At 44.8% G+C, this 121,896-nt stretch overlaps 2 protein-coding genes across 3 annotated transcripts; one reads left to right on the top strand and one right to left on the bottom strand.

Annotated features, from left to right (window-relative positions):
- Positions 1-237: 237 nt before the first annotated feature.
- Positions 238-10,733, bottom strand: EEF1B2 (eukaryotic translation elongation factor 1 beta 2). Its single transcript, XM_073541883.1, has 6 exons — positions 10,602-10,733; positions 4,435-4,557; positions 2,297-2,432; positions 1,478-1,544; positions 829-954; positions 238-443 (listed from the first exon to the last, which is right to left on the bottom strand). The coding sequence occupies exons 1-6, from the start codon at positions 10,679-10,681 to the stop codon at positions 289-291; spliced, it is 687 nt and encodes a 228-aa protein (XP_073397984.1). The 5' UTR covers positions 10,682-10,733; the 3' UTR covers positions 238-288.
- Positions 10,710-64,528, top strand: NDUFS1 (NADH:ubiquinone oxidoreductase core subunit S1). 2 transcript variants are annotated; one of them, XM_073541882.1, is made up of 19 exons: positions 10,710-10,837; positions 19,647-19,705; positions 21,129-21,220; positions 25,345-25,452; positions 25,938-26,014; positions 26,155-26,236; positions 29,583-29,713; positions 31,787-31,972; positions 38,550-38,684; positions 38,790-38,904; positions 39,670-39,815; positions 41,674-41,802; positions 42,013-42,142; positions 42,881-43,041; positions 46,304-46,458; positions 60,541-60,716; positions 61,023-61,157; positions 61,237-61,309; positions 64,300-64,528. In XM_073541882.1, the coding sequence occupies exons 2-19, from the start codon at positions 19,651-19,653 to the stop codon at positions 64,389-64,391; spliced, it is 2,178 nt and encodes a 725-aa protein (XP_073397983.1). In that variant the 5' UTR covers positions 10,710-10,837; positions 19,647-19,650; the 3' UTR covers positions 64,392-64,528. The 2 variants fall into 2 exon arrangements, with proteins under 2 accessions (XP_073397983.1, XP_073397982.1); XM_073541881.1 differs by lacking the exon at positions 10,710-10,837 and adding an exon at positions 10,870-11,093.
- The last annotated feature ends 57,368 nt before the right edge of the window (positions 64,529-121,896 follow it).

Below are 121,896 nucleotides of genomic sequence, written 5' to 3'. Positions count from 1 at the left end.
GATAAAAAGACACTGGGGGTCTTTGAGTGCATTACTGGCATCAAGGACAACATCTGCAAAGAGTTTGTATGTGTTTCCTCTGGGTTCCTCACACAATCCAAAGACATACTGATAGGGAATTTAGATTGAGCCCCAATGGGGGAAGATTATGATAGTAAAGAGCTGCAGAATATGATGCCACTACTGTATATAAGCAAGAAACAAACTTCAAGGTGAATACAAGCAAGAGACAGCACATCTGATGCTACCGCAAGTTTATTAAGTGCTCAAATTAAGAAAATCGTGGAATTAAATTTTGTTGAAAGCAGCAACATCCATAGACTGTACAAAGTCCTCAAATGCTGTGATCTTTTCCTCCAGAACATCTGTGCCAACCTTGTCATCTTCCACAACACACTGGATTTGTAGCTTCTTGATGCCATATCCAACTGGAACAAGCTTGGCTGTCGGGAAGAAAGTGGTCATAAGTATTCTATAGCTTAACAGATATTCTACCTTGCATAGCCATTAAAGACTGAAAGTTTGTTTTCTGCAATACAAACACTAATATACTACCAATAAAGAGGCCCATTGCGTTCCTGCAGAGCAATCCAGTGTCATAGTAAATAAATCTTTCAGAAAACTGCAATGTTTATTTTACCAGGAAAACTAGTATCTTAAACTCAATAGTGAAGACAAAGACCTGTAGTTCATCTATAAAGCCTCTAGTTGTGGCAAGTCAGAAATAAAAGAGTCATCATTATCATCAGCCGAAAGATGGTGATTTAGCTCATCATGTATGCCACAAGTTCTGCCCTGTAGTCCACATGCACACTGATAAGTACTTACATGCTCCCCACACTAAGCCATCCATCTGGATGCTTCGAACACATTCTTCTAGCTTTGCCATATCTGTTTCATCATCCCATGGCTTCACGTCAAGCAGGATGGAAGACTTAGCAATAAGTGCTGGTTCTGTAGAGAATACAAGACATTAGCCAAGCATATCTGCAAACAACCACCTCTACAATAACGAGGGCTTGAAACAGTCTAGTGGCCCCAAGCCAAAAATGCCAGTAATTCACAGGTGAACTTACATGTTGACTCTACAGATTACTCCCATCAGAGTAACTGAAAGGAAATGTCTGCAGAACACATTTCTGTGCCACAGGAGGAATGCTGGAACTGCCACATGGCCACACAATTCCAGACCAGTATCTGTGGACAAACCCTTGGTTCTCCAGTATTCATTACATGAAGACCGAGGTAAGCAGTGCAGGAGACTGAACGGCAGATAGCCTGGTCACAATTAAAGGCATTACTTTGTGTAATACCACCATCGCCAAGCTGGGATGCCAGTATTACAGCACTTTTCCCTTGCTGCCACTTTTGTCACTTGTAATAACACATTTTAGAAGTTAGATAACTCCTTTCATTGAGACAGGTTTGTCAAGATGAGCACTAGATACAAACCTCTAACAAAATACAGGCTACTTACTTTTGGATTTCTTTGATTCATATTGTGCTAGGCGCTCCTCTCTAATGCGCTTGGCATCTTCATTTTCCTGTAAAAAAAAAAAAAAAAAAAAAAAAAAAAGTTGCTATAGTTACAAGTTGAAACCAGCACCAACAGGGTAAAACCACATGTGCCAACTGGTAAACTCAGAAAGAACGTGTGCATCACGTATCAGCCGAAAGATGGTGATTGTGTTCAATCACCACATTACCAGTCAGATGCAGCAGCACAAACTCCCATCTGTTCACAGGGGGCTGCTACCGATCTTTCTTTCTACACAGTTCAGCTCCCATTAGTTATGGCTTTTGTCATTTTTTCTGGTTCTAACAGTGACTGAATCTTATCCAAGTTAACCTTGCACCTTTAAAGTTATTTTTTGTTTGTCATTATTCTTGACGTATTTGTTATTCCACCCAATCCATAAGCAATTTATCAATGTTTCAAAAAAAAAATAAATAAAACATAACTAGTAATCGCAGTTGTATTCCAGTAACTTCTACATGAGTAGGGAAAACTTTTTGTAGGAGATTTTAAAATGAACTCTCCCCATTTTGTTTTAAGAAATAATCTTTACAGTTGCACAAACATCAATCAACCACATTGCACCACGTTATGGAATATGATGAAAATGCCATCAGCAAAGAAAAAAAAACAAAACAAACAAACCTAAAAACACAAAGCTTAAGTTTTAATGCAGACAAATTAAGGAAGACTATCCCATCAGATGTGAAGATTTACATTGGAAAATTAAATTTACTCTTTGCAGCAACTGAGTATTTTGTAAATATGAACGGCATTTACCTCCTCCTCATCATCTGAGCCAAATAAGTCAATGTCATCGTCATCATCCTCTTTAGCGTTCTTAGCAGCACTGTCTGTTGTGTCTTCTATGTTCACTGGGCCGTATTTTCCCAAGGGTTTCTTCACACCAGGTAGGCTACAGAGAAAGGTTCAATCATTCACTTGCATTACAAAATAAGAGTTCACAGTTTATATGTGAAATAAATGTAGTATTTATCCTTTTATTAACCCTGCTATTCTGTTCGTTCCCACTTTACACTTGTACTGCTCCGGTCATTTTTGACCGGACCTATTAAAATGCTGTTTTAGCTACTTAAAAAAAAATTTTTGAATACCTGTTGCATATTATACTGTATGTGAACATGGTTGGTCATTATAAAAAAAAAAAAAAAAAAAAAGCGACAGATTCCCTTTAAAGATGTAGCCTAAAGACCTAGTCACATCAGTTGGAGCCTCTTGACCTGTACTCTGGCACCAACTTGACATCGATCACACACTGCCTATATAGGTCAATATATTAACCCCTTCAAGCCACATTTTCAGCATTTCCGTTTCTCACTCCCCTTCTTACCAGAGCCAAAACTTTATTTTTCCGTCAATATGGCCATGTGAGGGCTTGTTTGCGGGATGAGTTGCACTTTTGAACACCACCATTGGTTTTACCATATTGTGCACTCAAATGGAAAGTTTTTTTCCCAAAGTGTGGTCAAATTGCAATAAAAGTGCAATCCCACACTTTTTCCCCCACCATGATCAATAAATGCCAAAACTAACCTGCCATTATGATTCCCCACGTCATTATGAGTTCATAGACAAACATGTCTAGGTTCTTTTTTCTCTAAGTGGTGAAAAAAATTTGCACCATTTTCCGATACCCATAGCGTCTCCATTTTTTGTGATCTCAGGTTGGGTGAGGGCTTGGTATTTGGGTGCCAAGTTGCTGTTTTAAATACCATTTTGGTGCAGATACTATCTCTTGATTGCCCGTTATTGCATTTTAACGCAATGTCTCTGCATAAAAAAAAAAAAAAAAAAAAATTCTGGCGTTTTGACTGTTTCTCGCTACACCATTTACTGATAAGGTTATTTTTTTTTTTTTTTGATAGAACAGGCAATTCTGAATGTGGTGATACCAAATGTGTGTTTGATTTTTTTCCTGGTTTTATTGTGAATGAGGGGGAAAGGGGGATGATTTCAACTTTTGTATTTTCTCTTTTAATAATTTTAAACACTTTTTTACTTGGTTCAATAGTCTCCATCGGCTAATCGGCTGTTTTTTTTTTTTTTTTTTTTAAAAAAAGCACCACAGTGATGCTTCTACTGCAAGGTCCCTGCCCCTGGTCTTGCACACATTTAACTTTTCCAGCACCACTCCAATCCCATGGCACAATCTTGTGACAGCAACATCTAACTGGCTGCAAGTCATAAGCCATGTCACAAGTGCTCAATGTCATCCTCATACTTTTATGGGGTTAGGACCTCCGACTCGCTCCAAAAAATACTCCCAAAGACCAGCAGCAGAAAAGTGGCGCTTTAAGCCTTCAACATATACATCTCCTGCAGTGTAATGTACTTTCAGAGCACAAGCAGGACAGTTGTTAGTTTGCAATATCTGGCCAGCCAAAGGTAGGGGAATGCAGCATTCCTATACACCATGGACCGAAGTCATTGTCTACCTCACCAGAACATACTTTGACAAGTGTCCGGCTTTAATGGTAGGATACTGCAAAGGTAAGTAAAGTGTTGTTTGTCTATAAGGGTCTGATTGTGTCACTTTGCGTGCAGATCATGAGCCTGTCCTGGTATAGACTAATCAGAGGCCATCAGAACCATCTGAACAGGTCCTAAAATGCCATAATCTCAATCCTTTGAAGGATGTATTTGTATGTGCCCATTATTTAGCCTTTTGATTTTCATCACAGTAACATAGCATAAAACATTGTCCCCATAAGGTTGCAGCCATAGCGGGTCAAGTCAGAAAGAACGTGTGCATCACATATCAGCCGAAAGATGGCGATTTAGTTCATTCATCATATTATCAGCCCGCAGTGTCACGTGTAAGATACATGCAGCTCCAGAGGAGTAGGCCATGAGCCATAGCTAAGCAGCATTATCCCTGACTGCCAGGACTCGCTTACCTGCCTTTTTGCTTTTCATAAGACTTGATGTGGTTGTACCAACGAAGCGCATGGAATAGCTCAGGCGGTGGAGCGCCAGACAGAGCGTCAAAGACTGCTACATCAGCCTGGGAGGGCACGTACCTAAGGAGGACAACATGAGCACATCGTAAGCCGGAGATCAGGCATGACTGCAAACCTGCACACACCCGGTCTACTGTACAGAGGTGCAGAGAGGGCGACAGCCTGTGTGTGATCAGTGCACGGCCAGAGGGGGTAAAGCCTTGTGCACACAAATATCTGGGGAGCCCACCTCAGTATTTGTAAGCCAAAACCAGGAGTGGGTGAGAAATCCAGAAGTGGGGACATGTTTCTATTACACTTTTCCTCTGATTGTAAGCCAAAACCAGGGGAGGAACAAATACTGATCAAACACTGAATGTGGCCTAAAGGTGAACATTCTCCAAGTGTTGGCGGCTTCTTTCTGAACACAAAAGGACATTAGCACCAGGGCTGTGGAGTCGGTAAGCCAAACCTGCGACTCAGACTCCTCAATTTCCCTTACACCGACTCCCGACATATATTGCTTATATTCAAGTGAAAAATTCATTGTAGTACAACGTGAACATCAGACAGTTAATCATTTCTATGATCCAATAATCAAGATATTTAGATATTATGTTCTATTTATTTATTGGAATACAACTTTAGAACACAAAGCTGTAATAAATTGTAAATATGTAATACACTGTATAATATCGATTACATACGGTGCAGACCAAAAGTTTGGACACACCTTCGCATTCCAAGAGTTTTCTTTATTTTCATGACTATGAAAATTGTAGATTCACTCTGAAGACATCAAAACAATGGATGTGGAATTATATAATTAACAAAAAAAAGTGTGAAACAACTGAAAATATGTCTTATATTCTAGGTTCTTCAAAGTAGCCACCTTTTGCTTTGATTACTGCTTTGAACACTCTGGGCATTTTCTTGATGAGCTTCAAGAGGTAGTCTCTGGAAATGGTCTTCCAACAGTCTTGAAGGAGTTCCCAGAGATGCTTAGCACTTGTTGGTCCTTTTGCCTTCACTCTGCGGTCCAGCTCACCCCAAACCATCTCGATTGGGGCCAGGTCATCTGGCATAGCACCCTATCACTCTCCTTCTTGGTCAAATAGCCCTTAAGGGCCTGTCACACTAAGCGATATCGCTAGCAATATCGCTATAACGTCACTGGTTTTTGTGATGTTATAGCGATATTGCTAGCGATATCGCTATGTCTGATACTTACCTCCGACCGCTCCCCCGCTGGTTATCGCTGATCACGCGAGAACGTCCAGGACCGCTTCTCGTCGTCTGCTTCCTGCTGTGACGAGCGACGTGAGGACGCATGCGGGAGGATGTCAGGATCGCCTCGTCTGACAGGTAAGTAGCGACCCCCGACCTCTGCAATGTCGCTGGTGAGATCTGACTGTGTGGCAGCTCACTAGTGACCACTTAGCGATGTACCAGCGATTCTGACCGCGTCATATCGCTGGTACATCGCTTGTGTGACAGTACCTTTACACAGCCTGGAGGTGTGTTTGAGGTCATTGTCCTGTTGAAAAATAAATGGTCCAACTAAATGCAAACCGGATGGAATAGCATGCCGCTGCAAGATGCTGTGGTAGCCATGCTGGTTCAGTATGCCTTCAATTTTGAATAAATCCTCAACAGTGTCACCAGCAAAGCACCCCCACACCATCACACCTCCTCCTCCATGCTTCACGTCTTCAAGTCTCTTCTGCTTGTTGCCTGTCCTTAGCAGTGGTTTCCTAGCAACTTTTTTACCATGAAGGCCTGCTGCACAAAGTCTCCTCTTAACAGTTGTAGAGATGTGTCTGCTGCTAGAACTCTGTGTGGCATTGACCTGGTCTCTAATCTGAGCTGCTGCTAACCTGTGATTTCTGAGGCTGGTGACTCGGATTAACTTATCCTCCACAGCAGAGGTGACTCTTGGTCTTCCTTTCCTGGGGCGGTCCTCATGTGAGCCATTTTCTTTGTAGCGTTAGGTGGTTTTTGCTACTGCACTTGGGGACACTTTCAGAGTTTTCCCAATTTTTCAGACTGACTGACGTTCATTTCTTAAAGTAAAGATGGCCACTCGTTTTTCTTTACTCAGCTGCTTTTTTTCTTGCCATAATACAAATTATAACAGTCTATTCAGTAGGATTATCACCTGTGTATCCACCAGACTTCTGCACAACACAACTGATGGTCTCAACCTCATTGATAAGGCAAGAAATCTAACTTATTAAACCTGACAGGGCACACCTGTGAAGTGAAAACCATTTCCAGTGACTACCTCTTGAAGCTCATCAAGAGAATGCCAAGAGTGTGCAAAGCAGTAATCAAAGCAAAAGGTGGCTACTTTGAAGAACCTAGAATATAAGACAGTATTTTCAGTTGTTTCACACTTTGTTAATTATATAATTCCACATGTGTTAATTAATAGCTCTACAATTTTCATAGTCATGAAAATAAAGAGAACACTTTGACTGAGGTGTGTCCAAACTTTTGGTCTGATTAATAGAGATATATTTATATATTATACACATACATACACACACACTATGACTTATCTCGGCTAAGATAAAGCCTAGATCCTCAAGCTACATTCACACAATGGTCGTAGCCAGGATCAAACCTGGGGGGGGGCAGAACCTCATAGGCTGAGTTCACATGTGGCGTTTTTTTTTGCGTTTCCGCGGCGGTTTTAACCGCGTGATTTTGCCGCGAAAACACGAAAAATAAGCATCCCATGCATTCCTATGGGATTCCGCAATGCTGTGCTAATGCTGCGGTTTTTACCGCGGCGGAATCGCTTCGCGGTAAAAACCGCAGCATGCTCATTAATTTGCGGAATCGCGGCGATCCCGCACCCATAGGAATGCATTGTTCCGCTTATTTCCCGCATGTGGCTGTGCACACCATGCGGAAAGTAAGGAGAACAATTGCGGATGGTACCCATGGTCCGGAGGAGAGAAGACTGTCCTCCGGGCTTTGGGTACCATATCCCTGTAAAAAATAGAATTTAAAATAAAAAATATTGTTATTCTCACCTTCCGACGTCCCGCGCAGCCTTCCCGCTCTCGTTCCCAGTAGTCCTTTGCGAAAATGCTCGCCATGACGTCCGTTCTCGCGGTCATTCGCGCGACGTCATCGCGAATTACCGCGAGACGTCGCGATCCCGCGAGAACTGACGTCATCGCGGGCATTTTCGCAAAGGATTACTGGGAATGGATGCGCGGGACGTCGGAGGGTAAGAACAATAATATTTTTTTTTACATTTTATCTTTTACTACTGATGCAGCATAGGCGGCCTCAGTAGTAAAACGTTGGTCACACTTGTCAAACACTGTTTGACGAGTGTGAACAACCTGTCAATCAGCTCTCCAAGCGATGCTCCAGATCGCTTGGAAAATGCTAGCATTTTGAAAGCTAATTACGCTTGCAAAATGCTAGTTTTTCAGAAGGGAAAATCGCGGGAATTTAAAATGCGATTTTCCCACGGACTGGAATTCTCGCGGTAATTTCCGCGAGAGTTCCGGTACGTGTGCACTTAGCCATACTGTTCTGCAGAATTTCATACCGCACACCTCAGCTGCTGCAGAACCTCATACTGCACACCCCTACACTTGAAAATAAAGCCTGTGCCACCTTAAGGCTGAGTTCACACGTGGCTTTTTTTTGCGTTTCCGCGGCGGTTTTAACCGTGCGATTTTGCCACAAAAATAAGCATCCCATGCATTTCTATGGGATTCCGCAATGCTGTGCTAATGCTGCGGTTTTTACCGCGGCGGAATCGCTTCGCGGTAAAAACCGCAGCATGCTCATTAATTTGCGGAATCGCGGCGATCCCGCACCCATAGGAATACATTGTTCGTCTTACTTCCCGCATGTGGCTGTGCACAACATGCGGAAAGTAAGCAGAACATTTGCGGATGGTACCCACAGTCCGGAGGAGAGGAGACTGTCCTCCGGGCTTTGGGTACCATATCCCTGTAAAAAATAGAATTTAAAATAAAAAATATTGTTATTCTCACCCTCCGACATTCCACGCAGTCTTCCCGCCTCTCTTCACGCTCTCGTTCCCAGTAGTCCTTTGCGAAAATGCCTGCGACGGCGTCCGTTCTCGCGGGATCGCGAAGTCTCGTGGTCATTCGCGTGACGTCATCACGAATTACCGCGAGACATCGCGATCCCGCGAGAACGGACGTCATCGCGGGCATTTTCGCAAAGGATTACTGGGAACGGCTGTGCGGGACGTCGGAAGGCAAGAACAACACCATTTTTTATTTTTTTTTTTACATTCTTTTACTACTGATGCTGCATAGGCAGCCTCAGTAGTAAAAAGTTGGTCACACTTGTCAAACACCATGTTTGACGAGTGTGACCAACCTGTCAATCAGTTCTCCAAGCGATGCTAGAGATCGCTTGGAAAACGCTAGCATTTTGCAAGCTAAATACGCTTGCAAAATGCTAGTTTTTCCGCGGGAAAATAGCGGGAATTTAAAATGCGATTTTCCCACGGACTGGAATTCCGGAATTCTTGCGGTAATTTCCGCGAGAGTTCCGGTACGTGTGCACTTAGCCTAAGATGATGAATGCAGTCTATTTGGGCAGCAGTGGGGCAGACATCGCTCACTAGAGCTGCAGGCCTGTGCTCTTCTGGGGTACCTGACTGGTGCTAAAAAAAAAAAAAAAAAAAGGGAGTGCAAGTCTGTGTGGTATCCGGCTTTCATTCTTTCTGGTACAGATATGATATGGATAGACTGATATGGATAGATAGAGCAGATTTCTAATCTGCTTTTGCTATTGAAAACATTATCTATGAGCTCAAAAACCTGTCAGGTGATGCGGTTTTTTTTAAAAAGCTGATCTGCTTTTGCAACTGAAAAACGTATACTCAAAACGCAGGAAAAACGCTGTGTGAATGTAGCCTTAGATCAGGAATAGAACAGTCATTATTTATAGGACATTTCATAACTTTCCCAAATTCCTATGAAAAAATACTCAGCACATTCTGCATTGAACTACTGTACCCAATTTATTATATTTTAGGAGTCGGTCCATTTTATACCAACTCCACAGCCCTGATTAGCACTGCAGATGACACGGGGGGGGGGGGGGGGAAATCAGGATTTTAGAGACACATGTGGTTGGCATAAAGGTTTTGACTCCTGTAGAGGCAGAAGCTGCAGAAGCCATGGGGTAGAGCGGCGCAGCCTGAGCCGGCCATGCGACCTGCAGTGGGGCAGACATCGCTCACTAGAGCTGCAGGCCTGTGCTCCTCTGGGGTACACACCGGGCAGGGGCCATACAGCAGTGTACACACAGGCCCGCCACCATATTAGTAGGATAGGACCTAAGGCTACGTTCACACGCTGCTGTTTTCTGCATTCAAAACCTGCTTACCACCAACAGACTTTGCCGAGGTTTTTTTGTGAAAATTATATGCGTTGTTTATCTACAGTACATGTTAGGGTACGTGCACACGCTGCGGAATGCTCTGCGGATTTGGCAGCGCGGATTTTGTAAAATCTGTAAGTAAATCTGCAGATCAAGAGACCTGCGGTTTTTCACCTCCACAATGGAGGAGATGGGAATCCCCATAAAGAATTGACATGTCAATTCTTTCTGCGGTTTTGAAACCGCAGCAAATCCGCACGGAAAACTCCACAGCATCTGCACAGTGGTTTTTTTTTTTTGCCATAGGTTAGAATGCTACTGTACACTGCAGCAAAAACTGCTGCGGATCCGCAGCGTGTGCACACACCAAAATGCATGGCTGCGGTTTTACATTTAATTGTTTGTGGTGCAAAACAATGAAGTTATTAACATTGTACAAATTACAAAGCCTACAGTTCACCAGTCCAGTCAGGAAAACAAAAATCGTGTGAGACAGACTTCTGAGATCTCAGATGTTGCCGGTACTGGAACAAGCAGCTTCGCTTGCATGAATAAACGCAACGTATGAACACAGCGTCACTCACACAGACTCTCCCCTCACCACACATTACAGGCGGCGCCATTGTGCTATGTGGCTGCCCGGTACACCGCTCCCCAGCACGTGTCCAGCAGCAGACCGGGAACAACAGCCGCTGGAGCCGATCCCTGCACGGAGACATTTATCAGGCACTGACCCCTCGATACAGCTTTTGTCCGCCAGGAACTCGTTGAGGACCTTCAGTCCGGCCGCGGACTTGAGATCTCCGAAGCCCATGATAGCTGCACAGACAGAGAGGAGGCGTGCGAAAGAGGACCACAGACCCGGCGCAGCGCCTTATATAGTCAAGCGCGAGCACGTGACCCAGGGGGCGGAGCGTAGCCGGGCCTCGGAGCCGTGACCCCAGCAGATAACGGGGCTCCAATGTTCCAGGTAATTCCTATCTGCTTCACAAACTACGAAAATCCGGTCAGCAGCGTAGAACGGTTTATTCTGCTCACCTCTATGACGGCGACGCGCTGCAGTACAGGAAGTTGTTTTAGCGCTTTCCGGAAATCGCCGAATGCTCCCTACAATTCCCGAGTGTCTCCGGAGATTGCCGAGTCGGCCATATTGACCGGGGTCAGATAGACTCTGCTGTGGGCTGTAAGGCCGAATAGCTGCAGAACCCCGAAGGGCAGAAAGCGGGGTGAGTGAGAGGTGCGGGGGACGTGCGGGCCTGGTGTGGCTGCAGGGGCCGCAGTGTAGAGGGGGCGGCCGGAGGAGGAGAGACGCGCGGGGTCACTGCCATGTCCTTGACAGCTCTGCCTGCTGAAGACTGCCCGTCTGCTGCCAGTGCCCCCCACAGTGCCCGGGAGGGCTGCAGCCAGTACCACCACAGTGCCCAGGAGAGCTGCAGCCAGTGCCCCCCACAGTGCCCGGGAGGGCTGCAGCCAGTGCCCCCCACAGTGCCCGGGAGGGCTGCAGCCAGTGCCCCCCACAGTGCCCAGGAGGGCTGCAGCCAGTGCCCCCCACAGTGCCCGGGAGGGCTGCAGCCAGTGCCCCCCACAGTGCCCAGGAGGGCTGCAGCCAGTGCCCCCCACAGTGCCCGGGAGGGCTGCAGCCAGTACCACCACAGTGCCCAGGAGAGCTGCAGCCAGTGCCCCCCACAGTGCCCGGGAGGGCTGCAGCCAGTGCCCCCCACAGTGCCCGGGAGGGCTGCAGTCAGTACCACCACAGTGCCCAGGAGAGCTGCAGCCAGTGCCCCCCACAGTGCCAAGGAGAGCTGCAGCCAGTGCCCCCCACAGTGCCCGGGAGAGCTGCAGCCAGTGCCCCCCACAGTGCCCAGGAGGGCTGCAGCCAGTACCACCACAGTGCCCAGGAGAGCTGCAGCCAGTGCCCCCCACAGTGCCCAGGAGGGCTGCAGCCAGTGCCCCCCACAGTGCCCGGGAGGGCTGCAGCCAGTACCACCACAGTGCCCAGGAGAGCTGCAGCCAGTGCCCCCCACAGTGCCCGGGAGGGCTGCAGCCAGTGCCCCCACAGTGCCCGGGAGGGCTGCAGTCAGTACCACCACAGTGCCCAGGAGAGCTGCAGCCAGTGCCCCCCACAGTGCCCAGGAGAGCTGCAGCCAGTGCCCCCCACAGTGCCCGGGAGAGCTGCAGCCAGTGCCCCCCACAGTGCCCGGGAGGGCTGCAGCCAGTGCCCCCCACAGTGCCCGGGAGGGCTGCAGCCAGTGCCCCCACAGTGCCCGGGAGGGCTGCAGTCAGTACCACCACAGTGCCCAGGAGAGCTGCAGCCAGTGCCCCCCACAGTGCCCAGGAGAGCTGCAGCCAGTGCCCCCCACAATGCCTGGGAAGGCTGCAGCCAGTGCCACTATAGTGCCCGGGAAGGCTGCAGCCAGTGCCCCCCACAGTGCCCAGGAGAGCTGCAGCCAGTGCCCCCCACAGTGCCCGGGAGGGCTGCAGCCAGTGCCCCCCACAGTGCCCGGGAGGGCTGCAGTCAGTACAACCACAGTGCCCGGGAGGGCTGCAGCCAGTGCCCCCCACAGTGCCCGGGAGGGCTGCAGCCAGTGCCCCCCACAGTGCCCAGGAGAGCTGCAGCCAGTGCCCCCCACAGTGCCCAGGAGAGCTGCAGCCAGTGCCCCCCACAATGCCCGGGAAGGCTGCAGCCAGTGCCACTATAGTGCCCGGGAAGGCTGCAGCCAGTGCCACCACAGTGCCCAGGAGAGCTGCAGCCAGTGCCACTATAGTGCCCGGGAAGGCTGCGGCCAGTGCCCCCCCCACAGTGCCCAGGAGGGCTGCAGCCAGTGCCCCCCCCACAGTGCCCAGGAGGGCTGCAGCCAGTGCCCCCCCCACAGTGCCCGGGAGGGCTGCAGCCGGTGCCCCCCCACAGTGCCCGGGAGGGCTGCAGCCGGTGCCCCCCCACAGTGCCCGGGAGGGCTGCAGCCGGTGCCCCCCCACAGTGCCCGGGAGGGCTGCAGCCGGTGCCCCCCCACAGTGCCCGGGAGGGCTGCAGCCGGTGCCCCCCCACAGTGCCCGGGAGCAGGGCTGTGGAGTCGGAGTCGTGGAGTCGGAGTTAGTTTTGGTTGGAGTCGGAGTCGGTAGAAATGTACCGACTCCGACTCCAGCTTTAAAAAAAATGTATTAATATTTCATAATTGAACTTTCATATGAATTTTATAAATGTTACTCAAATATATATGTTCTATCAAACTATGAATAACAGTGATAAGCAGTTCTGCTGGAGATAGACATTTCTTCTTGTGTGTCACTGTTCTCCACTGCCCTTATCTAATCTTATACTTGGTTAACCTCATGCTGCCCCAACCCCCCTACTTACAATGTATGAAACTGAAAGTGAAAATGTGTTGCAAATTCTTAGTAGTAAAGCTCCTCCTCTAGACTAGATCATACTAGGTGTGTGTCTTCCAAGCATCTCACAGCTGCCTGCTACTCAGAAGAGGAAGACTGTAAGAAGTATTATCCTTTCAACAAACTTTGCATCAGTTAACTGTGAGTACATGAGGAATAATAACAGTATTAGTGACCACTATATCAGTTGTACGACCTGGCAATAATTTTGTACAATTGTTTTTAGGAAAAACAATTGTCACTTGGATTGTGAATGCAGAATTAAAAACCTGAGAGTGTCAAAGAAGCATCACATTAAATCAGCTGTATTTGAACATTTCACCATCACTCAAGATAGAAAACATTATGTCTGTCAGTGTATGACAAATGATCCAGACGAAAACAAATGCTGTGAAGCCAAGATGAGTGCATATTCAGGCAAAGATAAAAATGCTCCTACCAGAGCTTCTAATCTAAAGAGACATTTACAGCGCTTTCATCCAGAAGTACTGAAAGCAGTGGATGAGAAAGACTGCATCCAAACCAATGAACCAGTGCCCAGCTCTTCCAGCCAAACAAAGGAGCAGAGAACTTTGCAGCCATCAGTTGCAAGATATTTTGTCAGTGACAAAGTTACTGTGACAATGACAGTAGATACATTTAAAAAACAGATTATAGAGCTTGTTGTAAAGGATAGTGTGCCTATTTCATTATTTTCACGACCAGCTTTTATGTGTCTGAATGGGGAAATGGCCCGTAAGCTTGGTGTTTCTCTGGAGAGAGAGAGTATTAGAAAATTAGTAATCGAAGAAGCTTTTATACAAAAGGAAGAACTTAAAAAAACTCTCAAGGGACGCTTTCTGTTTCTTAAAATGGATGCCTGCACACGTCACAGAGTGAACTATTTTGCCATCAATGTCCGATTTGTTTGTGACAAAAATGAAATAGTTACCAAGACATTGGCAGTAAAAGACACCAAAGCTCATCACACCAGTGAGTTTCTCCAGGTCTTGGTGGAAAAGGTTCTGCAAGACTATGAACTTAAAAAAGAGCAAGTTCTTTCTGTCGTAACTGACAATGCTTCAAATATGATAAGTACTATTAAGCTAATGAATGAGAGTAATGATGGTGACCAGCAGCTAGAAGAACATTCTGGGTCCACAGACACAGAAATGTTTGAAATAGAGGAACACAGTATTGTAACTGAGGAGCAAACTGAAGTTGCTTCAGATGAACAGCAACATGATAGTTTAGATGATCTTGTTGAAACTGGGTCAATATGTTCTTTCATTCATCACATGCGCTGTGTTGTGCATACGCTACAGCTGGCTGTAAGAGACAGTCTGCAAGAAGGACATGCTGCTGCAAGGTGAGAAAATTGGCTACTGTTGCCAGAACCCCTAAAGTTGACTCAATTTTGAAGAGACGTGCTGGAAAAGGGGCAATTATTGATCAAGCCACACGATGGGGCAGTACTTACTTAATGATTCAGCGCTTGGTTGAACTGAAAACCTTTCTTGTAGACATGGCTAACCCTCAACTGACGCTAAATGAAAGTCAGTGGAATCAGGTGACTGAGCTGGAAAAATTGCTAGAGCACCCATTTACAGTGACTAAAAAATTACAAGCAGAGGACTTAACTCCAGGTATTTTCTTAAAGGAGTGGAAGAACCTGATGTTTCGCCTGTCCCAAAGAGGAGGGTTAATTGCAAGTGGCATTGCTACATCAATGAAACGGAGAGAGGAGCTACTATTACAAAATAACATTCTTTTGGCAGCTGTTTATGTAGACCCAATGCATCGGATTCTTCTAGATGATCAACAGCTAAGTAAAGGAAAAGAAGCTCTGTTTGAAATAGCAGTAAGGATGAAAGGGTTGCAGAACAGTCAGGAGGAACAAGAAGAATTTGGTCGTCCTGCCACATCTTCACCCTCATCATCAACTGATGAAGAATTTAATTTTGAAAAATATTTGGATCACAAGGACCGTGCAAAGCGTTCCCGCATAGAAGAAGAGTCATCCCCATCAAGGAACACAGCCAGTACATTTCAGCAGAATTTTTCATGTGCACTAAAAGAAATTGAGAAATTTGACCGTTCATCAAAAATAACAGTGCAACAAGCGATTCCTCTGTATCCTGACATTGTCAGAGATGTTGCCCGAGTGGTTACTGCTTTGCCACCAACACAAGTTAGTGTAGAGAGGTTGTTCTCTGCTCTCAAAATAATTAGATCAGATTTGAGGGCATCCATGAAGGAGGATCTGACAGAGGCAATACTTTTTCTGAGGACAAATTTATAGATTTCTTCTTATTAACTGCATAAAAGTGTTTATTGCATATTTACTTACAGTTTAGAAAAGTTTATAAAAGTTATTTGCTATATTCTAATTGTATTCTAATAAATGTAGTTTTTGCTCTAAGTGGTCTGATTACTTATATGATGGTGAGAAACTGAATAAGCACGATGTTTAATATTTTACAACAGTAAATTTGTTATGAATTGGCCATTTATGAAGGAGTCGGAGTCGGAGCCTGATAAAATCCAGGAGTCGGGAGTCGCAACTGTGGCTTACCGACTTCACAGCCCTGCCCGGGAGGGCTGCAGCCGGTGCCCCCCACAGTGCCCGGGAGGGCTGCAGCCGGTGCCCCCCACAGTGCCCGGGAGGGCTGCAGCCGGTGCCCCCCACAGTGCCCGGGAGGGCTGCAGCCGGTGCCCCCCACAGTGCCCGGGAGGGCTGCTGCCGGTGCCCCCCACAGGGCCCGGGAGGGCTTTTGCCAGTGCCTGGGAGGGCTGGTGCCAGTGCCCCCCACAGTGCCCGGGAGGGCTGGTGCCAGTGCCCCCCACAGTGCCCGGGAGGGCTGCAGCCAGTGCTCACCACAGTGCCCAGGAGGGCTGCAGCCAGTGCCACCACAGTGCCCGAGAGGGCTGCAGTCAGTGCCACCACAGTGCCCGAGAGGGCTGCAGTCAGTGCCACCACAGTGCCCGGGACGGCTGGTGCCAGTGCGGCACCACAGTGCCCGGGACGGCTGGTGCCAGTGCCCCCCCACAGTGCCCGGGAGGGCTGCAGCCGGTGCCCCCCCACAGTGCCCGGGAGGGCTGCAGCCGGTGCCCCCCCACAGTGCCCGGGAGGGCTGCAGCCGGTGCCCCCTCACAGTGCCCGGGAGGGCTGCAGCCGGTTCCCGCCCACAGTGCCCGGGAGGGCTGCTGCCAGGGACCGCCTACAGTGCCCGGGAGGGCTGGTGCCATGATAGTGCCTAGTATCGCTTCTGCCAGTGCCGTTGGAGTGCCCAGGATGTGCTTCCACCAGTGCCATCACTGTGCTCAGGGGCAGTTCTTTCCAGTGCTCAGGAGTGCTGCTGCCAGTTTCATCACAGTGCCCAGGAGTTTCTGGATAAGTTTTTCTTTTCTTGAAGTGGTTTGTAAGACTTTTTGAAGTGTATTTTTGTTCTACTTTCTGCAGCCCTTTGATTGGACAGGGCCTAGTTTGGAGTGAATTCCATCAGGAGCTTTTTCAAGACCTGAAGTGGACAAATGCTGAAAAGCAAAGTGGTTTCTCAATAGAAGTGAATAGGAAGAGCTTTATTAGCGTTTGTTTTTCTTAAAGCAACTGCTTTTTTTGGGAGCGGACCTGCCCAAAATTATCCATGATCACATACCATAAGTCTCCATTCACACATGGAAGTTTTGCATTCTATCTAATATCCATTTTCTGTGGATAGAACATGTGCACATTATATCCTGTGGTGCACAATAGGAGTTTGTTCTGGCCTGTGAATCCAATTCCCACGTGACTGAATGGGTCAGGGTTATGTGGACGGCACATGGCCCTTCATATTACGTCTATGTAATGTCCTTAATAGACGGGTGAATTCTGCCTTATCCATCCCTCATGTGTCTCCTGGCTGATTGACACATACAATGTGTCTTCTAGTACAGGGTTCCCCAACTCCAGTCCTCAAGGCCCACCAACAGGTCATGTTTTCAGGATTTCCTTTGTATTGCACAGGTGAAGCAATTATCACCTGAGCAATACAAAGGAAATCCTGAAAACATGATCTGTTGGTGGGCCTTGAGGACTGGAGTTGGGGAACCCTGTTCTAGTATAACGGTCGCTTCAAGAAGCTGTGATCTGCTATACAACGATGCACACGAGGTGCAGAGACCTTCACTGGTCAAAAGCGTGCGGCAGACGCTCATCTGAACACTGAAGCGTGGAGAGTCCATCTATGGAGTCTGACTTTAACCTCAGATCAGCTCTCAGCTGAACACTTCTCATTATAGTAATCTGTCAGGTCTTTGGCACATAAACCGACACAGCATAAACCGACACAGAACAAAACGTTTGACGTGTTGGCTTGCTCTTTAATCTTTAAATCTAATCTTTATTTTTATATAGCGCTAACATATTCCGCAGCGCTTTACAGTTTGCACACAATATCATCAATGTCCCCAATGGGGCTCACAATCTAAATTCCCTATCAGTATGTCTTTGGAATGTGGGAGGAAACCCACGCAAACACAAGGAGAACGTACAAACTCCTTGCAGATGATGTCCTTGGTGGGATTCGAACCCAGGACTCCAGCGCTGCAAGGCTGCAATGCTATCCAACAATAAATAGGTGTAACCCTTGACTTGATGTTTTGCACCAAACACTAGCTCAGTTTTCACTAAGGTCTAGGTGCAGACAATCAGTAAATCTGCCTCAGTGATTCACTTATAATTAAAGGGACTCTGTCCGCACAAAATGACATTCAAACCAGGTACAGGCGCTCAGTGCACCCTTCCTTCCAGATTTATTTCACCTCCACTCCTCCCCTGCTTTTCTTTGATTGACAGCTCTGGCTTTAAAGAGCCAGAGAAGGGATCAGATCAATGGGAAAACAAGCAGATGAGAAGGTGTACTTATGGTAAAGGATGCATAAAGCGCCTGTGCTTGATTTGAACTGTCATTCTATGCGGACAGAGTCCTTTTTAAAATGACAAAAACAAAATTTACAGCTTTAAGGCTGGTTTCACATTAGCGTTTTTTAGCGCAGCGCATCGTGCGCGTCCATGCGCCCCTATGTTTAACATGGCGGGCGCATGGTCTGGTGTTTGCACGCGTTCGTTTGTGTTTTCGTGCACATGTGTTTTTTTTTTTTTTTTTTTTTTTGTAGTGTGCGCCTAGGCGCGCCAGACGCAACCTGTTGCATTTTTGGGTCCGTCCAACGGCGTAAAAAGAACACATGCGCACGCTTGCGCACAGAATGCGCCAAAATAACACATTACAGTCTATGAGAACGCAGGCGTTTTAAGAGTTAACATGGCTAGAAAGTGGTTAAAACGCATGCGCCTAAAAAATGCATGCAAAACACATGATGCGTTTTTTGCATGCGTTTCTATTGCACACGAAGCGCCGCGCTAAAAAACGCTAATGTAAAAGTAGCCTAAGAGGATCCAATTTAAGGGAACCAAAGAACATAAAGATCACCTGTCACTAGGACCTCCACAGTCCTAAAGACCATGGGAGTCAGATCATTGTTCCCATCAGAGAAGACTTTAGTGGCGGGATCTGTGCAGGGTGTCTACTTCTCGCCCAACATCTGGGACCAGTGGCTGTGGGATAAAGTCAGGAAGGAATTATATGGGGTGTATCCCCTGTATTAAAATGTGTGCGTTATGGATTTAGCAATGATTGCAGGGTTGTTCTCCACTCTTTCCTTGCAGTTATAACAGCGGCCATCCCCTTGGACCTACTTGCAGATTAGCCCTAAATTCAGCGGGTTCTTCAGTGGTGACCCGGCACGTCTCTGCGTGGAATGCACAGCATACCATTGGACCTAAAATCTGCAGCGTGCTCATTGTTCTGCGCAGATATTTGGTTATAGAATCGGTTTACTGAATTTAATTCCGTTACTTTCAGATTAGTGAAGACGACGTTTCATGAAAATGTGTAATCGTTTTTTGTTTTTTTTTATAGGTTAAAATGTAGCCAAGTGTTGAGCTTTGTGGACCAGCTATATGCACAAGTTGCGAGCTTGACTGATTCTGTGTACAGTCCAAGCGCTCACCACATAGCGGAAGGTGGGGTAGGATCTCCCTACTAGTTACATGCTAAAGTAGGGTCCATAAATCAGAGCAAACTAGCGCCCTCACACAGATCCGCGGTGCACTTGTGCATAATCTACCATTGGTTCATGTGCTGTCAGTGGGACAGAATGAGGGTCCAGGCCGCTAACCTGCAGGCCACAACTGTCAGGAGATACCCTGCATGTAACCAGTGGGTGGACTACAGGGCGAATATTAGGTTTTATTTGATTTCTAGTTGGTTCTCTTTATTCATTGCACAGACAGACAATATGGCAGCATGAGAATCTTCACTCTAATTAAATCATGTTTTTATATGTCACTTCCTGTTTTTTTTCCTCAGCACCATGCTGCTTCTCCCTGCCATGCGCAGAGCTCTGACAAATGCCACTAAAAACAATGGTGAGTATGTGCTGGTTGGTTAGATGGAAATGATGTTTGTACACTATGGAGGATTTCTTACAGCTAGCACTAGAGAAATGCTGAAAAAGGAAAGCAGTGCCCTTATTGAGGTATGAGCCCACCGCGTCTTCTGAGCTCAGGCGAACCCGACAGCTTCCTCAATAGAAGATTCTTCAGGAAACTCGTTTTTATTTTCATGTAGCGTCTTGTCTCCTTTTGTTCAGTCGTTTTTCTGACAATTTTGGTCACTGGTGGTTTTTATGGAGGGTTTTCCCATATTTCTTGTGATATCTTTCTTTTGCCGTTTTTTTCATTCATTTGAAAAATGAAGAGGCCACTAGCATTTTTATAATAAATAAAAAAGGCAAATGCTCCAAAAGACAATCTGGGCGACTTCCATGCATGTTTTCAACATTCCCATTGACTTGTATTGTAAAGTGGAAAATGCCAGAAGAATAGACGTTACTTTTTTTAACCTACTGATGTTATTAGAAACCTGAAGTGGTTAAAAGACATACAAGATACTGAATACATGCCTAGAAATTCGTTTTTACGTACAAATTGATATATTGATTATTTTGAATGTTTAATTCTTATTTGTTTTAGCGGTTTCTTCCTGAAGAAAGGCGTAATGTGTACATGGCCTTAGGGTTTTGGGCTGCTGTTCCATTCTTTCCTTATATTAGCTTTGATAAATATTCTGCAATCCTTATCTCCATTTTATATGTGGACTGCCTATCCCGGCGACTGCGTTGCCTATCCCGCCCCCAGCCACTGCGTTGCCTATCCCGCCCCTGGTTACTGGATTGTCCTATGGGACTTAGGCCTTTTTCACATTTCAGTCATTTCTCGTCAGTCCAAATCCGCCAGAGTTCCCAAAAACGGATCCTTTCCATTTTGGCCCAAACTGATGGCACAGGATCCGTTTTTTTTTTTGGACGGATACACTGGAGAGAGATTTTGACGCCGCTTCCAGAACGCTATTGAGGGTTAAAATGCTTGTCAGACCAAATCTACCGGGCATGCGCACTTGAAAATAGCGGTCCACCGCTACCAAAAAACGTTATATAGTCCGTCTGCTCCGCCCAGGAGACGCTGCAATTACAACGGATCCGTCAAAAAACGGATGCAACGGACGACCATCAGTCAAAATCCGCCGCTAATGCAAGTCTATGGGGGAAAAACGGACCCGCCAAAAAAGGGGCAGACCCATTTTTTTTCTAAAACTGGCGGATTTTGACTGACATCAAAAAACTTAAGTGTGAAACAGGCCTTACCTGTCTGCTTTGCTCAGTTCATTTGGTGTTTTTGAATCAATTTGTCACAGATTTTTAAAAATCTTCCTTAACAAAAAAAAACTAAACTTGTATTTTAATAATAATTTCTGTTGTATATTTTATACTTATTTATTTCTTTTTAATAGTCCGACCAACAAGCACAGCAGCCAGCAATCTGTTGGAGGTGTTTGTGGATGGCAAACCGGTAATGGTAGAGCCTGGCACCACAGTGCTGCAGGTACACTCCAGTTATTCTTACTTTCTTCATTTCTTTTGGCTATTTAAGATTTACCGCATTTTTTGGATCGTAAGATGCTCTGGATTATAATGTGAAAATGAGGATGAGTGACCTCGTGGAGATCAAACATCCAACACTGCGGAGACACCATCACATGTTTCTCAACGCAGTGATCTAGAGCAATGCCCCCATCCCTTATGGGAAATATGCAAAAACATGCAAAACACAAGCCGCGGAGACACCATCACGTGTTTCTCAACGCAAGCAATGACTAGCCAGGTCTTTCCCTGGGAAGGAACAACCACGGGAAGGGCAGTCTCCAATGAAGGAAACCACCTATGCCAAAACATGGTATCCATCCACAGACAGCTGTTTCGGGGTATTGCCCCTCATCAGTGTGGAGTAGGAAACTGGCTAGTAGGAGCAATGCCTAGTAAAAGACTGTGAAAATGAGGATGAGTGACCTCGTGGAGATCAAACATCCAACACTGCGGAGACACCATCACATGTTTCTCAACGCAGTGATCTAGAGCAATGCCCCCATCCCTTATGGGAAATATGCAAAAACATGCAAAACACAAGCCGCGGAGACACCATCACGTGTTTCTCAACGCAAGCAATGACTAGCCAGGTCTTTCCCCGGGAAGGAACAACCACGGGAAGGGCAGTCTCCAATGTAGGAAACCACCTATGCCAAAACATGGTATCCATCCACAGACAGCTGTTTCGGGGTATTGCCCCTCATCAGTGTGGAGTAGGAAACTGGCTAGTAGGAGCAATGCCTAGTAAAAGACTGTGAAAATGAGGATGAGTGACCTCGTGGAGATCAAACATCCAACACTGCGGAGACACCATCACATGTTTCTCAACGCAGTGATCTAGAGCAATGCCCCCATCCCTTATGGGAAATATGCAAAAACATGCAAAACACAAGCCGCGGAGACACCATCACGTGTTTCTCAATGCAAGCAATGACTAGCCAGGTCTTTCCCCGGGAAGGAACAACCACGGGAAGGGCAGTCTCCAATGAAGGAAACCACCTATGCCAAAACATGGTATCCATCCACAGACAGCTGTTTCGGGGTATTGCCCCTCATCAGTGTGGAGTAGGAAATAGTAGGCTTGTGTTTTGCATGTTTTTGCATATTTCCCATAAGGGATGGGGGCATTGCTCTAGATCACTGCGTTGAGAAACATGTGATGGTGTCTCCGCAGTGTTGGATGTTTGATCTCCACGAGGTCACTCATCCTCATTTTCACAGTCTTTTACTAGGCATTGCTCCTACTAGCCAGTTTCCTACTCCACACTGATGAGGGGCAATACCCCGAAACAGCTGTCTGTGGATGGATACCATGTTTTGGCATAGGTGGTTTCCTACATTGGAGACTGCCCTTCCCGTGGTTGTTCCTTCCCGGGGAAAGACCTGGCTAGTCATTGCTTGCGTTGAGAAACACGTGATGGTGTCTCCGCGGCTTGTGTTTTGCATGTTTTTGCATATTTCCCATAAGGGATGGGGGCATTGCTCTAGATCACTGCGTTGAGAAACATGTGATGGTGTCTCCGCAGTGTTGGATGTTTGATCTCCACGAGGTCACTCATCCTCCTTTTCACAGTCTTTTACTAGGCATTGCTCCTACTAGCCAGTTTCCTACTCCACACTGATGAGGGGCAATACCCCGAAACAGCTGTCTGTGGATGGATACCATGTTTTGGCATAGGTGGTTTCCTTCATTGGAGACTTCCCTTCCCGTGGTTGTTCCTTCCCGGGGAAAGACCTGGCTAGTCATTGCTTGCGTTGAGAAACACGTGATGGTGTCGCCGCGGCTTGTGTTTTGCATGTTTTTGCATATTTCCCATAAGGGATGGGGGCATTGCTCTAGATCACTGCGTTGAGAAACATGTGATGGTTTCTCCGCAGTGTTGGATGTTTGATCTCCACGAGGTCACTCATCCTCATTTTCACAGTCTTTTACTAGGCATTGCTCCTACTAGCCAGTTTCCTACTCCACACTGATGAGGGTCAATACCCCGAAACAGCTGTCTGTGGATGGATACCATGTTTTGGCATAGGTGGTTTCCTTCATTGGAGACTGCCCTTCCCGTGGTTGTTCCTTCCCGGGGAAAGACCTGGCTAGTCATTGCTTGCGTTGAGAAACACGTGATGGTGTCTCCGCGGCTTGTGTTTTGCATGTTTTTGCTCTGGATTATAAGACGCAGCCCAAATTTTGAGGACAAAAGTAGAATTTTTTTTAAAAAATAAAATGGTGGTGCTTCTTATAATCCATGTGTCTTATTGCTTACCGGGAATGGTGATGCGGGGTCCCAGGGTTGCTGCTGGACGAGGCAGTAGTGGAGTGATGCTGCAGGCCACAGGCTGGGAGGGGAGGTGTCCTATGTGCAGGGCGGTGCTGTTGGTGTGTCTGGCGCTTGGGGGCAAGTTGGGATGTGTCTTACACTGCGTATTTACCTTACTGGTACCGTTGCTGCAGGCTGGGATGAGGGGGTGCCCGGCGCTGCTGCGGGTTCTGCCGACATTTTGTGAAAGGCCAGATCCCCCGCAGTTTCAGGGTTTACCGTGCCATGGCCGCCGGGGGGGGGGGCGGCGACGCATGCACAGATGGAGATCTCGGCATCAAGATCTCGGGAGATGAGATTTCAGCCATTTTCCTGGAGTTCACCACACAGGAAACCCCAGATCTTGCGGGGGCTCTGGCCTTCCACAAAATGTCGGCAGAGCCTGCAGCAGCCCGAAGACTCCCGCAGCAGCGCCGGGCACCCCCTCATCCCAGCCTGCAGCAACGGGATCGGTAAGGTATATATACAGCATAAGACGCACCCCAATTTCCCCCAAAAAAAATTTTGGGAAAAAAAGTGCGACTTATAATCCGTAAAATATAGTAATTATTTTTTCAATGAGCGCTTACCCAAGGAATCTCCTTAAAGGGGTTATCCAGCGCCTCTTGGTCACACGTATGGAGAGGTAGAGTGCACCCATCCTAGTCTGATTAGTAGGACTCTAGTTGAGCACAAGGACTGGAACTCCAGATGGAAGGGGCACTAAATAACCCCTTTTAACTAAAGTTAGTTTTGTGTGTAAGGCTATGTATATGCAGAAAATTCCTGACTAAAAAACGGACTCCTTCCCAGGACAAAAAAACGCGTTTTTTGCGCGTTGTTTATGCGTTTTTTCCAGAGCATCCCAAGTCTCATAGAATATAGTTGGAAATGCGTTTTTACCCCCAAATTAATGAACATGCTGCGTTTTTCTACCGCGATGCGTTTTTTACGCAGAAAAAAACCGCATCATGTGCACAAAAATTGCAGAAAACATTTTAAGAATGGGATGCTTAATGTATGCGTTTTTTAAGCGTTTTTGCATGGAAAAAACGCGAAAAAAATGCTTATGTGGGCACACAGCCTTACTCTGAGGTTGTGATTTACCAAGTTTATCTATTTAGGTCTATTTATCAATACTAATTCTTAGACCATGGACATTTACAGTAGACAATGTTAGAATGCTCCTGACTTATCAAAGTGGTTCTTAGTGATCAATCTGGCGCCTCTTTAGACTTTCTATTCTATAGTCATTCCATCTATTAGTTGGCTTACTTCGTGGGAGAGATTAGTGGCAAATTTTGTTGTATTGTAGGTTACATCCTTTTCCAGTGACAGTCTCATTGTTATAGGTTGTGTAGAAAGAGTCTAAAATTCTTCTCTGTTCCTAAACAGCAATTGCATTGTCTTATTTTGTTCGACCTTTGTGGCTCTTCATTTTATATTGTACACACTATTACTGTATATCTCAGGGTGTGTTCACATTTAGCGTTCGTTTTCCTTCTCTTGCATATACTATTATTATAGCTTAGGCAGTGTTCACATTTAGCTTTTGTTTTCCTTTACGTTCGTTGCTTTCCTGGTGCATAGGTTGAACATATCCAAAGGCCACCATTCACTCAGGAGAGTGTCTTTATTGCTTATTTTATTTCAGTATAGCCCAGTAAATCTGGGCAGTAGCCACAATTTACATCCTGAGTTACAAGACATTTTAATAAGTGACTGAGAACTATAATTTATTATTGCAAATTAAGTAATGAAACCTGCCTAATTTGTTGTTCTCTCTCAGGCATGCGAGAAGGTGGGCATACAGATACCGCGCTTCTGTTACCATGAACGGTTGTCAGTAGCTGGAAATTGTCGCATGTGTCTTGTAGAGATCGAGAAAGCTCCCAAGGTGTGTAAAGCTATAAGTACATCACCCAGACATCTCTCTAGCTACACCCACAGTTTTATTGTCACTAGTAGTTACAATGTTCTGTCTGCTCTATGGAAGTAATTAAGACCATTGTTTCATACTCCAGTTTCCAACCCAATGCCTGTCCATCCTTGTGCTGTCAGTACAGGAGAAAATGAAATCTATGGCAGATTTGATCTGGTGAAGCTTCTGTACGATTGTAGTTTTTTAAATTTGTGTGAATCTCCATGCACCATTTCCTCAGCATGACCTACTTTTTAGAAGCAGTGGAGCTGGCTCACAAAAAAGCAATATTTTTGCACTTGTTCTTGAATTTGTGGCACTAGAAATGGTAAAAGCTTCTCTGCATTCTTGTTTTCATGATATAGAATACTGATTTATTTACTTCCTTATTATGTGTAAAACAGCACCAATGGTTTGGACTTTAAAGGAATCTCACAGTGCAACTTTCCATCTCTTCTCAGCCGGTGGCAGCTTGTGCTATGCCCATCATGAAAGGTTGGAACATACTGACAAACTCAGAAAAAAGCAGAAAAGCAAGGTGAGCAAACCAGAGGGTCATTGAACGTATATATCATGGCTTAAAGTAAGTTGATTTTAAAACACATATTGAAGGAAAAGCTAAGACTGCAAACCAGTTTCTGTGCCTATAATGACCTGTCCACTTTTTGCTTCAATTAGGGAGGGAGTAATGGAGTTCTTGCTGGCAAACCACCCGTTGGATTGTCCTATTTGTGATCAAGGTGGAGAATGTGACTTGCAGGTAAAGTTTGTTAGTGTTGATAGAACTTGCAGAAAGGTATAACTTGCAGCGTTGGACCTCCTGTGACCAGTGCTTCATTCTGATTATATACTGCGGAAGTGGAGAAGACGCATGTATTGCAGTAATGTACGGTTCATATGTGTTTGTACTATTCTTAAATGAATAATAAAGGGATTTTCTCAAGTTTAACCCCTTAACAACCACCGATATGCCTTTTCACGGCAGCAGTTAAGGGTACTTAAACCACAGCGCTGCTTTTTAACGGCGCTGAGGTTTAAGTGTATAGTGCCCCCCAGAGTCAGATCTTCTCCGAGGTCTCGCCCCGTTAGTTAGGGAAAATTAATGAAATAAAGAAAATAAATTTTATTTCCATTTTCCCATTAGAATTAGGCTAAAGTGAGTTGGGCTAAACTTAGGGTTTTAGGGTTGGTATTAGGGTTATGGTTGGGGTTAGGGTTATGGTTAGGGTTGGGATTAGGATTAGGGGTGTGTTGGGGTTAAGGTTGGCATTAGAATTGGGGGGTTTATACTGTTTAGGTACATCAGGGGGTCTCCAAACGTGACATGGCGCCACCATTGAATCCAGCCAATTTTGCATTCAAAAAGTCAAACGGTGCTCCCTCTCTTCTGAGCTCTGTCGTGTGCCCAAACAGTGGTTCCCCCCCACATATGGGGTACCAGCGTACTCAGTAGAAATTGCACAACAACTTTGTTGGACTAATTTCTCCTGTTACCTTTGGGAAAATAAAAAATTGTGGGCTAAAATATCATTTTTGTGGGGAAAAAAAATGATTTTTTATTTTCCCGACTCTGCGTTCTAAACTTCGGTGAAGCACTTGGGGGTTCAAAGTGCTCACCACTCATCTAGATAATTTCTTTGGGGGGGTCTAGTTTCGAAAATGGGGTCACTTGTGGGAGGTTTCTACTGTTTAGGCACATCAAGGGCTCTGCAAACGCAACATGATGCCCGCAGACCATTCCATCAGTCTACATTCCAAAACGTCACTACTTCCCTTTCGAGCCCCGACGTGTGCCCAAACAGTGGTTCCACCCCACATATGGGGTACCAGCGTACTCAGGACAAATTGGACAACAACTTTTGGGGTCCATTTTCTCCTGATACCCTTGTGAAAATAAATTGTGGGCGAAAAAAATCATTTTTGTGGAAAAAAAATGATTTTTTTTCACGGCTCAGCGTGATAAACATTAGTGAAAGACTTGGGGGTTCAAAGTGCTCACCACACATCTAGATAAGTTCCTTAAGGGGTCTAGTTTCCAAAATGGTGTCACTTGAGTGGGGTTTCCACTGTTTAGGCACATCAGGGGCTCTCCAAACGCGACATGGCATCTGATCTCAATTCCACCAATTCTGCATTGAAAAAGTCAAACGGCGCTCAAACAGTGGTTTACCCCCACATATGGGGTATTGGCATACTCAGGAGTAGAGATGAGCGACTTTGCCTTTTTTAGGGTCGAGTCGGGTTTCATGAAACCAGACTTTCTCAGAAGTCGAGTCGAACGAAATCGGCCGACTATCGTGAAAAGTCAAAGGTCCGACTGAAACACGAAATCCAATGCAAGTCAATGGGGAAGCAAAGTCGTCAGGGAGTGGAGGACAGTAAACACACCTACATGCCGGACCGCTTTTTTAAAGTGCGCGAAAACTATCTCTCTCCCTCTCCCCGGACACTGCACATGTCATCTCGTTGTCCACAGTGTACGTCCTTGCTCAGTGGCTGAAAAAAGTCACATGCAAGCATTCTGGGAAATCTGACTTTGGCGCTCAGGTTGGCGACCGCATGGCCGACCTCACGCTATGGTCGGGTTTCGCTCGGCGAAACCCGACTTTAGCGAAAGTCAGCAACTTTTGAATTTGACCGACCCGTTTCGCGCAACTCTAATCAGGAGAAATTGTGCAACAAATTTTGTGTTTCATTTTCTCTTTTTACACTTGTGAAAATAAAAAAAAATTGGTTCTGAATAGTGATGAGTGAGTATACTCGTTGCTCGGGTTTTCCAGAGCATGCTCGGTTGTCCTCCCGAGTATTTTGTCATGCTCCGAAATTTAGTTTTCGTCGTCTCAGCTGCATGATTTGTGACTGCTAGACAGCTTGAATACATGTGTGGAACGCCTGTTTGCTAGGGAATTCTCACATGTATTCAGCCTGTCTACAAGTCGCAAATCATGCAGCTGAGACGATGAAAACTAAATCTCCGAGCACGCCAAAATACTCGTACACACGAGCATGCTCGAGGAAACCCGAGCAATGAGTATACTCGCTGATCGCTACTTCTGAAGTAAAATGTTTGTAAAAAAAAGTTAGATGCTAATTTTTTCCTTCCACATTGCTTCAGTTCCTATGACGCATGTAAAGGGTTAATAAACTTATTGAATGTGGTTTTGAGCACCTTGAGGGGTGCAGTTTTTAGAATGGTGTCGCTTTTGGGTATTTTCTGTTATATTGAGCTCCCAAACTCACTTCAAATGTGATGTGGTCCATAAAAAAAAATGTTTTTGTAAATTTTGTTGTAAAAATGAGAAATCACTGGTCAACTTTTAAACCTTATAAGTTCCTAATTAAAAAAAAAAAATGGTTTCCAAAATTGTGCTGATGTAAAGTATACATATGGGAAATGTTATTTATTAAGTATTTTGTGTGACATCGCTCTCTGATTTAAGGGCATGAAAATCAAAAGTTTGAAAATTGCAAAATTTTAAAAATTTTCGCCATATTTCCGTTTTTTTCATAAACGCAAGCCATATCGAAGAAATTTTACCACTAACATGAATTACAATATGTCACGAAAAAACAGTCTCAGAATCAGCGGGATCTGTTAAAGCGTTCCAGTGTTATAACCTCATAAAGTGACAGTGGTCAGAATTGTAAAAATTGGCCTGGTCATTAAGCTGCAAATTGGCTCTGTCACTAAGGCGTTAAAAGTTATCTCCTATCCACAAGATAAAGGATTTATTTTCTGAACGCTGGGTGGTATTGCCGTGTCCCCCACCAATCCTGAGAACCAAGACTCTGAAGAGCCCCTAGTGAATGTAGCGCAGGTCGTTCATTCCCACTACCGCACCATAGTTTGCCAAGTGCAGCGCTTGGCTTTGATTCGGGGCTCATATTAGATTAAATGGAGAGGCAGTGTGCATGATCAACCTCCGCTACATTCAGAGCCCCGATTCTCGGGATCGGTGGTGGCCTTGATGGTCGAATCCCTAGCTATTGGAACGTTCTCTCTCCCCTTTGTCACGGATATGGAATAACTTGAAAACTTGAGAACATCTCATTAAGCCAAACAAAGATGAACGGTGTGACTTGCCATTTTTTTTTCTCTCCTTCAGGATCAGTCAATGATGTTTGGTAGTGATAGAAGCAGGTTTATGGAAGGAAAACGTGCTGTGGAGGACAAGAACATCGGGCCCTTAGTTAAGACCATCATGACACGTTGCATTCAGTGTACCAGATGTATTCGGTAACCGTCTGTTATTGCACCTTTACTGACTTTCTATAACCACCTGTTATTGCACTTTTAGTGACTCTATAATACACTGGCTTATGCCTCTTATTGCTTAATGTTCCCTATTGGTATGCTCTACCAGATGAAAAGTGTTAGCCAGTGCCCCATCCATGTTTAAAAATAAAAATGTACAAAATTGTTGAGAGCAGATAGTTTTATAATTTTTTCAGTAATATATTTGTAATTTTTCCAATAATTATCAAGTAACTTTGATTATGCGCATACAGTAGCTAGGGAAATAAAACATATTCCCGATTTTTTTAGGAAATGCCTAATATACAGTTAGGTCCATATATATTTGGACAGAGGCAACATTTTTCTATTTTGGTTCTAGACATTACCACAATGAATTTTAAACAAAACAATTCAGATGCAGTTGAAGTTCAGACTTTCAGCTTTCATTTGAGGGTATCCACATTAAAAATTGGATGAAGGGTTTAGGAGTTTCAGCTCCTTAACATGTGCCACCCTGTTTTTAAAGGGACCAAAATTAATTGGACAATTGACTCCAAGGCTATTTCATGGACAGGTGTGGGCAATCCCTTCGTTATGTCATTCTCAATTAAGCAGATAAAAGGCCTGGAGTTGATTTGAGGTGTGGTGCTTGCATTTGGAAGGTTTTGCGGTGAAGGAAACATGCAGTCAAAGGAGCTCTCCATGCAGGTGAAACAAGCCATCCTTAAGCTGCAAAAACAGAAAAAACCCATCCGAGAAATTGCTACAACATTAGGAGTGGCAAAATCTACAGTTTGGTACATCCTGAGAAAGAAAGAAAGCACTGGTGAACTCATCAATGCAAAAAGACCGGGGCGCCCACGGAAGACAGTGGTGGATGATCACAGAATAATCTCCATGGTGAAGATAAACCCCTTCACAACAACCAACCAGGTGAACAACTCTCTCCAGGAGGTAGGCGTATCAATATCCAAATCTACCATAAAGAGACTGCATGAAAGTAAATACAGAGGGTTCACTGCACGGTGCAAGCCACTCATAAGCATCAAGAATCAAAAGGCTAGACTGGACTTTGCTAAAAAAAAATCTAAAAATGCCAGCACTGTTCTGGAAGAACATTCTTTTGACAGATGAAACCAAGATCAATCTCTACCAGAATGATGGAAAGAGAAAAGTATGGTGAAGGCGTGGTACAGCTCATGATCCAAAGCATACCACATCATCTGTAAAACACGGCGGAGGCAGTGTGATGGCTTGGGCATGCATGGCTGCCAGTGGCACTGGGTCAGTAGTGTTTATTGATGATGTGACACAGGACAGAAGCAGCCAATGAATTCTGAGGTATTCAGAGCCATACTGTGTGCTCAGATCCAGCCAAATGCAGGCAAACTGATTGGTCGTCGTTTCATACTACAGATGGACAATGACCCAAAACATAAAGCCAAAGCAACCCAGGAGTTTATTAAAGCAAGTAAGTGGAATATTCTTGAATGGCCAAGTCAGTCACTTGATCTCAACCCAATTGAGCATGCATTTCACTTGTTACAGACTAACCTTCAGACAGAAAGGCCCACAAACAATCAGCAACTGAAAACCACCGCAGTGAAGGCCTGGGAGAGCATCAAAAAGGAGGAAACAAAGCGTCTGGTGATGTCCATGAGTTCAAGACTTCAGGCAGTCATTGCCAACAAAGGGTTTTGAACCAAGTACTAGAAATGAACATTTTATTTACAATTATTTAATCTGTCCAATTACTTTTGGTCCCTTTAAAAACAGGGTGGCACATGTTAAGGAGCTGAAACTCCTAAACCCTTCATCCAGTTTTTTTAATGTGGATACCCTCAAATGAAAGCTGAAAGTCTGAACTTCAATTGCATCTGAATTGTTTCGTTTAAAATTCATTGTGGTAATGTCTAGAACCAAAATTATAAAAATATTGTCTCTGTCCAAATATATATGGACCTAACTGTAAGAATTCTTACTCAGTATACATGTAAATCTAAAATTTGAAGCAGAACTCAGGTCATTTTTTAAATAGTGTCTGGTTCCTATGAGTGGGATCTGTCTTCACAGATTTGCCAGTGAGGTTGCTGGTGTTGACGACCTTGGAACAACAGGGAGAGGAAATGACATGCAAGTTGGAACTTACGTAGAGAAAATGTTTATGTCCGAGTTGTCTGGAAATATCATAGATCTGTGCCCTGTTGGAGCGTTAACTTCCAAACCATACGCATTCACTGCTCGACCCTGGGAAACTAGGTACGTAAAGATCTGAAACTAACATGAATTTTATGTTCACTATGCTTCACTGTAAACACTGGTTAAATTGCTTATTTCTCTATCGCTTCATTGGGGGACACAGAGACCATGGGTGTACGCTGCTGCCACTAGGAGGCTGACACTATGCACAAAAAAAGGTTAGCTTCTCCTCCGCAGTGTGCACCCCACCGACCGGCAGGAAATACCTCAGTTTAGCTTAGTGTCAGTAGGAGATGGACACGGGTCTTTCATTAGACCCTTATCTACCTCGATGTGCGTCGTTCCCATTCAGGTTTCCGGAGGGATACAGTGTGAATAGTCACAACTGTACTCCCACAAAGAGACTGAGTACGGCGTGCACTACCACCCTGTATCCTCATAGCTCTCCACAGCAGGACCAAGAGCTCGGCACGGGTGCGTGCCAGCGATCCAGATGGTCCTCGCCCACCAGAGCCTGTCGGTTTGGATGAGACGCGGACACAACAAAAAACGGATCAGACAGCGTGGGATAATGAGGTACCTTTATTGAATGCAAGACGGAGGTAAGTATGGGGTCCGAGTCGCGTCCTCCTCATCCCTAGATGGGCATCTCGGCGAATTTTCTTCAAAGCGGCCACGGCGGCGGCCACAGTTACTCCTGGCCCTGGCGTCAGTAGGGGCCTTGCCCGGCTGTTTCCCCCCCGCCTTCAGTCCTAGGCGCAGCAGATATCAGCGGCATTCTTCAGAACGGTTGCCGCGGCAGCGCTGCGGGACCTCCGCACCGCCCCGCACTGACAGGCGGACGCCGCTATTAATTTAGGCCCCGGCTTCATTTCGGGCCTTCTTCTGCATCGCGGCCACGCCCCCGCCCCTTTCTCCTAAGCGGGCTTCTCTCCCGCCCGTGCTAGGTCCGCCCACCGCTCTCTTTGATCCTAGCCTGTTCTGGCCAGCGGGCGGTGCCTCCTTGAGCTTCGGCGGCTAGCTCCACAATTCTTCTTCCTCTGAAAGCGCGCGTTCCTCCTGTTCCTCTCAGGCGGCCGCGATCTTCGCAGCCTGTCAGCCGGACACCGCTCTCCGCTGCTCTACATCTTCAGACAAGTCGTGTGGCACGTTTTCTAGGGACACCGGACCTTGAATAGCTCTGCATCTGCAGACTGACACCCTCCTCTGCCTTTCTGTCCCCCAACCTTCCGGCATTTCTTCAGGGTCCTTATTTCCTTCCTTCATTATGCCTTACTCTAAGGCTGAGCGTGGCCGTCCGCCGGCCCCCACGGGCTCTTTAGTCCAGTTCTTTGCATGCTCCTCTTGCAATCGCAAACTTCCCTCAGGTCAGCCTACTCCCCTCTGCCTGGACTGCAGCAATCCCATTCAGCAAGACCCCGTCCAGGAGCCATCTATTGCGCCACGTGGAAGCGAACCTCCCATTCCTGGTTGGGCCTCGTCTCTTTCACAATCTGTGGCAGACCTCACCAGGGTGTCTCCGTCCCTAGTAGCTGTCCTTGATAAGTTGCCCCTGGACACTTCTGCAGGGTCCAGCAGGTCACACAAATCTCCATCTGAGCCAGCCAGCAGAAGCCGCAAAAGTCCCAGACAGGACCTTCCGCCGGGATCCTCTCCTTGCCTCACATCCCCACATAGTCCTTCCCAGCAGTCGCCCTCCCGTGCCTCCTCACCCGAGCCAGGTGAAGCGTTCTCGGATGTGTCATCCAAAGAGATCTTAGAGCTGGATTTGGACCAGGACGCGGACATGAAGGTTACGGTACAGAATCTCATTGCCGCGATTAACCACACCTTCGAAATCTCAGACTCCCCTGCGAAATTCTCATAAAAGGAGGTTTCATTCAGGCGGCCAGAAACATCTTCCAGGGTCTTCGCCTCCCACTCTGAGTTTGGCAAGATCCTTACCAGGGAAAGAGAAAATCCAACCAGGCGCTTTCAAAGAGGGAAGCGCCTCGGCGTGCTGTACCCATTTGCCAAAGAGCTCACCGACAACTGGTCTGCTTCCCCCTCGGTAGACACACCCGTGTCCAGACTTTCTAACAACACGGTCCTCCCGATTTCAGGTGTGGCGTCATTAAAGGATTCTAATAATAGAATTATGGAATCTTTAGCAAAGTCAACATTCGAAGCGGCTTCAGCAGTGCTAAGCCCAGCCTTTGCTTCATCTTGGGTAGCGAAGGCCATAGCCACTTGGGCAGAGGATCTTCGCAAGGGCATCCTAGATAAAGCCCAACCAGAGCAATTGGCCGAACTGGCCAACCAGATCTCTCATGCAGGGGATTATCTGTTCTCTGCCTCCTTGGATGCCGCGCACTTGCGCAGTTCAGGCGTCAAGCAACGTGGTAGCAATCTGACGTACAATTTGGTTCAAGGCTTGGCAGGCGGATTTGTCTTCAAAAAAGTCCCTTACCAATCTGCCTTTTCAGGGAGCGCGTCTCTTCGGATCCCAGCTGGACCAGATTATTAAGGACTCCACTGGAGGCACGAGTTCCCTCCTCCCTCAGTCCAAGCCTCACAGACCTCTGCTAAGACGTCAGTTTCGGCACTTTCGGTCTTTCCGCCGCTTCAATGCGGCAGACAACTTCTCTAACCAACAGAGACCGCAGGCACGCCAGGATAGAAAAAAGGTGTCCTTCAGACCCACTCCCTCCTGGCGATCTCACAACTCCCAGGGCAGATCCTCCAGATCTGGACGGTCCACATCAGCATGACTATCAACGAACTCCTGAGGGTCCTTCCCAATTGGGAGGTCGACTCCTTTTCTTCAGAGACATCTGGCTTGCCTCAGTAGAGGACGCTTGGGTCAGGGAAGTTGTATCATCAGGATACAAGATAGAGTTCGTTTCTCGTCCCCGGGATCGTTTCTTCGAGTCCCGACCTCCAAAAGATCCTGCCTTAGTTCCGGGGTTCTCTGCGTCCATCGCCTCTCTCCTCAGTTCCGGAGTGATTGTGCCCATTCCCGAATCAGAACGTTGCACAGGGTTTTATTCAAACCTGTTCGTGGTGCCGAAAAAAGGCGGTACAGTTCGCCCCATTTTGGACCTCAAGTTACTCAACAAGAGAGTCCGACTGCGTCATTTCCGAATGGAGTCTTTTCGGTCGGTAATCACTTCCATGGAAACGCAGGAGTTCATGTGTTCAGTAGACATTCAAGATGCCTATCTACATGTTCCCATATTCTCCGGCCATCAGAAATTCCTGCGTTTCGTCATTCGCCAGGAACATTACCAGTTTGTTGCACTGCCGTTCGGTCTCGCCACCGCACCCAGAGTATTAACAAAGATCAGGGCGGCGTTGATGGCCTTGTTGAGAATCAGAGGTCTCGTTCTTTTTCCGTACCTCGACGACATCCTGATCAAAGCTCTATCCTTTCATCAAGCTCACCAAAGTCTTACCATCGTCCTCGACACCCTGTCCAATTTCGGGTGGCTCATCAACAAAAAGAAGTCCTGCCTTGTTCCGAAACAACATCTTGTGTTTCTGGGTCTATTGTTCGACACTCGTCGATCAAGGGTTTTTCTCCCACAAGAAAAGATTTGCTCCCTGCAGCGGGATGTACGATCCCTGCAGATCTTACGACTTCCATCTCACCGGACAACCATGAAAGTCCTGGGAAAGATGGTGGCGGCGACAGAGGTGGTCCCCTTTGCCCAATTTCACTCCAGACCCCTCCAACACGCCATCCTGTCTCGGTGGAACAGGTCTGTTCTTTCCCTAGACCGCCCATTTCGTCTTTCATACCGGGTCAAGCAGTCCCTCAATTGGTGGCTGACATCTCCTCTCATCTCCCTAGGACGGTCATTCCTTCCCATTCACTGGCAGATTGTGACAACGGATGCCAGCCTTCTCGGCTGGGGGGCAGTGTTCCGCAATCACACGGTTCAGGGTCGATGGTCGACTCAGGAGTCAGCTCTGCCGATCAACGTCCTCGAGATGCGAGCGATTTATATGTCTCTCGTTCACTGGGAGAGACTTCTCAAGGGCCTGCCTATCCGGGTTCAGACAGACGATGCCACAGCGGTGGCATATGTCACCCGCCAGGGGGGGACACGGAGTGTCTCCGCCCTGGCAGAAGTATCCAAGATTCTTCATTGGGCAGAGGTTTCAGTCCCGGCAATATCCGCGGTGCACATTCCCGGCGTGGACAACTGGGCCGCCGATTTTTCTCAGCCGCGAGGGTCTCACGGCTGGTGAGTGGTCCCTACATCTGGAGGTATTTCTTCAGCTTTGCCGTCGTTGGGGAACCCCGGACATAGATCTGCTAGCTTCTCGCCTCAACCGGAAAGTCCCACAGTTTGTGTCCAGGGCTCGAGATCCTCTCGCAGTGGGCGCCGACGCTCTGGCCATTCCTTGGTCGCAGTTCGAGCTCCCCTACCTATTCCCTCCCCTGCCTCTTCTTCCCAGGCTGTTGAAGAAAATCAAGGCGGAAGGAATTCCAGTCATCCTCATTGCCCCAAATTGGCCCAGAAGGTCTTGGTTCGCGGACATCATCAACCTTCTCGTGGACGCCCCCCTGGAAGCTTCCAGACAGAGCAGATCTGCTGTCTCAAGGTCCGATTTGCCACCCCAATTCTTGGCCTCTCAATTTAACGGCGTGGCTGTTGAGACCGAGGTTTTGAAACGATCAGGCTTTTCGGATCGAGTTATTCAGACCATGATCTGGGCCAGAAAGCCATCGTCTTCCAAAATTTATTACCGTACCTGGAAGGCCTATTTCACTTGGTGCGAGGCCAACGACATTCCGCCCATGCATTTTTCGCTCCCTTCTGTCCTGGCGTTTCTTCAGGCAGGGCTTGATGCAGGCCTTGCCCTCAGCTCTTTAAAAGGTCAAGTTTCGGCGCTGTCCATTTTATTTCAGAAGACGTTGGCCTCCCGTCCTCAGGTCAAAACCTTCCTTCAAGGAGTGGCTCATACGGCTCCTCCGTACCGAGTGTCTGTAGATCCTTGGGATCTTAATCTGGTTCTTGAGGTTCTGCAAGGTCCTCCCTTTGAACCTCTCAGGGAAGTTTCCCTATCCCTCCTTTCATGGAAAGTAGCCTTCCTAGTAGCCATCACCTCCATCCAGCGTGTGTCGGAATTGGCGGCTCTCTTGCCGCTCTCCTTTCTTGGTACTCCACCAGGACAAGGTAGTTCTGCGGCCTCCGGCCTCTTTCCTTCCTAAGGTGGTGTCCACTTTCCACCTGAATGAGGATATTGTTCTCCTGTCCTTTTGTCCGGGTCCAACTCATCCTCGGGAGCGCTCCTTGAACATGCTGGACTTGGTCAGGGCGATGAAGGTCTACCTAGCTAGGATGACTTCTTTGCGGAAGACAGACTCTTCATCATTCCAGATGGGGCTCGGAAAGGTCAGCCGGCCTCCAAAGCTACTATTGCTCGCTGGATCAGATCAGCAATTTTGGAGGCCTACAGGGTCACACATCGATTGGCCCCTCCGGGAATTAGAACTCACTCTACCCGGGCAGTGGGTGCCTCCTGGGCGGTGCGCCACAGAGCTTCCGCACTGCAGCTTTGCAAAGCTGCAACCTGGTCATCGGTTCACACATTTGTGAAATTCTACAAGGTCCACACCTACGCTTCGGCGGATGCCAGCCTAGGTAGAAGGATCTTGCAGGCAGCAGTGGTGAGTCCGCAGGCCTGATGGAAGTTTGCTTTCCCTCCCCGGGTACTGCTTTGGGATGTCCCATGGTCTCTGTGTCCCCCAATGAAGCGATAGAGAAAACAGGATTTTTGGGTTGCTTACCGTAAAATCTGTTTCTCGGAGCCTTCATTGGGGGACACAGCACCCTCCCATGTTCTACAACTCCTGTTATGTTTGTTGGTTATTTACAGTTGAGTTGTCCTGTTTTTTTCAATCTATTCTGTTACTTCTCCTACTGCTTTATCACTAACTGAGGTATTTCCTACCGGTTGGTGGGGTGTACACTGTGGAGGAGGAGCTAACCTTTTTTTTTTTGTGCATAGTGTCAGCCTCCTAGTGGCAGCAGCGTACACCCATGGTCTCTGTGTCCCCCAATGAAGGCTCTGAGAAACAGATTTTACGGTAAGCAACCCAAAAATCCTGTTTTTTTACATTGGGTATTAACAGCTGAGGAGAAAAGAGAACACCCTTTTTTTTGCGCTATCTGGCAGTAATAATCAAGGAAGGATTTCTAGATTTGTTAACCTGATCCCAGGGTGTGTTGCTGCTGCAGATACATGGGTGATTTCACCCAAAAAAAAGAAAAAAGAAAAAATTTGTGGCCTGTAACTGCTCTGCCAGATGATAAAGAAACGTCAAATGCCAGAGATAATGTAAAATTATTATTTTTTTATTTTTGTACACGATTTGAAGTGTAGCCCACTTCTTCTTCAGGAAACAAAAACCATAACTAATAATGGATAGGGTTTTTGTTTCCTGAAGTGGGCTACAAGACCACAAACTTTCCATTTTTAGTTTTTTTATTTGTTTATATTCGAATTAATGAGTCAGTACTAAAGGGAATTGTCTCCAACAGTTGGACACAATCAACTGGACATTTATAACTTTTTGATATGTTTTATATATGTTCTGGGAAAACCCTAAAGAAGAACTTAATTATTTGTATGACACTGTTAACAGGAAAACCGAGTCCATTGATGTCCTGGACGCTCTGGGTAGTAACATTGTGGTCAGCACAAGAGGTGGAGAGGTGATGAGAATATTGCCTAAAATGCATGAGGATATCAATGAAGAGTGGATTTCTGATAAAACCAGGTTTTCTTCCCCCCCCCCCCCCCATCATTCACTACTTTGCATCTAGCCAACAATATTTGTAATGTTCTATGCAAATAATATCATAAATAATTTCTCTGTGAACAGATTTGCTTATGATGGGTTGAAGCGTCAAAGACTTACTCAACCCATGATCAAGGATGACAAAGGTTATCTGGTTCCAGCTACATGGGAAGATGTACTGACGAGGGTGGCCGGAGTGGTAAGCATTATGGACCTCTCAAATAATGCATGCGTTAAGTATAGTGCAAGAAACATGAGTAATGGATTCCTAAGAGGTTGTCCCATGTCATATGAAGCCATTTCTAATCATACAATAAACTATAAAAACATTACAGATGTATTCAGACAATTATTTACCCCCCCATTCCAAATAAAAAGTCCTCACACAGTGGCATCAAAGGATAGACAAGAAGTCATTGCTCTTGGAATACGGCAAGGCAAGAGCAACAAAAAGGGCTGTGTCCTTTTACAAGTTTGCCCGCGCCAAAGTTTGCTGGGTGTCGTGGTTACATCGCAGTCAATGGGAACATATTGTGACCCAGAGGGTGCTGCGATATTGACAAGTTAGTTAAAAAAAAAAAAAGTTCCAGCTCTGGTAGATTTTTTTTGTTACTTGCAGGTCACAGTTGCAGTACCCTCACAGTCGTGATATGATCCCATTCACTTGTATTGCACTGTGATGTAGCAGCGACAGCCAGTAATATTTGACCACATGTAAGTTTTCACGAGTTGCCATATAGTCCTAGCCTAATGGCATCCCTCATTCTGCTGCCTCAATGGGGTTTTTAGCTCATGGACCAACAACTATTAGTTGATTGCCAAGGGGTCCTGGTGAAGAAGTTCACGAGGTGGGACAACCTCTTTCAACGTGATGCATTCATATCGTGTTCAGCACATTCATCTTGTACATATTGTGGCAGAACCAGTATTGCAATTGTTACCAATTCTAAATCTTCTATTTTAGTTGCAGTGTGTCCAGGGCAAAGATGTAGCTGCTATTGCTGGAGGCCTGGTGGATGCTGAGGCTCTAATTGCTCTCAAAGATTTGCTCAATCGTCTAAATTCGGATTCTCTGTGTACTGAAGAAGTTTTCCCAAATTCTGGAGCTGGGTAATAGACTTCAATTAATTGTCTAATACAAAATACTACTTCAGTTTTATTTTAACATGTTCCTGACCAGGCTACAATCTTCCAATCTGATCTGTAAATACTTTGTGGTGGTAACTTTGGACGGCTTTTTCCTATCCCAGTCATTCTGACATTGTTTGTTTCCATTACGCATTTTTCTTTTTTTTAGTGTGAAATTCAGGTTGATGTGATTTTATTTATAAAAAAAATCTGAAGTTTATCAAAAATGTAGAAAAATTATCAATTTTTGAACTTTGAATTTTTGAGCTTTTAAAACGGTGATACATCACAAAATAGTTAATAAATAGTTAATAAATTTCAGGATAGGTTATTGATGTCAGTAGGGAACTGATCTTAGCAGGCCTGGGGCCAGCTATAGGAAATTGTTGAATGGAGCTTAACAGCTCTGTTCAGTGTCTAGCCACTTTTGCAGAAAATTGCATATCGACTCCTATTTGGGGGAGAAGTAGGTGACCTACAGCTCTCGGCAGAGGCGGCTACACACTGAACAGAGATGTGCTGTTTGACCCCATTCGATGTTTACCTTTAGTTAACTAATGGGCCAAAATTATTAAGGGCTCTCCCACAAAATTCTCTGAGGAAGCTGTACATGAAACGCGCATCAGGGGTGCTCCTTTGGCTGCCACATAGGTTTATGCTTATTTCCACATATTGCTTATGGGAATCTTATCGTGGTCTTCTTGATTCATATGTAGTTTATTCCAGGAATGTTCCCGCTTTCCCTTTTTTTGAATCTTCTTTCCATAGGGTGGTCTATGAGATTTGTCTGATATTTTTCTCTATTATGCTATTTTATAGCCTACATGTGATCTAGTTTTAACAGACATCTGCCTCTAGGATACTTATCTTTATAATTTATGATCCTGTTTGCCTCATTGTGGTATATTATTTAGTGTATTTAGGTATTTCTGCTTGGTAAGACTGTATTTCTTCCACCCTGCACATTTTGAGGTGTATATGCAACTCCTCTCTGCATATGAATGTAAAGATTACTATTATTGCTCAAGTGACTACAGGCCCTGGGTGTGCCTTGCTTATGTCTGATACTCTCCTTTTTAATGCTTTGAAATGTGTTGTGATTTAGATTTGTATTTTTAATACGTGGCTTACTCCCATGTGTTTGTAGGATTCAATGTATCCCTCTGGCTGTCCCCAGGCTTGACAACAGCTGGAGTGGGGGTGCCGAGTGTCAGACCCCTATTGACCTGACATTGATGACCTATCTGGAAGATTTGGCATCAATATTATATGCCCAGACCGACCTATTAAATGGTTTCTCTCAACGGAGATTGTACGCTACAATCTGGTGAATTGACTTGGACAAGGAAGCAACAGCCAGGCAGACATTCATAGGAAATGTGGATTTACATGACTGGGAGTGTCTCATTGTTGTGGCTCACTGAGCGGGATCCTGAGCAGGGGGCTGCTGGTTTTGTATATAGTCAGTGTCTCTGGATGAGACAGCCACTTTTGAGCTGCATGCCATATTAAGTTGTGTTTGTAGGAGAACCCCTTTATCAACTGTGCGCAGGATATGTTGCTGAATATTTGGGGTCTTTGGCCTTGACTACATCCCAGTCAGCCCCATAGACTTTGAATGGAGCAGCAGTGCACATACTGAACTGCGGATCCATTCACATGGAGAACTTGAGGCCTGCCAATCTCATGATGGGTGGCGAGACCCCTGGCAATAAACAATTTATCACCTTTCCTGCCCCGTGGACACGCGATAGGTTGTGATTGTGGGACAAGTGTAACTTGGCATTAAGTTGCTGCGGTTCCTTGATCTTTTTTAAATGTTTCTTCCCTCGATTTATAGCTCTGACCTGCGATCAAATTACCTCCTGAATTCAAGGATTGCTGGTGTGGAAGAAGCTGACGTTTTACTGCTTATTGGTACCAACCCACGATATGAAGCTCCACTATTTAATGCAAGAATTCGCAAGAGGTTTGTCCCTTTTTACCAGCTTATCCCCCATCAGGCTCCGAGTGTCCCCACTGCTATCCGCTGCACAGGCGGCATGCTATGGCCACTTCATGGTAGTGGCATCAGATGTGCTCCTAATATGAAAATGAACATTTCTACCATCTGACATTTTATTATAATCAACTTGCTGAAAATCTTAAAATGAATTAATCATTTGTGTCTTCCGATAAGCTGGCTTCACAATGACCTCCAGGTAGCTGTGGTAGGAAGTCCTGTCGATCTGACCTACACTTATGACCATTTGGGAGACTCCCCTCAGATAATCAAGGATATTGCAAGTGGAAAACATCTGTTTAATAAGGTATGTCCAGCAAGGGGATGGGCTCAGGATAGTCAGTGAATGCCGGATGTAGATTATAACCATTACTACAAATGGGACAAACTATCATTGCTGAGAATTTATCAATGTGACAATAGGATGTTGTAGACCATGATTTCCGTGACTGGCATGTTGTAATTATGCTGTCATTTTTCCCTTGAGTATGCATCATTATTGTGAAGATATTGCTGCCATCATTTGAGGAAGACACAAGTGCTGTACACGTCTGAGAAAGTGGAGGTGTTGGGCATAATTTAGTGCCAGCAGCAAAAGGGTTTAAGTGCAATAATAAATGTCCCTAATGTCTGCTGCTGTCACTGGAGTCAGCATGCTTTCCTGCAGCTGGAGGTTTCCCTGTGCTTCTCACCTCTGTATCGGGAGGTTTGTGCACTGCTTCCATTGCATCTGATATACCTCCCGCTATTTTCCATTTGTAATTAGATGACGTTGTGTACAAGACCTGCTGGTACCTAGAAGGTGGCCATTTCAAGATCAGAAGTGCTTTTCACCACCTGATGCCAAAATAAGGCCCTGGATGACCCTTTTTTAAAAAAAAAAAAAAAAAAAGCACCAGTCCCCAGGTGTAAAGCAGCCAGTTTGTACTCTTTTATGTTATTCCTGATGCTCCACTGAGTATTGTGTGTTGTACTTTTTTTCACTGGTTACATGGAATAACTGCATCTCTCTAATGTGATTTATCTTCTGTATGTATCTTTGTAGGTTCTTAACCAGGCCAAAAAGCCCATGATTGTGGTAGGCAGCAGTGCTTTGCAGCGCAAAGATGGGGCAGCAATCCATGCTGCTGTATCCACTCTTGCCCTAAATGCCAGGAGCAGTAGCGGGTTTTCAGAGAACTGGAAAGTGCTGAATATTCTGCAGAGGTAAAGTTTGGATAAAGCAACACTTAAACTAAAACGCCAAGCTGTAGCTCTCCATAACGGTTTTGCTTCACTTATCTTCATATGATTGTGATTATTCCTGAAATATCGTCTTTTTCTAGCGCTGAGGTCAGAAGTGTCGTGATGACTGCATATTTGTCACGTATGCTCACTCTGCCTAGTGCCTCTGTCATGTATGCTCACTCTACCTGGTGCCTGTGTCACGTATGCTCACTCTACCTGGTGCCTGTGTCACGTATGCTCACTCTGCCTGGTGCCTGTGTCACGTGTGCTCACTCTACCTGGTGCCTGTGTCACGTGTGCTCACTCTACCTGGTGCCTCTGTCGTGTATGTTCACTCTACCTGGTGCCTGTGTCACATGTGCTCACTCTGCTTGGTGCCTCTGTCATGTATGCTCACTCTACCTGGTGCCTGTGTCACGTGTGCTCGCACTTCCTGGTGCCTGTGTCACGTGTGCTCGCACTACCTGGTGCCTGTGTCACGTGTGCTCGCACTACCTGGTGCCTGTGTCACGTGTGCTCGCACTACCTGGTGCCTGTGTCACGTGTGCTCGCACTACCTGGTGCCTGTGTCACGTGTGCTCGCACTACCTGGTGCCTGTGTCACGTGTGCTCGCACTACCTGGTGCCTGTGTCACGTGTGCTCGCACTACCTGGTGCCTGTGTCACGTGTGCTCGCACTACCTGGTGCCTGTGTCACGTGTGCTCGCACTACCTGGTGCCTGTGTCACGTGTGCTCGCACTACCTGGTGCCTGTGTCACGTGTGCTCGCACTACCTGGTGCCTGTGTCACGTGTGCTCGCACTACCTGGTGCCTGTGTCACGTGTGCTCGCACTACCTGGTGCCTGTGTCACGTGTGCTCGCACTACCTGGTGCCTGTGTCACGTGTGCTCGCACTACCTGGTGCCTGTGTCACGTGTGCTCGCACTACCTGGTGCCTGTGTCACGTGTGCTCGCACTACCTGGTGCCTGTGTCACGTGTGTTCGCACTACCTGGTGCCTGTGTCACGTGTGCTCGCACTACCTGGTGCCTGTGTCACGTGTGCTCGCACTACCTGGTGCCTGTGTCACGTGTGCTCGCACTACCTGGTGCCTGTGTCACGTGTGCTCGCACTACCTGGTGCCTCTGTCACGTGTGCTCACTCTGCCTGGTGCCTGTGTCACATGTGCTTACTCTGCCTGGTGCCTCTGTCATGTATGCTCACTACATGGTGCTTGTGTCACGTGTGCTCACTCTACCTGGTGCTTGTGTCACATGTGCTCACTCTACCTGGTGCCTCTGTCACGTGTGCTCACTCTACCTAGTGCCTCTGTCACGTGTGCTCACTCTACCTGGTGCCTCTGTCACGTGTGCTCACTCTACCAGGTGCCTCTGTCGTGTATGCTCACTCTGCCTGGTGCCTCTGTCGTGTATGCTCACTCTACCTGGTGCCTCTATCGTGTATGCTCACTCTACCTGGTGCCTCTGTCACATGTGCTCACTCTACCTCGTGCCTCTGTCATGTATGCTCACTCTACCTGGTGCCTCTGTTTGCCTCCCACTATGTCGTTCATTGAGAATGGCGATCCGGTCTATCTGCATCTAAGATGGTCATAGCTGTGGTGTATGGAGCAGTGGTTAGTCTGAGTCTTCCCTGCCATTCCTGTGCTGTGGAGTTTTGGGTCACACTTGCCACTAATCCATATGCCACTGCAGCAGCAATCTAAGATACCTGAGGGGGCAGTGTAAGGCAAATGTAGGACACAAGATTGTACCTATACATGACAAATGCATAGTTACTATTTAGTGCCAGGGTGGAGGGTCAATTTAGCATATAAATGGGTTATATATATCAGACTTGGGCAAAGTGCGGCCCGCTTTGCCCACGTCTGATATAACCCATTTATATGCTAAATTGACCCTCAACCCTGGCAGTGAAAAGTAACTATACATTTGTCATGTATAGGTACAATCCTGTGTCCTACATTTGCCTTACACTGCCCCCTCAGGCATCTTAGATTGCTGCTGCAGTGGCATATGGATTAGTGGCAAGTGTGACCCAAACCTCCACAGCACAGGAATGGCAGGGGAGACTCAGACTTACCACTGAATCCACGTTTACTGTATGTCACCCCCATAGAATCCCCATGTGCTGCCTGTCACTCCCATAGAATCCCCATGTGCTGCCTGTCACCCCCATAGAATCCCCATGTGCTGCCTGTCACCCCCATAGAATCCCCATGTGCTGCCTGTCACCCCCATAGAATCCCCATGTGCTGCCTGTCATCCCCATAGAATCCCCATGTGCTGTCTGTCACCCCTACAGAATCCCCATGTGCTGTCTGTCACCTCCGTAGAATCCCCATGTTCGTACACATGAAAAAAAAAAACTATCCCGTTCCCTGGCGTCGTTCTCTTCTCCCTGCCTCGGGTGCGCTGACTCTCCTGTGGTACACAGATGAGGCGATGAGATGATGTCATTGCGTCAGCTGTTTCATGCGCTGATTGGTGGAGGAAGTGACCGGAGGCCCCTCCTCCACCAATGCTGACTGCGCCTAGGGAGACAAATGGACACAGCCAGCGGGCGGGCACGGTGTGGCCCGCGGACCTCTGGTTTCCAGCCCCATGGCTGTCTCGGTCCACGGGCCTGACTGAGACAGCCAGAGGACCAGATGTGGCCCGCTGGCCGCACTTTGCCCAGGTCTGCCCCAGGGGAATGTTGAGAGCTGCGCTAGGCTTTGCCAGCAGCTCCATAGAGAATGAACGGAGCTGCAGTTTGCATCTGTCATGCCACTCCATTTTTTAGTGGGGATGCAATTTCCCTGTTTTGCCGATCAGTGCCGCTATCTGCTGTTGGACTCGCACCGATCAGTAAGCTATCACCTTTCTTGTAGGAATGACTTGATTGCACCAGATAATCCCTTAAGTAGCATAGAAGTATTGCTGTAGGAAACTCCTGGGTTTTGCTGACGTGTCCTGTATATACACACATGCGTATTCCTACTTTTCAGCTTGGAGGCCCAGCATGAACATATTGAGGATGTTTTATCACAGTGGGCCATATGAGTGGTTTGGTCAGTATCTGTCTAGGAACAGTATTTGTACTATGGATTATTCTGCCCATGTCCCAAATATCATACACATACTTTTAGCAGGAGTCCTTTCAAAGTGAACATTAAACTGCATCCTGAAGTGAGCATAAGATATTTGAACCCCTGTTTGGGAGAGGGACCAATATGTTCAGTCTTTCGATTTCTCACCAGAGTTGCCAGCCAAGTTGCTGCCTTAGATCTGGGCTATAAACCAGGGGTGGATGCAATACGCAAAAATCCTCCAAAAGTTCTCTTCCTCCTTGGTGCAGATGCTGGATGCATCACTCGTCAGGACTTGCCAAAAGATTGCTTCATTATCTACCAAGGTAAGTCACTGAGGCTTGTACTGTATTCCCTGCGTCCAGTCTATATATACTGTGTATGCAGCTTATAACTGAGACCTCGGTGTCACCGCACACATTCTCACATGCCAAGTTATAAATATTGCAGCTGCATCCCCCTCCTCCCTGTCTAGTATTCATTGTATTCCACTAGATGCTTTGGAGGCTGAGGAGGTTTCTGAACCACTATGTACGCTTTAACCACTTAACGACTGCCAAATATGCCTTTTAACGGCGACAGTTAAGGGTACTTAAGCCACAGAGCCACTTTTTAACTGCGTTGAGAAATAAGTACATAATGCCCCCCAGAGTCTAATTTCTCTAGGGTCTCGGCTACTGGGGGGTAGCTGAGACCCCAGAGAACATGATTCTGTCGGTTTTTACAGACCTCTGTGTTGCGATCTTCGTTATGAACGGTATAACGGCGACCGAAAAAAAAAAAAAAGTCAGATTTTCCATTTAATTTCTCTCTCCTCTGATGATCGCACATCAGAGGAGAGAGAGAAGGATTTTTGGTACTTACCGTAAAATCTCTTTCTTAGAGCCTTCATTGGGAGACACAGGTTACCATGGGTGTATGCTGCTGTCGCTAGGAGGCTGACACTATGCAAATAAGAAAAAGTTAGCTCCCCCCCCTGCAGTGTACACCTACCGACAGGCAAAAATTACCTCAGTTGGTGCTAAAGCAGTAGTAGAAGCAACTATAAGAACTCAACCTAAGTACCAACCAAACAACGGCACATTGGCGTACACGGTACAACATTAAGGGAGGGTGCTGTGACCCCCAATGAAGGCTCCAAGAAATAGATTTTACGATGAGTACCAAAAGTCCTTCTTTCTTTCTCGCTTCATTGGGGGACACAGGTTACCATGGGACATCCCAAAGCAGTCCCACGGGTGGGTAAAATATGCCGAGAGAAAGGAACTTCGGTCGGCCGGTGGAAAACTGCCGTCTGCAGTATCTTCCTTCCTAGGCCTGCCTCAGCAGAGGCTTGAGTATTTTCGTTGTAAAAAAACCCACGAAAGTGTGAAGAGATGACTAGGTTGCAGCTTTGCAGACTTGCCGAAGCTCCCACGGCCCGGGTAGAGTGAGCTCTCACCCCTGGAGGAAGCTGTTTGTCCGGAACGCGGTATGCTTCCAGAACCGCTGAACGGATCCAATGAGCGATGGTGGATTTAGACGCTGGGAGCCCCTTTCGACGACTTTCAGAGACGACAAACAGGGAATCGGACTGACGGAAAGAAGCAGTCCTAGCAAGGTAGACACGAATAGCCCTGACCCAGTCCAACTTGTGGAGGGATGTCTTCAAGGTATGAACTGGAGAGGGACACAGAGAAGGGAGGACGATGTCCTCGTTGATGTGAAAGGTAGAAACTACCTTTGGCAGGAAGAAAATATTGGTCTGAGAACCACCTTATCCTGGTGCAAAAGCAGAAAAGGAGAAACTCAGAGACCCACCTGATAGAGGTGATGGCGACCAGAAAGATAGGAGGGAAAAGGAAATATCCTGAATTGGTTCAAAGGGCGCACGCTGGAGGGCGCCCAGGACAAGATTGAGATCCCATGGATCAACCAGAGAATGGTAAGGAGGCACTATGTGAGCGACACTCTGAAGAAAGGTCTTCACTTGGGGAAGTGAAGCCAGGTCCCTTTGGAAGAGAATAGCCAGAGCGGAAACCTGACCTTTTAAGGAACTGAGGGAAAGGCTCGAATCGAGACTCGTTTGTAGAAGATCAAGAACGGTGGGGATGGGAAAACAACTGTTGTCCTCACACCACCAGAAGATGGTTTTCCAACATCTGTGATAGATGCGTGAAGACGCCAGTTTACTTGCTTTAATCATGGTCAGTATGACCTTGTGAGAAAAACCTACGTCCTTCAGGACCGCGGCCTCAACAGCCATGCCATTAAATTCAGGGACCAAGAACTCATGTGGAAGAGGGGCCCTTGCTATAGAAGATCTGGACGGTCTGGAAGCCTCTAGGGGACGTCCGAGAGCATGTTCAGTAGCTCCGCATACCAGGCCCTCTGTGGCGGGTTTGGAGCTGCTAACAGAAATGGGGACCCCCTCTGCCTCCATCTTTTTTTTTTTTTTTTTTTTTTTTTAAACGACTCTTGTGATCAAGGGAAGAGGCGGGAACAGAAAAGGCATCTGAAACTGGGACCACGGGATCACAAGTGCGTCGCACCCGACGGCCATCGGATCCTGCGACCTGGTAACGTACCGGGGAACCTTTTGGTTCGTTTGAGAAGTCATTCGGTGGGCATACGGAATGCCCCACCTCCGACAAATTTTGCCGAAGACAGTGGGGTTGAGAGACTACTCGCCTGACGTGGACCCCCGACGATTCAGAAAATCGGCATCCCAGTTGTCCACCCCTGGAATGTGGACGGCTGATATGGCGGGAACATGGCTTTCCGCAGGATCTTTGCTACCTCTACCCTGATCTGCGTGTTGTGAGTCCCGCCTTGGTGGTTTATATAAGCCACGGCTGTGACATAGTCACACTGAATGCGGACTGGCTTGCCTGCAACGAGAGACTGCCAGTGGAGGAAGGTAAGAAGAATTGCCCTGATCTCCAAGTGGTTGATGGGAAGGAGGGTCTCCTGAACGTTCCAGCGACCCTGCACTGTGAGATTGAGGAAGACCGCTCCCTAACCCTGAAGACTGGCATCGTTGGTGATGATCTGCCAACGAAGCGGGAGAAATGACCTCCCGCGCAGGGCAGAGGCGGATAGTGTCCACCAAGAGTGGGACTGCTTCACATTGAGAGGTAAAAGCACTGACCGATCCAGGGAAACAGTTCTCTTGTCCCAGGTAGACTGGAGGGCCAACTGAAGAGGGCGGGTGTTAAACTGGGCATAAGGCACAGCTTCCATGGAGACTATCATCTTCCCCAGTACTCTCATGCAGAACTGGATGGGAAGAGGGACCGGGCGCTTTTGGGCTTTGATCCCCTGCCTGAGAGATGAGAACTACTCCTTGGGAAGGAAGACTCGAGCTTGTATGGTGTCGAATTCAAATGCCCATGAATACGAGACGCTGAGTTGGGGTCAGGGTCGGTCTTCTCTCTGTTGATTATCCGACCGAGATGGACCAGCGTGTCCAGAGTGATCTGGAGGCTCTGATCGCAGTCTCAGTGAGACGGGTCCTTGACAGGAGATCGTCGAGATAAGGGATTATGAGAAACTCCTTAGAACGAAGGATGGCCATGACCGCTGCCATGACCTTCGTGAAGACCCTGGTAGCAGACGCCAGACCGAACTGGAGTGCCGTTAACTGGTAATGGTGCTCCTGTATCGGAAACCGAAGGAACTTCCGATGCTGTACACAAACAGGAACGTGCAGGTAATCCTGTCATTAGAGGAGAATCTGTGACAGCGGGATCTGGAGGACTTAGAGAGACGGGTCCTAGGCCTCCAGTGAGGAGTAGTTTGAAGGAAGGTTTCCTTTCCCCTTGTGCAGAAGAACGGTCCTGCTGGAAGGACCTCTGTAGCTCCTCTGTAGGAGCCGCCGCTTCGATGCCCCGGCAAAATATCTTGGCCCAGGCCGATATGGCTTTCACCAGTCAAGTGGAGGCGAAATTAGGTCACAGAGAAGCGCATGACACCTCTAAGGCCAATTTGGTTAAAGCCTCAATCTGTCTGTCCGTAGCGTCCATGAGAGATGCCGCATCAGGACTGGACAGAACTGTTTGAGAGGCTAAGCATGAAAAAGGCGGATCCACCTTAGTGGAATCGGACCATATGCTGACAAAGTCTGAGGTAAAAGGGTATAGAATGTCCAGACGTTTTCTTCCCGGGAAGCATTTGCCAGGATGTTCCCAATGTCTAGAGGTGGTAGCCTCAAACTCTTTGTGATTGGGAAAAAATGCTGGAGGGACGTTTCACCCGTTTGAATGAAATGGAGTCCTGAGCAGCCGCATGTTCCTCTTTTATTTCAAGGGTTTGAACAATAGGCGAAATAAGGCTATCTACCATGTCCAGCGTCCCAGAAGTCTGATCCACATCCGAGTCAGACTCTGACTGAGAAGCTACATCCAGCCCGAAGTCCGCCTCCGAGGAGGGGGAACGGGTAGAGAGGGGCGTTCTGGATGCCGCAGAGGGGCCCAGTGAACTGGATGAGAAGCTAGACAGAGTCCGCTTCCTAGATCTTTTCCTGATCTGTCCCTGTGGAGGTCGTGGTTGGGTGCCTGCGAATCACCATGGGAGGTGTTCGGAGCACTGCTGGCGGCAGACATTCCATGACCTGTATCAGGGACTGTGAATTTTCTAGTCAGGTCTGAGACCGACTAAGACATGGCAACAGCCCACACTGGAGGAGGGTGTGCTCTCATCCCGGGCGAAGACGGCTGGCTTGAGGCCCACTTTCTCTTATAGTGTGCGCAGGTGTAATGAACCACTGTGGGTTTATGACCAGTGGCCCCAGTGGAGTTGGTCATAGGTAGAGCCCGTGCGCAGCTTGCAGTGGGGTGCTATGAGGGCGACACTGCAGAGGAGAGCTTTTATTGCAGAGGAGCAGCTATCTAGAAGATAGGTGGCCAGGGAGTAGGGACAGGGCAGAGCCTACCAGCTTCTAGCGATATGCAGCTGCAGAGCGCGGGTACTGTGTCCCCCGGAGCGCAGTTACTGTTTCCCCCGGAAAAAACATGCAGTGAGGTGACTGCAGGCGCTTCGGAGGTTCTTTTCAAGGTGGGCCCTGATTCCCTGTGGCCAAGCGACGAGCTGGTGCAGTGGGTGGGGCCAACGTGTAGAACAGCTTGGATGTCCGGCCAGAGCGTGCAGGGAGGCGGGCGCGGCTGACAAATCAAAAAGCAAGCCGCGTTCCGATAGACTGACATGCCGGAGGGGTGTGCCTAACATGAAAATGAGCCTAATGCCAACGCCAGCCCCACGTGAAAGCGGCGATGAGAGAGTCTGCGAGACTAAATCCGCCAAGCGGGGGGGTGTGTCTGCAGGTGAGAGGAGCAGGCCGATAGGCTACATTCCGGGGGGGAGGTTCCATGCCGGGGGGGGGGGGGGGGGAGGACAGCCAAAGGCAGAAGAAGGCTTGAAAATGGCGGAGGGCCACGCGCATAGAGAAAAAAGGGCGCAAAAATCGAAAATGAATCCTATGGAGCTGCAGGACCTATAACCGGTAAACGGGAGATAGCTGGAAAGGTCTCTGCAGGAAGCGCTGTTGGGAGGAGGGGGGGGTACCTGTGGCGTGTCCGGCTCCTCTTCAGAGATGAGGATCGCATCAGGGGCCCTTGGTAGAGAGAGAGGGGCCTGGAAATGAAGATCCTCCTTCCTGCACCGTCTCTGGATGATGCAGAAGACTGCCTCAACCCCCATACAAGAAGGGGGAGGCCACCGTCTTTCTCTCAGCCCTCTCCGAGGAGAGGAGTGAGGAGGGGATAAAGCAAGGACTTGCCACCAAGAGTCACCCTGAAACACCCCAAAGGGGGGGCAGGGGACAAAGTCCTGCCAGGGGGTCCGAGAGTGGGCGATGTGGGTCACACTGCCCTCTCGGTCGCATAAATGTGGGAAAACAGGGTGAGAAACCTGCACCCTGTTACCCGACGAGCTGTATCTGAAAAACAAAGGGAAAATGATTAATAAATTGACACAGAAACCTGTGAAAGAAAAGCACTGAGAATCTGGTGTTAGATCCAGGTCCGCCTCCTACAGACACTAAGCAAAAACGGAGGTAATTTGTGCCTGTCGGTAGGTGTATACTGCTGGGGAGGAGCTAACTTTTTCTTATTTGCATAGTGTCAGCCTCCTAGCGACAGCAGCATACACCCACGGTAACCTGTGTCCCCCAATGAAGCGAGAAAGAAATAGGGTTCCTCGATTCCCCCCGGTACCTCTGATATCCCTGCAATCCCCCGGGCCGCCGGCGTCGTCTTCCGGGAGAAAATGGCGGGCGCATTTATCACCCCTTAGGGAAAAATAATTTAAAAAATAAATTTTTGTATTTCCATTAGGGCTAAAGTAATTTGGGCTAAAGTGGGTTAGGGTTGGGGTCGTATTTCGGTTAGGGTTGGAGTTAGAATTGGGGGAGTTCCACTGTTTAGGTAAATCAGGGTGTTTCCAAACGCGGAATGGCGCCACCATTGATTCCAGCCAATGTTTCGTTCACAAAGTCAAATGGTGCGCCGTGCCATGCACCCAAACAGTGGGTTTCCCCCACATACTTGGTATTGGCATTCTGAGGAGAAATAGCACAACAAATTTTGTGATGCATTTTCTCCTGATACCCTTGTGAAAATAAACAAAAAAAATGGTTCCAAAGTAAATTTTTTGTGAAATAAGTAAAATGTTGTTTTTTTCCTTCCACATTGCTTTAGTTCTTATGAAGCACCTGAAGGGTTAATAAACTTCTTGAATGTAGTTTTGTGCACCTTGAGGGGTGCAGTTTTTAAAATGGTGTCACTTTTGGGTATTTTCTGTTATATTGACCCCCCAAACTCACTCCAAATGTGAGGTGGTCCCTAAGAAAATGGTTTTGTAAATTTTGTTGGAAAAATGAGAATTTGTGGTAAACTTTTAACCCTTAGGACGTCCTAACAAAAAAATTGTTTCCAAAATTGTGCTGATGTAAAGTAGACATGTGGGAAATGTTGTGACACCACTCTCTGATTTAAGGGCACAAAAATTAAAAGTTTGAAAATTGCAAAATTTTCAAAATTTTTGACAAATTTCAATTTTTTCATAAAAACGCAAGTTATATCAAAGAAATGTTACCACTAACTTGAAGTACAGGGCGTCATGAAAAAACGATATCGGAAGCAATGGGATACGTTAAAGCGTTCCAGAGCTTTAAACCCCATAAAGTGACAGTGGTTTGAATTGTAAAATTTGACTTGGTCATTAAGTACCAAATTGTCTCTGTTTTGCCAAGTATTCAAAGGGGTCGGATACGGCTTTAAAGGGAATCTGTCACCCCTTTTTTCTAATATGAGCTGCCGGCATTGCCATCAGGGGCTTATCTACAGCATTCTGTAATGCTGTACATAAGCCCCCGATGTAACCTGAAAAATAAGAAAAAAAGAGTTAGATTATACTCACCCGGGCGTCCGGTTCTGTCCTCCACACTGCAGGACTCTGCTCTCAACAGGGCAGAGCAGTGCGCCTGCGCAGGAGCCACAACAGGAAGGAAAGAAGAGGATGGCATCGTATGAAGATAGGAGGCGCCGGCCGGCGACACCCATCGGACCGGACGCCGGGGTGAGTATAATCTAACTTTTTTCTTATCTTTCAGGTTACATCAGGGGGCTTATCTACAGCATTACAGAATGCTGTAGATAAGCCCCTGCTGGCGGTGCCGGCAGCTCATATTCGAAAAAAGGGGTGACAGATTCCCTTTAAAGAAGGTGCTTAATTCTATTATAATAATTAAATGATTACAGAAAATAGTTTGATATTGCTTACACTTTTGCATAATATAAATCATAAAGGTAAAATACTTACATTGCACACTACACAGGAAAAACTTCACCAGGAGTAGCACATCATCTATCCGGGAACATCAGCTATGGGAAGCAGAACAGCGAAGACCGAGAAATTCCTGGGATCCACACTGTGGCACCACAGGCGTCCCCATTTTAGTCCACTGGTTAACCCCTTAACGACCAAGCCATTTTGTAGGTTATCCCCTTCCTTACCGATGAAGTAATAGTACGTCATCGGTAAGGTCGCCCGCTTTGAGGTGGGCTCCGGCGGTGAGCCCACCTCAAAGCCGCGACATGTCAGCTGTTATGAACAGCTGACAAGTGAGCTCATTTCCGACCCCGTCACGTGATCGGGGATCGGCGTCACGTTGCCTGGACAACCACAGGTCTCAGAGACCTCTATGGTTGTTCCAGGCAGAGGGCTTTGAGCGCCGCCCGGTGGTCGGCGCTGAAAGCACAGCAGTAAATCTGCTACATATGGGTGATCTGCGCATCGCTCATATGTTGCAGAGCCGATCGGGTTGTGCATGCTTCTAGCCTCCTATGGAGGCTATTGAAGCATGCCAAAAGTAAAAAGAAAAAAAAAATGTTTAAAAATAAAAAAAAAACTAAGTTCAAATCACCCCCCTTTCGCCCCAATCAAAATAAAACAGTAAAAAAAAAAATCCCACATACAGTCATGGCCAAAAGTTTAGAGAATGACACAAATATTATATTTTCACATGATCTGCTGCCCTCTGGTTTTTATGTGTGTTTGTCAGATGTTTTTTATCACATACAGAAATATAATTGCAATCATATTATGAGTAACAAAAGGTTATATTGACATTTAGAATGAGTTAATGCAGCAAGTCAATATTTGCAGTGTTGACCCTTCTTCTTCAGGACCTCAGCAATTCTCCCTGGCATGCTCTCAATCAACTTCTGGATCAAATCCTGACTGATAGCAGTCCATTCTTGCAAAATCAATGCTTTTATTTTGTCTGAATTTGAAGGTTTTTGTTTGTCCACCCGTCTCTTGATGATTGACCACAAGTTCTCAATGGGATTAAGATCTGGGGAGTTTCCAGGCCATGGTCCCAAAATCTCTATGTTTTGTTCCCTGAGCCATTTAGTTACCACCTTTGCTTTATGGCAAGGTGCTCCATCATGTTGAAAAAGGCATTGTTGATCGCCAAACTGCTCTTGGACGGTTGGGAGAAGTTGCTCTTGGAGGACATTCTGGTACCATTCTTTATTCATGGCTGTGTTTTTAGGCAAGACTGAGAGAGAGCCCATTCCCTTGGCTGAGAAGCCACCCCACACATGAATGGTTTCAGGATGCTTGACAGTTGGCATGAGACAAGACTGGTGGTAGCGCTCACCTGGTCTTCTCCGAATAAGCCGTTTTCCAGATGTCCCAAACAATCGAAACAGGGATTCAGCAGAGAAAAAGACTTTACCCCAGTCCTCAGCAGTCCACTCCCTGTACCTCTTGCAGAATATCAGTCTGTCCATGATGTTTTTCCTGGAGAGAAGTGGCTTCTTTGCTGCCCTCCTTGAGACCAGGCCTTGCTCCAAGAGTCTCCGCCTCACAGTGCGTGCAGATGCACTCACACCTGCCTGCTGCCGTTCCTGAGCAAGCTCTGCACTGCTGGTAGCCCGATCCCGCAGCTGAAACACTTTTAAGAGACGGTCCTGGCGCTTGCTGGTCTTTCTTGGGCGCCCTGGAGCCTTTTTGGCAACAAGGGAACCTCTCTCCTTCAAGTTCTTGATGATGCGATAGATTGTTGACTGAGGTGCAATCTTTCTAGCTGCGATACTCTTCCCTGTTAGGCCATTTTTGTGCAGTGCAATGATGAATGCACGTGTTTCTTTAGAGATAACCATGGTTAACAGAAGAGAAACAATGATGCCAAGCACCAGCCTCCTTTTAAAGTGTCCAGTGGTGTCATTCTTACTTAATCATGCCAGATTGATCTCCAGCCCTGTCCTCATCAACACCCACACCTGTGTTAATGGAGCAATCACTGAAACGATGTTAGCTGGTCCTTTTAAGGCAGGGCTGCAATGATGTTGAAATGTGTTTTGGGGGATAAAGTTCATTTTCTAGGCAAATATTGACTTTGCAAGTAATTGCTGTTAAGCTGATCACTCTTTATAACATTCTGGAGTATATGCAAATTGCCATTAGAAAAAATGAAGCAGAGTAGACTTTGTAAAAATTAATATTTGTGTCATTCTCTAAACTTTTGGCCATGACTGTACACATATTAGGTATCGCCGCGTTCAGAATCGCCCTTTCTATCAAGAAAAAAAAAGCATTAACCCGATCGCTAAACGGCGTAGCGAGAAAAAAAATTCAAAATGCCAGAATTACGTTTTTTTGGTCGTCGCGACATTGCATTAAAATGCAATAACGGGCGATCAAAAGAACGTATTTGCACATAAGTGGTATCATTAAAAACGTCAGCCCGGCACGCAAAAAATAAGCCCTCACCCGACCCCAGATCACGAAAAATGGAGACGATACGGGTCTCGTAAAATTGCCCAATATTTTTTTTTTTTTTTTTTTGCAAACTTAGGAATTTTTTTTCACCACATAGATAAAAGAGGACATAGACATGTTTGGTGTCTATGAACTCATAATGACGTGGAGAATCATAATGTCAGGATAGATTTTGCATCTAGTGAACCTAGCAAAAAAGCCAAGCAAAAAACAAGTGTTTGGATTGCACTTTTTTTTGCAATTTCACCACACTTGGAATTTTTTTCCCGTTTTCGAGTACACAACATGGTTAAAACAATGGTGCCGTTTAAAAATACAACTTGTCCCGCAAAAAATAAGCCCTCACATGGTCATATAGACGGAAAAATAAAAAAGTTATGGCTCTGGAAAGAATGGGAGCGAATAACGAAAGCGAAAAAAGCTCCTGTAGTGAAGGGGTTAAAGACCAGGCCTTAATTTTGAACTCAGACCACTGTCACTTTATGTGCTTATAACTCTGGAATGCTTCAACGGATCCCGCTGATTCTGAGATTTGTTTTTTCGTGACATATTGTACTTCATGATAGTGGTAAAATTTCTTTGATGTGATTTGCGTTTATTTATTGAAAAAAATGGAAATATGGCGAAAATTTTTAAAATTTTGCAGTTTTCAAACTTTTAATTTTTATGCCCTTAAATCAGATATCTCACAAAAAATAGTTAAATAACATTTCCCACATGTCTACTTTACATCAGCACAATTTTGGAACCAAAATTTCTTTTTGTTAGGAAGTTATAAGGGTTAAAAATTGACCAGCGATTTCTCATTTTTACAACAAAATTTACAACACCATTTTTTTTAGGGACCACATCACATTTGAAGTAACTTGGAGGGATCAATATGACAGAAAGTACCCAAAAGTGACACCATTCTAAAAACTGCAACTCTCAAGGTGTTCAAAACCACATTCAAGAAGTTTATTAACCCTTTAGGTGCTTCACAATAATTGAAGCAATGTGGAAGGAAAAATGAACATTTAACTTTTTTTCCCCCCAAATTTATCTTTGGACACAATTTTTTTTTATTTTGTCAAGGGTTTCGGGAGAGAATAAACCACAATATTTGTTGTGCAATTTCTCCTGAGTACACCGATACCCCATGTGTGGAGGAAGACCAATCTTTAGGCGCACGGCAGGGCTCGGAAGGGAAGAAGCATCATTTGAGATTTTGAATGTCAAATTGGCTGTAATTGAGAGCGGACACCATGTTGCATTTGGAGAGCCCCTGATGTACCTAAACAGTGGAAACTCCACATAAGTGACCCCATTTTGGAAAGTAGACCCCCCCCCAAGGAACTTATCTAAACGTGTGGTGAGCACTTTAAACCCCCAAGAGCTTCACAGAAGATTATAACGTAGAGCTGTAAAATTAAAAAATCATATTTTTTCCACAAAAATGATCTTTTCACCCCCAATTTTTATTTTCTCAAGGGTAACAGGACCCCAAATTTATTGTGAAATTTGTCCCGAGTGCGCGGATACCCCATGTGTGGGGGTAAACCACTATTTGGGCACATGACAGAGCTCAGAAGGGAAGCAGCGCCATTTGACTTATTTTGGCTGGAATTGAGATCAGATGCCATGTCGCATTTGGAGATCCCCTGATGTGCCTAAACAGTGGAAACCCCACATAAGTGACCCCATTTCGGAAACTAGACCCCCCCAAAGAACTTATCTAGATGTGTGGTGAGAACTCTGAACCCTCAAGGGCTTCACAGAAGTTTATAACATAGAGGCGTAAAATTAAAAAATCATAATTTTTCCACAAAAATGATCAACATCCCCAATTTTTATATTCCCAAGGGTAAAAGGGATGCCAAAAGTTATGCAATTTGTCCTGAGTACACAGATACCCCATATGTGGAAGTAAACCACTGTATGGGTGCATGGCAGAGCTCAAATGATAAGGAGTGCCGTTTTGGAATGCGGACTTTGATGGAATAGTCTGCGGGCGTCATGTTGCGTTTGGAGAGCCCTTGGTGCCTAAACTGTGGAAACCCCCCCACAAGTGACACCATTTTGGAAATTAGACCCCCCAAGGAGCTTATCTAGATGTGTGGTGAACACTTTGAATCCCCAAGTGCTTCACAGAAGTTTATAACGTAGAGCCATGAAAATAAAAAAATCATATTTTTTTTCAACAAAAATGATCTTTTTGCCCCTAAATTTTTATTTTCACAAGGGTAACAGGAGAAGTTAGACCCCAAAAGTTGTTGTGCAATTTGTCTTGAGTACGCTGATACCCCATATGTGGGGGTAAACCACTGTGATCGCCTTACTGCGATCCTTGGGAGGCAGAATGTACAAATCCACAAAAGGTGAAGAATTGGCTTTATTTTTTACGCCGTTCCTCGTGCGGTATTAGTGATATGGTGACTTTATTCCTCGGGTCGGTACGATTATAGCGATACCTCCTTTAGATTGTTTTTTTAATGTTTTGGTGTATTTTACACAAAAACTTTTATAGAAAAAATAATTATTTTTGCATCACTTTATTCTGCGAGCTATAACTTTTTTAATTTTTCGCTGATGGAGCTGTATGGCGGCTCATTTTTTGCGGGACAAGATGACGTTTTCAGCGGTACCATGTTTATTCATATATGTCTTTTTGATCGCGTGTTATTACCCTGTTTCCAAGCGGTATGATGATACCGCTTGGAAAAAGTATAATTTGCTACTTTTTTTTTTTTTTTTTTTACGGCGTTCACTGAAGGGGTTAACTATGGTGACGCTTTTACAGACGGGATTTTTACGGATGCGGCGATACGAAACTTGTATTTTTTATTTTACATAAAAATTTTATTTTTAGGGGAATTTTTAGAGGATTTTTTAATTTATTTTTTTTTTTTTTTTACATATTTTACCTTGTCCCTTTATGGGACTTTCACTTTAGGTATAATACATTACAATGCTTCAGCATTGTAATGTATTATGTCTTTGCTGAAAGGTGCAGACACCATGGTCTCTGCAGCTTTCTGTAGGTGAATGACCCGGAGGTTGTCGTGACACCTCCGGGTCATCATGGCACAAGTCGGGCCCCGCGGGTACACCAACCTGAGGCAGAGGGAACCTCCTACCCTCTGAACGCTGCGATCGCGCTTGATCGCAGCAGTGATTGGGTTAACAGTGGGGGTCGGCGGGGGAGCCGCTCCCCGCTGTCAGTGCTGGACGCCCAGCCACTCCAGCGCAGAGCTCCTGCACTGATCATCGGACAAGAGATGCTGACATTTTAGCCTCTCTTGCCCTATTGCTGCTGTGTTTGGTCAGTCAGATTGACTGACCAATCACAGCGCTTGGGGTGCAGGGACCAACTGCAAGGGTCCCTGCACCCCTTGCCGTGCCTGTCAGCTGTCATAGACAGCTGTCGGCACTGAACTGTCACGTGCACAGTCCGTCGTGGTGCTGGAAGTTACCTCCTGCCATGACTGTGCACGTCAGTGGACATTAAGGGGTTAACAGCTTTTGTCTTAGCTGCAGTCTTCTCAACTTATATCTTGTTTAGAAAGAAATGCTTGCGTAACCAAGTATTACACAAACCCTACCCAGTTCTATTTGTCCGATATATTTATCCCTCTGGCGGAGTGGCCAACTCTTCAGTATATGTTCTACTATACTATAAACCCGACAATTCTCATGAAACATTGATAATGAAACACTATGCAGTAGTTGGATGATACTATAAACATGATACTATAAACATATGCTTTCACATTAAAGATTGATAAAGCAGCTATGTGGTCCAGGTGTTGGGAAAATTCCAGAAAATACAAGGCTAATATAAGCTGAACTGTTAATGTCTAATATCTTAAAGGTTCCTTAAGGACAGGCTACCAATGTGGATTGCTGATTATTTATTTTACTAATTTATATAGAGCAATTCCACAGCGCTTTACAAACATTATCTGCAATATCCCCATTGGGGCTCACAATCTAGATTGCCTATCATTATGTCTTTGGCTGATGGCCATCAACATCTTAGCACTACACTTTGTCACTAAGGGGTTATGTCAGTTGTGATCTTTTCAAATAAGAATATTATTCCATTCTTACATATACCCTGTTTTATATAACGGTTAATGTTATATTCTACTCCAATTACCCAGGTCATCATGGAGATGTAGGGGCTCCTATGGCAGATGTCATACTACCCGGAGCTGCTTATACAGAAAAGTCTGCTACTTATGTCAATACAGAAGGCAGAGCGCAGAAAACATTGGTTGCAGTCAGTCCACCTGGAATGGCAAGAGAAGACTGGAAAATCATCCGGGCCCTGTCCGAGGTACTGTGATGAAATGACAGGCATCCCTGGAGGCAAAATGGGCAAGGTTGCTGTAAGAAATGCCTGTCCAATATACTTGTTTTATCTGTGTAGCTTATGTGTGAGACAAGTGTAGGAAAATCATGCACTGTGCCCATGCCTATGGGAAAGAAAGTAAAAAAACAAAAAAAAAAACTGAAAAATGGCCAGTTCCAAAGAGGTTAATAAATATTTTGGATGAATGGTCTAGCAAGGAGTTATGAAACACTGAAGAATCTCTTATCACTAATTTTCTTACATTTTTCTGACATATTTCCTGTCTTACAGTTGGCAGGCGTGACACTCCCATATGACAACCTTGATGCTGTAAGGAACAGACTACGTGAAGTGTCTCCAAACCTGGTGCGATACGATGATGTGGAAGAAGCAAATTATTTCAAACAGGCAGCAGAGCTCTCGCAGGTACTCAGAGCGGCACGCCGGCCAGAAAGACAACTGGAAAACCCAGATCTCAAGTAATAGTTTTTTATTTGGATTTCAGCTTGCGAACCAGCAGCTCCTCTCTGACCCATTGGTTGCTCCTCAGTTGTCAATTAAAGATTTCTATATGACCGGTAAGTCAGGGATTAACTTTCTTCTAGCTTCAAGTAGAATGGCAGCTATATGAATATGGGTCGCCCCACGCTTCACCCAGAGCTGTGGGGTACTCGGTACCGGGCCGGTGCAAGGGGGATGGTGTGTCACAGCAGCGGTGACCCGGTCCATGGCCCTGGGCCCCAATATCAATGGCGGTGATGTTAAAGGTGTTAGAGTTTATTAGAATAGTTCGTGATGCCACCCGTGGTATTTGGCAAGTATGATGTTGAGCCAACGCTGCATGCAGATCCACCGGGACTGATGGTGTGGTGCAGCAAAGATGGTATAGCTCCCCACAGGTGGAGCTGTAGTCCCGGGGCAGTATAGGTGCAATGGATGAGGAGAGGCGCAGAATGGTATGGATGTTGTTACCCAGGTGTAGCTGTGCGGGAATAACTGGAGGACACCAGGGTGTGCGGTTCCAAAGATTTACTCACTGTTTGCAGTTCACACCAATGCCTGCCTCCATTCTGTGTTCTCCAGGTCAGGGATCCAGCCAACCTCCAGGCAGGATAGGATTCTCCCTTCCACACTCCGCCAACATGTACCTTACTGAACGACTCCTCGGATGCGCCTTTAGAGGCGAAGCACTCCAGTACTTAGTTACCCTGGAATGCCTCCCTCTCTCTAGGTGTTCCTAGTCTCTACTTGTATGACAGACAGCTGTAGCCTGCTTCAGGGAACTCTAGCTCCAGAGTCCCGGCTCTCTATCCGTTTCGCTGTTGAGTCCCAAGTCTATTGTGGGAGCAAGGCGTTAGCGGCTCACTACTCCTCCGGTGTCTGTTGCCAGATATAAAGATCCAATCAACCTCGGGGACCGGGCCCCGGCCTTTGCGCTTTCTGGACTGGAAGGGTTCTCTCTCTTTCTCAACCTTCTTCCCACCGTCCTTCTATTCTCCTTCGTTCCGATCTGTTCTAGCTCTCTTATGGAATCTGTAGTCTTCAGTCTACGTCTCTTTCTCCTTCTCTTCCTTTCCTGAGAAGCTCGTTCCACTAAGACCAATCCTCAGCCTCTCCTGACTGACTGCCTTCCTCCGCCTTGAGCTCCTCTCAGGCTGACCTGCCGTTAGCCTGCTCTCTCTCTCTCTCAGACCCTCGTCTGCTTAGCTCCTGTCAGACTGACCTCTTCTGGGTCTCACCCCAGACTGGCCTGAAATCCTACACTTTCCCTCTTTTGTATCATCGCACTCCAGCCGCCCCCCACACATCTCGTGTTACGAAGCAGGGTTCCACGAGGGGTGCTCTGCTAACCCCCAGCTTGAAGCTGTTAGGTGGCCCCACTGAACTATCCTGTGTGTGGAATGCAGGTGTGGAGCGTGGTCAGGAGTTCCCACCTTACCTGGATGGTGGGGCACTACACTTTAGGAGAAGGTGCAGTACCTCTGTGGCGACTGAAGCCTCAGGGGCGCCCCAAATATATATTCGTCAATAAATAGGCTTGTGTTACAGGTCAGCGAACGTTCATTATTCACTGGTGCTGTGTACTGGGACCAGGATAGAACTGGTGTGAGTCAGTACAGCCCAAATAGTGATTGTTCATTAGGACAGGTCAGTTCCTGTATGCTGCAATGGAAAGTCAAAATCTGTGAGAAACCTCAGTTGTTGCGGAATGTGCTGGGGCTACTCACAAATTTTGTAGGGAAATTGGCTAGCCCAGCAGTGTTGAAAATTTTTAAACCCTTGGGAGTATAAATTGTTAACAAAACAGTGCAAATATGAAATGATTATCTCAGAAATAAAAAAAAACCACAGGCAATAAACTAATATGTACTAAAAATACCTTAGGGGTTTGCGCACAATGGGGCTTCTTACTGAGTTTCTGCAGATGAAACTGAGCTGAAACATTCCAGGTTCTCCTCTAAAACGTAGTTTCTCCTACAAAAACTTGGCCATGAAACTCCATGTGCATATGCGCTAAGGATTTATGATGTCTTCAGGTAAATTCCTCCTGGAACCCACCTGGAAAGCCACTGCAAAAATGAACATAGTGCACAGCAATGTAAAAATGACGTTGCTCTGCAGATGTTCAGTCTTGTTCTGCTTCTTTTAACCACCGACAGACTGATTCTGCTAGGAAGCCATTCACTAGTTATAGTTTAAACTATAGAAAAAAAAAAAGATGCCGGCAGCAGAACCACTGCAATAACAATGGCAAATTTGCTAATAAAACTGCTTTAGTAAAAAAAAAAAATGCTGGCTTTTTCTTAAATTGGATTTGCCGAAGAAAACCTCAGTAAGTTTGCCAGCCTATTAAAACGCCATGTGCACATACTTTAAGGGGATTTTTCAGGCTGAGATTAGTTACTGCAGACTGTCGAATGTGTCAGTGTGTGATGTGCACACTGTCACGACTCGCTGATTTTGCCGTTGTCATTAGACCACAAGTATGTGATTTTCATGGTTGTGGTCACGTGTAGAGTTAAGCGAATTTTTCAAAATTCGGTCCCGATTATGATCGGCGGGGAATATTGTTTTAGCAATACTCGCCGAACATCATTGGAGTCAATGGGGGTAGGAATGAATGAATATGTTCAGAACAGATCAAACATAAATTCAGCACAAATAGCTTACCAATATGGCAAATTCAGATTCGGCGACCGATTCCGAACATATTCGCTCAACTCTAGTCACGTGCTAGCTAGAGTCTGTTTTGGTATTCTCAATGATTTATGACTTGTGACTGCTGACTAGAAGTGCTGGGAAATCGTGTTAGTTTTTGCATTGCACAATTCGGCCGTCAGCTATCACATAGGGTGGCAGGAGACTATTCTTCTCAGACCAGAAAACCCATTTTATTTGCCGTTGAAATGAAATAGATTTACAAATTGGTTATAAAACTGATCAATACTGTATTTCAAATTATAACCGGGGTTGTCAAAAATTTTGTTATTTTCAAGTGATGCTAACTAGAAAACGTCTTGTATAGCTGTATTCAGGTCTCTTTGTTTGGCGCTCTCTTGTTCTGCAGATCCCATTACCCGTGCATCACAGACTATGGCCAAGTGTGTGAAGGCCGTGACTGAAGGAGCACAAGCCATAGAAGAGCCATCTGTCTGCTAAACTGTTATCCAGCAAACTGTTAAGATCTGTGTTCCGCTCACTGAATTATGAAGCAACTTCTATCTTGAGGCACACCAGACATCCAAACTCATGTGTACAAACTACTTCTAATCTTATTAAATGGTCTATTAAGTATGCTGCTGATGTCTGACGTCTGTATTACTGACGGTGTACACCCAAGGCATGTTCTGTAAATGTCATTTTTATCAGGGCAAGATATATATAGTATATATATATATATATATATATATATATATATATATATATATATATATATATATACACACACACACACACTTCTCATGGCCCTCAATGTTGGACTTTTACCTGCCCAAACAATACAGTTGTATGAAAAAGTGTTTGCCCCCTTCCTGATTTCCTATTTTTTTGCATGTTTGTCATACTTCAGTGTTTCAGATCTACAAATAAATCTTAAATATTAGACAAATATAACACAAGTAATCACAAAATGCAGTTTTTAAATGAAGGTCTCTATTTTAAGGGAAAAATAAATCCCTACAGGGCCCTGTGTGAAAAAGCGATTGCACTCTCCCTTAATTTATATTTTAACTGTGGTTTATCACATCTTTGGGAAATTCCCTAACCACCCCTGTTCTCAATCAATAAATCACTTAAATAGGAACTGCCTGACAGTAAAGTAGACCAAAAGATCCTCAAAAGCGAGACATCATGCCGCAATCATAAGAAATTCTGGAACAAATGAGAAACAGTAATTGAGATCTATCAGAAAAGGTTATAAAGCCATTTCTAAAGCTTTTGGACTCCAGCGAACCACAGTGAGAGCCATTATCCAAAAATGGCGATAAACATGGAACAGTGGTGAACCTTTCCAGGATTGGCCGTCCAAAATTACCCCAAGAGGGCAACGACGACCCAAGAGGTCACAAGACACCACAACAACATTCAAAGAACTGCAGGACTCACCTCAGTTAACCCCTTAACGACCGCCGATACGCCTTTTAACGGCGGTAATTAAGGGTACTAAAACCACAGCGCCGTTATTTCACGGCGCTGTGATTTAAGTGAATAGCGCCCCCCAGTGTCGGATTTTCTCCGGGGTCTCGGCTGCCAGGGGTAGCCGAGACCCCAGAGAACATGAATCGATCAGTTTTTACCGACCCCCGCTTTTGCGATCGCCGTTATTAACCCTATAACGGTGACCGCAAAAAAAAAGCTGCGATTTTACATTTAATTTCTCTCTCCTCTGATGTGATCGCACATCAGAGGAGAGAGAAATAGGGTCCCCGATCTCCCCCCGGTACCTCTCCGTGGCCCTCCGTCCCCTCCCTGTGGTCCCACGTCCCGCCGGCATCCTCCGTTGGGCGCCGCCATCTTGAAAATGGCGGGCGCATGCGCAGTGCGCCCGCCGGGAATCTGCCAGCTCCGGCTGGCAGATTCTATTCATTATTTTGATCACTATGATAAACGATCATAGTGATCAAAATAAAAAAAATAGTACATAATCCCCCGTTTATCACTCCCTTATATAGGCCAATATAATGAAATAAAGAAAATATTTTTTTTTCAGTTTTCCATTAGGGTTAGGGTAGGGTTAGGGTTGGGCTAGGGTTAGGGTTGGGCTAGGGTTAGGGTTGGGCTAGGGTTAGGGCTAGGCTAGGGTTAGGGTTGTGCTAGGGCTAGGGTTAGGGCTCGGGTCACGGCTAGGGTTAGAATTAGGGTTAGGGCGAACTAGAATTAGGGTTAGGATTAGGGATTAGGGTTGGGATTAGGGTTAGGGTTGGGATTAGGGTTAGGGGTGTGTTGGGGTTAGGGTTGGAGCAAGAATTGAGGGGTTTCCACTATTTGCCAACTTTGGGGGTCTAAAAATTGGGGTCTAAAAAAATCACTTTTGTGGAAATGAAAAAAGACTTTATTTTCACGGCTCTGCGTTTATAAACTTTTGTGAAGCGCTTGGGGGTTCAAACTGCTCACCACACATCTAGATAAGTTCCAAAATGGGGTTACTTGTGGGGGGTTTCCACTGTTTAGGCCCATCAGGGGCTCTGCAAGCGCAACATGATTCCCGCAGACCATTCCATCAAAGTCTGCATTCCAAAATGGCACTCCTTCCCTTCCGAGCTCTCCCATGCGCCCAAACAGTGGTTCCCTCCCACATATGGGGTATCGGCGTACTCAGGACAAATCGCTTAACAACTGTGCGAGTATGATTTCTCCTGTTACCCTTGTAAAAAATAAAAATTTGGGGGCGAAAAGATCATTTTTGTGGAAAAAATAAATTTCTTATTTTCACGACTCTACGTTATAAACTTCTGTGAAGCCCTTGGGGGTTCAAAGTTCTCACCACACATCTAGATAAGTTCCTTAATGGGTCTAGTTTACAAAATGGGGTCACTTGTTGGAGGTTTCCACTGTTTAGGCACATCAGGTGCTCTCCGAACGCAACATGGCATCCGATCTCAATTCCAGCCAATTCTGCATTGAAAAAGTCAAACGGCGCTCCATCCCTTGCGAGCTCTGCCGTGTGCTGAAAAAGTGGTTTACCCCCACATATAGGGTATCGGCGTATTCAGGAGAAATTGTACAACAAATTTTGTGGTTGATTTTCTCTTTTAACACTTGTGAAAATAAAAAAAATTGGTTCTGAAGTAAATTTTTTGCAAAAAAAAGTTAAATGTTAATTTTTTCCTTCCACATTGCTTTAGTTCCTGTGAAGCACTTAAAGGGTTAATAAACTTCTTGAATGTGGTTTTGAGCACCTTGAGGGGTCTAGTGTTTAGAATGGTGCCACTTTTGGGTATTTTCTGTCATGTACACCCCTCAAAATGACTTTAAATATGATGTGGTCCCTAAAAAAAAAATGGTTTTGTAAATTTTGTTGTAAAAATGAGAAATCGCTGGTCAACTTTTAACCCTTGTAACTTCCTAACAAAAAAAAATTTTGCTTCCAAAATTGTGCTGATGTAAAGTAGACATGTGGGAAATGTTATTTATTAAGAAATTTGTGTGACACATCTCTCTGATTTGAGGGCATAAAAATTTAAAGTTTTAAAATTGCAAAATTTTCGCCATATTTCCGTTTTTTTCATAAATAAACACAAGACTTATCGAAGAAATTTTACCACTAACATGAAGTACAATATGTCACGAAAAAACATTCTTAGAATCAGCGGGATCCATTAAAGCGTTCCAGAGTTATAACCTCATAAAGGGACAGTGATCAGAATTGTAAAAATTGGCCTGGTCATTAAGCTGCAAACTGGCTCTGTCGCTAAGGGGTTAAGATCAGTGTTAATAACTCCACCATAAGAGAGAAACTGGGCAAAAATGGCCTGCATGGTAGAGTTCCAAGACTATATAACTATTGCTGATCAATAAGAACATAAAGGCTCGTTTTGGTTTTTCCAGAAAACATCTTAATGATCCCCAAGACTTTCGGGAGAATACTCTTCGGACTGACGACAAAAGTTGAACTTTTTGGAAGATATTTGTAAAATTACATCTGGCGTAGAAGTAACACAGCATTTCAGAAAAGTAACATCATACCAATAATAAAATGTGTTGGTAGTCTGATGGTCTGTGGCTTTTTTGTTGCCTTAGGACCTGGAAGACTTGCTCTAGTAAATGGAACCATGAATTCTGCTGTCTACCAAAAATTCCTGAAGGAGAATGTCCGGCCATCTGTTCGTGACATCAAGCTAAAGCTCACTTGAGTTATTTAGAAGGACAATGATCCAAAACACACCAGAAAGTCCACCTCTGAATGTCTTAAGAAAAAAACAAAATTAAGACTTCGGTGCAGTCTAGTCAAAGTCCTAACTTAAATTCTATTTGAGCTGCTGTAGCATGACCGTAAAAAGGTGGTTCATGTTCGGAAACCCTCCAATGTGGCTGAATTACAACAATTCTGGAAAGATGAGTGGGCCAACTCATTGCCAGTTATCGCAAACACTTGATTGCATTTGTTGCTGCTAAGGGTGGCCCAACCAGTTATTGGGTTTAGGGGGCAATCACTTTTTCACACAGAGCCCTGTAGGTTTGGATTTCTTTTTACCTTAATAATAAAGACCCTCATTTATAAACTGCATTCTGTGATTAGTTGTGTTATCTGTGTTTAATATTCAGACTTGTTTAGTGATCGCAGACGTTTAAGGCTAGTTTCACATTTGCGCCTTTTTGCGCAGCGTTTCATGCTCACTTGAATGCAAGAAAAAAACGCTTGCAAACACATGTAAACGCAGCGATTTTTAGATGCATCAGCGTGCGCATGACGACAAAAAAAGCAGCGTTTGTATGTGTTTTCATGCTTTTTTGCATGCGTTTGCGGTTTTTATGCGCATTCGTTCTCTAGGTGTCACATTTCACAGGAGGAAAATCCTTGAAAAATTCTTGAAACAGACTCCACCAATGAGACACCAGTGGGCGTGTGTCATGGGAATTCTTTATATATATATATACCCACACCCTGTTTACAGCTGAATTCTTCAGATTTTGTTGCTTTTTACTTTGTCAACATGGATATGCGCTGGAAGAGTTTTCGCTTCAACTTGGATCTGGACATCACGCTGTAGAGAGACAGCGAAGACTCCAGCGGCGGCGTTTTTGGAGACATCCGATTATTGAAGTCCGGGAGAGCCGCGGAGTGTACCATACATACCCTCTATAGTGAGCTTCAGGGAAACCCGGCGAAATTTATTGACTATACCCGGATGTCCCAAGAAAGCTTCATGGATTTGCTTGCTCATGTTCAAGGAGCCATACGGAAACAGGACACACAGCTCCGTCGTGCGATTACTCCTGAGGAATGGCTCCTGATCACATTACGGTACGTAATATTTAGAAACCAATGCCTGCATAATTGTTTTTTGTCTGCCATGTACTATTCCAAAGCATGCAGAATTATTATGCTGCCATGTAGTAAACAAAATGGTGATAATAGAATAGTGGGCCCACACCTATCAATTAATGAAGTAAAAATATGCAAATGCGGTGCAAAACCTTGTCTCTATACAAATGTGAGAAAAGGAGAGAAAAGCTGAGACCAATAATGGTATGCACAGCCACAATGTAAAATACAAAAACCTTTATTGCACCGCAAACATGAACAAACATTAAAACCAATTAAAAATATGGATATATAGCAATCAAACTACACCCCCTAGTATGAATCAAATTTGTGGAAAATCCACCATCAATAACAATGATAATTGAGCTACCTAATACATAAGGCACATGTGGAAATCAGCACATAGTGCAAAGAAAAAAAAATATATATTCATATATGCAAACCATGTGTCAATGCCAAGTCCTGACAATGATTACAAATATGCCATTATAGCAATAATACCAAGTTACATGGCCGCATGTGACATGCCATGAGCGTAGGCTCCATGGTGATAACCTATAGTAATATGAGCAAAAGGCTATCAATTATCTATATAAAATTAACCAATATATAAGCACACCACCAAAGACCAAAAGATCATAAGATTCTCTTGCATTCACAAGAGGAAATAGGTATACAACCTGGTAACTGATGGTCTAATGCAGGTGAATGAAAAAGGCATAATAGCCATGAAAAGGATAAGGATAATCCCAGTCACAATAGTAGCTCAAAAAGAGGCTTATCATAAAGCCATATAGATGCGGGTCCACAATAAGAGGAAAAGGGGGGTGTGGAGAGACCCCACGCGTATCGCTGCGCTCGGCAGCTTCGTCAGGGGAAGTGCACTTCCCCTGACGAAGCTGCCGAGCGCAGCGATACGCGTGGGGTCTCTCCACACCCCCTTTTCCTCTTATTGTGGACCCGCATCTATATGATCTTTTGGTCTTTGGTGGTGTGCTTATATATTGGTTCATTTTATATAGATAATTGATAGCTTTGATAAAGACCATGTAGGTCGAAACGCGTAGCCTCTGTAGAATTATTGTTATGCCATGTACTAATATTTTTTCATTTTAGGCTGAGTTCACACGTGGCGTTTTTTTCGCGTTTCCGCGGCGGTTTTTAACCGCGCGATTTTGCCGCGAAAAATAAGCATCCCATGCATTCCTATGGGATTCCGCAATGCTGTGCTAATGCTGCGGTTTTTACCGCGGCGGAATCGCTTCGCGGTAAAAAACGCAGCATGCTCATTAATTTTGCGGCATCGCGGCGATCCCACACCCATAGGAATGCATTGTTCCGCTTACTTCCCTCATGTGGCTGTGCACACCATGCGGAAAGTAAGCGGAACATTTGCGGATGGTACCCACGGTCCGGAGGAGAGGAGACTGTCCTCCGGGCTTTGGGTACCATATCCCTGTAAAAAATAGAATTTAAAATAAAAAAAATTGTTATTCTCACCTTCCGATGTCCCGCGCAGCCTTCCCGCTTCTCTTCACGCTCTCGTTCCCAGTAATCCTTTGCGAAAATGCCCGCGATGGCGTCCGTTCTCGCGGGATCGCGAAGTCTCGCGGTCATTCGCGCGACGTCATCGCAAATTACCGCGAGAATGGATGTCATCGCGGGCATTTTCACAAAGGATTACTGGGAACGGCTGCGCGGGACGTCGGAAGGTAAGAATAACACCAGTTTTTATTTTTTTTTGCATTTTATCTTTTATTACTGATGCTGCATAGGCGGCCTCAGTAGTAAAAAGTTGGTCACACTTGTCAAACACTGTTTGACGAGTGTGACCAACCTGTCAATCGGTTCTCCAAGCGATGCTACAGATCGCTTGGAAAACGCTAGCATTTTGCAAGCTAAATACGCTTGCAAAATGCTAGTTTTTCCACGGGAAAATCACGGGAATTTAAAATGCGATTTTCCCACGCAATGGAATTCCGGAATTCTCACGGTAATTTCCGCGAGAGTTCCGGTACGTGTGCACTTAGCCTTAGTGTTTTAAAAAACCCTAGACATAAATAATAATTTTTTTTCTTTCTCTGGCAGATTCTTGGCTACTGGAGAGACCCTATCTTCACTCCACTTCCAGTATCAGCTTGGAATATCCACCTTGTCGGGAAGAGTTGTGGACACCTGCCGGGCTGTGTGGGACTTTCTCTGTCCAGAATTTATGCCCCTGCCCACCGTGGAAAAGTGGATTGATATTGCTGAAAAATTCTGGCCAGTCTGCAATTTCCCCAACTGTTTGGAAGCGGGGGATGGGAAACACATCCGGATAATCAAACCCAAAAGAAGTAGATCGGAGTACTATAACTATAAAAAGTACTTTTCTACAGTACTCATGGGCATTTCGGATGCAGACTGTCAGTTTGTTGCAGTGGACAGTGGGGCATTTGGCCGGGGGAATGACTCGCAGGCTTTTAAGAACTCGGACATGGGCCGTAGGTTGTATGGCAACCATTTTAATTTTCCCCTGCCACAGCATGTTCCCCACACCGAATGTCCGCCACAGCCATTTGTAATGGTTGGGGATGAGGCATTTCAAATGTGCTAAAACCTGCTGAAACCCTACTCCAGCCGGGACTTGGACCACACTAAAAAAATATTTAATTACAGACTGACCAGGGCCCGAAGGACTGTAGAGTATGCTTTTGGGATTCTTGTCTCCAGATGGCACATTCTTGGCACAACCATTAATCTTAAACTGAAACGGTGGATGAGGTGGTGAAAGCCTGTGTGGTTCTTCACAATTTTGTGATGGCTAAAGAGCACCCTAACTTTGAACTAGATGAACCAGCTGCAAACCCATTGCTTGAATTCACTCAGCACCCTCTCAGGTCATCAGTTGAAGTTGGCCAAATGAGGGACTAATTTGCGGCCTACTTTATCTCTGATGTAGGACATGTGGAATGGCAAGATCAAATGGTGTAAAATTGTTTTCTTGTGTGTATGTTAATAAAAAAAACTGTTTTGATACCTGTACCGAGTGCACTCTGTTTTTATACACTCCAATACAATAATCACCTGCCCAGGTGTCCCAGTGAATTCAGGATGCTGTGTTTTTTCACTCTGATACCTGGCAAGGTAACAATAGATATGCCTTGCACTCAACACCATCCTCTATTCAGTCAGTGCAATATTAGCATACTGAAAAGACTGGTGGTGAAAATACAAGTCATATATTTGGAGATGAAAAAGATAGAAAAATATATAGAAAAGAAGCAAGATTGAAGATGAAAAAAAGGCAGGGAAAAAAAAAAGTACAATCACAGTCAGTCTATACTTACAGGCTGTCTCCCCGCTGGCACTTGGACTGGCTGCTCCTGCTGTTCCTCCTCAGAAACCGTGGACGATGATGTCTGAAGAACAAAAATTAATTTGCCACATGTGTAGATGCGACAGCGAATACTTACCCAAACTGTAGGGCAGGAAGGTACTCAGTTCACCACGGGCTAGTCTATATTCCTCCCCAGAAGACATGCTGCAATAAAAAGACATTAGTACATAATACATTTAAAAAAGGACAGGCAGACATTAGGTTTAGAATACTCACATTTTACTGAAATGGCTGCTTCTCTCCAAATTTCTGGACGCTATTGTCTCTTCCAGGCTGTCTGTAGAGTAGTGGTCTGCCAGTACCAACACCTTCTTTTATATACACTACCCCCCAAACAATGTTTCTTTGTGTAGGGTGTGGATTAAACCAGTGTCTAGACATGTTTACGCAAAAATCACATGCGATCAAAAACGTAGGCGTGCGCATGTCCATGCGCACGCCTGCGATCCTATAGACTGTAATGTGTTATTTTGGCCCATTCCGTGCGCACGTGATCGCATGCAGTTTATTAACGATGTCGGGCGGAACAAAATAAAACATGTTGCGTCTAGTACGTCTAGGCGCACACCTGGAAAAAGCACATGTGCACGATAATGCAGACGAACGCGAGCAAGTGCAACACCATGCGACCGCCATGTTAAACATAGGGGCGCATGCGATAGGGTGCGCCCGATGCGCTGCGCTAAAGAACGCTAATGTGAAACCAGCCTAAGTGTGACAAACATGCAAAAGAATAAGAAATCAGGAAGGGGCACTTTTTCACACAACTGTAGGTCTTCCTGGAAGATAGGCGGCCCCATAAGTTTAGCAGCTGCTTCCCTCATTAACCCAATATTTCCATCCCACTAACTGCCATGTTTGGAGTAGCCGAGAGGAGTGTAATCAGTCCGCGACTCTTATTTAAGGTTTCCATTACACTGGAATCTCTAAGTCAGGACTGGATCCAGTAGGAAAGAGACATCTATGTATTTCCTTTATACTTTCACTCTCTGCTTTGTCTTAAAAAAAAAACCAAAAAAAAACAACCTGTTTTTATGAGGCTTAGTTTTTTTCTTTTATGGCTGCTGTGAGTTCTCAGGATTTCAGATATTTCCTTATAGTCCTGGTGAAATCTGCCTTTCAGTTCTTCTCTTTACAAATGCCACTGGCAGGATGCAGTCTTTGTAATATAAAAAGGGGAACACAATTTAAAATGTTCTTAGCAGTCCTTTGTGATCATAATAAAAAAATTGAATCACATATTTCCTATTTTTCTTTACATTTCTCCTGAATGTCAGCAAAAAATGAAAAGAACACAAAATAATGTAAACTTTAAACGCCATGTGTCGCAAAAAAGCAGCAAATATCTGAATATCCAAATGAGAATTTTATTTTTTTATTTTTTTTAGCGCCGTTTTAAAAGCACATGTACTATAAACCCGAAAATGTGTTTGGTGGGGAACTGGTTAAGGACCCAGTGACTTTCCATTATTCTGCTTTCCTTTTTTGCTCCTCTTCTTCCAAGATCCATAACGTTTATATTTTTCAGTTGACCTAGAAGTCAAGGGCTTGTTTTTTTTTTTTGTGGGATAAGGTATTGTTATGAATGACACTAATTAATTATTTTACTAATATATTATTCTGAAAAACAGAGAAACTCCCAATTGTGGTGAAATTTTTTTTGTTCTTACGGCGTTCACTGTGTGATGGTTAATACCTGGCAAAGTGATTTTACAGGTCAGTATGATTGTGGCAATGCCAAACTTAAGAATATGAGGTACGAGGGGCGATCCAAAAGTAATGATAATCAATAATAAACACAATGAATATAGTCAAAAAAAATTTTTATTTTTCTACATAGTCTCCTAACAAGTCTATACATTTAGTCCATCTCTTTTCTAAACTTAGAATTCCCTTCGAAAAAAATTCTTGATCTTGACCCTCAAAAAACTCCCCAACAGCGGTTATCACGTCGCTATTGTTGTCAAATTTCTTGCCCCGGAGGTGTTCCTTGAGCCGAGGAAAGAGAAAGAAGTCACTGGGGGCTAGATCTGGCGAATAGGGGGGTGTTCCACCAGTTCAAAGCCCGCTTCTTGAATGGTAGCCATGGCAACTGCAGCTTTGTGAGCCGGTGTGTTATCTTGGTGAAACAGTACTCCAGCCCGCAGTTTGCCGCGCCTTTTCTCCTTGATAGCCTCCCGCAATCTTCTTATTTGTTCTGCATAGTAGGAGCCCGTAATAGTGGCTCCCTTCTCCAAATAGTCCACCATAATAATTCCTTCAGCGTCCCAAAAAACGGACGCCATAACCTTCCCTGCTGAGCTTGACACTTTGAATTTCTTCGGCGTCGGTTCGTCGGCTCGTTTCCATGTCATCGATTGTTGTTTAGTTTCGGGATCAAAGTGGTGGATCCAGGTCTCATCCATGGTCAAAAAAGGTGACAAAAAATTCTCCTTGTCTGCTTGGAACTTTTCGAGATTTGCTATTGAAATGTCAACTCGTTTCTTCTTTTGCTCGTCGGTTAACATTTTTGGCACCCAACGCACGGAGACCTTTCTCATATGCAATTGTTTTGCAAGGATTCTTTGAATACTGCCATATGAGATCCCTGTGACCTCAGCTACATGCCTGATAGTCACTCTTCGATCTGCCAACACAACTTCAACTTTTTTTCACGTTTTCTTCATTGAGGGACGTGGATGTTCTTCCCAGCTTAAATTCCTTGGCCCAGCGTGCAACTGTGGAATATGGAGGAGAAGAGTCCCCTAATGTTTCCACCAAGTCGCTGTGTATGTCTTTGGTAGACATTTTTTTCAAGCAGAGGTATTTGATGACAGCTCTGAGCTCGTTTTTTTCCATTTTGATGTTCACTCCTTGGCAGTTCATATTCAAATGAATGTAGCTCCCGGGAATCGTAGCCTATTTAAGTGATTTTTTTTTTGCTGGACTAGTGGGTACCTAAGAGAGAAGAAAACATTTTATTTTCATTTCTGTGTGCAATAGAAATAACTGATTATCATTACTTTTGGATCGCCCCTCGTATTTTCAGGCATAATCCGCCGGGAACTCACCTGAAAAAGTGTAACCAAAAATGATCATTATGCTCAGAAATGTAAATATGACATCGCTACGGATATATGTCATCTGATGTCACTTCTTTTAACCGCTTCAGGGTTCAGAAATCATACAGCAGTTAAAAAGTGGCGTGCGTATTCTTCTGGCGGCTTCTGCTACCGACTAGCTCGCTAGCTATAGTTTAAACTATTAAAAAAGATGCCGCAAAAATGATGTCAAAACCACCAGAGAAGACTGGAAAGACTGCTGGGATTTTTTGAAGCAGCTTTGCCTAGGAAAGCCATCTCCATGTCTTGCAGATGTCAGATGAACATAACCTTAAAAGGTTTATGTATGTTAGTGGTGAAAAATGTTCACAATTTGTATAAAAAATAAAAAATTGAGGTTTTACTTGTGATGCTATTTTTTTTTAATGATCCAAACTTTTTTAGATATTCTGTCAATGGAGCAGTTTGAGGGCTTGTTGTTTGTGGGCAGAGCTTATAATTATTGGTATCACTTGGGGTAATACAACGTTTTGAACACTTTTTTTGCATCATACATGATGGCACCACGAGAGACGGGATCCGCCCTTCAAGGATAGGAAACCTTCAAGATAAAAGGGGCGGCTCCTCTCTCTGCATCAGTTGGTTTCCTGTCCTTGATGGGGAACCCTCAAGATGAAGACTCTTGAAGATTCTTGAAGAAAGAAGAGGATGCCTGGGTCAGACGGTTACTGGCAGGCACCGGTCTGCTACATCCATCACAAGGTACCGGTAGTCGCCTCGGGAGCCATGTATTCCCATGGCCACAGCCCGTGAGGCAAATGCCCGGATGAAGTTTAGAGCCTCGGAGGCCACATTGAGTGTACCGTCCCTGATGCCGACATGCCCCATGGAAGTTCTCGGAGGCCACTTTTTGTGCCCCTCCCTGTTGACATCTGGTGGCCATGCAGCCCGTGAGACACATCGGTGCCCAGGCAGAAGTAAAACTCGGAGGCCAGATTTATCTACCCTCCCTGTTGAGCCTAAAACACTGGTCACCATTCGGGATGCTCAGAGAAATGCCTGCAGCAGTGGTGACCAGGGCGAGTCAATGCTCCCTCCAGAGAATCCAGGAAGCACAGGAATGGAGGGGGCACGTGTGTCATGGTGCTGGAACGCCGAGAGCAACGCACACCGGAAGTGAGGCTCATTAAAAGGGAATGGTAAAAACCGAGAAGTCCCAGATAATCAATTCCCTGAAAAGGAGGTACCCCTTTGAGGAAGAGGCTTCCTCATCCTGGGATAGGGCTCCAAAGATTGATGTAGCGATCTCAAAGGTCACCAGAAAGTCCAACCTGCTCTTTGAGGATTTAGGTTCTTTGAAAGAACCTATGATAGACCGATATTGTCTTAAAAACACTCTGGGAGGCCTCGGCTGGGACACTAAGGCCGCCCATAGCGGTCACTTGTGTGGTTAGATCCCTTAAGATATGGATTAATAACCTGGAGCAGAGCAGAGAGTCCACAGGGAGTCTATCCTAGAAGCAAGACTGGCCATAAGAGCAGCGGCAGTATTCCTAGCTGAGGCTTCAGCAGGATTCAGCAAGGCTAACCACAAAATCAGCAGCCTTGGCTAATGTGGGACGCCGTGCAGTATGTCTTAAATGCTGGCTGGGGGACACATAGGCAAAGATGTAACTCTGCTCTTTAACGTGTGAGGGAAATTTCCTGTTTTGGACAGGCATTGGATGACGTATTAGGAAAAGCCGACAACAAAAGAAAAATTTCCCAAAAACCAGCCATTTCAGGCCTTTTTGGTGCTCCTTTCAGAAGGGCCAGAAGTCCAGGAGACAGAAACAACTCTGAAAAGCGATCCAGAAGTGGGAGCGGCTTCTACTTCGGCAAACCCTCCAAAGACATCAAAAAACCCTCCCAGTGACAGGCCTTCTCAGGTGCACTTCCTCCCAGCTTGGGAGAGGATCTGGTCCAGCACCTAGATCCAGCAAATTGTGGGATCAGGTCTGTAGGTTCCACCACTGGCCTCCATGAGAATATATGCAGTCCTCTGAAGAAAAACAGTCTGGATGGGGAAGTAATCTCACTCCTAGACAAACATGTCCTGGAAGAGATTCCAGTAGAAGGGTAGAGTTTTACTCCCCCCCCCCCCCCTATTTCTAAAATAAAAAAAAAAAAAAAATACCCCAGACAATTCCTGGAGGACAATTACAAATCTGAAAAGACCTCAAACAGGTATCTGATAATCCCGTCTTCCAAGATGGAGACGATAAGGTCAGCAGTAAACTCCTCCTTCCTCAATGTTATATGGCAGTCCTGAACCTCAAGGACGCTTATCACCACATTCTGATCCGGCAATAAGGCCGCAAATATCTGAGTGGCAGTCCAGATGGGGTCTCAGTGGTGTCACTTTCAATACAGGACTCTGCCTTTTGGGGTAGCGATAGCCCCTCAAGTTTTCACAAGATTAATTGCAGAGGTCACAGTGAACCTCAGAGGAAAAGATACTCTGGTGATACCATTTCTGGACGACTTCTTGATAGTGGGAAGAAATCTCTCTCACTGTCAAGTACAAGTCAGAATAGTGATGGAAAAACTACAGAGGCTGGGATGGAAGCTAAATCTCAAAAAATCCAAACTGGAACCAGCAATGATCCAGAATAGACTCGGTGGAGGAGTATCATCTCCCAGAGGAGGAAGGGGAAAAAATCAAACAATTGTAACAACAATAGAAAAAGCCAGAAATAACTCTGTGAAGGACCATGACGGTGTTGGGGTTCCTCACCTCCTGCATACCAGGAGCACAGTTCCACACAAGGGAACTGCAAGGGTGTGTGCCGCATAACAGCCTGGAACTTCAGGGACGGTTAGAGCAGAAGCTCACCCTCCCGGACTCTGTACTCTGATCAGTCAGGTGGTGGTTACAGATAGTCATCTCCGAGAGGAGTACCCTGCACACACAGCCTCCAAGGTAGTCACAAAAAACGCCAGTCCTTGGAGGTGGGGAGCCCACCTAGACACATTATGGCTCCAGGATCCCTAGGCCCAGGAGGAAAGAAATCTATCCTCGAACTATTGGGAACTTCTAACAATCAAAAGGCACTAAAGAAATTGTTACCTCACTTAGAGGACACCTTGTGAGAGTCCTATCGGACAACCAAACAGTGTTTGCATATGTAAACCACCACGGAGACACCCGTTCTCAGTCCTTGATGCAGATAGTCACCGGCCCTTTTAGGCTGATGGTGACTGCTCTCGCCAGATGGCCTACACTAAGCAGCTTGAGGCTGGGCCAGGGAAAAAAGCAAAAAAAGAGGATCATGATTCTGGCAGAACACCAGTTTCTCATTATCTGCCCTGCATATCCGAGGTGTAGACAACCTGAAGGCAGACTTTCTGAACAGGAACCACTCAAGACAAGGAGAATGGTCCCTGAAAGAGTCCATTTTTCAATGGATAGTGCACATGTGGGGAAAACCCAGTATAGATCTCTTCGCTTCAAAAGCCAACAGGAATGTTCAGAAATTCTGTTTCCTAAGTCCAGCAGACAGGCTGTTGGCAGTAGACGCCTTCAGGATAGAGTGAACATCAGGTCTCCTGTACGCCTTCCCCTCAATATGCCTCATACCAATGGTTCTGAGGAAGATCAGGGAGGACAGAGCCAGAGTGATTGTGATCACCCCCTTTTGGCCGAAAAGACCATGGTTCTACCGGCTGAGAGTAATGTCAGTGACGGACCCATGGGTACTCCCAGAGGTCCACGACCTTGTAACACAGGGTCCCTTCAGTCACCCTCAGAAGTCCGGGCTGCATTTGACAACCTGGAATGTGAAAGGTCACTACTAGAGAAAAAGGGATTCTCAGCAGGGTTAATATCCACCTCACTCAGCAGCAGAAAACCAGTGACTACAAAAATTTATGGGAGAATATGGGAAAATTTTTTATCTGTCTCAGGCCCAATACGGGAAGGGGAAGTCCCAATAGTGGCAATACTGGAATTTCTGCAGAAAGGTTTAGAGTTGGGGTTAGCTGTCAGTACCCTCAAGGTACACGTCTCAGCCCTGGCAGCTTTATTCAACTGTGACCTGGCAAACAATAGGTGGGTGACCAGGTTTATCCGAGCCTGTACTAGAGCTGACTCTGTCCCATCTCCTACTCCTCCTTGGGATCTAAAATTAGTCTTATCTCTGACAGAGAGTCCGTTTGAACCACTAAACACAACATCAGATAAGATTCTAACATTTAAAACAGCCTTATTAGTGGTGCTCACATCGGCCTGTAGGTTGGGGATTTGCAAGCATTATCAGCAGACCTTCCCTACACTCAGGCCATGGATGATAGAGTTGTGTTTAAAATTAGATCCAACATATCTTCCCAAGGTGGTATCAAAATTCCATAGGGCTCAGGAGATAATCTTGCCATCCTTTTGTCCTAACCCTAACAACCAGGAGGAGAGGCTTCATTTGTGAGGAGATGTCTCCTGCAGTATTTAGAGGTAATGAGACCTTGGAGAATGCAGAGGACCTTATTTGTCTCATACCAGGGGGCAAAGAAGGGGTTTAAAGCCCCTAAACAGACTATAGTTAGATGGGTGAGAAAGGCCATTATGCCAGCATATAGCAGTACAGGCAGGGCTGTTCCAGAAGGTATAAAAGCCCACTCCACGAGGGCCATGGCGACATCCTGGACGGTGTGATGTAGTGACCACTGTGTCTGCTAGGGGGCACTGTGTGGGTGTCCCAAGATGGGCGGATAGCCATGTCCAGAGTGGTAATAGGAGCAGGGTCCTGAATGACCATTATGTATTCCAAGGTGGGTGGCCTTGGGATGAAGGCTTAATTATGTGCTGATCAGCAGAGCTGATGTTTTGTTCCAATGTGTTAGGGAGAAGCTTTCAGGTGATTGGTGAAACGGGTGGGATCACTCACCTACAAACCCACCTAGGGGCGGGTGTCTAAAACGCCCATAGTAAAGTATACGTGTGTGAATGGTTGTAGGACCTGTGATGAGATCATAGCCATGTGATCCGGTGGGCGTGGCTATGAACCATATAAGGTGGCCAGGGTAGGTCACATGAGTGAATGCTTGGACCCGGTTGGTCCGTATGGAAGGTCTCGTCTGGCTGACGTACTGAGGAAGATGTGTCTGCCTTCCTGAGAGCACGTGAAGACGCTGCGTATCATGGCTGCACGTGTCTGAGAGTTCCCAGGAGTGGGAATGAACGTCAGGACTGAGAAGCAGCTATGAGGTAACCCGGACAGGGGAAATAACTGTGAGGCTAGAGAGCCTGCATATCGGACATAACAAAGCCTGTGTGACCACAGGATTAACAGAGCGGAGCTCTGTCATGGACGCTATGCTGATCTGATATGAATTTTCTGTTGCTGTTGATGGTTTATACTGCATAATAAACCGAATGGACTGAGTTATGTTGAGAAACCTGTACCGGACCTGATTTATCGGCTGCCTAGCGAGTATCCCCTACCTTAATGACAAGCGCTACCTTACAACGGAGAGAGAAGATGCTCCCATTGACCAAATCTGTAAGGCGGCCACTTGGTCCGCTCTGTCTACCTTTGTCAAACATTATAGGTTAGACCAATTTGCTACCTCTGATCTCACATTCGGGAGAAGAGTGTTACAAGCAGTGATCCCTCCCTAAGAGAATACAAATCTCTGTAACTCTCTCGTGGTGCCATCATGCATGATGGAAAAACACTGGTATTACATACCTGGTAATGTGTTTTTTCATGAGACTTGACGGCACCCTTATATTCCCTCCCTATTGGTCATATCATTAGTTGGGTGCATTATTAGCATTATACACTCTCTTGGGTGTTGGAAATTTAGCAGTGTAAAAGATGTATTGTTTATATGTACATTAACCTGCGGAGTTCCTCTCGTGCTCTGTAAAACAACTGATGCGGAGAGAGGAGCCGCCCCTTTTATCTTGAAGGTTTCCTGTCCTTGATGGGCGGATCCCCTCTGTCGTGGTGCCGTCATGTCTCATGAAAAACACATTACCGTGTATGTAATACCCGTGTTTTTGCACTTTGGGGGAAATGCAGCAACTCATGGATGCCAGTTCTGGTGGTATTTTTTTTTTTGGGGGGGTGGGGCATTCACTGTTTGGGCTACATTTTTTTATATGTTAGCTTGAACAATTAATAAAAATCGCAATACCACTTTTGTTTCATTATGCTATTTACATTATTAAATAGACTGGAAAACATGTATTTGGAAGTCACCTTGCTACACTCATCAGGAGAGCTTTAAACTAGAACAATGTGGGAAGGGAAGCAAAAGGCCAGAAAAAGTCATACACCTGACAAATCCTATTGAGAATTCTGCTATTAGAAGTGGAAAGGAAGAACAAAGACAAAAGAATCTAAATAATAAAAATATTGGAGAAAGAGAAACCAATCACAAACTAAAATGTTTCTATACTAATGCACAAAGCATGGGCAACAAACAAGGAGAACTGCAACTACTAACACAGGAAAAGAAATATGATGTCATTGGAATCAATGAAACTTGGTGGGACGATACACATGATTGGAATACAAGGCTAGAAGGATACAACTTATTTGCAAGAAACAGACTTGATAAACGAGGAGGAGGTGTCGCATTGTATGATAGAAACATGTATATCTGCACAGAGATTGAAGCTTCAGAGACTGGGAGTTCTGGGGAAACTGGTTAAGAATACAAGGACAGAACAATGGAAAGGACACCATTGTAGGCATTTACTACAGGCCGCCTGAGCAAGCTGAAGATATGGATGAACTCTTTATGCATCAAATGGCCAAGTTCTCCAAAAAATATGACATAGTTGTCATGGGAGATTTCAACTATCCAGACATTTGTTGATATCTCTCTCGGGCAAAACTAACAGGTCAAGGAAATTCTTGTCGTCTCTTGCTGACAACTTTATCTTCCAAAAGGTAGGGGAGAAAACAAGGGGATCTGCTACCTTGGATCTAATCCTTATAAACAGGGAGAAAATGGTTGAGGAGGTAAAAGTGGCTGGGACCCTAGGAGGTAGCGACCATGCTATTTTAGAATTTTGGATAACTAGAGGAGGAAGACCTGTGAAGACTCAGACGTCAAGGTTAGATTTCAGAAAGGCAGATTTTAAGGTATTCAGAAAGAGAATTGGAGGGATCCAATGGCTGGATAGCCTTAAAGACAAAAATGTCCAGGAAGGATGGGAAATCTTGAAAAATGAAATTCTCAAAGCACAATTGTTAACAATTCCAAAAAGAGGGAAGAATAGGAAGCATTTAACCAGGATGGATGAACACAGAACTTAAGCACATGCTAAAAAGGAAGAAAGAAATGTTTATAAAATGGAAAGAGGGAGGCATATCTAAAGAAGAATATAATGCTGTCTAAAGGGCACAAATCAGATTATCTAAAGCTGACAATGAATTGAGGCTTGCAAGAGACGTCAAAAGCAATAATAAAGGATTTTGGGGATATGTCAAAAGTAAAAGAAAAGTCAAAGATGCTATAGGATTTTTACAGGATGAAAATGATGAAATGGTAAGACAGGATATTGAGAAGGCCGAACTTTTAAATTCCTATTTTGCATCTGTTTTCTCTCAGAAAGGAAATGTAACAACTGTTCTTCACTGTCCTATTAAGGGAATAGAAGAATCCAGAATATCTATAAACAGAAAGATAGTGAGGAAACACTTAGCTAACCTAAATGATTTCAAGTCTCCAGAGTAGTGAAGGAGATAGCAGAAGAAATTTTTGAACCCCTCTCCATAATCTTTGAAAATTCTTGGAGAACAGGAGAAGAGCAAATGTTGTTCCTATCTTCAAAAAGGGGAAGAAGGTGGACCCAGGCAACTATAGGCCAGTGAGTCTGACTTCTATACCAGGAAAGATCTTTGAACAAATTATTAAACAACATGTATGTCAGTACCTGGATAAGAATTAAGTGATTAAACAGAGTCAGCATGGGTTTGTAACTAATAAGTCATTTCAGACTAACTTAATTTCCTTCTATGACGGAGTCACGGATTGGGTGGATCAGGGAAATGCTGTAGATATAGTATATCTTGACTTCAGCAAAGCATTTGACAAAGTATCTCACACAATCCTTATTGAAAAAATGACTAGGTATGGAATGGACAAGGCAACTGTTAGGTGGATTCATAACTGTCTTAGTGATCGGACCCAAAGAGTGGTCGTAAATGGCTGCACATCCAGTTGGAAGAATGTCTCAAGTGGGGTACCACAGGGCTCTGTCCTGGGCCCTGTATTGTTCAACATCTTTATCAACGATTTAGATGAAGGAATTGAGGGTAAACTGATTAAATTTGCTGATGACACAAAGCTAGGAGGGCTAACTAATACTAGACAAGCGAGAGGATTCAAAAAGATATAAATAAACTGGAGCAGTGGGCAGCAACTAACAGAATGGTTTTTAACAGGGAAAAATGCAAAGTACTACATCTGGGCAATAAAAATGAAAAAAGCATATACAGAATGGGAGGAATAGGGCTAAGCAACAGCACGTGTGAAAAAGACTTGGGTATACTAATAGATCACAGACTGAATATGAGTCAACAGTGTGATGCAGCAGCAAAAAAGGCAAATGCAATTCTAGGATGTATTAACAGAAGCATACAGTCTAGATCACGAGAAGTCATTATTGCCCTCTACTCCTCTTTGGTCAGACCTCATCTGGAATACTGTGTCCAGTTTTGGGCACCACATTTTAAACACATCAACAAACTGGAGCAAGTTCAGAAAAGAGCGACCAGAATGGCGACCGGTCTGCAAACCCTGTCTTATGAGTAAAGGTTGCATGATTTGGGAATGTTTAGCTTGCAAAAGAGAAGACTGAGAGGAGACTTAATAGCTGTCTACAAATATCTCAAGGGCTGTCACATTGTAGAAGGATCATCTTTATTCTCATTTGCACAAGGAAAGACTAGAAGCAATGGGATGAAACTGAATGGGAGGAGACACAGATTAGATATTAGAAAAAACTTTTTGACAGTTAGAGTGATCAATGAGTGGAACAAGCTGCCATGAGAAGTAGTGAGTTCTTCAATGGAAGTCTTCAAACAGAGGCTGGACAGACATCTGTCTGGGATGATTTAGCGAATCCTGCTTTGAACAGGGGGTTGGACCAGATTGCCCAGGAGGTCCCTTCCAACTCTACGATTATATGATTCTATAAAATCTTCTGAGATGAACTGGAATATACAGTTGTGGCCAAAAGTATTGACACCCCTGCAATTCTGTCAGATAATACTCAGTTTCTTCCTGAAAATGATTGCAAACACAAATTCTTTGGTATTATCTTCATTTAATTTGTCTTAAATGAAAAAATACAAGAGAATGAAGCAAAAAGCAAAACATTGATCATTTCACACAAAAATGGGCCAGACAAAAGTATTGGCACCCTCAGCCTAATACTTGGTTGCACAACCTTTAGCAAAAATAACTGCGACCAACCGCTTCCGGTAACCATCAATGAGTTTCTTACAATGCTCTGCTGGAATTTTAGACCATTCTTCTTTGGAAAACTGCTCCAGGTCCCTGATATTTGAAGGGTGCCTTCTCTAAACTGCCATTTTTAGATCTCTCCACAGGTGTTCTATGGGATTCAGGTCTGGACTCATTGCTGGCCACCTTAGAAGTCTCCAGTGCTTTCGCTCAAATCATTTTCTAGTGCTTTTTGAAGTGTGTTTTGGGTCATTGTCCTGCTGGAAGACCCGTGACCCCTGAGGGAGACCCAGCTTTCTCACACTGGGCCCTACATTATGCTGCAAAATTTGTTGGTAGTCTTCAGACTTCATAATGCCATGCACACGGTCAAGCAGTCCAGTGCCAGAGGCAGCAAAGCAACCCCAAAACATCAGGGAACCTCCGCCATGTTTGACTGTAGTGACCGTGTTCTTTTCTTTGAATGCCTCTTTTTTTTCTCCTGTAAACTCTATGTTGATTCCTTTGCCCAAAAAGCCCTACTTTTGTCTCATCTGAACAGAGAACATTCTTCCAAAACGTTTTAGGCAAGTTTTGGCAAACTCCAGCCTGGCTTTTTTATGTCTCGGGGTAAGAAGTGGGGTCTTCCTGGGTCTCCTACCATACAGTCCCTTTTCATTCAGATGCCTACGGATAGTACGGATTGACACTGTTGTACCCTCAGACTGCAGGGCAGCTTGAACTTGTTTGGATGTTAGTCGAGGTTCTTTATCCAACATCCGCACAATCTTGCGTTGAAATCTCTTGTCAATTTTTCTTTTCCGTCCACATCTAGGGAGGTTAGCCACAGTGCCATGGGCTTTAAACTTCTTGATGACACTGCACACGGTAGACACAGGAACATTCAGGTCTTTGGAGATGGACTTGTAGCCTTGAGATTGCTCATGCTTCCTCACAATTTGGTTTCTCAAATCCTCAGACAGTTCTTTGGTATTCTTTCTTTTCTCCATGCTCAATGTGGTACACACAAGGACACAGGACAGAGGTTGAGTCAACTTTAATCCATGTCAACTGGCTGCAAGTGTGATTTAGTTATTGCCAACACCTGTTAGGTGCCACAGGTAAGTTACAGGTGCTGTTAATTACACAAATTAGAGAAGCATCACATGATTTTTTGAACAGTGCCAATACTTTTGTCCACCCTCTTTTTTATGTTTGGTGTGGAATTATATCCAATTTGGCTTTAGGACAATTCTTTTTGTGTTTTTTCATTTAAGACAAATTAAATGAAGATAATAATACCAAAGAATTTGTTTTTGCAATCATTTTCAGGAAGAAACTGAGTATCTGACAGAATTGCAGGGGTGTCAATACTTTTGGCCACAACTGTAAGTTACTGTGCATACATCGTGCCTTCCCATTGCTTGGTGTCCATTAATCAGGGTCTCTGTACTGCTCAGCCCTTATTCACATTTACGTCATTTGACTTAAATTATATGGTAAGGTTTTAATACTAGATGTAAGAACAGCCCCGAATAGAGTCACCATGACGTGGTGGGATGGCTTTTACAGTTTGTTTTTTTTTCCTCAAAATCATGTTAACTTAAGTACACTACTTCACTTTAATGAACTATTGCTATTTATTTGTTCATTTTGTTTTATTTTGAATTTTATCCATTTACATTCAGAGAAACTGGGTGATTGATGTGAGGGACTGCAGAGCTCCCCTTTATTGTTTACCAGACAAAATTCCATAGGGGGCAATTGATTAAAGTGCTCATGCCAGAAATCTGGTGTAAGCGTCTTAATAAGTAGCAATATTTTCATACATCGCACCAATTCCATCCAGCTAAGGCCTCTTTCACACTTCAGTTGTTTGACGTCAGTTGCAAACCGTCAAAGTGTGAAAAAACGGATCCGTTTCCACTTTGCAAAAAAACGGATGCATCAGAGATTTTTTTTGGTGCCAGAACAGCTTTTGGGGTTAAATTACATGAATGCAAGCTCTTCCGGGCATGCTTAGTCTAAAAAAGCGGAATCCGTTGGTGGATTCCGTCAATTCACGGTTTCCAACGGGTCCGTCGTCCATTATAGCACATGGCGGACAGCGACGGATCCGTTGCTATACACCGTTTCAACGCAGGCAAAAAACGTTGCATTGTCCATCCACTCCAGACAGCAGATGCCAAAATTATGACGATCCGTCAAAAAACGGATGCAACGGGTGACCATCCATCGCAATCCATCACTAATGTAAATCTATGGGATAAAAACGGATTCCGCCCCCAAAAAATGGCGGATCCGTTTTTTTTCTAAAAACAGCGGATTTTGGCTGACGTCAAATAACTGAAGTGTGAACGAGGCCTAAACCAATATGGGTGCAGTATAGGCGGGACGGGTCGTTGTCACACCCACCCAACCAAATTCATCATAAGTTACACCACTAAAGTGCATGCCTGTTCAGAGGATGAAATTGGTGACTTGGGGCTCATTCAGACGAACGTATAAAACGAACGTGTGCTTTCCAATTAAAAGTCGGACAGCGCACTGCCCAATGTCATTCAATAGGGCTGTTTAGATGGCAACTTTTCCACACAGTAAAAAAAAAAAGTATGTGCTATTCTCTTTTGTAACAATATAGAAAAAAATTGAGAATTTGCTACTGATAATAGCCAGTATAAAAGCAGATATAATTAAGGTTATTCTGTTGGTAAGATATTCAGGTTATGCGCTTTGATACCCAATTGGTATCTTCATTTGGCCTGATGAAGATAGTAATTGTGTAATGTAACGCGTTGCCTGGATATCGTGCCAATAAATGAACAATAATTACATCTTCTTTGAAGTCGGTCATTACCAGCAGCGTCTCTGTCCTGCATTCTCTTAATAATAATAATAAATTTTATTTCTATAGCGCCGACATATTCCGCAGCACTTAACATTTAAGAGGGGACTTGTACAGACAATAGACATTACAGCATAACAATAATCACATTGATCATAACAGATACCAAGAGGAATGAGGGCCCTGCTCGCAAGCTTACAGTCTATGAGGAAAAAAAGGGAGACACGAAAGGTGGGTGGTAACAGTTGCCCTGATTGTATGGACCAGCCATAATGTTAAGTGTGTAACAGTACAGACACAGAGGGCTAATGGACGCATAAAGCATGTGGGAACATGATGCGGGGAACCTGGTTATGGTAAAAACTTTTGGCTGTGCCACACAGGGATAGATTAGGTTAATGTGTTGAGGTGGTAGGCCAGTCTGAATAAATGAGTTTTCAGGGCACGCTTAAAATTGTGGGGATTGGGGACTAATCGTATTGACCTGGGAAGTGCATTCCAAAGAATTGGCGCAGCACATTTATAGTCTTGGAGACGGGAGTGGGAGGTTCTGATTATTGTGGATGCTAACCTCAGGTCATCAGCAGAACGGAGGGCGCGGGTAGGATGGTATACTGAAACAAGGGAGGAGATGTAGGGTGGTGCTGAGCCATGGAGAGCTTTGTGGGTGAGGGTAATAAGTTTGTACTGGATTCAGGAGTGGATGGGTAGCCAGTGTAATGACTGGCACAAGGTAGAGGCATCGGTGTAATGGTTGGCAAGGAATATGATCCTGGCAGCAGCATTCAAGACAGATTGGAGGGGGGAGAGTTTGGTAAGAGGGAGACCAATTAGAAGAGAGTTACAATAGTCGAAACGAGAATGAATAAGAGAAACGGTAAGAGTTTTTGCAGAGTCAAAAGTAAGAAAAGGTCGAATTCTAGATATGTTTTTGAGGTGCAGATAACAAGAGCGAGCCAGTGATCGTATGTGGAGGACAAAGGAGAGCTCGGAGTCAAGCATGACCCCAAGACAACGGGCATGTTGCTGGGGAGTAATAGTGGAACCACACACGGAAATGGCAATGTCGGGTATAGGTACATTAGTAGCGGGAGGAAACGCAAGGAGTTCAGTCTTTGACAGGTTCAGTTTCAGATACAGTGAGGACATGATGTTAGACACAGCATTTAGACAATCGCTGGTGTTTTCTGGAAAGGCAGGCGTGATGTCAGGAGAAGAAGCGTATAATTGGGTGTCATCAGCATAGAGATGGTACTGGAAACCAAATCTACTGATTGTTTGACCAATAGGGGCAGTGTACAAAGAGAAGAGGAGGGGGCCTAGGACTGATCCTTGAGGAACCCCAACAGTAAGGGGAAGGAGAGGAGGAGCCAGCAAAAGATACAGTAAAGGAGCGGTCAGAGAGATAGGAGGAGAACAAGGAGAGAACGGTGTCCTTGAGGCCAATGGAATGAAGCATAGTGAGGAGGAGCTGATGATCCACAGTGTTGAATGCTGCAGAGAGATCCAAGAGAATTAGCATGGAGTAATGACCATATGATTTAGCTGTTAGTAGATCATTAGAGACTTTAGTGAGGGCAGTTTCAGTAGAGTGTAAAGAGCAGAAACCGGATTGGAGAGGGTCGAGAAGAGAGTTATCAAAGAGATAGCGGATAAGACGGGAGTGGACCAGGCATTCCAGGAGTTTAGAGATGAAGGGAAGCTTAGAGACAGGTCTATAGTTAGCGGCACAGTTTTGGTCGAGGGATGGTTTTTTAAGTAGTGGATGTATGATGGCATGCTTAAATGAGGAGGGAAAGATACCAGAAAAGAGAGAGAGGTTAAATATTTTAGTTAGGTGAGGGGTGACAGCAGGGGAAAGGGACTGGAGGAGATGTGACAGAAATGGGTCACTGGTGCAAGTGGTTGGGCGAGAAGATGCAAGGAGCCTGCTTACTTCTGTGACAGGTACAAAATCCGAGAGTGAGCTAGATGCAGTGGGGGAGGGAGGACAGTGCATGGTATGAGGTGATTGGGAGATAATTTCCTGTCGGATCTGGTCAATTTTTCTTTGAAGTAATTGGCCATATCGTCAGCTCGAAGCTCCATGGTTGGGGCCTGTACTCTTGGGTTGAGAAGAGAATGAAAAGTGTCAGAGACGTTTAGGGTTATTGGACAGTGAGGTGATGAGGGTGTTGAAATAGGTTTGCTTTGAGAGGTGAAGGGCAGTGTTGTATGTTCGAAGCATAAACTTATAATGGATGAAATCTTCGGGTAGGTTGGATTTTCTCCAGACGTTCAGCGCACCTGGAGCACCGCTGCAGGAAACGTGTTTGCAGGGTGTGCCAGGGTTGTCGCCGACTGTGTTGTGGTGTTCTATGTATAGGAGGTGCAAATTCATCCAGGGCACTTTGAAGTGTTTCATTGTAATGCTTCAATGCAGATTCCGGACATGAGAGGGAGGAGTTGGGGCCAATGAAGACTGCAAGCACTTCATAAGTTTCTGGATGTTAATGGCCTGTATGTTTCTATAAATATGGACAGTGGGGGTGACCTGAGCAGCCTGGCAGTTCTTGATAGAGAATGAAAGAAGGTTGTGGTCAGAGAGCGGGAGAGGGGAGTTTGCAAAATCATCCACTGCACAAAACTGAGAGAAGACCAAGTCGAGGCAGTTTCCATCTTCATGCGTTGGAGAATTAGTAAGCTGCAAAAGGCCAAACGAGGAGGTTAGAGATAAAAGGTGAGTAGCAGATGGGGAGAGGGGAAGAGCAATGGGGATGTTGAAATCGCCCATGATGAGGGTAGGAATGTCACAGGAGAGAAAATGTCGAAGCCAAGTGGCAAAATGATCCAGGAACTGATGGGAGGGGCCGGGAGGACGATATACCACCGCCACTTGCATGGAGAAGGGGGTGTAGAGTCTGACGGCATGGACCTAAAAAGAAGGGAAGACAAGTGAGGGTACTTGAGGGATAACCTGAAAGGTACATTTTGGTGATAGGAGCAGACCAACGCCTCCTCTATTGTCTGATCTTGGGGTATGAGAAAAGTGTAGTCCACCATATGAAAGAGCAGCAGCAGCGGTAGTGTCTGACTGCTGGATCCAGGTTTCAGTAAGAGCCAGAAGGTTAAGAGAATTAGAAATGAAGAAGTCATGAATGAAGGAGAGTTTGTTACACACTGAGCGAGAATTCCAAAGGGCACCATTAAGAGAGACAGATGGCAGGCAGGGAATATTAATAAGATTAGAGGGGTTTCTGAGTGTCGCAGTTGGGTGGTTTGACTTTCTATGACATGGGGGACCAGGGTTGGGATCAATGTCTCCTGCGACTAGGAGGATAGAAAGAGTGAGCAGATGGTTAAGTGATTTGTTAGAGCGTCTCTGATGTTGAATGGTGGGACTGAATGGATCTGTGCTGTGTAGCAATGTGAAAACAGCATGAGTGCTATACATAGGAGAGGAAAGGAGTGAGGGGCCAATATGGATGGAGTGTAGAGAGTTAATGCCAGGGCGGTGGATGTGTGTAAATGCAGCAGCCAGGATATAAATTATACAAATGCATATGGTAAATATTGTGGTAGTCCAAATGTACAGGGAATAGATTTATTTATTTGTCTTACCTGTCTCCTGCCCTATCTTACTGCCATGTTATAACTGCCAGCGTACTTTGATACATGTATTTCGATTACATGTACATAAATGCCCCCCTGCATAAATGCATCCCCAGGTTAGCTCTGAATTTATAGAAGGCCAGTTCAAAGATCTTCCTTTTTTCTTTCTTTTTTCTCTCTCCTTACTCGTTAGCAATCAATCAAACTAAGTTAGGACAGCAGGACACAATAAATGTATTTAGCAGATAAACAAGTGTCCAGGCCTACATGGATCATAATCCACTTTGAAAAGTTACTTGCCCTCAATAGCATAAGGGGACAAGCAGGGTGAGTTGAAATAACTATATACCATTATATATGCTGCAAAGATGAATGATATAGGTTGGTCACATGCAGGAATCCGTGAAGTTGCTGGAAATAGTTAAATACCTGTATGAAGAGAATAGAGATGCATGTTAGATTCAGCCATGTTATAACTGCCAGAGTACTTTGATACATGTACTTCGATTACATGTACATAAATGCCCCCCCGCATCTCTTCTATAGTGTTGTGTATCCTGCCATGTTTTGTCCATTATTGCTCATGAAAAGAGCAGCAGCTGACATACTACAAGTTTTTAACAGGGTTGTGCTTTTTTTTTTAATCTTTTGCAGTCACAATCACTATTCTCTTCTGTATCTTGGACAAGACTCACCCACTCGAATCTATGGGTTCATAAAAAAAAATTGATTCTTATATGGATCATCAGATTTTTATGGATACTTTTCCATTATTGACCTTGGAAACTGTATTTGATAATGTATTTTTTGCATCTGGTTGTATGAAAACAAAATGGACGCATGGATAAAAATTTTTTCAAGCTTTTTGGATGAAACCTTGATGATTTTTCATACTTGATTGTCCCCAGCCTTGCACACTGTTCAGAACTATTATCTGCAGTGAATAAATGCATAAATAAATGATTAATAAATAGGATGAATTCAGGACTACAACTCATCACATTTTTTGTAAAACAAAAACAAAACATAACATACCTATCACTGCATTGGTATAGGGGTAAAATATATTCAAAAATTTATAAAGAATGCAGACAACATGAAAGAAATGGAATTAAGTTCTCCTGTCACAGAGAAAAGAGCAACATTGCAATGAAACATGGCTGAGAGTGACGTATTCCCTAGCCACAAATTAAATGAGCCTATACTCACAAATATTCTATTCTACTAGTGAGTTTAACCTTTAAAAAGAGCAGGCCCTAAGATAATTGCATTAGGTAGGAGGCCATATTGGCGAGGTAGGTAATACACAGGGAAAAAAAGCACCGAGTAGATAAACTGTAGCACAGCCACCGATGAATTACTGTAAATAGAATATATCAGGAAGAGCAGAGAAAAAGGTAGCCACCCTTTTTTTGTATCCAGGTGTAATCAGGGCTGCAAAACACCAGGTAGGAAAAAAAACTTTTTCAAAACCACTTAATGTATGTGTATATGACGCCTTTAACCCCTTCATGACCAAGCCTATTTTGACCTTAATGACCAGGCCATTTTTTGCAATTCTGACCAGTGTCCCTTTATGAGGTAATAACTCTGGAACGCTTCAACGCATCCTAGCGATTCTGAGATTGTGTTTTCCTGACCTATTGGGATTCATGTTAGTAGTAAATTTAGGTTGATAATTTTTGCGTTTATTTGTGAAAAAATCAGAAATTTGGTGAAAATTTTGAAAATTTCGCAATTTACAAATTTTGAATTTTTATTCTGTTAAACCAGAGAGTTATGTGACACAAAATAGTTACTAAATAACATTTCCAACATGTCTACTTTACATCTGCACAATTTTGGAAACAAAATTTTTTTTTGTTAGGAAGTTATAAGGATTAAAATTTGACCAGCGATTCCTCATTTTTACAACAAAATTTACTAAACCATTTTTTTTTTAGGGACCAACTCACATTTGAAGTCACTTTGAGGGATCTATATGGCAGAAAATGCCCAAAAGTTACACCATTCTAAAAACTGCACCCCTCAAGCTACTCAAAACTGCATTCAAGAAGATTATTAACCCGTCATGTGCTTCACAGGAACTAAAGCAACTTGGAAAGAAAAAATGGACATTTTAATTTTTCCAACAAAAATTTTCTTTTAGCATCAATTTTTTCATTTTCACATGGGCCACAGGATAAAACGGAGCCTAAAATTTGTTGGGCAATTTCTCCTGACTACAACGATACCTCATATATCAATCAATCAAATTTATTATCGCCAAGTACATATTACATATATACAAGGAATTCTTTGTGGCAAAGAGGCAACATAATATATAACAACAGATACAACAAGTAACATCTAGCAAGACAGATACAGTATATAGTCTACACATGACGATTTAATTGTTGAGCAGAGAGTGGATAGAAGCTGTTCATATGGCGGTTGGTGCTGCATTTGGGGACTCTGAAGCGACGTCATGAAGGGAGTAGTTGGAATGAGGAGTGTCCCGGGTGAGAGGGATCGGATGAAATTTTCAATGCGTGGGATCGAATACTCTTATCATAAAGATCCTGGATTTTAGGCAGGGGGGAACCTATAATTCTCTCTGCTGTTCTGAAAGTCCTTTGTAAGCGGAGTTTGTCATGCGCAGTGGCTCCCCCATACCAGACTATCAGAGAAGAACAAATCACAGATCTGATGACAGCATTAAAGAATAAGATCAGCAGATTCTTAGACAAACCATATCTTTTCAGCTGACGCAGGAAGAACATCCTCTGTTGTGCTTTTCTTATAACAGCATCCACGTTTTTCCCCCATTTAAGATCATGAGAGATGATAACACCAAGGAATTTGGTCTCTGTGACCCTAAGAACCACTTCGTCATGGATGTAGATTGGAAGTAGATATATGGTCATAAACCACTGTTTGGGTGCACGGCAGGGTCCGGAAGGGAAGGAGCACTATTTGACTTTTTGAATGGAAAATTAGCTCCAATCGTTATCGGACACCATGTCGCGTTTGGAGAGCCTCTGCGTGCCTAAACAGTGAAACCCCCCCACAAGTGACACCGTTTTGGAAACTAGACCCCTTATGGAACTTATCTAGATGTGTAGTGAGCACTTTGAACCCCCAAGTGCTTTGCAAAATTTACAACGCAGAGCAGTGAAAATAAAAAATCATTTTTTTTCCTCAAAAATGATTTTTTAGCACACTATTTTTTATTTTCACATGGCTAACAGGAGAAATTGGACCACAAAAGTTGTTGTCCAGTTTGTCCTGAGTACGCTGGTACCCCATATGTGGGGGAAACCACTGTTTGGGCGCACGGCAGGGCTCAGAAGGGAAGGAGCGCCATTTGACTTTTTGAAATGAAAATTGGCTCTAATCATTAGCGGACACCATGTCGTGTTTGGAGAGCCCCTGTGTGCCTAAACATTGGAGCTCCCCCACTAATGACCCCATTTTGGAAACTAGACCCCCTAGGGAACTTATCTAGATGCATAGTGAGCACTTTGAACCCCAGGTGCTTCACAGAAGATTATAACGCAGAGTGTTATGAATGGGTCACTGAGGAGGATAGCAGGCCCAGGCTAAGCCACAGAAAACCAGAGAGGTTGGTAACTAAGCTGATGCGGACCCCTGATCCTGTCCACACAACTAGCAGTAGCCGTGGAGCGTACCTACGATGATCCTAGACGCCTCGGCACAGCCGGAGAGCTAACTAAGCCTAAAGCAAGAGAGGGGAAATCTAAACTGCCCCAGAGCAGACCCCAAAGGAATAGATAGCCCCCAAACATATATTGTGGGTGAGACAAGATCAAAACACAAACGCCAGCAGAAAAATAGACTGAGTAAACGATGGGGCCCACACTGACTAGACAGGAAAGGAAAGACACTGTCTGCAATCACGCAAAAAACCCTGCAAAAGTCCAACACGTCTGATGCAAAAAAAACTGAAGTCACACGACTTTGCCCCCCACTATATCAGCACTCTGGTATATTCTGAAAGCAAAGCAAAAAGAGACCAATATAAAAGGGGACAAAACAAACTGGCACATGCAGTAACATATGGGCGGTGATTCAGCACAGCCGCAGCCGGAGCTAGCTGACCTGCACAAAGCAGAGATAAACAAAACCAGATCAAATGCAATCAGAATAGCAAATGAACCCCTTAGCTGAAAATGCAGGGAAAGAGCTGGAGACATCAGACCTCAGGCGGCACAGAAAAAAATCACCAGCAGGGATAGAGGGAGTCAGCTGTCTTAAATCCCAATCAGAAACCCCAGATCTCCAATCATCTTCCTCATTATCAGGTGGCAAGCCTCTGTCAATCAGATCAGCTCCACTACCTCCAGTAACCACCAGAGGGAGCCCAGAAAGAGAACTCTCAATCTGACCAGCTCCACTATCTTCAGTAATCACCAGAGGGAAGCCAGAGAGAGAATTCACAACAGCAGAGCCGTGAAAATATTTTTTTTCCTCAAAAAATTATTTTTTAGTGCGCAATTTTTTATTTTCACAAGGGTAACAGGAGAAATTGGACCCCAAACGTTGTTGTCTAGTTTGTTCTGAGTACGCTGATAACCCATATGTGGAGGGAACCACTGTTTGGGCACACGTCGGGGCTCGGAAAGGAATTAGTGACAATTTGAAATGCTGACTTTGATGGAATGGTCTGCGGGTGTCATGTTACATTTGCAGAGCCCCTGATGTACCTAAACTGTGGAAACCCCCCACAAGTGACCCCATTTTGGAAACTAGACCCCCCCAAGGTACTTTTCTAGATGTGTGGTGAGCACCTTGAACCCCCAAGTGCTTCACAGAAGTTTCTAACGCAAAGCTGTGAAAATAAAAAATCTTTTTTTTCCCTCAAAAAATGATTTTTTAGCCCGCAATTTTTTATTTTCACAATGGTAACAGGAGAAATTGGACCCCAAAAGTTGTTGTCCAGTTTGTCCTGAGTACGCTGGTACCCCATATGTGGGGGAAACCATTGTTTGGGCACACGTCAGGGCTTGGAATTGAAGTAGTGACGTTTTGAAATGCAGACTTTGATGGAATGGTCTGCGGTCATTACATTTGCAGAGCCCCTGATGTGCCTAAACAGTAGAAACCCCCCACAAGTGACCCCATTTTGGAAGGAACTTGTCTAGATGTCTGGTGAGCACTTTGAGCCCCCAAGTGCTTCACAGAAGTTTATAACGCCGAGACGTGAAAATAACAATCATTTTTTTCCACAAAATTTAATTTTTTAACCCACAATTTTTTTTTATTTCCCCAAGGGTAACAGGAGAAATTAGACCCCCAAAGTTGTTGTGCAATTTTTCCTGAGTACGCTGATACCCTATATGTTGGGGTAAACCACTGTTTGGGCACATGTCGGGGCTTGGAAGGGAGGGAGCACTATTTGACATTTTGAACGCAAAATTGGCTGGAATCAAAGGTGGCACCATGTCGCGTTTGGAGACCACCTGATGTGCCTAAACAGTAGAAAACCCTCAATTCTAACTCCAACCCTTACCCCAACACACCCCTAACCCCAACACATCCCTAACCCTAATCCCAACCCTAACCATAACCCTAACCCCAACACACCCCTAACCCTAATCGCAACCCTAACCATAACCCTAACCACAAGCCTAACCCTAATCCCAACCCTACACATCCCTAACCCTAATCTTAACCCTAATTCCAACCCTAACCTAATTCCAACTCTAACCCTAATTTCACTCTAACCCTAATTCCAACCCTAACCCTAATTCCAACCCTAACACTAATGGAAAAATGAAAATAAAAATATTTTCTTGATTTTATTATATGTGCCTACCTATGGGGGTGATAAACGGGGGGGTTTATTTACTTTTTATTTAATTTTGATCACTGTGAGAGTGATCAAAATGATTGAATGGAATCTGCAGCCGCAGACTCCGGCGGGCGCACTGCGCATGCGCCCACCATTTTCCAAGATGGCAGCGCCCATGATCCGGGACCGCGGGACACCAGGAGCCACAGCGGCACTCGGAAGGTACCCGGGGGTGAGGGGAGGTGATCGGAAGGCGGGGGAGCAGATGAGGACAGCAGGGGCAGATCACCGCTGTCATTCAGCGGCGGTGGCCAGATCACCCTCGTTAACCGGTGGGGGGGTCGGATAGCTGTCTCCAGCCATGTCCGATGCTACTGCAGCATCGGCCATGGCTGGATTGTAATATTTCATCAAATTTCATTGATGAAATATTACTATCGCTCTGTTTGCAGAGAAAGATTTCCAGTTTGTCAAGGAGCGCTTCTGGCTGATTCATTAATTACTCCGAGTATTTCAAGGAATATCCAGAAAAAGAAGGGGGTTGCAGATCTAAGTGGAGAGTTTTAATTATGTCAGATCGAAATAAAGAATTCTCACCGTTTTGGTGTCTTGTTACTCAGCGTATAACCCTTTGATTGGGTACTGGAGTAATCGTCTGGATCTGCTGGCCTGCAGCTAAAAACAGGTGGAACGAACTACCTTGTAGGAGATTCATCAGAGAATGCAGAAAAGGATTTCCAGTTTGTCAAGGAGCGCTTCCGGCTGATTCATTAATTACTCCGAATATTTAAAGGAATATCCAGTTTATTATTAGACATAAAAACACAACGCGTTTTGGTTATACATAAAATTAGCCTTCATCAGGTAAAATCATATATATCTTTAAAAGACACATTTATATAGGGAAAAATAAAAAAGGTTCCACCCTTCAATCAATTATCATCGATTAAAAACACATGCACACCTCTCCAAACTGTTGGGAGGCTAGTTGTAGGTGGAATCTATATTGCTTGGAATCTAATAAAAAAAAAAAAAAAACAACAACTTTCTATGTGTTTTTTTTTCTTTTTCTTTCCCTTCTTTCTTTTTCTTTCCCTCCCTCTGCACACCGCAGTACTCTACTCTGCCTTCAACAGGGCAGAGCAGTGCACCGGAGCCGCGACGGGAAGCAAAGAAGAGGATGTCATCGCTAGAAGATGGGAGGCACCGAACTGCGACACCCTCCGGACCCGAACCGCCCCTGGGTGAGTATAATATAACTTGTTTTTCTTCTTAAAAGAACCAGAAAGAAAAACAAGTTATATTATATTCACCCAGGAGCGGTTTGGGTCCGGAGGGTGTCGCAGTCCGGTGCCTCCCATCTTCTAGCGATGATGTCCTCTTCTTTGCTTCCAGTCGCGGCTCTGGAGCAGGCGCACTGCTCTGCCCTGTTGAGGGCAGAGTAGAGTACTGTAGTGCGCAGGCGCTGGACCTCTTCCAGCGCCTGCGCACTGCAATACTATAATCTTCCCTCAACAGGGCAGAGCAGTGCTCCTGCGCCTTAGCCGCGACAGGAAGCAAAGAAGAGGACATCATCGCTAGAAGATGGGAGGCACCGGACTGCGACACCCATCGGACCAGACCCCCAGGTGAGTATAATATAACTCGTCTTTCTTCTCTTTCAGGTTACATCGGGGGCTTATCTACAGCATTCTGTAATGCTGTAAATAAGCCCCTGATGGCGGTGGCCGCATCTTATATACCAAAAAATAGGTGACAGATTCCCTTTAATAAATGTCCTTATTATTAAATAAATGGTGGTATTCAATACAGCCTTGAGACATATCAGTTGTTGTCCCAATCATTAATGTCTAAAAAATACCTCACCTCTGGAGACTTTAGGTCCTGACTGTTAGTATTTTACAAACAAGGGCCAACATTAACATAGCTCTCATGGTGAGCTCTCAAATAGAAATGTTATACTCATTTGGAGGATCGTGAATCTGAACATCGATGCCTGCAGTCAATTTCTTATATGCGGGTCCCAACCTAAGCTTTAACCATGGCGCCTTTGCCTTGCTGAGTGACCTCTATCTCGAATAGTGTCTCCCAACGCGTTTCATCATGAATTGAATCATCAGGGGAATTATGACATCTATCCTGCTGTATGAAAAATAGTGCGCAAATTGTCCATTGGACTTGAGATATATATATATATATATATATATATATATATATATATATATATATATTCAAATACGCCGCGGCAAACCACGTTTCCGGACGCCGAACTACTCACTTCCGGCTTATGGAACGCAAAGGTTCTGCTGTGAACCGCTCTTGTCATTTCCTGTGCCCGTCACCTAGCCGATGTCGTCAATTCCGACTCATGGAATGCAAATGTTCCCGCTTTGGAACGCTCACGTCTTTTGATTCCAACTTAAAGTGTTGTTGTACCGCACATGCGTACTACATTGTGTAGTAGATATACTGCAAAGCTGCCGTGCTTGTTATAGAAGACATACAAGCACTGTATCCCCACATATGGGTGCAAACTCATTGCTATCCATATGTTTAGGGGAAATGTTTTACAATCAAACAAGCAAGTTGTATAATGCTGTAGAAAGCCCTTAATGAGGACATTTACAGGTAGTCTAAAAATCCATTTTATCTTTAAACACTTTCATAGAACCAAGGCTCCTCTCATTACAGGCTTATCTCAAAGAGCATCACATAGTTAATGTCATGAGAATTATAATCCCAACTCCAACCCTAACCCTAATCACAAGCCTCACCCTAATCCCAACTCCAACACACCCCTAACCCTAATTGTAACCCTAACCCTAATGGAAAAATAAAAATAAATATATTTTCTTTACTTTATTATTTCTCCCTACCTATGGGGGTGATAAAGGGGGGTTATTTACTTTTTTTTTATTTTGATCACTGTTATAGACCCTATCACAGTGATCAAAATGTACCTGGAATGAATGATTGAATCTGCCGGCCGGCAGATTCGGTGCGCATGCGCCCGCCATTTTGGAAGATGTCGGCGCCCATGCTGGAAGATGGAGGGACACCGGGAGGTACCGGGACTCAGTAGGTACCGGGGGAAGGGGGGATCAGAAGGCAGGGGGAACGGAGGACGGGAGGGGGAGCAAATACTGACGGCGGCAGATCGCCGCCATCAGTCGGTGGGGGGGTCAGATCTCGGTCTTCAGCGATGGCCGATAATATTGCAGCATCAGCCATGGCTAGGATGTAATACTTCACCAAATTTCATTGGTTAAGTATTACAATTGCTCTGATTGGCTGTTTCACTTTCAACAGCCAATCAGAGCGATCGTAGCCACAGGGGGGCAAAGGCACCCCCAGGGGGGAAGGACAGGTCCCCCTGCACCTGCGGGTCGGGTGATCTTTCAGTGACACCGGTCACCCAACCCATAGGAACGCGATCTCCCCATGACACAGCATATGCGTCACAGGTCGGATTGGCACCGACTTTCATGACACATACACTGTGTCACAGGTCGGGAAGGGGTTAAACAATTTTTTTCAGAGTGTCATGCCATTTTTACCGGTGCACCAAAAAAATATCAAAATAGATTTTGCTTGGAAATATGTTAAGGAACATACTTTCCAGATTAATGACCTGTATATGTGTATATAATGCAAAATAATTATTCCCAGACCAAAATGTTCCTCCCCTACTTGGGCTATGTTCAGATGCAGCGTTTTTCAAGCGTTTTTCAACTTTAACATTGCTTTCCAACCAATACTAATGCAATCACTGTGAAATGTCATTGTAACCTTTAACAACCCTAGCTGGCCATGTGTTGTGTGACACATAAGGAGACACAAATTGTTTCAGTTCTGAAGGAGGGACTGTTAAAGTCACAGAGCCTATTTTACAGGGGCATCAGGCAGCATAAATTTGCTTAAAGGGCCATTATTAATCATTGGGTCTCCTAAACTGTTATAGCCTATGCAGTGAGTGGATGGGCTGCCAAGAATTTCAACGCACCCCAATACCCCTTTCATGAGATGTCAAGGAGGGCTTCCCTAAAAAATGTTGCATTTACTGCAAGGCCTGCCCTGCTACCAAGTCATATGCACCCCAATTCCCCCTTGGAAGAAACATGGAGGAGGGCCTCTTAACAAAACATGTCCCATTAAAAAGGAGCGGGTCTCCTAGACTTGTAATGCCCATACACTAAGTGTGTTGGCTGGCAAATATGTTCCCCTGTGGGGTACACCTCAACCTTTTCATAACAAGTATTTTAATCCCAGCAAAACCACACACCCTTGTTCGTGTGATGACTCCTGGAGTGGACTCTCTGGGCCGTGATACCAACCCATCCCGGGTGAGCTGACATAGTGAGGACCACCCCCTATACAGGAAGCTTCAGGGTCAGGCCCAGGGGAATATAGTGCCACCACTGCTGGAACCAGGTGGCCGGCTCGAAGGAGGCATGAGAGACGGTGTTAAGCAGGGTGAAGACAGGGGCACCAGGGTACAGGAATATGTAAAGCGTGTACTCGGGGCACGCTGGGTACGGAAGTGCGTAGAGCGTGCTCATGGGGGCACGCAGGGTACAGGATGGTGCAGGTGCAGGACTTGTACTGTGAAGCATGCCAGGGTACAAGACAGAGTAGAGCGTGTGCTGGAAAGCACATCTGGGTAAAAGGCAGAGCAGAGTGCGTGCTGGGAAGCACGCCAGAGTACAAGATGGTGGACCTGAGTACAGCGAGCAACCATGCAGTCACCAAGAAGGCTTAGCAAGGAAGCAAAAGCGATAATCAGGCGCCGCCTACAGGATGATTAGGCGGGAAGACGTGAGATTTTGGTCAGTAAGGAGGTGGTCAGGTACAGGTAGATCTGTGTGTCATCGGCGTAATGATGAGATTACAAACCGTGCCATTACATCAGCTGTCCCCGGCTGAAGGTGTAGATGGAGAAGAGTAGCGGTCCTAGAACTGAGCCTTGGGGAACACCGAATGACAGGTGTCGAGGTGAGGAGGTGGTGTGGGAGAGGGAGACAATGAATGTCCCCCTAACAGTCTTGTTGGTTTTTAAAGACTCTGCCGATAACCTCAAAAAGGCCATTTGCACCACTGGCCATGCCCTCATCAGCAGGGGTAGCAAAACTACCAGCCTTACCACTGCCAGCATGATCAGGCACATGGCAGGAAAGCACCCGACTTTGTTGGCTGAACACCAGGCTCCATGAACAGTGTCTGCGCGTTATACCACAGAGAAATGTCTGCCATTGGAACAGACTGTCGGTGTTTATTATGTTTCGTTGATATATGTAATGAACTGTTCGGCGTGCGGTCACCCACGGCAATGGGACATGGTGAGAAGTCTGGTGTGTTTAGTGACTGCAAGTTAAGCAGTGACCTCTAAAGTGCTATGGAGTTTGTGTTAGGTCTGTGAAGTGTAACATGGCCTACAGTGCGGTTTATGATGCCTAAATAAACCAAATAGACTGTTTCGTCAGAAAAATGTGCTGTGTGCTTTCATCCCGTTGCCAAGCGAGTGTCCCCCAACACATACGGTTAGCACTGTCTTACAGAAGATATTGATATTTTCTCACGCCACTGTTTAGCTACAATGCACATCTCATAAGTTTAATTTTCGTATTTCTTCACTACACATCATTTTTACACTTAGTTTAATATACTTCGGTATCGCTATCATATCAGCATTATATATATATATATATTTATTTATTTTTTTTTTTTTTGCTACACTTATCACTTATTTATTACTTTTTTCTTTTTCTGTTTTCATCAACTAAGTCACCTAATATTGCATGTCATACTTAACATAAATAATCCATAGAGAAAAAAAACAAATATATATATATATATATATATATATATATATATATATATATATATATATATATACATAGCTGTGGCAAAAATTAAGAGAACACTTTCAAATGTTCAGTTTGTCTGATTTTTCTCTTTATATGTATATTTTTGAGTAAAATGTAAATTGTTCTTTAAGGGTATGTGCACACGTTGCGGATTACCCTGCAGATTTTGTCACGCGGATTTGGCTAAATACACAGGTAAATCCGCAGGTAAAATGACCTGCGTTTTATTTGCGGATTTAGTGCAGATTTTGTGCGGATTTCCCCTGCATTTTGACACCTGCAGATTCCTATAATGGAGCAGGTGTCAAAACGCTGCAGATCCGCTCACAGAACTGACATGCTGCGGATTTATATCCACAGAAAATCCGCGCGGAAAAATCAGCAGCATGTGCACAGCGTTTTTCATTTCTCATAGACGTTAATGGTACAGTACAACGCAGCAGAATCTGTTGCGGATCCGCAGGGCCAAATCCGCTGCGGATCCGCAGCAGAACCCGCAACGTGTGCACATACCCTTAGTCTATAAACTTCTGACATGTCTCCGAATATCCAAGCAATAAAGTTTGTTTGTTTTTTTCTGACAAGGAAAAATGGTCAAAATTAACCCCCTCATCCAGATGTCAAATAATGCTAAGAAAACAAGTTCATAATCATTTAGGCTGGTTTCACATTAGCGCTTTTTAAGCGCACGCACGGCCGGTGGTACCTCCGCCCCCGAGCCGGCTCTCTGCCCGGCGTGCCCGCCCCTTGCTTGTAGCGCCGCCTCCTAGCGGACAGCGGCGCCTGCGATCGGCGCACCGTATCTTTAGCATAGGGTGCGCAGATCGTGCGCAGGCCGTGCGCTAGTTGCGCTTTGACCTGCGCTGCGCACTTTTGACGGTGCGCCGTGCGCGCCAAAATCCGAAAAGTTCGATTTTGGCGCGCACGGCGCACCGTCAAAAGTGCGCAGCGCAGGTCAAAGCGCAACTAGTGCACGGCCTGCGCACGATCTGCGCACCCTATGCTAAAGATAGGGTGCGCCGATCGCAGGCGCCGCTGTGCGCTAGGAGGCGGCGCTACAAGCAAGGGGCGGGCACGCCGGGCAGAGAGCCGGCTCGGGGGCGGAGCTACCCCCGGCCGTGCGTGCGCTTAAAAAGCGCTAATGTGAAACCAGCCTTAGAAACAACAAAACTAATGTTTTTCCTCAGGAAGAGTTCTGAAATCAATATTTTATGAAATAACCATGATTTTTAAAAACAGCTTTCATGCGACTTGGCATGCTTTCCACCAGTCTTTCACACTGATTCTGGCGCAAAAAATTAAGCAGATCTTCTTTGTTTGATGGCTTGTGACTATCCATCATTCTCTTGATTACATTCCAGAGGTTTTCAATAGGGTTCAGGTCTGGAGAATGGGCTGCCCCCATGACAGGGTTTTGATGTGGTGGTTTCTTAGTTTTTTCCAGATATACAAACATTGTCCCTGTTTTGACAGTAGACAGACTCTTCATTACATGTTCTTACATCTTATCCAGTGTCCCTATGCACATGCGTGGTGAGCGTCTCGCTGGCGCTTCGGCAAGTGGTCCATCGGGACATCTGCACAGGCGCCGTCTCTATGCTTTTCACTCCATCGGGCTGCAAATTGAAGCGCCTCCTATCAGTGATTAGTTCATGCTGCGCATGCACATCGTAATTTTCATATCATTATGTTTGGAAATGCACACAGGGTTAAATGATACACTCCTCTACATTTGAAGCTCATGATTGACCATTGTGGTCTATTTAACTATGATCACCCACCCCAACATACGCCTCCTGAGCAAGTTACAATATGAAATGTGCATTGGGGTGGCAGGATAACCACCTTTAACACCTGGGCAGCATATGTTCAGTGGGTTCGGAAAGTATTCAGACCCCTTTAAATTTTTCACTCTTTGTTTCATTGCAACCATTTGGTAAATTCCAAAAAGTTATTTTTCTTTCTCATTCATGTACACTCTGCACCCCATCTTGACTGAAAAAAAACAAAAGTAGACAGTTTTGCAAATTTGTTAAAAAAAAAGAAAAACTGAAATATCACATGGTCATAAGTATTCAGACCCTTTGTTCAGTATTGAGTAGAAGCACCCTTTTGAGCTAGTACAGCCATGAGTCTTCTTGGGAATGATACAACAAGTTTTTCACACCTGGATTTGGGGATCCTCTGCCATTCTTCCTTGCAGATCCTCTCCAGTTATGACAGATTGGATGGTGAACGTTGGTGGACAGCCATTTTCAGGTCATTCCAGAGATGCTCAATTGGGTTTAGGTCAGGGCTCTGGCTGGGCCAGTCAAGAATGGTCACAGAGTTGTTCTGAAGCCACTCCTTTGTTATTCATAGAATCATAGAATCGTAGAGTTGGAAGGGACCTCCTGGGCCATCTGGTCCAACCCCCTGCTCAAAGCAGGATTCGCTAAATAATCCCAGTCAGATGTCTGTCCAGCCTCTGTTTGAAGACTTCCATTGAAGGAGAACTCACCACTTCTCGTGGCAGCCTGTTTCACTCATTGATCACTCTGTCAAAAAGTTTTTTCTAATATCTAATCTGTGTCTCCTCCCATTCAGTTTCATCCCATTGCTTCTAGTCTTTCCTTGTGCAAATGAGAATAAAGTTGATCCTTCTACAATGTGACAGCCCTTTAGATATTTGTAGACAGCTATTAAGTCTCCTCTTAGTCTTCTCTTTTGCAAACTAAACATTCCCAAATCCTGCAACCTTTCCTCATAAGACAGGGTTTGCAGACCGGTCACCATTCTGGTCGCTCTTTTTTGAACTTGCTCCAGTTTGTTGATGTCTTTTTTAAAATGTGGTGCCCAAAACTGGACACAATATTCCAGATGAGGTCTGACCAAAGAGGAGGAGGGAAATAATGACTTCTCGTGATCTAGACTGTATGCTTCAGTTAATACATCCTAGAATTGCATTTGCCTTTTTTGCTGCTGCATCACACTGTTGACTCATATTCAGTCTGTGATCTATTAGTATACCCAAGTCTTTTTCACATGTGCTGTCACTTAGCGCTATTCCTCACATTCTGTATTTGCTTTTTACATTTTTATTGCCCAGATGTAGTACTTTGCATTTCTCCCTGTTAAAAACCATTCTTTTAGTTGCTGCCCACTTCTCCAGTTTATTTATATCTTTTTGAATCCTCTCTCTCTCTTCTCTAGTATTAGCTATCCCTCCTAGCTTTGTGTCATCAGCAAATTTAATCAGTTTACCCTCAATTCCTTCATCTAAATCATTGATAAAGATGTTGAACAATACAGGGCCCAGGACAGAGTCCTGTGGTACCCCACTTGAGACATTCTTCCAACTGGATGTGCAGCCATTTACGACCACTCTTTGGGTCCAATCACTAAGCCAGTTATGAATCCACCTAACAGTTGCCTTGTCCATTCCATACTTAGTCATTTTTTCAATAAGGATTGTATGAGAGACTTTGTCAAATGCTTTGCTGAAGTCAAGATATACTATATCTACAGCATCTCCTTGATCCACCCAATCAGTGATTCCGTCATAGAAGGAAATTAAGTTAGTCTGACATGACTTATTAGTTACAAACCCATGCTGACTCTGTTTAATCACTTCATTCTTATCCAGGTACTGACATACATGTTTAATAATTTGTTCAAAGATCTTTCCTGGTATAGAAGTCAGACTCACCGGCCTATACTGTAGTTGCCTGGGTCCACCTTCTTCCCCTTTTTGAAGATAGGAACAACATTTGCTCTTCTCCAGTCTTCTGGCACTTCTCCTGTTCTCCAAGAATTTTCAAAGATTATGGAGAGGGGTTCAAAAATTTCTTCTGCTATCTCCTTCAGTACTCTGGGGTGTAATTCATCTGGACCTGGAGACTTGAATTCGTTTAGGTTAGCTAAGTGTTTCCTCACTATCTTTCTGTTTATAGATATCCTGGATTCTTCTATTCCCTTAATAGGACAGTGAAGAACAGTTGATGCTACATTTCCTTTCTGAGAGAAAACAGATGCAAAATAGGAATTTAAAAGTTCAGCCTTCTCAACATCCTGTTTTACCATTTCATCATTTTCATCATGTAAAAACCCTATAGCATCTTTGACTTTTCTTTTACTTTTGACATATCCCCAAAATCCTTTATTATTGCTTTTGACATCTCTTGCAAGCCTCAATTCATTGTCAGCTTTAGATAATCTGATTTGTGCCCTGCAGGTTCTGCAGACAGCATTATATTCTTCTTTAGATATGCCTCCCTCTTTCCATTTTATAAACATTTTTTTCTTCCTTTTTAGCATGTGCTTAAGTTCTGTGTTCATCCATCCTGGTTTCCTTAAATGCTTCCTATTCTTCCCTCTTTTCGGAATAGTTAACAATTGTGCTTTGAGAATTTCATTTTTCAAGATTTCCCATCCTTCCTGGACATTTTTGTCTTTAAGGATATCCAGCCATTGGATCTCTCCAATTCTCTTTCTGAATCCCTTAAAATCTGCCTTTCTGAAATCTAACCTTGATGTCTGAGTCTTCACAGGTCTTCCTCCTCTAGTTATCCAAAATTCCAAAATAGCATGGTCGCTACCTCCTAGGGTCCCAGCCACTTTTACCTCCTCAACCATTTCCTCCCTGTTTATAAGGATTAGATCCAAGGTAGCAGTTCCCCTTGTTTTCTCCCCTACCTTTTGGAAGATAAAGTTGTCAGCAAGAGAGGATAAGAATTTCCTTGACCTGTTAGTTTTGCCTGAGAGAGATTCCCAACAAATGTCTGGATAGTTGAAATCTCCCATGACAACTATGTCATATTTTTTGGAGAACTTGGCCATTTGATGCATAAAGAGTTCATCCATATCTTCAGCTTGCACAGGCGGCCTGTAGTAAATGCCTACAATGGTGTCCTTTCCATTGTTCTGTCCTAGTATTCTTACCCAAACAGTTTCCACAGAACTCCCAGTCTCTGAAGCTTCAATCTCTGTGCAGATATACGCGTTTCTAACATACAATGCGACACCTCCTCCTTGTTTATCAAGTCTGTTTCTTGCAAATAAGTTGTATCCTTCTAGTCTTGTATTCCAATCATGTGTATATCGTCCCACCAAGTTTCAGTGATTCCAATGACATCATATTTCTTTTCCTATGTTAGTAGTTCCAATTCTCCTTGTTTGTTGCCCATGCTTTGTGCATTAGTATAGAGACATTTTAGTTTGTGATAGGTTTCTCGTTCTCCAATATTTTTATTAATTAGATTCTTTTGTCTTTGTTCTTCCTTTCCAGTTCTAATAGCAGAGTTCTCAATAGCATTTGTCAGGTGTATAGCTTTTTCTGGTCTTTTGCTTCCCTTCCCATGTTGTTCTAGTTTAAAGCTCTCCTTACAAGTGTAGCAAGGCGACTTCCAAATACATGCTTTCCAGTCTTCGGAAGGTGCACCCCATCTCTAGCAAGTAGTCCATCGTATAAGTAATTCACACCGTGATACAGAAATCCAAATCGTTGCTAAGCTGTGTGCTTAGGGTCATTGTCTTGTTGGAAGGTGAACCTTTGGCCAAGTCTGAGGTCCAGTGCACTCTGGAAGAGACTTTCATCAAGGATATCTCTGTACTTGGCTCCATTTATGTTTCCTTGAATTGCCACCAGTCGTCCTATCCCTGCAGCTGAAAAGCACCCCCTTAGCATGATGCTGCCACCATCATCGCTGCATGGCCTGCCATCCCACACACACCAACTTACTCACTGCTCCAGGCCATGCTGTGATTTCTCTCTGCTGCCAGCTCCATGCTCTGTGCCTCTTGTTTCTTATCTGCTCTGTGCATGTTTCCTGGCTGTGTGCATATGGAGGTGGTGCCAGAACTCTCTGGTTCTTATGGAGTCAGGGTGCACCTGTCTAATGTGTCCCTGATCAATTGCCAAGAGCCCTCTAGTATTTATGGCAGCTCCACCAAGTGGAACCTGGCCTGTGCAATGTGTTAACTCAGTTAGTGTCGCTACTGAGCTGCCAGGTCTTGCTCTGTGTTCCTCCTTCTCTGGAGGCTTTACTCCTAGCTTTGCTTGGTACTTCTCTGTCTGCCCTCCAGGAGGCAGAATATCCTGGTCTCTGTGTCTTTGTTCTTGCCTTGCTTTGTACCTGTGTATACTCTGGTCCCTGTGTCCTTTGCCCTGTCTCGTACTGTTGCCCCGTCAGAACTCTGTCCTACCTTTGTCTGTCTGTCTCCTTGTCATTGGCTTCTTTCCCTGCTGTCTTTCCTTGTGTCCTCCCTGTCTGCTTTTGTTCCGCACTCTTGCAACTCTGCCTGCTCTGTACACTTTAGGCTCTGCCTTTGCTCCGTACTCTTGCGGTTCTGGTTCTGTTGCTGCAGAACCTCTTGCTGCTCTGCTACTCTTCTCCGCAGTCTTGTGGCTCTGCTCGTGCTCAGTTCTCTTGAAACTCTGCCTGCTCTGTACTCTTTAGGCTCTGCCTTTGCTACATACTCTTGCGGTTCTGCTGCTGCAGAACCTCTTGCTGCTCTGCTACTCTTCTTCGTAGTCTTGCGACTCTGCCTGCCCTGTACTCTTTAGGCTCTGCTTGTGCTCTGTACTCTTGCGGTTCTGCTGCTGCAGAACCTCTTGCTGCTCTACATCTCTTCTCCGCAGCCTTGCGGTTCTCCTCCTGTGTGAACAGGTCCAAACCTATTCCGTCATACTCCACTCTGTCATGTCCGTACCGTACCTGCTCCTCCTGTGTGAACAGGTCCAAACCTGTTCCGTCATACTCCTATCTTTCCTGTGAGTACCCGTACCTGCTCCTTCTGTGAACAGGCCCAAACCTGTTCCGTTATACTCCACTCTTTCCTGTCTGTACCAGTACTAGCACCCGCTGTGTGAACAGGTTCCTTTTTACACCACATCTGCCTGTCCCATGCCTCAGCCGAGCCTGCTTGCCCTGTATCTCAGCCATGGCATCATGCTGTGTCTTAGCTGTGCCAGCCTGCCCTGTGTCTCTGCCGTGCCTGCCTGCCAATTTCTCAGCTGTGCCACTGTCTCCCCAAGTGGGATCAGCAGCCACAGCCAGACACCACCCTGGAGTGACACCTGGCAGCTGCCTGCCACACAAGCCTGATCTCACCATCAGAGGCTACAGTGAAAACCAAGGCAGCTGTCCTAGTCATGCCCCTTCCTGGGTAGTCTGGTTTGTGGCACAGTGGGGCCACAACCCCCTGGCTCACGCCCACCAGTCAGGGTGTGAGCGTGACACTTTTTTTTAGCAAACTCTATTTGGGCTTTTAGATGTCTTGCACTGAGGAGAGGCTTCCGTCAGGCCACTCTACCATAAAGGCCCGACTGGTGGAGGCCTGCAGTGATAGTTGACCTTGTGGAACTTTCTCCCATCTCCCTACTGCATCTGTGGAGCTCAGCCACAGTGATCTTGGGGTTCTTCTTTACCTCTCTCACCAAGGCTCTTCTCCCATGATTGCTCAATTTGGTTGGATGGCCAGGTCTAGGAAGACTTCTGGTGGTAGCAGACTCGTTCCAATTAAGGATTATGGAGGCCACTGTGCTCTTAGGAACCTTGAGTACTGCAGAAATTTTTTTTTGTAATCTGTGCCTTGCCAAAATTCTGTCTCTGAGGTCCTCGGCCAGTTCCTTTGACCTCATGATTCTCATTTGGTTTGACATGCACTGTGAGCTGTGAGGTCTTATATAGACAGGTGTGTGCCTTTACAAATCAAGTCCTAGCAGTTTAATTAACCCCTTCACCCCCAAGGGTGGTTTGCACGTTCATGACCGGGCCAATTTTTACAATTCTGACCACTGTACCTTTATGAGGTCATAACTCTCGAACGCTTCCATGGATCCCGGTGATTCTGACATTGTTTTCTCGTGACATATTGTACTTCATGTTAGTGGTAAAATTTCATTCAAATAACTTGCGTTTATTTGTGAGAAAAACGGAAATTTGGCGAAAATTTTGAAAATTTCGCAATTTTCCAACTTTGAATTTTTATGCCCTTAAATTACAGAGATAAGGCACACAAAAAACTTGATAACTAACATTTCCCACATGTTTACTTTACATCAGCACAATTTTGGAACCAAAATTTTTTTTTGTTAGGAAGTTATAAGGGTTAAAAGTTGACCAGCGATTTCTCATTTTTACAACACCATTTTATTTTTAGGACCACATCACATTTGAAGCCACTTTGAGGGGTCTATATGATAGAAAATACACAAAAGTGACACCATTCTAAAAACTGCACCCCTTAAGGTGCTCAAAACCACATTCAAGAAGTTTATTAACCCTTTAGGTGCGTCACAGGAATTTTTTTGAATATTTAAAAAAAAATGAACATCTAACTTTTTTTCATAAAAAAAATACTTCAGGTTCAATTTTTTTTATTTTACCAAGGGTAACAGGAGAAATTGAACTGCAAAAGTTATTGTGCAATTTGTCCTGAGTACGCAGATACCTGATATGTGGGGGGGAACGACTGTTTCGGCGCATGGCAGAGCTCAGAATGGAAGGAGCGCCGTTTGACTTTTTCAATGCAAAATTGGCTGGAATTCAGATCGGACGCCATGTCACGTTTGGAGAGTCCCTGATGTACCTAAACAGTGGAAACCCCCTACAAGTGACCCCATTTTGGAAACTAGACCCCCCAAGGAACTTATCTAGATATGTGGTGAGAACTTTGAACCCACAAGGGCTTTACAGAAGTTTATAACGTACAGCGGTACAATTAAAAAATCATATTTTTTCCACAAAAATGATCTTTTCACCCTCAATTCTTATTTTTCCAAGGGTAACAGGACCCTAAAAGTTATTGTGCAATTTGTCCTGAGTACGCTGATACCCCACATGTGGGGGTAAACCACTATTTGGGGGCATGGCAGAGCTCGGAAGGGAAGCAGCGCCATTTGACGTTTTTGGCTGGAATTGAGATCGGACACCATGTCGCGTTTGGAAAACTCCTGATGTACCAAAACAGTGGAACCCCCCACAAATGACACCATTTTGGAAACTAGACCCCCTAAGGAACTTATCTAGATGTGTGGTGAGCACTTTGACCCCCCCAGTGCTTCACAGAAGTTTACAACGCCCGGGCGTGAAAATAAAAAATTCGTATTTTTTCCACAAACATGATCTTTTAGTCACCATTTTTTTATTTTCCCAAGGGTACCAGGAGAAATTGGACCCCAAAAGTTGTTGTCCAATTTGTCCTGAGTATGCTGATACCCCATATGTGGGAGAAAACTACTGTATGGGCACACGTCGGGGCTCGGAAGGGAAGTAGTGACGTTTTGGAATGCAGACTTTGATGGAATGGTCTGCGGGTGTGATATTGCCTTTGGAGAGCCCCTAATGTACCTAAACAGTGGAAACCCCCCACAAATGACACCATTTTGTAAACTAGACCCCCCAAGGAACTTATCTAGATGTGTGGTGAGCACTTTGACCCCCCCAGTGCTTCACAGAAGTTTACAACGCCCGGGCGTGAAAATAAAAAATTCGTATTTTTTCCACAAACATGATCTTTTAGTCACCATTTTTTTATTTTCCCAAGGGTACCAGGAGAAATTGGACCCCAAAAGTTGTTGTCCAATTTGTCCTGAGTACGCTGCTACCCCATATGTGGGAGAAAACTACTGTATGGGCACACGTCAGGGCTCGGAAGGGAAGTAGTGACGTTTTGGAATGCAGACTTTGATGGAATGGTCTGCGGGTGTCATGTTGCCTTTGGAGAGCCCCTAATGTACCTAAACAGTGGAAACCCCCCACAAATGACACCATTTTGTAAACTAGACCCCCCAAGGAACTTATCTAGATGTGTGGTGAGCACTTTGACCCCCCCAGTGCTTCACAGAAGTTTACAACGCCCGGGCGAGAAAATAAAAAATTCGTATTTTTTCCACAAACATGATCTTTTAGTCACCATTTTTTTTATTTTCCCAAGGGTACCAGGAGAAATTGGACCCCAAAAGTTGTTGTCCAATTTGTCCTGAGTACGCTGACACCCCATATGTGGGAGAAAACTACTGTATGGACACACGTCGGGGCTCGGAAGGGAAGCAGTGACGTTTTGGAACGCAGACTTTGATGGAATGGTCTGCGGGTGTCATGTGCGTTTGGAGAGCCCCTGATGTACCTAAACTATTGAAACTCCCCACAAGTGACCCCATTTTGGACACTAGACCCCCCACGGAACTTATCTAGATGTGTGGTGAGCACTTTGAACCCCCAAGTGCTTCACAGAAGTTTATAACACTCGGACGTGAAAATAAAAAAATCATTTTTTTTCCACAAAAATGATATTTTTGCCCCCAATTTTTTATTTTCCTAAGGGTAACAGGAGAAATTGGACCCCAAAAATTGTTTTGCAATTTGTCCTGAGTAGGCTGATACCCTACATGAGGGGGTAAAACACTGTTTGGGCGCATGGCAGAGCTTGGAAGGGAAGGAGCACCATTTGACATTTTCAACTCAGAATTGGCTGGAATTGAGATCAGACGCCATGTTGCATTTGGAGAGCCCCTGATGTGCCCAAACAGTGGAAACCCCCAATTCTAACTCCAACCCGAACCCCAACACTCCCCTAACCCTAGCCCTAACCCTAGCCCTAGCCCTAACCCTAGCCCTAACCCTAACCCTACCCCAACACACCCCTAGCCCTAACCCTAATGGAAAAATGGAAATAAATACATTTTTTTTATTTTATTATTTTTCCCTAACTAAAGGGGTGATAACGGGGGGTTTGATTTACTATTTATGGCGGTTTTTATGTTTGGCGGCTGTCGCACGCTAAAAGACGCTTTTTATTGTAAAAATAGTTTTTGCATCACCACATATTGAGAGCTATAATTTTTCCGTATTTTGACCCACCGAGTCATGTGAGGTCTTATTTTTTGCGGGACGAGTTGACGTTTTTATTGGTACCATTTTCGGGCACGTGAAATTTTTTGATCGCTTTTTATTCCGATTTTTGGGACGCAGAATGAACAAAAACCAGCGTTTCATGAATTTCTTTTGGGGGGGGTGCGTTTACACCGTTCCGCGTGCGGTAAAATTGATAAAGCGCTTTTATTCTTCGGGTCAGTACGGTTACAGCGATACCTCATTTAGGTCGTTTTTTTATGTTTTTGTCGGTTTTATGCAATGAAAACTATTTTATATAAAAAATAATTATTTTTGCATCGCTTTATTCTGCGAGTTATAACTTTTTTATTTTTTTGCTGATGATGCTGTGTGGCGGCTTGTTTTTTGCGGGACAAGATGACGTTTTCAGCGGTACCATGGATATTTATATGCGTCTTTTTGATCTCGCGTTATTGCACTTTTTGTTTGGCGGTATGATAATAAATCATTATTTTTTGCTTCGTTTTTTATTTTTTAAGGGGTTCGCTAAAGGGGTTAACTAATGGGATAGTTTTATAGGGCAGGTCGTTACGGACGCGGCGATACCTAATATGTGTACATTTATTGTTTTTTTTTTTATTATTTTAAAAAAATGAATTTATTGGGGAATATATTTTTTTTTTTTTTACTAATTTATTTGGCGATTTTTTTTAATTTATTTTTACACTTTTTTTTTAATTTTTTTTTACTTTATTACATAGTCCCAGGTGGGACATCACTGTCCTGTGACAGATCGCTGATCTGTCACATCACAGATCACTGTGACAGATCAGCAATCTGTCACAGGCAGTGCACAAGGCTTCCTCATGCCTGCGCTTTGCAGGCACTGAGGAAGCCAGCTTCCCCAGGCCCCCGAAGGCCCCCGTCGCCATCTTGGATTCGGGGGCCTGGAGGATAGGAGCCCCCCGCAGCAGCGCTGCACATTGCGCTGCCGTGGGGGGCTCAGGGAAGCACGGAGGGAGCCCCCTCCCTGCCGATGCTTCCCTTTAACTCCCGGTACACCGCGATCGCGTTTGATCGCGGTGTGCAAGGGGTTAATGTGTCGGGGGCGGTCCGTGACCGCCCCTGACACATTGTGCCGGGTGTCAGCTGTGATAATCAGCTGACACCCGGCCGCGATCAGCGGCGCTCACCACGTGGGCGCCGCTGATCGCGGTAGACGTACTATCCCGTCCCCGGTCATACGGGCCCGGGTACCGTGGATGGGATAGTACGTCTCATGTCAGGAAGGGGTTAAACACAGCTGGACTCCAATGAAGGAGTTGAACCATCTCAAGGAGGAACACAAGGAAATGGACAGCATGTAACTTAAATATGAGTGTCTGAATACTTATGACCATGTGATATGACCATGTGATATTTCGATTTTTCTTTTTCAATATATTTGAAAAAAATTCTAAATTTCTGGGTTTTTTTCAGTCAAGAGGAGATGCAGAGTATACATTAATGAGAAAAAAATGAACTTTTTTAAATTTACCAAATGGCTGCAATGAAACAAAGCGTGAAAAATTTAAAGGGGGCTGAATACTTTCCGTACCCACTGTATTTTGTTCTGTATAGACATTTTGGGATTTCTTTTGACCCGGTTTACTAATGTCATCGTTTATACTGATCTTTATATGGATTATATTTACACACCAGGCATGTGACATTGTTGTCTCTTGTTTTTTAAATGTTGTAATCATTGTGGGTGTTTTTTCTTGTTGTCAATAAAATATTTTTGTTATTGTTACTCATCAAGTAGTGCGCATGTTTGATGCATTGACCTTTTTTCTCTTTCTTGGTATATTCCCTTTCATGCATGGTGCAGCTCACTTTTATATGCCATTCATGTAGTGCACCATACTTATAAGCTATTCTAACTGTCACAGTACTCACAGGTAACGTGAGACTGTCTTTGTTCATAATGATCATTGGCTGAGCCTTTGCCATTCTGGCTATTCTTCCATCCATTCGAATGGTAGTCTTCCATCTTCTTCCACTTCCATGCCTCTCTGGTTTGGCTTTCCGTTTTAACCCCTTCACTACCAAGGGTGGTTTGCACGTTAACTCCCGGGCCAATTTTTACAATTCTGACCACTGTCCCTTTATGAGGTAATAACTCTGAAACGCTTCCATGGATCCCGGTGATTCTGACATTGTTTTCTCGTGACATATTGTACTTCATGTTAGTGGTAAAATTTCATTCAAAAGACTTGCGCTTACTTGTGAAAAAAAACGGAAATTTGGCGAAAATTTTTTAAAATTTCACAATTTTACAACTTTGAATCTTTATGCCCTTAAATCACAGAGATACGGCACACAAAAAACTTAATAAATAACATTTCCCACATGTTTACTTTACATCAGCACAATTTTGGAACCAAATTTTTTTTTTGTTAGGAAGTTATAAGGGTTAAAAGTTGACCAGCGATTTCTCATTTTTGCAACACCATTTTATTTTTACAGACCACATCACATTTGAAGCCACTTTTAGGGGTCTATATGATAGAAAATACTCAAAAGTGACACCATTCTAAAAACTGCACCCCTTAAGGTGCTCAAAACCACATTCAAGAAGATTATTAACCCTTCAGGTGCGTCACAGGAATTTTTTTGAATATTTAAAAAAAAAATGAACATTAACTTTTTTTCACAAAAAAATTTTTTCAGGTTCAATTTTTTTTATTTTACCAAGGGTAACAGAAGAAATTGGATGCAAAAGTTATTGTGCAGTTTTTCCTGAGTACGCCGATACCTGATATGTGGGGGACCACTGTTTCGGTGCATGGCAGAGCTCAGAATGGAAGGAGCGCCGTTTGACTTTTTCAATGCAAAATTGGCTGGAATTCAGATCGGACGCCATGTCACGTTTGGAGAGCCCCTGATGTACTTAAACAGTGGAAACCCCCCACAAGTGACCCCATTTTGGAAACTAGACCCCCCCAAGGAACTTATCTAGATATGTGGTGAAAACTTTGAACCCACAAGGGCTTCACAGAAGTTTATAACATACAGCGGTACAATTAAAAAATCATATATTTTTTCTACAAAAACGATCTTTTCACCCCCAATTTTTAATTTCCCAAGGGTAACGACTATTTGGGCGCATGGCAGAGCTAAGAAGGGAAGCAGCGCCATTTGACTTTTTGGCTGGAATTGAGATCGGACACCATGTCGCGTTTGGAAAGCCCCTGATGTACCAAAACAATGAAAACCCCCACAAATGACACCATTTTGGAAACTAGACCCCCCAAGGAACTTATCTAGATGTGTAGTGAGAACTTTGAACCCACAAGGGCATCACAGAAGTTTATAACGTACAGTCGTACAATTAAAAAATCATATTTTTTCCACAAAAATGATCTTTTCGCCCTCAATTCTTATTTTCCCAAGGGTAACAGGACCCTATAAGTTATTGTGCAATTTGTCCTGAGTACACTGATACCCCACATGTGGGGGTAAACCACTATTTGGGCGCATGGCAGACCTCGGAAGGGAAGCAGCGTCATTTGATGTTTTTGGCTGGAATTGAGATCGGACACATGTCGCGATTGGAAAGCCCCTGATGTACCAAGACAGTGAAAACCTCCCACAAATGACACCATTTTGGAAGCTAGACCCCCCAAGGAACTTATCTAGATGTGTGGTGAGCACTTTGAACCCCCAAGTGCTTCACAGAAGTTTATAACGCCCGGGCGTGAAAATAAAAAAAGTCATTTTTTTCCACAAAAATGATATTTTTACCCTCAATTTTTTATTTTCCTAACGGTAACAGGAGAAATTGGACCCCAAAAGTTGTTTTGCAATTTGCCCTAAGTAGGCTGATACCCTACATGTGGGGGTAAAACACTGTTTGGGTGCATGGCAGAGTTTGGTAGGGAAGGAGCACCATTTGACATTTTCAACTCAGAATTGGCTGGAATTGAGATCAGACGCCATGTTGCATTTGGAGAGCACCTGATGTGCCCAAACAGTGGAAACCCCCAATTCTAACTCCAACCCTAATGCCAACACACCCCTAACCCTAATCTTAGCCCTAACCCTAGCCCTGGCCCTAACCCTAGCCCTAACCCTAATGGGGAAAAAGGAAATAAATACATTTTCTTTTAATTTTATTATTTTTCCCTAACTAAGGGGGTGATAACGGGGGGTTTGATTTACTATTTATGGCGGTTTTTATATTTGGCAGCTGGCACACGCTAAAAGACGCTTTTTATTGTAAAAATAGTTTTTGCATCACCACATATTGAGAGCTATAATTTTTCCATATTTTGACCCACCGAGTCATGTGAGGTCTTATTTTTTGCGGGACGAGTTGACGTTTTTATTGGTATCATTTTCGGCAAGTGACATCTTTTGATCGCTTTTTATTACGATTTTTGGTGCGCAGAATGAACAAAAACCAGCATTTCATGAATTTCTTTTGGGGGGTGCGTTTACACCGTTCCGCCTGCGGTAAAATTGATAAAGCGCTTTTATTCTTTGGGTCAGTAAGGTTACAGCGATACCTCATTTAGGTCGTTTTTTTATGTTTTGGCGCTTTTATGCAATGAAAACAATTTTACATAAAAAATATTTTTGTTTTGCATCGCTATATTCTGCGAGCTATAACTTTTTTATTTTTTTGCTGATTATGCTGTGTGGCGGCTCGTTTTTTGCGGGACAAGATGACGTCTTCAGCGGGACCATGGATATTTATATGCATCTTTTTGATCGTGCATTATTGTACTTTTTGTTCGGCGGTATGATAATAAATCATTAATTTTTGCTTCTTTATTATTTCTATTTTTTATGGGGTTCGCTAAAGGGGTTAACTAATGGGAGTTTTATAGGGCGGGTCGTTACGGAAGCGGCGATACCAAATATGTGTACTTTGATTGTTTTGTTTTTTATTTCCAAAAAATGAATTTATTAGGGAATTTTTTTTTAAATTTATTTAGCGATTTTTTTTAATATTATTTTTAACCCCTTAATGACCAGTGGTATTTTTGGTTTTGCATTTTCATTTTTCCCTCCCCTTCTTTCCAGAGCCTTAACTTTTTAATTTTTCCGTCTATATGGCCATGTGAGGGCTTATTCTTTGCGGGACGAGTTATACTTTTAAATGACACCAATGGTTTTACCATGTCGTGTACTCGAAAATGGGAAAAAAATTCCAAGTGCGGTGAAATTGCAAAAAAAAGTGCAATCCCACACTTGTTTTTTGCTTGGCTTTTTTGCTAGGTTCACTAGATGCTAAATCTAACCTGCCATTATCATTCTCCAGGTCATTACGAGTTCATAAACACCAAACAAGGATATGTCCTCTTTTATCTACGTGGTGAAAAAAAATTCCTAAGTTTGCTAAAAAAAAAAAAAATTTGCGCAATTTTCCGAGACTCGTAGCGTCTCCATTTTTCATGATCTTGGGTCGGGTGAGGGCTTATTTTTAACGCGCCAGGCTGACGTTTTTAATAATACCCTTTTGTGCAGATACGTTCTTTTGATCGCCCATTATTGCATTTTAATGCAATGTCTTGGCGACCAAAAAAACATAATTCTGGCGTTTTTAATTTTTTTCTCGCTACGCCGTTTAGCGATCGGGTTAATGCATTTTTTATTGATAGATCAGGCGATTCTGAACGCGGCAATACCTAATATGTGCATGTGGGATTTTTTTTTTACTGTTTTATTTTGATTGGGGCGAAAGGGGGGTGATTTGAACTTTTAGGTTTTTTTAATTTTTTTTAATTTTTAAACTTTTTTTTTACTTTTGGCATGCTTCAATAGCCTCCATAGGAGACTAGAAGCTTGCGCAACCCGATCGGCTCTGCTACATATGGGCGATGAGCAGATCGTCCGTATGTAGATTTACTGCTGTGCTTTCAGCGCCGACCACCGGGTGGCGCTGAAAGCCATATGCCTGGAACAACCATAGAGGTCTCATAGAGACCCTTGGTTCTCCAGGCAACATGGCGCCGACCCCCGATCACATGAAGGGGGTCGGCGATGAGGTCATTTCCGGCCCGGTGGCCGGAAATGCTATTTAAATGCCCGCTGTCAGCTTTGACAGCGGGATTAAACTAGTTAATAGGCGTGGGCAGATGGCGATTTCACTCCCGCCTATTGCGGGCACATGTCAGCTGTTCATAACAGCTGACATGTCCCGGCTTTGATGCGGGCTCAGCGCCGGAGCCCTCATCAAAGCAGGGGAGATGTCTGATGACATACTCTGCACGTCATTGGACATTAAGGGGTTAACCTTTTTTTTTTTTTCTTTTAACTTTATGTCCCGGGGGACATAACTGTCACATCACAGATCACTGTGACAGATCAGCGATCTGTCACAGGCACTGCACAAGGCTTCCTCGTGCCTGCGCTTTGCAGGCACTGAGGAAGTTGGCTCCCTGCAGGCCCCCGAAGGTCCCTGTCACCATCTTAGATCCGGGGACCTGCAGGTATGGAGCCCCCTGCAGCAGCGCTGCACATTGCGCTGCTGTGGGAGCCCCCTCCCTGCCGATGCTACCCTTTAACCGGTACACCGCGATCGTTTGATCGCGGTGTGCAAGGGGTTAACATGTCGGGGGCGGTCCGTGACCGCCCCTGACACATTGTGCCGGGTGTCAGCTGTGATAGTTAGCTGACACCCGGCCGCGATCAGCGGCTCTCACCACGTGGGCGCCGCTGATCGCGGTAGATGTACTATCCCGTCCATGGGCATAGGGGCCCGGGTCCCATGGATGGGATAGTACGTCTGATGTCAGGAAGGGGTTAAATAAGGGCCACCTGATTCTCACCTGTTTCTTCACAGAATGATTGACCTCATCAATTGAACGCCACACTGCTATTATTTTGAACACCCCCGTTCAATTACTCTAATACACAGACTCAAAAACCTGCAGATCATGAATGTGGAGTCTGTTGGTTTTCTTAGAATCTACTGCACCAAATGATACATTGTTTGACATGTGGTAATCTAATATATAAAACTCAATGTGTGTGTGTGTGTGTGTGTGTGTGTATGTCTGGGATTGGCATCTGCACCGTCGTTAGCTACAGCCACAAAATTTTGCACAGTCACACGTCTGGACCCCAAGAGCATCACAGGATATGTTGTGAGGCAAAATTTTAACCCCCCACATTCCAATTCACCAATTTTACCCCTATCTACATAATGGGGAAAAAGTGAAAAGAAAAGTGTTGGAGGCAAATTGACAGCTGCCAGATGTGAACAAGGGGGACTTAAAGAATGAGAGCGATGGCGCCAAATAGTATATACCGTACAGCTCCTAAGGTGGGGCCCTGACATGGGATACTCACCACACACGGGGATATGAACACACACACAAAATGCGCCACACACTACCACGTGGTTCAATACATATACCACCCTCAGCACACATTTCACCACACATACACCAACCTCGCCACATAAAAGTCGAAACACAAAAGTCGCCACTCAAAATTCGCCACGCTCTCCCAGAGCTGTTTAAAAGAGGAAAAATGAGCTGTGATTGGTTGCTATCAGCAACAGTTTTCTTTGTAGACAGTTGTGGTAACTGAGGACTATTATTCTTATCATTTCTATGGTGTTATCGTCCTTCTGTAAAGCTGGAAATAACACAAATTACTGTGCCAACACAGACCACCCTCTGACACAGACTGCAGGGGGAGCCCAGTATTACACAGGATAGGATTAGATACACGGCTCAGCAGTCAGTATCACACAGGATAGGATAAGATACACAGCTCAGCAGTCAGTATCACACAGGATAGGAATAGATACATGGCTCAGCAGACAGTATCACACAGGATAGGATTAGATACACAGCTCAGCACACAGTATCACACAGAATAGTATTAGATACACAGCTCAGCAGTCAGTATCAC

This window comes from Dendrobates tinctorius, unplaced genomic scaffold (assembly GCF_039654945.1).
Source record: "Dendrobates tinctorius isolate UK_male_01 unplaced genomic scaffold, ASM3965494v1 ptg000125l, whole genome shotgun sequence".
Taxonomy (NCBI): Eukaryota; Metazoa; Chordata; class Amphibia; order Anura; family Dendrobatidae; genus Dendrobates; species Dendrobates tinctorius.
The sequence above is the reverse complement of the archived record's forward strand: the minus strand, read 5'-3'. Positions and strand labels throughout refer to the sequence as shown.

What these genes read in the sequence shown, in the direction of transcription:
- NDUFS1 (XM_073541882.1), top strand. Translation starts at nt 19,651, where the DNA reads ATGCTGCTTCTCCCTGCCATGCGCAGAGCTCTGACAAATGCCACTAAA. An exon ending in GTGGAGAATGTGACTTGCAG is followed by an intron (nt 26,237 to 29,582) that starts GTAAAGTTTGTT and finishes TCTCTCCTTCAG; the next exon opens with GATCAGTCAATGATGTTTGG. An exon ending in GAAAACATCTGTTTAATAAG is followed by an intron (nt 42,143 to 42,880) that starts GTATGTCCAGCA and finishes GTATCTTTGTAG; the next exon opens with GTTCTTAACCAGGCCAAAAA.
- EEF1B2 (XM_073541883.1), bottom strand. Translation starts at nt 10,681, where the DNA reads ATGGGCTTCGGAGATCTCAAGTCCGCGGCCGGACTGAAGGTCCTCAAC. An exon ending in GACAAAAGCTGTATCGAGGG is followed by an intron (nt 4,558 to 10,601) that starts GTCAGTGCCTGA and finishes TGTCCTCCTTAG; the next exon opens with GTACGTGCCCTCCCAGGCTG. An exon ending in GCTCAGATGATGAGGAGGAG is followed by an intron (nt 1,545 to 2,296) that starts GTAAATGCCGTT and finishes TTTTTTTTACAG; the next exon opens with GAAAATGAAGATGCCAAGCG.